Genomic DNA, 142,727 nt, shown 5'->3' with positions numbered 1-142,727 from the left:
GCTGTTGACTTATTTCTACTTCCTTCCTCTCTCAAATCTAGTGATAAATGTGGGAAGTTACCGTTATCCCCCAAACAGAAAGCAATGTTTGCCAAGTGGGTACGGCCAGATGACATAACAAATAACCCTACGATGATTTATACCGTATCAAGTTTCAGCATAAAACAGGTAAGTTGTTCCCAAAGAGAAATGTATGCTGCTAGAGTTGATTGCAGGGAATGTGAGACCTTATAAAGGAGAAAAGGAGCACTTTTTCAGAAATGAACCTCTAAATGTGAGAGAGCTTTCCTTAACTCTCTCGAGACTAAGTAAACAAATCAAAAAATAGTACCACCTCAGATTCCATGCGTTTTCTAGCCATGAAAATGAAGAGGTATGTCATCAATGGAAATGAAAACTGGAATTTGAATTCCAGCTGAAAATCCTTTCTTCCAAAAACAGTAGTAAAGTTAGCATGAAAAAAGGCAAGGTGTACTCTGTGGCAAACAGTTTATTTCATGCAAAAAGTAACGGGCAAGATTTTAATTTTTGTATTTAAAGCACAAGTGGCCCACTGAGAATAGTGGAAATGTTTTTGTGTAGTGTTAAGTTGCAGATGGCCTTAGCTATTCTGAAATGGGCAACAGATTTTGCCATCGAGTATAGTTTACACTACGGAGTGTGTTTTGGGCAAAAAAAGAGGTTAAGTGTGAGTGAATGATGAAGTAGCTGCACTTGTCTCTCATTACCTTTATTAAATCTTTTAAATGTGGTTTGCTCAGTATAGGAAGCAACATGTTTCCTGCCTTTTTGTAGTAACTCTTGTTTCTCTCAGTTTAAGTCCTTTCTCTTTTGAAGGGCATAAGCAACGATAACATTTTTTCACCTCTCCACACACCCTGTTTGTTTTTTTTTCAGTATCTAAGTGTTAGTAAATCACATCGTTGTTCTCTTTTCTTTATAGACAATAGTGTCAGACTGTTCTTTTGTGGCATCACTAGCTATCAGTGCAGCATATGAAAGAAGATATAACAAAAAGTTGATTACAAGGTAAATAGCTACTATTTTCTATGATCTTCTCAGACTTAACACTGCTTAGCTTTGGCAGTGTGTTCTACAGTGGTGGTATTTAAATTGATACCTGTTAAGTTGCATAGTTATATGACTAATAGAAAAATATTTGGATTAGTATTCTCTAGTTTCATCAACTTTAGCTGAGATTCTATATTTGTATGACTGTACACAGTAAAAGTTAGTGTTTGTTTCACCTTCATCTCTGTGGGACTCGTGTGGCTTTAGCATTTCCAAAAATGAAAACAATTTGAGGTAGATGAGTATAAAGACATTGGAGTCTAATTTCAGATGTGCTTTGAGAAGAAGAAATAGTTTGGAAGGCTTGCTTTGTTTTTAATAGAAACGTTACTTAAAACATTTTATAGGTTTATTTTCTTCATTTGCTGTACTAAAGGCTGCCAGATGGTCTATCTTGAATCTCACTGCAGAGTTAATGTTAACAACACTATCTCAATTCAGTTTAACTAGCATACTACAATAAATTTAGCATGGGTTTGGCTGTCTGTCTGTCAGGAGCCCATTGCCAGACCAGTGTGTGAATGTTGTGCCTGGAATTTTGTTTCAGCCTATACTTCTTGAAGTGAAGATGCATTCTTTTCATCAACATTGAGTTCTGTAGCATTGCAGTCTTCAAACCTTTGACTATCATTCAGGCAGTTACTGTATTTAAATGGTATTTGCATATCTTCAGTATGTGTAATAGTAAGATAAAGGTGTTTGCATTGCTTCTGTTGGAGAAATGATTAGGTTACTTGTGTACTTTTTCTTAGTCTATTAAGGGAGGAACTGCAGCAAGAGTAAGGTATGAAAATAAAGCCTACTTAAACACTATTATCACTTTTACTAAATTTGAGTGACTTTTTCATATAAAATTTCACATTTATCCTTAGCATGAATTCTATAAACAGACCATATTAATCCCACTTCTCATGTTATCAGTGTATCTACAGCTATATACTTTGTCACAATTTCTTATTTTTTTTTTTTATTTTTTTTTTTTAACAGTATCATTTACCCTCAGAATAAGAAAGGGGAACCAGAGTACAATCCATGTGGCAAATACATGGTGAAACTTCATATCAATGGCGTACCTAGAAAGGTAAATGATTAGGGGGGAAACTTAATACTGTTACTGTTTAAACCATATATTTTGAAGGATTGGTCTGCTTTACTGTGAAGCTGTGCTTTCAAAGCAAAAAATTTAGGAACATTTTGACGGAAAGTGATTTTTAATTGTTAAACTTTTTGGGATTCACTTTGGTAGTGAAATATGTAACGATAGAGATTTTATCTGCAGACGATCATGAGAATAGCTTTACTCCCATTCAATTCAAAAAAAAGAAGTTTACATTGCATAAAGGAGTTATGAAAACCATACAGGAAAAAAAATGCATCCCATATTCATGAATGAGTATTCCTTTTCTCAACCCCATCTCAGAAAAAAAAGTTACAGAACTAGAAAACTACCAAGAAGAACTTCCAAGGAAGGCTATAGGCCTGGAATGGTCAAAGGACTAAATTGGATGACCAAAGACTTCTAGTAAAGAGAGGAGATGCCTGAAGATAAATAACAGAGCTTTATGACCTCACAAGTATAATTTTCTTAGTGCATATAAATAAGGACATAAAATTGTGTAGCAGTCACTATTGCAGATCATTGTGGGTGATGAATGTTTATGGGAGTTCAAAAATCAAGTGGTTCTATTTAGAGAGAAAGGGCTGCGGGGGTGAGTCTTCAAATGCTATTAAATGCTAAGATACAACCTCTGGGTCAGGAAGTCTGTTGGCAACCCAACAGATACTTCATGGAAGTATCATTTACGTACTTGACAAGCTCTTCATACTCTTTCCAAAAGATCTCCTAATCGCTGCTTTCTGTTAGGATTAATGACTGTGTTTTGTGGAAAAGATTGTCTATTCTTAAATGAATAGGATTTGACCAGAAATGTTGCTTTGACATTATTTTTCCTTTCAAGAGAGAAGAAATTTAAATCTGGAACTAGAGACTGTGAAAGTAATACGACATGTTTTGTTTTGCTGTAGATATGTAACTTTATTTTCCTGCTGGCTACTGAACATAGTATACATTCTTTTTCCTAATTAGATGAGGGATATTTGTGGCTTTTTTTTCTTTCTTCTACTGCTGGTAATTACCGAGCTTTTCTGTAGCTGCCTTCAGTAGATGTTAAACACTTTGTGAGCGAGTACTGTCAACATCTCCATTTTATATAGGGGAAACTGAGGCAGGTGCTTACTGGTCACCTGGTGGACCAGCATATGCAACACCTGGCGACACAATTTCTTGTTCACAAGGGCAAATCACTGCAGGATTGATATGGGTGTCCACATCTAAGAGTGGTCAGGTCTGGCTGTGTCTCAGAAGATACGTATTGCTGAGAGTTTGGTTTTGTTATGGTTCTAGAAGTATTTCCAGAACACTGCATTAGCTTTAGGATGACTTTTTCATTTGTTTATTTTACGCAGGTAATCATAGATGACCAGTTACCTGTTGATCATAGTGGGGAACTCCTCTGCTCTTATTCTAACAATAAGAATGAATTGTGGGTATCACTAATAGAAAAGGCCTACATGAAGGTCATGGGAGGATATGATTTTCCTGGATCAAATTCTGTAAGTAGTAGATTATTTCTAACAAGCAAAAAAAAAAATCCAGTTAGATAACCTGTCAAATAACTTTCCTTCTAGTGAGATCAAAATTAATTATTTGTAGAGGCAAGTCTTTGATTCCTTCTGTTTGTTTTTTTCCTGTTTCTTCATTCCACAAGTGTACTTAACTATGCTTGATGAGATCTCTGCCCATGAAAGTGTCTTACTCATTCTAGTTTGATGGAGTTAATCTTGGTACTCAGACTGTAGGACTGGAATGTATGGTTGGAAAGTATTTGTGTTCTTATTGAGTCTAGGTGAAAATTTTGGGCAAAGTTATAACTTCTTTTGCCTGCATCAATAATGCTGATTTGTGATTCAACCGTTATTCTATCAATAGGGCAGTTTTTCCTTTTTAGGTCAAAGAGTCGGATAGGAAAGGAACAGACTGAAGTATTCCATGTATATGGAGGGAGCAAGTACTTCTGGTCTGTGCAAGTTTACCACGTTGTTCCGTGCATTTATATGTTTCAGGTTCCTATAGTTTAGCTACTGATATTAATTAATAATTAATAATTAATAATAATGATGCAGCTAACTTGACATGCAAACTATTCTTTCAAAGAGGCTACTTGACTCAAATGAGTTGCCCAAATAATCTTCATTCATTAATTAAGAAGTATTTCTGATCTTTTTTTTTTTTCCATTCAAACTTCTTAAGAGTGTTAATAGTGTATTTTTGATTCCATGGTGCTGTTTGTGTTCTAGTTGGTGTCTTGATAATTACATTCTTTGTGGGTATGACAGGTAATCATCACCTTTGGAAATATACAAAGCCACGTTTGTCTTGATAAGCAAAAGGAGTAAATGTAGCGTGCTTTTGTATGCTATAAAAACATGTATGTTTATGTCAGTGGTGGGCTGACGTTTTGCAGAGCAAAAAATCATGAGACAATAGCTGTGTTATCTACATTGTCCTCCTTTAACTTGCTATCTGGAAAAACAGCTTGACTCATGACATTTAATCTCCACCCATCCCACGTCTTTTGACTATATTATAGCTTCCTTGTCTGTTCAGGTTTACTTACTGTCTGTGTTGTATTTGTAATTCCTGAAAATCCTACCCACCAGTGCTGTTTATTGACCCTTCAAGCATTTATAGTTCCTGCTTTTCCTTTGAGGAGTACAAAGCAAAAGAAGCAGTATTTTAAGGAGATGAAATGGAGAGATTAAAGCATCTTTTAACAGGAAAACATGAAAGGCCTTACCAAAAAGAATAAAAAACCTAAACCCTGAGCCTTAGAAATAAAAGTTAAATAATTAAAAATGCATTTATAATATCGAGGTTCTAAATATTTCTTCTGAGATTGTGCTTTAAAAGTGTATGAATCAAAGAAGTAAATGCAACACTTCATAGAACTGCGCATGATTGATCACTTTTTAATGCTTATGTAGCTTTGAAATTCTGGTTCTTCATCAGTTCATTTTCTAATTCTATATAGTCTAAATCTTGAGCCTTTTATGTATGGAACTATATTGTAGCACATATACTTGGTTTCTTTCAAGGCACTTATAATTTATGTGCAGGGCATTGTAAGCTTATAGATGGGTTATCTGTTATGATTTTTTTGGATATTTGTATTTCAGAATATTGATCTCCATGCACTGACTGGTTGGATACCGGAAAGAATTGCCATGCACTCTGACAATCAAGCTTTCGATAAAGATAGCACTTTCAGAATGCTCTATCAGAGGTAGATATTCTCTCTTAGCTAATTAAAATGATTAGTATTTGAGCAACTACGCAGCAAAGAGCAGGTCGGAACCACTGTATAAGTTCAGTCTTTAATAGGTAGAAGGAAGTATAGGAAGCGTATCCCCTGGAATTTGATCTGCTGTCTCTAGCAAGTGGATACAGTATGGTGTTAATCATATCACAAGATCTTGGTTATGTTCCACTAGTAAATCTGGAGGAGCAGCAGAAAGCTGGTCAAAACTGTGATACTGATCTTCAGGCTTACTGTAACAATTCTACTTCTAGTGCAAGATACAGCTGTCAGCTGTATTAAACATCAACTAGCAGGTACTTTGATTTATTTCAAAACTTTCTGTGCAACCAGTTTCTTATGCATTTCACAGCAGTGAAAGGGGGATATTCTATTGACTGAAACAACTCCATTCATGATGAGAGTGCGTGACTATTTTTCTACAGTGCTTTTTCAGTAGGTTAGGAACTCTCACTTAAATTGCTAATAGCTTTTCAGATATTCTGGCATTGCAGTTTGGAGATGTGGCTGCAATTAGGATGAGATCATAGCTTCACAGTTGTTGTTGATCTGTGCTAGACTGACAATCCGTAGTGTAATGACCCTGTAAACCACATAGGAACCCTGAATGCATACTTGCTTTTTTAGCATGTGCTAGAAAGCATGTTAGTAGGTCTTCACAGCCATGCTTGCTGTGAAGTTAATGACTGCAATTCAAAACAATTGCAGAACTGAGTTGTTGATGTTCAGACCCTATAGGCCTGTGCTGAATAAGACAAAACCTTAGCGTAAATATTTGCAAAAGCCTAGAAGGATTAATTTTTCTTTCATGTTTGGGAAAGCCACCTCAAAATCCTGGGGTCAGTGGAGTTGTTGATTTACTCTATGTAGTGATTTAGCTAAGTGTTGATGAAACCATGTTTGTGTTCAGCTGAAGATCTGTGAAGAGTCACTTTAATAAGTGCTACAGATTGAACTTCAGGTTGACAGATGATGATTTTTTTTGTTTGTAACAAAAGTAATATTTTTTTTTTTACGTGCAGCCTGTACTTAAATACTGTAAGAAAATAGTTCCACTGTGATTTCTGACTACAAAAAATGTATTTCTGTTTTTTTTTAAGCATTGTCACACAAATAGTGTACAAACATACCATTGCAGTGTCTGTCAAAAGTGAGTTTGCAACTGGTAACATTTTAAGTTATTTTTCACCTCTTTTTGAACAGATTTCACAAGGGGGATGTCCTTATCACAACAGCAACAGGTGTGATGTCTGAAGAGGAAGGAGAAAAATGGGGTTTAGTTCCAACCCATGCCTATGCAGTCTTGGATATAAGAGAATATAAGGTACCGAGTGAAACTGAAAGATTTATCAGATACCTGCTTGAAATTTGTGTCTGAGATAGGTATCTACTGATTTTTGTTCTAATGGCTTATACAGTTTATTTTGTCTGAGCTTCACTGGGAAATTCCAGAAGCCTTAATGATGATGTATTTCCTTAAGATATTGGTCTGTATTCCGTATTCATATATTTAAAAAAGGTATCTTGACAAGATGAATCCAGCAATTTTATTTTGTATTTCTTTAGGGACTTAGATTCCTTCAGTTGAAAAACCCCTGGAGCCACTTACGTTGGAAGGGAAGATACAGTGAAAATGACACAAGAAATTGGACCCCAGATTTACAAAAATATTTGAACTTTGATCCGAGAACAGCTCAGAAAATAGACAATGGTAATAAGCATAAAAAGTAGCTATATAATTAAATAACGTAGATCTTTGTGGTTTATCCCTGAAGAAAGGTAGAAAGAAATACAGAAAAAATAGCAGTCCTGTTTTTTCTGATACTTATGAATGATTAGCTCATTATTTACTTGGTGATTCATTTAGTAAGGAGTTATGTATCTGTAGAATCTAATAGTTAAAAGTATTCATGTAGTTTTATATACATTTTAAGGGAGCTAATTTTTCAGACTGTATTGACATACTGCTTTTGTTTTCTAAGTGCAGCTATTCTCTGTATAGTTTTTTTTAGTGCTGCGAGATATGCAGCTGCCTGTATCAGGGACTTGCATTATGATGGTGTTACCTTTTTTGAGAGTTCACTTCCATCAGGAATCTGTCAGTTTGCAGGTGGTGTTGGTTGGAGTTGTAATTAAGCAAGCTATAGAGAATTAAAACAAATCCATGAGAATTGTAAAGACGAAGCAGATCGGGGGTGCCAAAACAATCCCATGGATATTGGATGAAGTACCTTAGAAATACATTTAAACATACTCAAGTTTATTGAATGTTTTACTGAGCTACTAAACTAGGTCTCTGAACTAGAGGAGCCTATTTGACTATGTTGTTTTTTTTTTCTCAGAAACTTAGGAAATAGGCAGTTCAGAATCAATAAGTGATGTATTTTTTTTGGCTACAACAAAGATTTTCTCATGTTCCTGATTAGAGCTTGAGAATGAAAAATGTCCCGACAGCTTCAGGTTGAGAATTTGGAGATGTGCAGTTATTCTTTGCTTTTCTTGTTTCAACTTGTTTGTTTTGGGGATTAAGTTTAAATTTAGGAACATGGGCAATGCAAAATTATGACTATTTTTACAGAAATGTGGGTTTATATAACCTCTATTATTTGCCTAGAAAGAGACTTCTGAAAAAAAGAGTAAAAGCAAGGTGTCTAGTAAGCAAACAGTAACAGCAGTCCCTTTTAGGGATCTTCTGGATTGCCTGGGAGGACCTGTGCCAGTACTATGATGTTGTCTATTTGAGTTGGAACCCAAGTCTTTTTAAAGAGTCTACGTGTATTCACAGGTTGGTCCAAGAGAAATTTTTTGTCAATATAGCATTAAAATGTTTTGAGGTGTTTGCTTCCGTCCATTCTTCCCAGTTAAAGCTGAAGAGCTTGGACTCTGACCATAGTCCCAAGCCTGCCTTTATATTTCTGAACTCAGAACTCAGGCTTGGAGCATTTCTGTAATGTTGTTACAACTCCTGTGACCTTTATGATGATGCTGTGGACATAAGGTTGTGTAAGCAGCTTCTGACCTCAGTCCTTTATCTCTGTATGGGAACAGAAATCAGATTTTTGTGCACTCCGTGTTTGTTCAATCAGTCACTAGGCTATGCTTGAGTAACCTAGCTTTTATTTGAAATTGTTTTTCCCGGACAGTTGCAAGTCATTTGTGCAGTGCCTGTTGTCTTTACAAGGTGTGTTCACTCACACCAGAACGGTCAAATTCTATTTTTCACCAGTGTTAGTTGTCTTGTGTCTGTTGTCTTCCTTGGCCATTGATTTTTCTGAACACAATACCTGTCTCCCACCTAGTACCCAGCACATTCAGCCTTTCCGTTACCCATTTTGAGGAGAAATGCCTCAGTTTCTGGTAGTGAGGGTTCCTCTCTCTTCCCACTCCAGTATGCTGTACCACACCCCCATATTCTCCTCAGGGCTACTCTCATCCATTCTCTGAGGCAGAATGATAGTAATAATTTGAAGCTCAGCTGATAATGCAGCCAGCCATTCACACATGCTGCCCAGTTAAAAAGGGTGGGAGCGTCAACGGGACTTAAGAATGGCTTCATCCATTTTTGTTCCTAGTTTGCCATGTTTTGCATCGTCGCCAATACTTCGTGTTTTTCCCCACCGTATTTTTCTTGTCTGGACAGTTCATGAGGCAGGTTTTGTAACAGGGTACCTAAAGGATTTAAGACTTCATGCAGGCACCTTTCCAAACATGAAAGAGATTAATTTTAATTTTAAAGTTTACCTGAATAAAAAACGATGGGGAAAAAATTGGCAATAGTGACAATATTTGGCTAGCTCATAATCCATGAATTGTTCACCTTTTCCTGTGCTTTGTGTGGTTGCAGTCACCATACCAAACAAGCTGTTTGCATTTAGCATTGCTGATAACCATGCTTGTATAGTAGCAAAGTCATTTATAAAAACAAATATAAGATAAAGCTTCTGACATGGCAATTACGAATACAGTAGTTGTAGATACCAGTAGAAAATTAGCCTTTGGTAATTTTCTTACTGATAATAGATAGCTCTGTATGCATGTAGGATTTTCAGTTGGTTTTCAAAATGCAAATCAATATCCTACTGATCTAACGAAGTGTCTGCATTGCTTCTAGTACTTGGGATGCAAAACAAGGTCCAGTGAAGGATGCTTACAGCCTGGCTAATAATCCTCAGTACAAACTGGAGGTCCACTGTCCACAAGGTGGTGCTGCAGTCTGGGTGCTGCTTAGCAGACACATCACAGATAAGGTGCCAAGTTCTTTCTAGATTGAATTCTATGATGTCTTCTGTAAATTTTTCGATACTGCTGTCTCTGGTATGAGCTTATATTTTCACGTTCAGGTATGTGTGCATGTGTGTGTATATATATATAGATTTTAAATTCAGTGGGTATAGATACCTGCATACAAGATTGTTGAAACGGACCCAGAGTAAAAAATTGAGAGAGTACACCATAAGGGTACTGAAGTAATTCTAAATCCTGAGGGCCTGAACTTTTTTTCCGTGAGATTGTTCATAGTTTATATCAGATGTTTTAAAAGGAATTGGTCAGGTATTTCAGTAAATACAGCTATGAGACCATACCGTGTGATGATTGAAGGGTTTGAGAGAATGTTATACTTGATTTAATGTTAGTTACATTCCACAGAAATATATATCTCTACTTAATTTGTGTTTTTATAGGATGACTTTGCACACAATCGGGAATTCATTACAATGGTTGTATACAAGACTGATGGCAAAAAAGTTTACTATCCAGGTTAGTATACTGTGATTGTCAAAAAGATGATGTTTAAAAGTAAATGAATTCTTGCAAAATATTTTGTAGGAAAGAGAGGCACAGTTTGTTTTAAAACTGGATGTCTCGTTCTAAGAGGTCAGTCTTTTGAAATAGTTGTTTGAGCATTTGACCATCTTTGATAGACTACACTGAAGGAATAAAACAAACTGCAAGCATTAGAAGCGCTGAGCCCTATTTAGAACTTTACCATAGTGCTGCTAACACTTGATTTTGCCACAGCATTTTCTTTATTGACCTGTTTATTTTGCAGTGGCAGTAGTTAATGTTTAAAGAGACACTGCTTCTGTTTATCAGATAGCATGGTTATTTCCCACATTGGTGAAATGATTTTGGTTTACAGCTTCTCCTAAATGAAAATGATCAATGTTAACTGTTCTGTGAGCATGGCTTTGCAAAGTATCTAAAGTAAGTTCATGAGATACTCTAAAATATTTTGAAGTGTTCAGCTGCATCGGGTATGTAATGTTTAAGAAAATATTTAGATGTTTAATTTTATCCAAGCATTACATTACTCTTGGTCATTATAGGTCAGATTCTGCTTACCCTAAGAAGAAGGGGATTGATTTTTGGAGCTTTGTTGTAGCTGCAGAAAAGCCATGCATGTTTTATTTCAAGACAAATAGCAGATCTGAGACACAGGAAGTAAAGGTAATGGCTAGGTAGACTGCAACCTTAAGGTAGAACTGATAACACCATGGTTTTATTTGTTCTCTATGTCACCATAGAGGTCTTGGCATTTTAAAAAACAAACAAACAACAACAACAACAAAAGACCTCCTTGAATTAATTCAGTGAAAATGCATCCTATCATAAGCAGGATTTGGTTTGTTTCTTTTACAGTTAGGGAACCCCTTCAGAACTAGGGCTGTGTTCAGATAGCTGTTCACACAACAGGTAATAGCAGGAGTTAATCAGAGAGCAGCTTCTAAAACTCTTCTGAACAAAGAGAGTGGAATTTGTGCTTGTTTATTATTATTTTCTGTGCATTTTTTCTTATTTATCCTACTGGAATGGCTGATAAGGGTTATAGTGTTCTCTGGTCTTGTTTCAGTTAACTATGCCAACCAGTTTGCCTAAAATCCAAATGCTCTTTGAACAGAAAGCATCCACTGAGACCTTACCAAATAATCACCACTTGTTGCAAGAGCTGATCTTGTTAAAGAATTTGCTCCACCTTACTGCCCAAGACATGCTTGTGATTTTGCTGGTTCTTGTAGCAGTGCTTTTGCATGTATGTTATACTGAAAACATTCTCAAGTGGGCAAACGAAACGTATTTGTACAGTGAAGGAACTGTTCGGTTGTGCTTGAAACAGTCTTCCAGCAAGACTATTAACAAGAGCTGGATAATTCATCTGCTTTCTCTTGCTACCCAAACTCTTTTATAAACTTTTAATCTCACGAGCTCAAACTCATTTAAAACCCTTTTCCATGGAAATAAATTTGTCAAGCTGCAGTATTATTTTTGCCATCTGTTGAAATGAGATCAGAACAAAGCAGGTTAATCCTTTGGCACAGAGGCAGGGCTTTCCCATTCCTAAGCTTCTCATTGTTTTATATTAATCCTTTCCCCTCTCCCATGTTGCTTTGTAGAACAAAGGACCTGATCCTGGGTCTGTTGAAGTAATTGGCTAGGTTTGTTCTTGCTTCGCTAAAATTAAAAGAACTCTGGAAATAACCAATTAGAGACTGAGTAACGAACTGTATTGTGTAATTGTAAAAGAAAATGTTTGGGATGTTTATAACAAATGCTGCATTTGCATTGCTACTGGGATGCAACTACATGTACGTGTGCAATGATACCAAGGGGGAGGGAAAAAGATGGAGATAGTGGGTTTTTTGTTGCTTTTTTGTTGTCTCCTGAAGACATTAAGATTGTTGCAGAATCTCGTTTACCAACTGGAACTGTCCTATCAATAGAGAAGGGAGCATCTCTAGAAGATGCTTCATAGATTTATTTGTATAGAATACTCAAACATTCTTCATTCTTTTCTTTAAACTTCAACATAATCCCAGTAGGTCTCCTCTGGATAGAGACATTGGTAGGAGATGGGCAAGTATTTCTTGTAAGTCATGGGATCTAAGCTGAACTTTTAAGTGCAGAATTTGTCCTGACATGTGATGTACCTCTCCTGAAAATGATAGTTGTTCTTAATATTATTTGTCCTTTATGAGCAAATCTTGAGGCTTTCTTTTGAGAGCACTGTAGTCTGCATATAGTCTGACCTTAGTACCAACAATCTGACTTTCTGGGTAAAATTCGCTGATTATAAAATGGCTAAGAAGTTTACCAAGCTGGGGAATTTTTTTGATGTGCAAAAAGTCCTTTTCCTTTTCAGCTGATCCTCCTCCATATATTGATGGTATTCGGATCAACAGCCCCCATTATCTGACCAAGATAAAGTTGACCTCTCCGGGGACCCATACGTTTACCTTAGTGGTGTCCCAGTACGAGAAACAAAACACTATCCATTACACCATCAGGGTACGTACTGTTGGCTTCAAATGTAATGTAATGTAAGCAGTTATAGCATAAAATGTACTTTATTTGTTAATTTGATGAACAAGAATGCTTTTGGGTTGATATTGTTACTTTGAGGGAGGCTATGAATGATGGAGCAGAACCACTGAATAATGTGCTCGATAATGTTCTCCCCCGGAGTTAAGACAATCTATTGTGTCTGTACAATGTAGTTGGGGGGATAGGGACAGGACTCACCTGCTTTGGCAGTCAGCCACTACTTGAGATCTTTTCTGAGTAGAGATGGGCTCCAGTGACCTCCATCCTTCTTACCCAAGTATTAAAGCTGCATCTCCTTGGTGGTGATTTTTCAAAGCACGTGAAGTGAACAACTATCTAAGATCTGTGTGTGTAGGCAATTTTCCTTTTTTTTTCTTTTCTAATATGTTATGATTTCATGTGAAAAGTGCCAGATGAATGCATAACCAACTTCTGCTTTTACAACACAGGTGTATTCCTTGTGCAAGTTTACCTTTTCCAAGATTCCTACACCTTACACCATTTCCAAACGGGTAAAGAAATATTTTCTTTTATGGGTCGCTGTATAATAATTTGGTTTTGGCTTTTCCATGTGTGAGATATGTAAGGTTTCTAAATACATTTTTACACTAATGCCCAGAAATGCCAGCTTAGGCTATTGTCTCACAAACAAAACTTCTTAGCGAGGTCAACTGAAGCTTAATCTAAGTAATCTGAGCATACCTAGTGTAACACCAATCCTGTACTTTTGTTATATATAACATGCCAAAGCTGCTCTTCAGGTATTGTTCGTACCAACATAAAAGCCTTGGGTGGTTGACTCACTCTGTTCACACCACTCTGTAAGAATAGTTGCTTAACTTTTATTGGCATAAAAATCCTATTTGGTACGTAAACTCCATCTTTGTAGTAGTGTTACAGCTGTACCAGTGCAGATAGTACTATAAAACCTTTGTAGAATAGGCATACCTTTGGAGTAACAGCCTGTACCCTAATATGCAATTATTGTGCGGAGATCAGATTGTGCCAATGCTACTGTAGAGTAAAAACTCAGCCAAGAATGTCACTCGTTTTCCTTTGTTAGAAGTGCATGGTTTTCTTGAAAAATTCTTGGCATGACGGGGCAAAATCAGCAATGGCAAAGTAAAAGCACCAATACCAAGACTGTGACAAATGGACTTAGCATGGCAATATCATGATACTTTACTGGTCTTCAATTTTGCTAAGGCATCTCGAAAGTCTTTAATCACTGGGATAAGCAGTTGCACTGCAAAATAGGAATGAGGTGATATATGGATGGTACGTTTCATATAGAAATGGTCCCTAAGAGTAGAGCAGCGGGGGCAAGAGCAAAAAACTTGACTAAAACTAGCAAGAAGCCCAGGCGGTTTGGGGGCCGGCTGCTGGTAGTATTTCAGATGTTAACATGAGCTGCAGTTATGCGTTCAGCTGAGGTATAAATATAGACAGGAGATCACAGGATGATGTTTATTTTCAGAGCTATACCTGGTATTAGCAATTTCATCCTCAAGAAAGAATAAATTACCAGCTGTTAACTTTCATCTCTCTACTTGATCTGTACGTACCCTGGGAAATCCTAATATAGACAGAAGTTTTCTGTGCAAAGAAGCAATGTCTTCAGGAAAAGAGAAACGGGGCTACGCTGAGCCACAGTGGAATGGTCCATTTTCTAGGATGCTTGTGCCTGAAGTTGAGGATTATGTTGCTTCATGTAGCCAAGGCACCATACCATCTTGCAGCTAGGCTCTTAAGTTTGGACAGTGTTTTGTAACAGCCCCTTGAATCTAGCTTGTTTGGGAGAATAGTGGGTGGCTCGAGAGATTCCTGGGAACAATGTGAACACTCAGTGCAGAAAATTGTCGCTTCTAGCTCTTAAAAACTGAGTTGGGAGAATGGTTTAAGAAGGCAAAAACACACTGAAGGTGACACAGCTGTTTGAGGCAGGTCATCTGTTTGATGTTGTAACATGTTTAAAGAGAGAATTAAGTATGTGGAAACCTGTTAATTATTTGAAGCTGTGTCTAGCCTTCAACCAAAAAGCATGTTCTATCTGTAGGATTACATGCAAAAAGCAAGTTGCCTTTCTTTAATGCTTACTTGTTATTTGTTTAGTAGTTACCGCAGTTAAAAACAAGCAGATAACTAATTCACAGTTTGCCAGCAAAAGGAAGCTCTGTTAGATATCTCATACTAAAATTGAGAGGTCAACCTCTGGCACTAGCCTAGCTGTAGTGGGGCTCCTGGAGCAAAGTCCAGCTGAGCTGGTTTTTGGACAGCGAGCAGAAAAACTAAATCACAAGAAAAAAATCTTGTTCCCTGCTGGTTTGACGGAAAGGGGAGGGAAGTAACATCCAAGGAATGTATCTCAGCCATAAATTTGTGCGAATGCCTGGCATGTCTTGCAAGTCTAAGCTTTCACTTTAATGACTAGCAGGGGGAACTCGCAAACAGATGGCCTGTTTTCTCCACGTCTGAGCAGCATGCTTTTTCTTGTATTTCTTTGTCCCTTTGGAATCTGTCCTCACGGATACCTTTCTTGTCCCTGCAGTGCTGTTTCTCAGAGTGCATGGATGTGAATGGACTAGTAGTGGGAGGAGTGATTTCCAAAGCAAAGGCTATAACACAAGCAATGTTGTCACTCTTACGCTGTTTCTGCTTCTCATTTGGTACAACAGAGGAGATTTTGGGAGAGGAGGGAAACAACAACAAAAACATGACAAACCAAACACAACAAAAAACCTTGAAGCAGATACAGGATAGATGGGAATACAGGTTCTTCCTTAGATACAATTGCTCATAGTCAAAAACATTCACTGGGTCCTGTTACTAAATGTAAGCTGAAATAGCCTACCTTTACAAGGGATTGAAGGCTTTGAGTGAGGTAGGTGGAGGACTGCAGTGAAACTTTCTGAATGCTAACACATTCTGCATTTCACTTACACTTAAAAAATAAAAATAAAAATACAGAGATTCCTTCAATCAGTGACATCTGAACTGAGAGGATTTTCTAGTCTTATATTGCTTTTCTATACACACAAACCCTCAGGATATAAACATTTCTGTATTTCTCATTTCTTAGGTTAATGGACAATGGAAAGGTCACAGTGCTGGAGGATGTGGAAACTTCAGAGACAGCTACAAAAATAACCCCATTTATCAGTTCCAGATGGACAAGAGTGGGCCATTACTAATTGAACTACGTGGACCAAGGTTTGTAGAATAAGCATGTACCAACACAGTGGGAGTATCATGTGCTGTGGACAAGTGTGGTCAGTATTTTCCAAGGAGCGGGTGGGAAGTGCCCTGAAAACCCAGAAGACGAGATCCAGGAGGCAGCTCAGATAAATAATACTATTTGTTTCTAGCTTCGCCAGCAGTAGCAATTTAAACTTCCATTTTTTGCTACGAAGGAAATCCTTGATGTACAGGAAAAGCAGGAGTCTTCTTTCGTTTTAGTTCTGGGGTCTGAGCAGAGCTAGGTCTCGCAGAGTAGGGAAGAGGGTACAAAGGACTTGTTTCCTCATATAATTATGTTATGATCATACTTCCTTTTCTTTTATAGCAGAGCTAATATGCAGGATACTAAACACTAACTTAAGGGGTTCTTAAATAATGGCCTGGGCAGTAGCTTGAGCTCTGAAAGTGCATTAACTCTGCGACCTGCAGATCAGGAGGAAAAAATGGATGTCAGTGCCCTGTGGAGTATCTTTCACATTAAAAGCTTCTCCCTGGTGTTGCAAGTGATATTTATAAGTTTATGGGCACTCAGCTGTTGCTCTGGTAGAATATACCTGTATCAACTACTGCATCCCGTTCCTGGAAGGGCTTAAGAGGACTGAGAGTTGGAGGGGAGATTTGAGAAAGCAGAACATAAAATAGGCTTAACTTATAAACGTAGCTCAAAGCTTTTGACCCTCACAGCCCCATTTGCACACAAAGTAGTGTCAGTATGTTTTGCTTTTTTTTAAATAATGTTTTCTCATAACTGGTATTCTGACTGCTGAGGTTATGCAGGTCAAATTCCTACAGCAAAATTCATTCTCTACCTCAAAATGCCAGCATACGGAGCTTCTAACTAGCAATGTATCTCTTAACGTGCAGTCAAGTGTTGTGATGGTTCTTTCGTCTTTTTTTTTTTTTTTGCAAAGCTGTACACTATGAAATAGCAGCACATCTTTTTCCTCCCCTTTTGAGGAAACTCCTCTTGTGAAATGAAGATGAGTACAGATGTGTTTTTATGAAGGTGTGGCTGTCCTGCTCCACTAATGAAGCATTTCTTTTTCTGTATGCATTTTCTGCATTTTTAGCTTGTTCTTGGGCACTTTGAATGACAGGGCCAGCTGTGCCTGTTGCATGTATTAAGATGTAGTAGACAAATTGTCCCAAGTTGTAACGCAACATGAGAAGTTCTGCTGAGATGACCAACATTCCCATTCCTCTGACAGTGATCAGATCACAGCCCGGGATCTATGCCACTCAGCACAGAAATATGTCACCACAAGCTTAACCACTTGAAGGCTGTTTTGGTGCAGAGACAAAACTAGCAGTAATTTTCCATGGAGTACAGCTCTGAAATGGATGTGCGTGTCTTCCTCCAAACTGTGCAGTCATGTTGTGGTAATTTTCATTAGCATTTCTGTCACAAATGTTACAAAACTTTTAGATGTGTTCCAGCTGTACTATAGAGTTGTTTTTAACAAAAATTGCTCTCCTTACGGTAGTCCTGGTGACCCAAATGACTAAAATGTCACTTTACTTGCAGGCAATACAGTGTTGGCTTTGAACTTGTCACAGTCTCAACAGTAGGAGATCCTGGTTCCTATGGCTTTCAGAAGAAGAGCAGTGGTGACTACAGGTAATAGTAGTTCATTCAATGAAGTCTTAGCAGTCTGAAACATTTCAGATCTTATAACGGGTCACTTCTTTTATCATAGGTGTGGATTTTGCTACTTGGAAGTGGAAAACATACTTGCTGGAGTTTACAACATTATCCCCACCACATTCTTGCCTCAACAAGAGGGTCCTTTTTTCTTAGATTTCAACAGTACTACTCCTCTTAAAGTATCACAGCTTCAGTAAGGAGACAGACTTGTGCACTACTCTTTAAAGAAGTCGTTTTGTCCTGCCCTACAGCCTGAGAAGAGGTGAATAACTCTTACTACACAAAGAACGCAATTTTATTTTATGCATAAGTCATAGCCAAAAGCATGGAGTCACCCATTTGCTGATTAATTGTGGTAGACAGCTGTGGTTTTTGCTGCTATGGTATGAGAGTGAGCACTGTTCAATAGGCCTGTGAGCAGGCTAAAATGCTTACGTTCAAATGAACTGGCAGGACATAATTTACTGGAATTTTTCTACATTTCAAATCAAAATATAGTGGGTCTATGTAAGAGAAAAATTAACACTGAAATTCACTTCTCCTGAAATATAGGGCCTATGGGTTTAGGATATCATTCTTAAAACTAAACATCTAGGAAAATGTTATTGTGCATTCTGCTTATTCAGCCTCAGGACCAAATATGTATTGATTGCTATTTGTACTGAATGTCTTGAATGTTTTCAGCACTGAAGTAGCTCTCACATTTCAATGTGAACTTACTACTGCTGAGCATGTTGTCCAGGCTGCCTCTAACATGTTCAGCTTATCTAGAGTGTGTACATAGAAGTAAAAGATAAGGAAGATTCCAGCTTCAGCTATTTCTAGAAGAGGAGCAATGGATTCACCCATATGACATGTGCTTTAAGAGCTGTTATTTTGTATTAGTATTACTTTAATACATATCCTAACACAAGGTACTGTATGGTTTTCTTCCTACTAGCTGCAAAACCTAGCCTGATCACAGTCAGCACTAAAATCAAAAGTTAACCAATAGTCGTGTACAAAGAGCAGAGCATGCCATTCACTTATTAGATGTGAAATGTTTTCAGCTGGAGGTGCACTGTAAGATTCTCTGTATCTACTGAAGTAGTCTCACTGGTGCTAGGGGGTAGTTCACTCCCTCCCATCAGCATCCTAACAAAAATAACAAGGATAAAGCACTTCTTTCCAAATACTTGGCCTGCATAGGAAGGGTCATTTTTAAATTGAAACTGATGAATAAAAGGTAGCACTTAACCCATGCCATCAATAGAAATAAGGTTCAAGTTCCTAAGAAAATAGTGGAAGTGGAATTACTCCAGGGGAGGAAAAAAAAAGTAAAGTCTACTATATTTGCTCTATCTCTAGCCTGTAAGATATATATAAAAATATAAATATCTGAAAAGGATTTAAAGGTTAACTTTTTTTTAAACAAATGACAGGAAAAACTCTATGTGACAAGAGGAGAGGGTACTTTTAAAACAGCCATAGGAAGTTCTTTGCCATTCAGGTTTACCTGGCAGTTTTTTGACCAAAAAGATGTTACTTAAATAGTACCTGTGCTCTAAAAAATAAGATTTGTTCATTAGGAAAGCAAGCACGTAGTACAGGAGAACAAGAAATATCTGTGGCCTCAAGTCACTTTCCTGGGAGTCTGCTATTTACCTTCTCCATAAATTAAGTCCCTTTTTGTTTCATCTCCTTCATTGGACAGCTTTTTAACAACTGCCTAGCTTTCAAAGGACACTGAAAACATGTCTTTAGACTGCACTTTTCTCAAAGACTGTCTGGGCTTTGTGACAAGTTTGTCACAGTGTGACTTACCTTCTTTTGCAGGGAAGATTCTGATGATTATTGCAATGAATCAACATAGGGAATTGTATGGGCACAAGATGAGCAAAAAGCAAGTCCTTTTTGGTTATCCTTGGCTTTTGGGAGTAGGCAGTTGTGCCAAGGACTACTTCCTCTCTACAAAATTAAAATTTCACTTACCATAGATTTATAGAGGAAAATATAAATCTTAGCACAGGCTAAACCAGAATATATTGCATCTACTTTTAACACCTATGAAGTTAGAGGTAGTTACGAAGTCTAAATAATATATTCTTGACTATATAAAAGGCAGATGCCAGAACTAAGTTTTTGCATGTCCTCTGCTGTTTGAGATCAAGCTCATATCTTGTCTGCAGTAAAACCTGATTTTCTTTTGTAGTCTGTTTCTGCTCTGTAGGAAGTTGTCCCCTCCCCTTTTTTGTTTCGCTCTCCAAGCACAAGCTAGTGCCAAAGCTTATGTTGGATGAAATACACATGCAAGGCTCAGCTTCCATATTGTACTGAAGCAAAAGCAAGGAATACTAGACAAAGCTGTCTCTATCCAGACACAGTAACAGTTTGTACATACACAGTACAGTCATGGGATTGGGTTTAGGCCCATAAATCCACAGGATTTAAGTTCAGTATCACTGTCCTTTTTAAGACAAGTCCTGTTCGAATACTGTACCTGCAGAGTTGGTAGAATCCCATCACCATACATTTCCTTTCACAGGTAGGACAAAACATTCATGTGGAGCATCTCAAAAGAAATACACAAGCAAGCTATTCTTGTAACGTTTGGTCTCTGCCAGTTCTGGTTGTGGCAAATCACTTCCACAATATTATTTTTTGCCATTTTTATTAGGAAATTAGTCATGATTACTTCTGATATTTTCTGTCAAATGCATACTTTATCACTTTTTTTTCTGCAAATCTAGAAAAATAATCAGAGATTAAACTGCTCCTTAAGTTTTAGTGCAGCCTCAGCTCAAGATGTAAGTTAAACTCTTCTTTCCCCTACATCAGTTGTCATTTTTGATCTGTAATGACAATATTAGATTGAGTCAAGCTGGGAAATGCTGCACAGAAAATACTTCTAGAAAAGAGCAAGGCCTGCATGGGGAAAAATTGAAATAGCTGCACAACAGCTTAGATTGTAATGAGGGTACATTGGTCATGTTACTATACTCCCACTCATGCAACTCTTGACCATTAAGTGTTCTCTGCCTGTAAACATTCATTTAAAGCCTTTAAACATTAAACTACAAAGCCTTAGAAAGTTGATTGACCAACAAGCAGACTGTATTGCTAAGTTGTCACATACTGTACAGTTGTAAACTGTCTAAGCTGCAGCTAAATGACAACGAAAGCCAGTTGTTGTAAGGGGCTTTAAGAGGATTTATCGTTTCTTTGATTTACTTAGGCTACTATAAAGAAAGGATTTTTTAATTAATATATAATATAATAATATCATAATATCATTGGTGCTGAGGGATAACTGGACATACTCTTTTAAGAAGTTTGGATGTTCTCCTTGCGTATGTGCTGAAACATCTTTTCTGAGTTTTTTTTGTTTTGTTTTTTTAAATCCTACCTTAGAGCTCCGTACACAACACCATATGCTGCTGTTTATAGCTCAGGGTGAGATGCCCCCCCACATCTGTTTGTTTTGTTAGGAAGGAATGGGGTTAGTCCTTCATTAATCTAATCCATCAGTTTTCAAAGACTTACCAAGAGTTAGAAACTTGATATCATTCATCCATGTACTATGTCATCTGTCCCAAGTCTGAGGTTCAGTCCTAGTTTCCTGATGCAAGTTTCATGAAACTATTTGTACAGTAATTTTTATGCACTTGACCATGTGAACCATAAGGTGTTTGAACAAGCAGCTGCTTAGAATTAAGTTTGTGTACATACAACAGGGGTTTTTATCACTTAGTGAAAAAAATGACATTGAAGTTGTGTGATAATACCAAAGAGTAGTAAAAGGCCTAGATTAAATTTTGCTTTATACATTCTCACTGATCACGTATACTTTGATACACCAGAGGCTTATTTTTATACCCATAAAGGTGGCTACCATCATATTACACTTCAGAATACATCAAGAATTCCTGCAAACAGTAACCAGAGAAAGCTTGTTCGTTTGCCTGTACTCCACAGTGATGTATGTTCATTTAAGTTTGTCATATTTATAATTATGCCTTTTATGGAGTTTAAAATAAAATGAGTTTTCCATTCATTTATTAGACACGCTGTCGTGCCTGCTTGCTTGCACAATTCGAGTGTAATTTACCTGCTGAGCACTGGGGTTGCTGAAGAAGGCGGCTGGAGCAAGATCTTTGAACAAATACTGGAGAAACACAGTGTAACAGGAAGGGTTTGTTGGGTCCCACACCCTGCCACGTTTCTGATCAGTGGCTTTCATCTGCTGGGAACTGAACCCCACCATGACATACACAAGGCAGCACATGCAACATTCTCATATCCTGCTGAACATAAGGTTATTCATTACACAAGCGCAGGGTCTTTGGGTTTCCAGTCAGAACTGGCACTAGGAGGAAATTTGATAGCAAGAGGCTTAGAAAAAAACCTCAAGTGTATTAGAGGTTGACTGGCAGGTGTACAAAAATAGATATTCAGCCTCAAGTTCCTCCATTGGTTTCTCTATCTGTATTCAATGCGGACAGTAGCTTAGTTATGAAATTTTAAGTGAGACATTTAATAGTGTGACACTGTGCTTCTGCTTTTCATCTCATATTTAACGCTGGCAGTCCCAGCTTTTCCCCAAGCAATGCTCACAGCAGAAGCTGGAACCAGTCTTCTTTTTCCTAACCACGTATTGGGCTGGGAAATGCTGCCAATGGTCTTTGGACCATGTAAATGCTCATATTCACTGCCACTGTGAGTTTAACAGCTACAATGTGTTGAATCGAATTTTTATGGAAACGGGGTTCTTTACCTGTGGTTCTGCACATCCTTTAAAGACTAAGCTTGCTGTGCGAAAGGATTTGGCTGAGAAACACTTAGCTTGCACAAACTCAAAATGAAATGTGGAAAACAAAAATGTTTACTGTAGTGTGAAGAATTTTACATTAACTTGGAGAATAGATACACAAGCTGTGGCAAGGACAAAATACAACAGGACTGCAAAAACATAGAATAGAAAATACTTTGGGCAATACTAAAATTCCCATCAAATTAACAATAGAAACGGACATTTTAGATAAAATGGTGCTTTCAGAAATGCTTAGCCACCAAAACTGAAGAGTCCTAGGATTTTTTACTACCACTTATTAGCATAATTACCAGACACTACTACTGCCTAACAGCTGCTGGCAAAACATGCCCGTGCCCTTTCTAGTTTTATTGAACACTTTCTCTAGGGCATACTAAAACCTCAAGTCCTTTTAACAGTTATAAAACCCCACACAGTACAACCTACGGAGCAATTTAAGAACACATCGTCAATCTACACTGGCAACTCTTTTTTTTCTTCATGCATATTTGAAGGATGAACCCCTTGTCGGAACTGTCCCGAAAACATCCATCACTCCCATTTCCGAGCAATAACACTTAAAGTGCTGAAAAATAATACTTCACTTCGCAGGGGAGGGGGAGGGCGAGGGGCCAATCAACTCTTTTGGTCACTGGATCACCCTCAGAGTCCCCGCCAGACTCAGGAAGGTGGCTAGAAAGGGCCCATCGCTGCTCTTACGCCGGTTTTTACAGGGCACGACCGATCTTTATCCTTTCTGTGAGCACCAAAGGAAGAGTGAAGGCTTTTAGACCCACACATGCAGCTTTCCTGTACACAAAATATCTCTACAGCTTCAGCGTAATACAGACAAATACAGATGTTTAAAGAATATGCCACTGATACTCAAGAGATCCGCTGTATCTAAAGAGCATTTCATTCTACAAAACTGAAGCCAAACTGCTCTCTGCAAACGTCTGGCTTGAATTTCAGACCCCCTACTGGCATGAATTTACACGGGAACATTGCTAGTTATTGCTTCAGCCAGGCTGCTACAAAACAATTTTACAAAGTCAGTGAAATAGGGGCGCAGCTTACCATTTGATAACTTGTCTGGCCTACAAAGGATTTACTGAATAAAAACTTCAGCCCTCCACATCCATTAGACTTCTTAGTGCAGTTTCAAATTCTCAGAGTAAACGCTTAAGATTTGGCATATATTATTGGCACAATGTTCTTCAAACACTTAGAAGTTCATGTATAAATATTTATACTCCCATTAAACCAGGACAGGGCACAAGGAGGACTCAGCCAATCTGGGCAGCTTTTCTGCCCGCGCATATTCCCTCTTTGATTTTCATGCACTGAAGGGAGAGCTGCTTCATTCGGTTATCCAAAGCCAGCCCCTCAGCGGAGCTGCTCCTGTTGCTGCTCCTATTCTTGTTCACTCTGTCGCTTGTCTTGTTCTCAGCCCCTTCTGCCCTATCCCCTGCAAAGAAAGGATTAAACTCGATGTTAAATCCTGATTTCATTCTGAGCAATTTAAAGGCTCAAGCGGGTCCCTCCACAGCTTCCTTTGCCAAAGCACACAAAGATATAGGAGCAGGAGCAAGACGCCTTAAAACTGGAGTTGGCCTTCCAAGCTGTGCTCATCTTGTGCACTGCATCAGTTACAGCATGAACAGGTTTAGGTTGGAGTACACAAGAGCAGCCGTAATCCTCTAGTCTGAATACGTCAGCAAGGGCTTGCAAAGCCTGCAAGTGGTTCCTTTTGGCACCTTATTTGATATTTTTCCCCCCCCTCTGAAAAGCAGGAATTTCAGCAAGCAGGAAAAGGAATTAAAAATTAAACTCGAATTTTCCTTAAAATAAGTGTACCATCGGAATCCCACTGCTCACTGATTCTCTGAGGAACCTCGAGCCCCTCTGCTGCACTGAGGCAAACCTGGGGAAGCTGCGCAGCCAGCAGGAGAACAGTGAGAGCATTTAGGTGTCACTTAACAGGGATGCAGGGCCTTCAGGAACTGCCTTCCCCAAGGAAGCAGCCAGAGGGTCAGAGCTCAGCGAGCTTGCGACATGCCTAGGGGAGCTGAGAGGGTTTTCCTGCTCCCTTTATAAAGCTGAAAAGCATGGGCCCAGGCCGTATCCAGCTGTGCGTACCTCTTTCGGCTTCGCATTCGGGGGACGATGCGCCGCTGCACTCGCTTCGGGGGCCGAGGACAGGGAAGATCATCCCGAACTCGGAGAGGGAGACGGGGCTGGGCAGATCCAGGCTCCCAGGTCGCGTGGCAGGAGGAAACTGAGTGGGCACCTCACAGGGGCTCGTGGGGCCGGAGCTGAAGCTGGACACCGACTGAGTTTCTGAGTCTTCTTCGGATACAAAGCTGCTGCCGTTGTCATCCTCAAACACTTCGGAAGCCACTGCAACGGTGAAGGAAACATTCCCATTAGCAAACCTGTTCCCTAATTAGAAGGCAGACTGCCTCCACCTTATCTTCCCGCTTTTGCGGTTAAAAATCCAACATAAGCTCTTAATATTTCTTTTTGGATGGAGCACTACACAACAACAAGTTAAAACAACAACAACAAACCTCGCCTGCATCATTCTCCCTGATCATGTTTGCTCCTACCTGGACTCTACCTAAAGCAAAGCAACCCCAAACCGACTAGATTAAGCTGCTCGCAACAGGAGGAGGAATTGACTAATGAAAATTCTGTTTTGTACTAGATACAGGGTGCAGATTTTGCTAAAAAACAACATTTTTCAGTCTCGGCTCACTGCAGGATGGGGACCTGTGAACCAAAGGCTTTCTGCACCCCAGGAGTCTCACTGGGGTCAGAAGGTTTCTTATGTGCATCAGCCTCAAAACGTGTGCTGGAATCACACCGGCCTGAAGAAGTCCCAGAAATAGCAAGACATTTATGATGCCCTGAGGTTATTTTCAGTTACATCTCCTCGCCACTCCTGCTGTCAGAGAGGCTCAGACCCAACTCGAGAGGAGAGCAGGAGCAAAGGAAATCTTCCCAAGCAGCCCCCCCATTATCCCTACACACCCCTCGGACACAAAGGGTGCAGATGGAGGCAGCTGCCACTGGGTTTACTTCAGAGATGTGCAGCCTCTTTCCACTGCACGTTCAGATTGCAGGGCTGCATTTACACATTGCAGAAGTGACCAAAAAGGCTTCAAAAGCACAAAGCTGATGACCAACGTTCTCCACCTTCCTGAGCCCGCTTCCGTGGCATTTCGTTCTCAGAGATGGTTTGTTGTGGTTTGGATTTTATTGTTTTGCTTTTAGATGTCAAATCCAAGACCACAACGTGGCCTCTCTTGTACTTGCTGTGTTTTATCGACACGTAGGAAGCAATACAGGTAACTGCAGGGGCGTGAAGGCAAAGAAGGTAGGGTAAAAGAGATGTTTCCCATTACAGGAGTCCTCTGCTTGGCCAGGAGCACTGACACCAGCTAGTCTACAGCAACCAAAAGTGTACCTATAGCTTATTTATTACCATCCGAGCTTACCGTGCCCCACAGGAGCATCTGCTAGGGCAGAAAACCCTTGCTGATGCTGCTTTATTTAACTCCAGCAGACAGAAACCACATATAAAACATACAAAAGGGCCTCGGTGGAAACTTGCCACGTTGCAATGTGAGAGCTTAACCTTTCGTGGCTATTTTGGTTATTGTGCCTGGCAGGCTGCTAGCCCTGCCCTGCCGTACCCCGGTTTTATGCTGGCACTGGACACAACCTGGAGTCCTTCCACCTGTACCACGCTGCCCCTGAAAGGAAACCCTTGACTCTGTTACACCTACGTCTCCAGGGAGGCCTTCTGCATGCTAAAGGCACGCCTGTGGGCATCCCAAGAGCCAATCCCCGTCTCACTCATGGGGACACAACCTAGGGACTTGAGGGAATTCAGAAGCCGTGCTGAAACCACATCGTTCCAGCTGGCCCAGACACCAAAGTTGTTTGCTGTGCCAGGAAGGTCCCAGCTCCAAAGTACATGGGGGGGGGGGGTGGGCTCTAGGGTTGTGAAATTTTGAACTACTGCGGTCCTGATTTAGACTTTTCCCTGCAGAAATAGAGCTGAAACGCAGATCAAACTGGGATTGGTGGGACAGGATAGCAAAAAAAAAGACTTTCTGCACCAAGAAGGGGAGGAAGTGTCCAGGAGGGAAGAAAAAATGGGGCTACATGGAATATCAATCTATCCACTTCCACCCAGAGCCAGGACAAAAGGAAACCGAACACGTTCAGCTCATACATCTTCCCCTTGATAACTGGCTGTTGAAGAATACAAACTCCTGCAGTAACTGGTACGGTAAGTTCACCAGTCACACAACAGCCAACTAATTTCAACATTTCTTACAATGCCAATGGGATATTCCCAGGCACAGGAGCACTCTGTACTCACTCGAGACGCTGTCTGACTCCAGTTTACTTGCTGACAGGTCTTCCACAGAGGTATTGCTTCCTTCAGCACCCACACCACATCCTCGGGGCCCCATGGCAGTGGACCGTCTCCTCTCATGGATCTCATCTGAGATCATCTCCAGGTTTTTCAAGGCAGTCTTATACTCCCCCTTCGCCAGGGAGAGTTTTGCCTGCAGGTCATCCACTGTTTTCTTCAGTTGCTAACAAGGGAGACAGGTATTAGATGTGCTTTTGCCATGATCAACGTGGACACACAGCATGCAGCTCCACCTCACAGGCCTGGCACCCCCTGAAGCTGGATGGGCTCCACGTCCCAGGCCATGGGCTTGACATCCCACTTCTTCCAGAACCTGAAATTCACCCCTGAGTAACGTCTGAGTACTATGAGCAGCCCAGTGTATGGAACACGGGGCGGGGGAAATCCAGGGAGGAGAAGCAAAGACAGTCACACAGTGTTTTTGTTCAGCTCTGAAGATGAGCAGCAGGGCTCAAACAGAGTTGGAGCACTTTTACTGCACACAAGGAAACAAAATGTCTTTTATCTTTAAAATGTGCATAGCAAATTGTTGAAGATAAGAGGTTTGGAATGGAATTGGTCATGTACAGACATGCAACACAGTTATTCCTGTAGCACTTGGTATGCACTTTCAATATTTACTACAGGCAGTAAATAGGCTCAGGTGGATCTGAACGAAGCACGTACCTCTAGCTGGACGTAGTACTTCGCCTTGAGTTCAAAATAAGGTCTGTGGAAAGACAAAGAGCATTTGTTTACAACCACTGGGACAAAAGGCAGAGTACTAGAGTGGGAGTTCCTCTCCTCACAGCACTAACAGAGCTATGCTGTGTTTCAGTGTAATCCTGAGAGGATTCCTATCCTATGTAGGTGATAAAACATCTACAGGTGCTCTCAGCTTTTTTTTTTTCCTCCCCTAACACATCTACTTCTTGTGGGTCTTTAACCTAAAGCCAAAGAGCAAAATTCCAATTTTTGGAGCTGACAACGTAATTCCCTCAGGCCTAGATTCTGCAATGTTTAAACACAACGTCCAGCTTCAGGCATAGACATCCTGTCTGTAACCAACAGCAACCTCTTCTGAGCAAATAGCACTTCCCTGAGCAAACAGCACTTGCCTCGGCTCTAAATCCTACTGCAGCTGCATCATGGATTGTGCACCATGGCTCAAGAACATGAAACTCTGGCTTTCCAACCCATAAACGCTTTTTTGGGTTGAATTCAATACACGGTCATACATGAAATAACCTGCTCTCATTCCTCTGTGGTTAGGTTATTTCATAGCTCCTATTTTTTAAAGCACAAGAAGAGTGAAAGGCACTTTGCCCAAGTCACCGGAGCAGAAAGGGACTTCCAAAAACTGGCTAACACAGACTTCATCATCCTACAGCTCAGTGGTGCTGAGCCATAGATCTGGTGGATGTTAATATGCAGCTGTGTGCACATTCAGAGCTCACAAGCAAGGACCCAGAAACAAAATTAAAAGCAAAACCAAACCAAAGCAATCCAGTAATCATCCACACATCGATTTGACAGGGCAAATCACCTAAATGACTTTCCTCCAGGCTGTCCTGGTCCTACTTTAGAACAGTAATGCTTTAAGCATCTTAATTCAAACCGAAGCGTGGAGCAAACGCAAATCACTTCTTGCAGGGGAAGCAGCAATTCTTTCACCAGGTCTGCCCGGGGGTTTAGGGAGAGAGAGGCTGGACAACGTGATCCCAAAATGTCCTGCAAGACAAGCAGCTCCAAATTCAACAGCCTCAAGTCCCAGTTTATGTAGCCACTCGACAGCACTGATGTTTTTTGCTCAGTTTCAGCTTTCCTTTGTGTGAAAACTGCAATGCTGTGAGCCAGGTCACCCTTCCAGCATCCCTAGGTAGCATGACTTCAGTACACCCATGATAACACACCTGCTCACACCATTCAACACTTTAATGCGAGGTTACAATAACTGGCATTTCTCCTTTTTGGAGAGAAACTCCAACAAAACATCCTACTTAGGTGGCTCATGCTGTCAGCCCTGCTGTGAAACCACAGGGAGAACACACTGGGATCCCTCCACACATAAATGAAAATCTCCTTATTCTGAGGAAAACAACACAACAGCATCCCTACAAGGGTAGTTTCAGCAAGGAAATGGAGACAAATCACACAAGAGGCAATTGGTGCATCAAGCTCATCACCACAACCATTATAAAAAGGTATATAAGAGCCCACTGACAACTCACCAGGGTCTTTATTTTAAATCTTATTGTAAGAAGAACTCCTGGTAGCCAAACCACTTCTCAGATATTGCTCTTATCTACAGGAATCTGTCATTTCGTGATCTGGTGATATTTTTGCACAGTCCCTGTGCAGTGCCAGACAAACAGCATGCAACTCATTCGAGGAAGGCACACTGCTATACTGTTTTAGCAAACATGCCTGGATCTTCTTTCAGAAGTGCTAACCCTGTCTTGAATTGAGCAAACACCAATCAAAATAGACTTTTGGTTGACCAATTTCATGAAAAAATCATTTTTAGATAGAGGGATTAAAAGCTAAACACAGCAAGCAGATTGTTTAGACAAGCTACAGTCTGGAACTATAAAGAAAGACTGCGAAATACAAAGAGGATTAAGATTTGGTTGTAAACAGGGCCAAAATTTTAAATGGATTCCGAGCAAAAAGCTGTTTTATTTCTCTGCAACAGAGCAAAACTGCTCATCAAACGCACACACGTTTATTCGTGACATTCACTGTTTAGCTATGCTCTCTGAAGTCTGTTTCTTTCTCCAGGAACAATTCTCACACAGCTTTGCTACGGCAGCGTTAGGAAGTAAACAAGTCTGATGTACAGCATGCTACTCTGATGCAGTCTCACACCTTTCAGGTTTCTGTCACTTGCCTGGTTGCCTTCCTAACTAAAAATAAGAACTAAACTGAAAAAAAATAAAAACCCTAAACTGCAAAACATCCACGCACAGAGCTCTGTGGCTCCGTAGGCAGCATCTACATGAAATCCCATATGCCTGTTTCTCTAGTCACGCGCCACGAAAGGGTTCAGTGCACAAGAACACAACTAAGGACATGCCCAGGAAACTTTTCTTACCCCACTAAGTTCACCAATCTATCAAGTCAGGTGCTTCAAAATGACACTGAGGATGACAACAAATGTTGGACAAATATTCTCCTACCAATTGTCTTACAAAGGGCAAAACTTTTTCGAGTTTCAAAAACCCCACAGAATCAGCATCTCCTACAAGCAGACTTGATCATTAAACTCATCTCCAAATGTGAAACCTACTTGGATTTATTGATGGCTCTTTTCAGCTTCTTCTCCAGCTGTTTCATCCTTCCCATGGCGGCGTTGTACTTGGCTGCAGTCTCCTTGTGAACCAGTTCGCTTCTCGTTTTGGTTTGTTCCGCCTCCATGACCTTCAAGGGGGAAAAGACAAGGTTCAAGAGGTTGAGTAGCAAGACCCACTGACCATTTTGATTAACAGTATCTTCGTAATACCTCCAACCAGGAGAGGGCTGAACCCCAACCACAGGGGTGAGAGAATTGAAATGCAATTCAGGCCGTCCCCTCACCATAACCACCAGAAGACAGCATGCCCAACGAGACAGCCTGCTTGCAGGAGGCTAGAAAGCTGACTTTTCTCCTTAAAGAGTTGGCCAGCCTCAAATCATGCTTTCAGCATCACAAATACACAGAGGTTTGGGCCATGAGCTGACCCCCTTTAATGCAAGGAGGTGATGATATGCTGATGACCAGCCCCATAACACACATCAGTCCCAGAGTGTCAGCCACTTTCCGTGGTGAGCAACGGGAAATGTCCTTCCACTCGCTGCTCTGCTGGCCTCTCAGAGCCATGCCTTCTCTCTCCAGGGTACTTTCAGTTTGCAAATTTGAGCTGCAAGTCAGAAAATGCGTTTTCCTTACATGCACTAGCGGACAGGATCCAGAACTGATCTGTTTAAATTAAACTGGTGACACCTCTCCACGGGTCTGGCAGTAAGGAGGAAGCAGGCGATTTTCACACTCCCCCTCCTTCAACTCTGAAGGCATTTGTACAGAACAGAAAGACAGGACCTATTTTCTCCAGCATTAAGTTTTCAAATATTTCAGCCGTAAGACTAACTACTTGAAGCACATTTGTTCCAGCTGGCTTCCACCGCCAGAACATGTCATCTATGCTCCTAGATGCACAGAGAGAGGAAAAAAAAATCAAAGTATCTGCATCTTGAAAAACCTCACTCACCGCTCTACGTTCTTGAAAGTGTCAGCCCTCAGGGTAAACTAAGTAGGGAAAAAGAGCACAGTCAACTTTCACCTGCCTGGTGTGCCAGCCTGCTCAGAGATACAGTGTTTTGTCCCTTCTGATATCTAAATGGAAGTGTGAAACAGCCACAGGGCAAAGCTGGGCTGCATCAGCTGGAAGCTCCTGCTGCCACGACTGGAGGCTACAGATGCTCACCTGCACACACCACTTACCATTAAACAAAAGTTGCTGCAGAACTAGAAGGAAGAAAGGTTTCCAGATGCTCTTGTGATTACTTAAAGTAACCTACTCAACTATAACACCCTTCAACACCCTGCCTTACATATAAATAAGGCAAACACTTTGAAAGAAAGGTCAAAAAAAAAATAATCCAGACTCCTAGCGTGCTCGCCTGCATCCTGAAAACAAGCTCCAGCCTCATCTCGAAACGTTAGAAAGCTGGGCTGATGTGAAGACTTTCCCTGGTGAAATGTGTCAGACAAGGCTGGTTTTAGCATCTAAGTGTCTGAAACGAAAACGCGGTCTCCAAAGGCTGCACAGAAGCTGGTTTGCCTTCTTTGCAGCGTGGTAAAGAAAGCGCAATTTAAAAGCTCTGGAAGCTACAAAATAATGGGGTGGCTGAAATTTGCCCATATTTCATTAGATGTCGATCCTTGCCATCCATTCTTGGCGCAAAATGAGCACTGGCTTGGAGACCTGGGATCAACCACCTAAGTACCAGGGACTTAGAACAGGTGAGGCGCTGAGCACCGTGTTTGACTTTGCACATCTTTCATCTCAAACATCCCAGAAACACAGAACTGGGATTTGCGGATGACAGATTGTAAACACCTCAAACTCGCTGACAAAACACGGAGCTCGCTGCCAGCCACACACACCCACGCTCATTACCCTTTTGGGAAAGGAAAACAGGTTGCATACCTCATCCTTTTGAAGAAATCGGGGATGTGAGGAACGCCATCCCCTCCCTGCTCCCTGGTTTTCCTATGGGTGTTCTGCTGTCGTGCTCACCTTACCCACACAATCCTGGTCGGAGGGCAGGGACAGCGCGTGCCCTGCCCAAGGGAGAGCTGCTCAAGGTGCCAGGCTGAGGGCAAAGACGCAGTTCTGCAATACTTGATGGCTGTCCCACAGAGGTATCTCCATGGAGATCCCTCTGCTGCCAAGAGGCTTTTTAAGCGTTTCATTGAGACAAGGAGAAGCCACGAGATGATCCACTCCTCCACCAAAGCCAAGCAGCCTCTAAATACAGAAACTGTCAGGGCACATGGATAAGAAGAGACTTGCAAACCATGCAGCCAGCTCTACATCCACAAGGTTCACTGGAAGACAAGCTAGGGAAAAGCCTTACCTTTTAAGAGGGTCTTAATAGAAGACCAGCAAGGCTTGTGTAGGAAAGCAGCACTTTTTATGACACCCAGCAGTCCTGCTGGGGGGAAAACATGTTCTTATATGGATTCCTAAACAAGGTTTTGGTCACATTTTCTGAATAAGCTGCTTTGTTTAGTAAATGTTACCGTGCTTCCACCAACAAACCTTGCTGAAGCCATCACAGATGCAATAATGTCACTTCAAAAAGGTATCAATCGATTCCTCTTCCCTCCTCTGCCCTCTATTTCCAGCCCAGACTTCTAGGAAAGGAAGGTGAGCACAGAATGTATGTTATTAGTGAGTAGGTCTGCACAAGCAGCTTTGTTGCTCCCAGCCAAGAAATATGCATGAGCTGAAGTCAAAGATGGACTCCAGGAAAACTGCAGTAACAACAACAGCTGCAAAAGCAACATTTATCAGGGAAATTGAGCAAAGCTGACCATCTGAGCCAGAGAATTATTCTGGACATCTGGTTCTTCCTCCAAAATTTAAATTGATGACTTTTCTAGAAGAACTAGAAATAGAAGAGGTAAGCCAATGCAGGATCAGTAAACCAGAAGGACGGAATCAACGATACAAGGGATAAAGATATTAGAGGGAAGAACAGAAACCAAACTGCATTTGACTTCCAGCACGAAGGGATGGAGAGATTAGGGCAGGGAAGGCTGTGGGTATTTTTGTTGTTTCTTTCATCGTCTTTTTTCCCCAAGTAGTTCTCTCTCTTCTCTCCACATCACGACGTACCCACGCATTTTACACTGACAGATGGTACTGCACGGTGTAATATCAAAGGGAGCTTCACAAGCCAAGTTAAACCAAGAGGGAGCATGCCTCCTCCCTCTTCGCTCTCCCCTCACCCCTTCCTTTTAAAAACGTTTCATGATCCAGAGCCAAAACATTTCTTCTCCCTGCCAGAATTTCTGAAGTGAACATATCCCAGGAAAGACTGTAAAAGCAGAGCATTTTGCAGGTTGCATCAGCAATCAGGAATTAGCAGTTCCTCTTGAAATTCATGCAGGATCTTCCTTTCTGCTCCAACTGGTCTCAAACTTCAGGTGACGCTCTGTTAATCTTCTGGTCACGCAGATTGTTCTCCAGACACCATCAGCTTGATGCGCAGCCCCCCTCTGATTACAGGGGGATCTTAAATATGCCTAAAAATAGCCATATCAGAAGTACAAAGTAATGTTCTGGACACCTAAAATTGATGAGCTAAATCCCAGCCTATGTGTCATTACAGCCACCTCAGATCTGTTGAGAAATGGACTTTTAGAAGAAAAAAAAAAACAAAAAACAACACAGGAATTTATCCAAAAACATACACCCAGTTGAGAGCCAAGGTGGGAAAAGAAGCTGCCTGACTCACAGGATCACTTCACAGCCCTGCACGTCTCTGTGGTCAGCACATAGCTCAAGCACAGACACTTGCAGGGATCAGCTGCATCTTCGCAGGCAGGCTGGCATCTATTGAAACACAGCTTCCTTTGCTTGTTTGGAAACCCAGCTCAAAATGCAAGGTAAAAAAAATTACTGACTCCCTGTACCTACTCATGCTGGATGTCTGCTCTGCAAATAAAAGCGTCTTCCACACTTTCTGCTTCCAACCCATGCAGGAGAGGCAACGTCTCTGCCACACTTCCATTTCTAATCAGTTTACACAGATGACTTTTCTATTTCAGTGGATACAAAAGGCTTGTTTACCGAATCCCGTTAGACTGCTGAATTAAAAATAGCAGCATTTGCAGCTTCTCGATCCATGAAGAAATCAAAAAGCAGTTACACCGTGCGGCCCTCAGCTCCGCTTCCTTCCAGCAAGGGTCTGCAAATAGCATTTCCTGCTCAGTGCCCTGGAATACAAGTCTTTGTCCACATCCATTAGGTCAAGTGCAAAAGCAACCTGGCAGTATTTCCATAAGCATTTATATTTAAAAAAAAAAAAAAAAGAAAAGAAAAGAGTCTCATTTGTTCTCTTGCTTACCCTTTTCCCTTATGTTCTTGCACCGTTTGTCAGCTACCAAGCTATTGTAGGGCTCGGATTTGTTCCAACTTTGGGATTAATTCAATAAGGCCCGCTACCTCTGCCTTAAAATAGCAAATAAAAACACTTTGCTCTTGCCTGACATCTCTACCAATATAAAAACAAGTGAATTACTAACCCTCTTCTGACATTTGGCCCAGAGACGCTTTTCTGCGCTTGATTCATTGCGGTACAAAGCACAGCACAGGATTTTTCTGTCCAATATATCTGTCACCTACAAGTACAGGCAGAAAACCTAGCAAATCCAAAAAAAAGCTCAGTGCAACTAGAGTTCAAGAACTTTCTCCAAGAGCGATTCTTCTATGTGGAAGCGGAGGAATTCTTTTTTAAAGCCCAGCCTTCACCCTTAGTAACATTACTCAGCATTAGTAATTTCTAAATGTAATTAACAGCTAATGATCCGAGTATACAAGAACACCAACAGCCAAGCACCTTTGTTCTACGAGATCTCATCTGCCAACTTGTTTTCATTCATGGCTTGGTAGGGACTGCTGATGTTTTCTGCTCCTTCAGCCCCCAGCTATTTTGTTTACCTCGCTGAACCCTAAGCACTCCGCTAATTGCACGCGCTGAAACCAAGCGTTCACTCTGCTCCTAAAAGGAGATACAAAACTCAGCCAGCGCTCCAAAAAAACGATGCCAGATCTGCTCAGTCAACACTTCCAACAGTATTTTTTTTTTTTTTTCCCCTTGTTGGCTCTGCCCCTAGCCTTGAGATCCCCAGCGTGGCTAATGAAAATCAGGAGACAAACTTCCACGTAATTCTCTTGAAACCTGCTGTATCCTGGAAAGGCACAGATACAACGTTCTGGGAACTGAGGTTAACCAGGCTATTTTAAGCACCAGAAAGAGTAGGATAATACAGTTTCCATCCGAGGAACACTCAGCTGCTCTATACAATCCAGCCCGTGCCTAGGAGATTGTACATCTGCCGTGAATAAACATAGGGTTCCTATTTACTGTTCAGCTGCAGCCATCAGAGACGTCACGGTTTGAATCTGCCCTCTAACAAGTTGATGTTCTGCACTCTGTGCTGATAAACGTGAACATCACCAGCTCCACATTACACTGAGGAATCACCTTCTGCTCTAACTCACTGGGTCTGCAAACCTCAGGTGTAGTCCTCTTGGCTGCAGGCTGTCAGGGAAGCACTAAGGGTCGTAGAAGGAGACTGGGATCCCCTAGAAATATCCAAGGAAAAGAGGAATCCATTTGCACTCTCGAGATGCCCAGCACTTCTTCCTTTGTGAATCAAAAAAGGTGTAAGCATTTCTGGACTTTGAAACAAGTCCAGAACAACTGGACTTATATCAAACAAGGATAACAACTAGGGAAAAATGACAGCTGCTGGCATCTTGGCACGCGCACACAGAGCACGAAGTTGGGTTTCACTTCAAAAATGCACACAGGTACCAGATCTGCAAATACTTCGTGACAACAGGGACAGTTACACAAACAATACCCTGGATGATTTCTGTGTTTTATTTATTTATTTATTTACTTATACGCCAGGTTTTTCCATCTCTCCCCTACACAGCCAACATCCTTTTTGTTCCCTGTTTCGTCTTCTGGCAGCTGGTTTTTACAATTCACTCTGAAATAGAGGCTTTTTTATAGCTGAGAAGCTTCTGCAACAGAACAGAGCTAACACATTGAGGACTGCAAGACAATGTGAGCATTGTATGGCACGCTCACTACATTTGGAATAGCAAGCTCAGCTTCGCTGCCATATCAGGGAAACTCTGACAGAACAAAGGTTTTTAACTTAGATTTTTGTTTCTTTCATGTTAAAAAAACCTTTCTGCATTTTTTTCTTAAACAGACAAGCAAAAAGGAGGCAAGGTAAATGACAGGAAAGATCATCTTGACAGCTGCTGAAATGAATACTGCCTTTCATTGTTAGTGCATATTTTCTGTAGATTCAAACAGACCATACAAAGAAGGTAAGACCTTGTCTAAATGTAAAAGCTAATTCGTGATAGAACAGCGTGCAAGCTTAAAATGCAACACACATTCTTGAGTGATTCCACATGCAGACACACACTCCAGAGGAACAGCGTCTTGTTGAAATTTATTCCACGCTGCGAACAGGTTATACTAAAATTGGAACATAGCCCTGGTACTCCACGGTCAGGGTTTCCATGACAAATGCGTTCAGGAATATCCAACCCTATGCAATTAGTTTGGCATAGCTCCAAACACAGATATGCCTGAAGACTTTGTTTATTGCTATTATATAGAAAGGATTTTTTTTAATTTTGAGAGCTACTCCTCTAGCTACCAGTAAAGTCAGAGAGAGAACAACAGAGAACTACAGTTTGTCCCAGTAGCAGCCCAAAGCTCTCAGGCTTCATTTCCTATATGTCACACACCTGGACCAACAGAAAAATTTGGTCTTTCACAAACAAGCACCATGTCCCAAAGGAGAAAAAAAAATGTGGAAAAGAAAGATGCTGTGGCGAGCAACTTTGCATTTGTATTACCCTCTGAGTAGCATGGTTGAGCATCTCTTGCCAGGCAGAGTCAAACTGACGTTTGTCATCCTCCAGTAGCCTCTGCTCAGCCAGCGAAATGGTCTCCTTTGCAGCACGCAGCACTTCAGTAGCCCTCTGAAAATCCTGAGTTGCCCTCTGAGCTTCCAGCTGTGCCTAGGGAAGGAGAAATCGGGATTAGAGACAAAGGAAGTCAGTCATGTTTAAAGATCTACCACGGTAATCACTGAGAAATGAAAGAAAAAAAATGCAATAGCAAACTGGGAGCATGTCAAGAACACACTGAGAAAGGCACTCCCTCAGTTTGGTCAGGGGAGATTTTTATCTGGCGGACCATTAATCATGCTGAGGAAATGTTTTGCAAGTATTACATTGCTATAAAGCATAAACAGCTTTTCCAAGAAGGTAGCAGTTAGTTCTTTGGATGTTCTTTGCTGTCACTGGGACAGAAGTGGTACAGCAAGCCCCCAGGACACAGACACGAGGGTAACCAAGGGAATTTGTCACGCACGTAAAGCACTGATAAAGGCCCTGCGGTGCCCTTTGGAAACTGCTGTTATTTCAGCAAAACAGCAGCGAGTTTGAGCTTGAAGGAAGTGCTTTTGAGCATAAAAGTAGGGGAGAACAGACTCTTCTGGTGAGGAAGAGTTGCTGTGAGAGCAAACACTGCTCCACAACAACATACAACATGCTCAACAAAGCAAGCACAGCTTAGCAGGCATCCCATCGATGAGCTGGGATCTCTCTTATTCTGAACCAAAACATAAAATAAAACAACATCCACCAGAGATTGCATTTACAGACCACCAGCGTCTCTCCTGCAAGCTTTAGAGGAGCTCTCGCAGTCTCTGAGCCCCGCGCCAAGCAGCCCTCAGGATGCTCACACCCCATCTCTCCCAGGCTGGAGCCACCTCCGCTTCCCACAGCCAAGCGCCAGCCCCCCAGGGTCAGTAACACAGCACTAAGCCCTCGCCCATTCAACCCAAAAAGGGAGAGGAGCCAAGAAAGCAGCAATAACGCCAGACACGCCGCAGGCTTCAATAGCATCACGGTGACAAGAGTTGTAACGGAGTCTACAAAGCTCAGCAGCCTGCAGTGTTGCACTCGAGCACCAGCAACGTGTCCTAGACGTCCAAAATTGATGATTTTGTGATGAACAGACAAAGAATCTCCACGAACAAATGGCCAGCGTTGAGTGCTTGCTGGTTTTGTTGTTTTTTCTTTTTGTCTGGCTTTAAATAAGATAGAGATGTTCTCTCTTTTTAGGGTTATCACTGACTTGTCTGCAATTTCCACATTCAGGCTTTCAAACATGCACATTTCATGTTGCTTTCCTGCATCAGGTCATTTTTTTATTCAAAGTTGTGTGGTCATTTGCTATTTTTCAACTCTACCAGCAGTTTACTTCACCTCAAGTCCTTTTAAGATTGACAGACAAATGCCTCGTTTAGCTGAAAATTAAAATCTTTACCTGAGGTTTCCTACACTATATTTTATACGTTTCATAAATTTATAAATAGTGGGTTTGAGCTGTTTTGCACTGACATGAAGCCCTCCAAACATAAGCTTCACAATCGATTAACTGAACACTGAGCACAGTGAAAGCTGTTTTCATTTACACTTCAATGATTTTTATTTTTTTTAAATATACTGGAAATTACTGAGCTTATACCTATGGGAGATGTCTCTGAGCAGACATGGCTGACAGAACAAGACAATGAATAAACCTTTGCATGTCATGATCCACAGAGGAGGAGGCTGAGGCTGAAGCAGAGGAAAGGACTCACATACAGAATACAAAGCTGAGGAAGATGAAGTCTCTCACGAATAAAGGAAGAGGTTTCGGTGTAAAGGAATTGGGAAGCAGCTAAAAATCCCTGACACAAAGTGCGAAGTAAAAAAAAAAAAAATCAACACATTTCTCCAGCTAACAGCTGGCTACACATCCTCAGCACCAGCTGCAGCAAATACCTTCACACTTCAGACACCATCGTTACTGGTAAAGGTAATGGAAAGAAAAACCTTCCCTCCCTGCCCCATGGCGGGGTGGAGACGAACACCTAATTCAAACACAAGTCTTGAAAGGAAATAAAGCACGCTAAGTCTCCCTTCTGATGTCCTGAAATAGCAGCAAGCTCTGCTTAACTTCCTTCCCTTACCACACAGAAAGGTATTTCGCCCCAAAGTGGCTGTGGAAAAATGAGTTCCGTGTCAGAGGTCTCTCAGCTCTTAGGAGTCAAGGAGGGGAAATCAAAGTCGTCACAGTCGGAGCAATGATTTCCTTTCAGCCTCGGTCCTTGATGCAATTCCTTCTGAAGCGGCTGTTGTTTTCCACAGAGGAGAAGTTCATCCAGCTGTGCCCTTTGCTGCTTTCAGGCAGCTTGCACATCTCCATCTTATCTGAAGTTCTCATTAGGAGCCAGAACACTGAAGTGTGGATTTCCACGCAAGTCTGTACACCCCAAAGTGGCACAGTGCTTTGGGCCACTTAATATTAGCCTAGTGCAAATCCATTAATAGGGTCTTTTAGAAATTCTAACAACAACAACAAAAAAAAAACTCGGAGATTTCCCTACCACTCCAGTCACCAGTTGTCTGTTTCCAACCTGTTAATGCAGTTTACAAATGCAGAATATACCTGGATAAAGAATATTTTGATTTAGCCACTAACATTAACCCTGGTACCCTCCAAGCTTTCTGAGGAACTTTAAACAAGGCTCAACCTAAGCTTTTAGCAAAGGACACAGAAGGAGCCTAAATCCTGAATCCCCAAAATATCCTCTGCTGAACACTCTGAAAATTCATAACTCTTTTCTCTCCCAGCAAGTTCAATCCATGCTGGTAAAGGCATCAAATAAAGGTCAGAAGCTTTCCATAAAAATAGTTTGAGCCAGGATTTTAGAAGCAAAATGAAATGCGAGACTCCAGTGACAGCCTGCATCTGGGGAAGCACTGCACCAGGAGAGGACAGATTTTCACGGAAGATCATCCCAGAGGGAGCCAGGTCCCAGCAAGGAGGCCGCCAAAGGCCAGTCCCAGAGGAGGCTTCAGCTCCACGGCTCTCCCAGCGCAGGTGAGGGCCTGCCCGTGCAAGGAGCTCCTTGCAAACGCTGGTGACCCAGGGAGAACTGCACCAGCAAGTCTGTTTTCGAAACTCGAGTAAAACCAGATCCCAGGGGCAAGAGGAGCCCAGGAGAAGTGCAGTTTTCTTACCGTAACTGCATCAGCACTGCAAAGTTTCTGTTGGCACAGACAGCCGGGTCAGGGATCAACACATCTGAGCCAGCGAAGAGGCTGCAGAGCATTAGGAGCTGAGTTTCCAAATCCCCAAGGAAAACAACGCCTAATGGCAGCTTGCAGTACTAGCTGCTCTTTTGATGAAGCCTCTAAAGCACTGCAAGAAAATGTTCTTTGTGATAAGAAAACCAGAAGCTAAATCTACAACTCAGCTGGACTTTTAGTTGTTTGGTATCTCTAGCACCTGGACTTGTAGGACGTGTAAGAGACAAAGCTGAAAACAGGCAGGCCAAACTTCTAGCCACATTCAGTTTCAGGTCCTGTAACGTGTGGGCAAATGGAAAAGTCAAACACAAACACACCTAAGTGCTCTCAGCTCTATTTGTTGAATGCTAGTCAATGAGGCCGGTTTGAAAACACTGCTCTGGAACACAAAATGTTTTCTGATTTAAGCAAAAAGAGGTAGTCCAAATAATTTCACCTCGACAGTTATCTGAAATCAGTCTGCAGTCTCATTCTAAACAGCTTGTTGAGAGCCTGGCAAAGAGAAAAGCTAAATGGTAGGGTACAGAAAGACACGTTAGTCATTAGAGAAACATCAACAGGTCTGTGGTTTTGCCGATCTGAAAAAAGATACTCAAACGCTTGTTGGTTAGTACAGTTACTCAATAATTAGCCTTCATTTAAAATTCCCTCCAGCACGTACGAGTTTTTTTCGGCACCACTACCAACAGATTGCTCCCACAGTCCCAGTCTCAGCTTGATGGAAGAGGTCACAGCCATGCTCTCCGTGTCCTTTTAAAACCAAAGAAAGCAGGAACTGGCTTCTCCAGCCAGCCTCTTAACGTTGTTCCAGTACAGTGGTCATTTCCTCTCAAAGCCCAGAACTCAAAATTCAAACAAATGGCTGAAAAAACAGGTGATTGTGCTTTAAAACACGAACTGGTATTTGAGAAGGGAGATGCTTAGCCTTGAGATAGCACAAGTGAAAATGTACCAGGAATCAGGACAAAAAGCTCCTAGGAAGGCTGGGGGCAAGTGGGATGTCGGCTTGCTGCCTGTTACCTGTATCGGTGCTGCCTGATAGAAATTACTCAGCATAAAGGCGAGCATCTCCTTCAAAACTCATGAGCTCGACCAGCAAAACCCCTTACTGCAGAGGACAAAACCTTGACGCCTTGGGAATTGGGGAACCTGTGCCCCAGCTCTCAATCCCACAGTGACCAGGAGCTCATTGTGCCAGATCACCAGAACCTTGTGCTAGAAAATGTAAGTGAATGGTTTGACCGCTACAGACCCTTCCCCTATTAGTGTAAAACACAGGACCCCTTGAGAAATGCAATTAAGCAACCACCCAGACCTCAGCTCAGGAAAATCCCACTATCACAGCAGCCTCCTGCACTTGTCCACACCAGCAACCTCCTCTCACCAGCTCAGCTCCCTCGCAGAGCCTCAGACTTGCCAGCCAGCTCCCAGATACTCAGAAGCTACACACAGTAGTAGCAGCACTCGCAGAAGCGAGTGTGATAAAAAATGCACCAGCTTTTAAAATAAATAACAATGTAAAATTAAAGGGACACCAACGGGGGTTCATAATTACAAGCTATTGATTTATTACCGTAACGAGGTCCCTCTGGGGAGATATGATGAGCTCTCCTTTTCAGGAGATGCATCCTCATGGGCAATTCCCCTCTGAGTCTGCACAGGGCCCTGCAGAGAAGGGAGCCAGGCCCAGCTGCTGAATTGTGCTTTTAGCTAAAGATAGCGATGAAAACAGAGAAGGTAGGCTGTGGTGAGCACGTAGAAGAAAACAGAAACACCACCTTTTAAATAGGGTCATTCTGCTGGAACTGGCAGCAGCACACCTTCAGGCCAGCACAGGCACATCAGATTGTCCGTTCTCAAAGCAGAAAACCCTGCGCTCTTTAATTATGAAATACAATCTTCCCTTCAGTCCACTTGGCTTTTATTACCCCAATCCCCACCTGCAGTCAGAGCCCTTGCCCAGCTGACCTAATACAGGATTTTTCCACCCTACAACACACGGCTTGAATTTTCTGTTTTAACATCAATCAGGACGCACCCTACTCTTCCTCTTTTTCATCTAACCTCCCAATTTTTGTTGCTGCCTACCTAGTTGTGCAAGACTGAAGTTTCCCTTTCACAATGGTGTTCAACGAAGGTGAGTTTTTTTCCAAGTTTTTGCAAAAATGGCTTTTCATTTTGCAGAGGTTCACCTGCCTTACCTCATCGCTTGCTGCCAAGGTCATGACAACTGCTTTATCTCAGCAGTTTTGTGCGTTGCCAATAAAAGACAGGACAAATCTCTTCTGTGAAATGATTATAAGCTGGAGCGTGAAGGGAACATTCGCTGCTCAGAACAAGGCAGCAGCAAGCCACGCGCTGGCCTAAGGCCTTTGCTCTGTAAGAGTCTTTGTTAATGTGAAACCAGTGTCTCTCTCATTCAGTACTCTTTAAAACAATGGTTTAATTGCCACCAGCAAAACTTACTTGCTTACTACAAACCAGACAATGACTTCACTGGCTTCCAGTCATGCTCTTCAGAAGCAAGTTCAGTTTCAGATGCTTCCATTCTGGCTCGCTCTCCTTCGTTTAACAACATCCCATGGATAATTCACTGGGTAAAGTACAACATGCTTCAAAACAGGAACTTTCCTCCATCAGTTGCCTACCAGAAGTTACCACTGCCCCCTACTCAGTGTGGAGGTTCCACACTGTGGAATATCCAGTTTTGGGGCCCTCGGTTCAAGAGGGATGTCAAGGCACCGTTCAGGGCCCAGTGAAGATTTATGAGAACAGTCAGAGCCTATCATGGCTCCTGCAAGGAGTGCTGAGGGATAGGGGCTGGTCCCTCCCTCACTAGACTAAACTGAGTGATCGGATTAGGTGTCAGATACAATCTGAAGAGGAGCTGCCAAGATTGTTGAGTCAAATGACCACTTCTCAGCAGCAGCGTTAAGGTATAACATGAAGTAACAGCCACAGCTTGGAGGTTCGGGTTGCACGCTGAAAAAAAAAAAAAAAATCTTTTCTACACGAGGGACAGGGTGACCCTCGGGCAGGTTACCCAGAGAGGCTGTAAATCTGTCTCTGGAGGTTTTCAAAACTTGGCACAGCCACGGCGGATGTAATCCAGCGACAGTGACAGCGCAGCTTTGAGCAGGGGGTTGGATCAGATGACCTCCAGAGGTCCTGTACAACCTGCACTTCTGTCAAATATCTTTGCTATGATCTGCTTTTCTGTCAAGCAGTGGGAAATCAACAGCACAAAGAGCAGAGTTACAACAAAGACCCTACGCTGATGCTGAATGTTTTCCTAGATTCTCAGACCCACGCACACAATTTCTTGAATAATTGGAATAGTGATCGAGCTGTGACACTTTAAAGAAAAAGAAAAAAAGACCATGACCTTCCCTTCCCCTCTCCCTACAGACTAAAAACCCCAAGCCAAACCAGAACTGTGAGTTTGTCAAAAGACAGAAACCCCTTCTTGCTGTAGGCTACGTACAGATGCTTATAAACAACTTATAAAAATCCAAAGCCTCTGGAGTGACCTCATTTTGGCAGATCTGAGGCTTTTTGTGATCTATACTAATCTGTGATGACTGTCTGCATTACTGACAGAAAATGCAGTCTCTCACGAGTCTGAAACACCCTCATATTCTTTAAGCTGATTATTGAAAAGCTATGAAACCACACGGGTTAGAATTTGCTTTTTTAAGAGTAGATTTGAAGATTTTTATTCGTGTGGCAGCAGGGAAGAGGCGAGGGGAGGGGGAAAAATAAGTCTTGCTGAAGCTTTTTGAAGCACAAACCATTTCCTTCCTGCTGCATAACCAACGAAAAGCCCGTGGAATAATACAGTGACCAGATGGCTCGTAGTTTCTGCTTTCCGTTAGGTGTCTTTCTGGTGCTGTTCGTGCATCTACCTCTCTTCTTCTAACAGCTGAATTGTTACACAACCCACCTGACTCCTGGTTCTGAGTCAGTTTTGTTTCCCCTGTAAACCTGGGCTACAGAAAGGCCCAGGAGATAAGAGCAGACCTATGAAATACGTTGCTAAAGTTAGGGGATGTGCGTAGCTCCCCTAAGACAGGCTGACAAGCCGTATTATTCCAAGAGATAAAAGGCTTGGGGCGTCACCAGCAGCTCACTTCATTAACTGTTCTGCTACCAGCATGTGGACAGACGGCCTCAAGGACAGAATCCCACCTCCCTTCGTTAGGAGCTACGGAAGGAAACAAGAAAGAAAATATTTAAGCATACAATACCAAGCCTTCCATCCTTTTTTCACGAGGTTGCTGCAAGTTGCTGGTGTGTCTGGAGCTACCCAGCCTAGTTAACAGGTCTACAGCACCAGAATATCCCAAATTGTTCACGCTAACACCATCCAGACCCAGCTTTCTTGGGCACTCGTTGCCATCTGCCTGCTAGTTGTACAGAATTACAAAGCTGCTGCGTGCTGTAAGAAGGGATCACGGAACACATCCAGGTTTTTCTCTCCAAGGTATAATCACCTTATTAAGAAAAATATCAAGACAAGCCCTCAGAACGAGGGTTGGGAGGAGGGTTAGGCAGTGACTCAGTGAGTCCAGGGCTTACAGCTGGTTTCTAGGTTTACAGACGCTCTGCACGCTCCTCTGCACCTGGCAGCAGCCTTCTCAGCTGAAATTAAATATAGAAGCAAGGAACAAACTCCCACAAATACACACTGCTAGATTTACACCGCCTGCTTTAATGCATCTTGCTAATTAACCAAGATAATAAATGCTTAGTGGACATGGCAGAAATATGCTGGAGAAACGCTGGATTGGTGTCTCACCTCGTTGCCTCCAAAGCAGCGATGGGGTGTTCTGGATTTGTTCTCCCCATCCCTAGAAAGCCTCACACCTATCAGCAACAACCCAACAGCAAAGACACTCTCTAGAAGGAAGGCCCAGGCTGACCTTGTGCATCTCTGGCAGATGTACAGGATGCTCAGACAACTCCTGAGGGGTCCTAGCTTAAAGGAAAAAGTTGTGAATGGTGAGCTGGGTACATGAAGGGCCAAGACCATTGCTTGAAGGAGAAAGCCTAGGTAGTAGCAGGGACAGAACTTCATTTACCCTTCTTAAATCCTCCTGTAAGAAGAACAGGCTATCAGCACCCTTTACTAAGTGAAAAAGGAACATCAGAAGCAGACGCTGCTAAATTAGATGGCCATTTCTTCCACACCTTACCAGTGACATTTGGCTTCTAACAGAAGGACTGCAAGTTTGCTGCAACTAAGAGATTTTTTCTTACAGAAACTGAGTCAATTCAGAGCCATTCTCACACGTGCTATAGAGAAAGACTCTTCTGATAATCTTTTTCAGCAGGAACAGGCAAGAGTTCATAAATTCTTACTGTTTTACTGGAAGTCATAATGAAACGCCCCCAGAAGGCAGCAACCAACATCCATATTGGATTTGTTTTGGCAGCAGCCCATAGCACGAGCATTTTTCATTACACAATAAACTCCCACCCATTCAGACCACTGTACAGAACAAAAGTTGGGGTGGTTGAACAATTTCCCAGAAGTTGCGAGGCTCCTGCTGCCTTCCAACACTCATCGCTGAGCTGTTGCCACACACAACAGGTACACAGTATACTACCCTGACCTCGTGTCACCCAGTCTCAAATGTTGGCTACTATTTTTAACAGAAGCATGTCTGTGGCTTACAGTCTCTCGAAATATTAGTATCAGCTAGAAGAGAGTGGGAGGGGAAAAGCTGAGAGTGAACAAAGCAAGGGAGTCTTCCCTTTAAATTACCTTTTTTTTTTTTTTTTTAATGCTGTAGAGTTGTGTTCTGGGGATGGCAACGCAAAGGATGTGGCTATGCCAAGGAACCCACTATCTTAAACTTTCTGGGTTTTCCAGATTGAAGAGGATGCAAAATAATTAAATCCTCAGACAACAGCACAGGGAAAAGGGATACACCTCTGTTTTCACATCCCAGCACCTTTTGAGGAGAGCTACTTACACCTTCCTGCCAGTTCCAGCGTTTGCCATCGCGTCTGTGGCTAAGCTTGGAAGCCAGATTGCCTGCATTGTTTCTTCCTGCTGAAGGCAGCAGATATCTGACAGAGAAACAGATCTTTCCTGCACTAGCTCCCTCCCTGCTACTCCAAAGAAGGGAGGACATTTCCACACCAGCTTACACACCCCAGCATTCCCATACCCCAGACCTACTTGCACAATACTTGCAATATTTCACAATGGAAAAATGCAAGAAAAGGCGTTCTTAAAGAGCAGGAAAATAATTAGCTCGTTGTATCATCGGCAATTACTGAAGGGGAGGTTGAACCGCTAGCTGGCTTTGTGTTGCTGCCATCCAGAATAGCTAAGGATTTGGGGGGGTTGGAAAAAGTAGATAGAATATTTCTTCTGGAGAAGCTCTTCAATATGTTTTGATGATAATCAGCATTTTCTTCTACGTCTGGAAAGAAAAGCAGAAGAGGAAAGAGACTAATTTACAGTGCACAACTAACCAATTTAAATAACGGAGCCCTCCAAGGCATGTCTTCTATCAGTGATGATAAAACCAATCACAGTTTTCGCATCAGCAGCTTATACAAATTAGTCATCTATCAACAGAACAGTATGCTCACATAAAGCAAAGATGTGGGGTGTATAAATGTCAACCCAGAAAGTAACTAGACCCACTCAATGAGGCACAGAAAGTACAAACAGATGCAGGAGGTCTAACCTAATCAATGCAGGTATTTCAATGGAGTGGCTAAACATTAGTTCCTACTTTCCACGGGTGGTAAGAACATCTTATTTCAAGATGGGTTTGCTACAGGTGCCATCTAGGCTGTAGGAAACACAAGTAACAGCAATATGGAACAGGTAAGGATTCGTGGAGGTTTTTTTTTAGTTAGTTTGCGAAGTAGCAGCTGCTGATGTTCCCAAACACAGGGCAGATTTCCAGCTGCTGGGGATTAAGATGGCAGAAAGCTGCCCAGCCCTGTGACCTACTATCCTGCATTAGCAGGGCTGAAGGGAAGGCAAATGCTTTGAGGAGCTTTCCTTCAAAGATCTGATCTTTGGTATAACCTTCCAAATCCTACCAGGCAGCATCTGCTACCGTCTCAGCAGTTTAAAAGGCACTGTTTGAGACACTCCAACACCACAATGCTCAAGCAGCCAACAGAGGCAGAACACAGCCGTAAAACTGAAGTCTTAAAATAAATAAATAACAGCACTATAATAAATAATAATAATATGACAGATGTCAGATTCCCTTGCTTGGCTCACTTCCTCTTCAGATGGGTGCCTGGTCCCACAGCCAGCCACACACGATGCAAGAAGGAGGGTGAATATACTGGAAGTGCCCCTGGGGATCACAGCAATGGGAACTCCACGTTGCACAAGAGGACTAACGTCACACTGACACAGTTTCCCTAAGCCATGCCTTCTGCAACAAAAACGAAATAGTGGGAAGAAAGGGTTCAGGTCTAGAGCAGGCCCACAGGGAACAGAAAGACAGAAAGTGAAGAAGGCCACACACAGCTTCTCAGGCCACTAGGTGCAACCCACAGCTTCCACGTGTCATCCTTCAAAGCCCTGCTTCTGACATATCTCACCTCTACGTTTCTTCTTACCATTTCTTTACCACTCTGGGCTGACTACCCACATGGCAAGTCCATTTTTGCTTTCCCTCCAGAGAAACCCAGCCACAGCTTTCCAGGCAGGGCCTGTGCTACCTCTCTCCCTCCCATACCTGGCTTCCCCCTAGCACTGAGGCCACCACAAGTCTGCACCCCAAAGGTAGGCAATGATGTTTGAGAAATTTAAGTCCCAGTTCAAGAATGGAGCTGTTGTCCCCCGTCTCGGTGGCCTTTCCACCCCACCAACCTCACAAAATAATCCAGAGCCTAATAGCTAATACCAGTACCTACAGGCCTACAAGAAAGCTGGAGAGGAGCTCTTCGTCAGGGAGCGTAGTTATAGCACAAAGGGGAATGGCTTTAACCCAAAAGAAGGTAAGTTTAGACTAGATATAAGGAAGAAATTCTTTACTCTGAGGGTGGTGCTCAAGAGGCTGTAGGAGAGAGACCAGAATTAACAGCCTGTTAATTGCGATGCTGCACAGACGATCATTACTTACCAGTGATAACGCAGCGCTACAGCTGTAGAAAGCAGTCGTGTGCTTTAGGTGTTTTTTAACTTAAGGAATTTGGAAGGATTTTCTAAGGATTGGGAAGGATTTGTAGAAGGTTTGTCATAGTCAATTTTCAAGTCTCTGTATCCTTGGTTCAGAAACAGGAGTCTACCAGGCAGTTTTTTGGTTTCCAAACAGTTAACCAGAAACGCTCCTTCAGCCAGGAGGGGTCAGCTGGCTGTCCCCCTGTAACCGTGCCAATAATTTTTTTTTTTTTTTTTTTTTTTTTTACTAACTCCGTGGCACGCTGCCAAGCAGGAATTCAAGTTTGTCACAGTTCTGCTGACATTTAATTTTTGCTTCTCAAATTCCCCCTCCCTCCACCTTTTTATTTTGCCAAGATAAGCTTACGAGATACTACGAATCCATCTTAACTCCTTGCTGCCTTAAATGCGAGCATCAGGACTTCAGCTCACAAAAGCAGCCGTGTCACAAGGAACCTCTTTTCCATCCTACCTCCAAAATACCATTGATAGCACACCTAGGAACCAGAGGGGAGGACCTGAATATCCTGCGGTTGGATCCAGACCCAGGAGCTGTCGTTCACCCTCAGAGCTGCCCCCCTGCCTGCAGCCCAGCCAGCTGGTGCTGTGATCCAATTAGTTATCAGTCACTGAGCGGATTTGGATGGGAAACTAGGGTGCTGTAGGAAGCAACACTGGCAAGACAACACTTTCCAGTTCCTAATTAATTTGTTAAGAGTGATTGGCAAGTTATATTGATGGAAAAAGCCTCCATCTCTTGAGCTAAGCAAGTTACCATCTGCAGAGCCATACTGCTTGCAGACATCTCAAGCTGAGCACCTAGAATCCAAGATGGGATGGCCACCGTGGAAAGTTTTGTTCAACTACAGGCACTGCAATCTTCTGCACAGAATGGTTATCAGCCTCAGCAGCTGAGGAAGAGTCTTCACCATCACCATCAAGCAGCTAAATTACTCCTCAATTCCTGTTGTGCGAGGAGTTCCTCTGCATTTAAGGAAGAGGGATGCATTTCAGAAGGCTTTTCACATGCACCTGCCTCTCACCACTGACCACGGACAGTGATTAAGGGCCTGAATGATTACTTTAGGCTCTAAATCCTTCCGTAGATAAAGCTAATCAAGTTAAATCCTACACACTCACTCAGTCTACTATAACCTTCTGATCCTGCTGGTCAAATCCAACCAAAATCCACATTTGAAAGAGGAAATAATTGCTCAGTGGTAACCGGCTTCCCCTAAATTTTGTGAAGACACCCAGATTAGAGACCCAGGGTCCAAGTATCTGAAAGCTCACCCTTAATTCTTTACCTTGTCGGCTGACTTCTTTAAACAGATGTACCGATCCAATATAAAATATGACAGGAGAGAAAGATTATTAGTGAACTGAAGGGAAGGAGCTGTGCTATATACAAAGTGGTAGAGAGCACAGTGGCTGTCCCTGCTGGACCAAATCTACTTGTCCACCAGCTGTGTTTAATCCCACGTACACCCAGACATCAGCAGCGAAGACATTGTTGTACAGCCATGCCAGTGTGTTTTTCCAAGCATTTTGCAACAAAAGGGTCCTTTTAGGTTAAGCACGCCAACAAAATGAAAGGCAGAATTCGTCGTAAAGCTAAATCAGGGAAGGTCACCCAAGGGGAAGGAAGATGAGTGCACCCTTTCAGTGTGTTGCTCTCTGAGCACTTGTTACAGATGGGTCCCTCAGTGAGTGACACACATACATATGACCTAGCATAGATCTTTCCTCTCTTTTTGCCTCAGGCAAGCTTTTCAATGCTCTTTTGTAAAAGCTAGACAGGGCAGGGGGTGGAGGGGAATACCACAAAGCAAAAACACAGTTCCTCCCAAAACAGGCTCAGCACTCAAGCTGAGCAAAGCATCCACACCTACTCCCACTCTGAGCCAGTACTAGGGACTGAAACATCACTTCTCACTCTGCAAAAAGAGCTCAGTAACGGGAGAGAAGGCTTCGTTAAGAGCAACACTCCCAGGGCTTTTATTCTGGTAAGGGTCACTACTGATGCATAGGTTTTTGTACTTGTAGAGGTGGGGAATACTTTTTTATCCGACTTTTTTTGCCATCAGAAGCAAAGCAGGGAAGTCAAGTTCTCCTCTTCGGTTTGTCCCTGAGTTCCCAAGTGATGATGTATGGGTAACAGTGTTTTAATGGCACCTTTCACCCTAAAGTGCTTTTACTGCCCTTAATGAACTCAGCCTCACAGCAGTTTGACAGCTCCATTTTATACAGAAAACGAGAGAAAAATGAAGTAACATATTTAAGCCATGCAGCAACACAAGATCAACTCTGAACAGCCCGGTGACTTACACAATAGACCACACTTGTTTTAGCACAGCATCCTGCCCCAGTGCATGATACCACTAGTGAGGTAACACACTCCTCAAGCTCTTACCACACGCTCAGACACTATTGCATAGGAGCTTTCCAGACCCAACCCTGCAAAATGCTAAGTCAACTGTGGCTTAAGACACTCCTTACCTCAGAAGCTCAAAACGTACACTTGTTTACATTATTAACGTTTGCTGGCAATGTCACCCTTCTTCCCCATTACATTTGGGGAAAAAAAGAGGCCAATTTTCAGACTAGTCACATAGGGAAGCAGGACCTTATGGATCCCTTCCAACTCGGGATATTCTGTGATGCCATTACAGCATAAGTCAAAGCACAACCTTAAAAAGAAAATATGCCAAATACAAAAATGTCCTTGCAGTAGAAAAATAAAATTTGATTAAACAACTAATTTGCATCAAAACGCTCTGAAACAGTAGGGTACCCCTGTAGTCCACACGAGAGACCCACTGTGAGACCCAACAAGGAATCACAAAGTTGTCTTTGGAGAAGTTGCACGAAATCTTCAGGGTCAAGAGCAGCAGCTCGCTCTTGCTTCAGCCTCAGCAGAAGCTGAATATTAATGCTTTTGTGCCAACAGACAGCATCCTGATTCCCCGTGCCACCGCTTCGGAGGACAAAGCACTGGAATGGCAACACCAAGGGCCCATTGTTCTGCTAGAGCAAAGTTCCACCCTGAGACAGACCACGCTGAAATTCTCTCGGCACATGTTACACAAGCAAGATGCTACAGGACTCTCGCATGGGAGAATTCATTTGTTTTGAATTCCCCACCTCCTGCCAACACAGGATTGCACAAGATGGGGAAAAGGGTGAAGAGACGAAAGGACTCACGATCCTGAAGCTCCTCCAGGGAGTACTTGACTCAAGGACGTTTTTTTTTTTCTGACCCCACATCAGTGCCCTTGTACCATTTTAATGTGTTTTATTTTAATAGTTTAAACAATATTTCCAGAAGAGAATCACGTTGGTGCCATGAGAAAGCAACCTCCTTGGTTTCACTAAATACAGCTTTTATCAGATAACTTGCCCTACAACTGGCATCTTAAATGCAAGCAACTCTGGACAACTCCCGCATTTCTGCCAAACTAGGTTTCTCTAATTATGCAGTTCTTTGTTCCCAGAAGACTTCAATTTACAGGCCTTATTTTTTACTTCCCTTTACTGAGAACAACAAACAAAAATTTACACTTCCTTTTCTCTTACAAGCACAGCAGTGCAATTTTATCCCTCATTGTTTAATTAAAGCTCTTTCAGCTACACAGAACCTTTTGTCTGGGCTTTCAGAAGCAGCCTAATGGCTCTGAAATAGCTGTAAAGACAGCAGGTAGGAAAGCAACTTCATAAGCTACGTGTTTTTCTAAACTTGAGTGGAAAGATATCGAGCTGTTGCCGTGATTTCTTCACAATTTTAGGAATCAAAGTGTAACAGAAAGATGTCAGGCTTACATCTAAACACACTAATATTCTGGTACTTCCATTTCATATCCCCACCCAATTTGCTCCCAAATAAACTGAACTTTCCTAGACTACAGACAGACTACAAAAACTCTTTGGGCAGATGCCTTACTAACAACTGATACCAATCTTTCCAATCTCCCCATTTCCAGAAAAATCCTCTGTTCACTGTCCTTCAACACCAACACTCCTCTTTGCCCTCGTAATTTGTATTTCAATGTTTTATTAGACAAGGAGCCAAAGGGAAATCAGAGGTGATCTTTCAGCTCTTTCTCCTGAGCAAATACAAAGAGGGAGCTCTGTTCCACAACTGGCTCCATAACACAAAATGCAAAAAAGTCAAATGAATGGTAGGAAGGGGAAATCAGGGATAAGTAGCACTTAAACTTAGCTAATGACAAAACGAGTTGGGAGAAAAATAGGAGAAAAAAAACGGTATTCTCTAACAAGCCCAAGGCAAGTGTAGTGATTTTGCCAGTCTCAGGACTCGAAGCTGTTTCAGCTTTTTAGTACTCTCATAAAGCACCTTTGAAATAGTACGACCAAATTGATCTCAGAAGCAGCAAAGATGTAGGAATAAGAAATTTCACTTTTAGGACATAATCTCCTGCCAGCTTCAGGACAGATGACAAAGTTCACTGCTCTCAGTGCCTGATGTTACAAACCTCAAAGTCATCTGATTTTTTTTGTACTGCAGAGTATGGATTTCTACCATTGACTTTTCCAAGTATAACTCCTGAAGTCCTGTGCGTTCTGTACCTTCCATAGCTATTTATGGTAAAAATAAAAAAGTATGAGATCATATGTGAGACAGGGTCAGTTTTGTTTTGTTTTGACATCCTAATTAACACAATATAAACAATCAAATCCTTGTTCTTGCTTCGTTACCAACTTACTCTCTTCCTCCAGATCACTACTACTGGTTTATCTCTACCCCAGGCACTAGGCCCTGTGGGCAAGGACTGCTTGCAGAACAGTTACTGATGAGCAGTAGATACCACGCTTTGCTTGGAAGCAGACTTTACTTTTTACCATGCTTTTACTAGTCTCAAGGATTAAGTCTAATAATCCCCACACATCATCTTCACTGCTTGAGATGACAGCTCCAAATAAATGCTGTGCAATTTAAAGGACAAGCAAAGTCCCTATTTTCTTGTGTGACACACCTCATCAGCCCAATTCCTGCTTCATCAGCTTTCAAAGCATAAGGCCTGCATGAGGCCACCTCACTTTTCTGTGCCCTGCTCCAAGGATGTATTCTTTTCCCTCCCCCTTTTTCTATTACTTGGTGAGTTTACTTTCTGCCTCCTGGCATACACCAACACTCATCCCCTACTTATTTTTATAAGCAAAATCCTCCTCCTGTCTTTTTTTTTTTTCTTCTCAACACCTTTCACATGTTGCCCCACCTTTCTTTCACTTTTCCCATGAACACAATCACATCCTGGTTACCCAGCTACTGATTACAACACGCACATTTCCAGCTCAGCACAGAAGCAGCAACCCCAAGCAACACTTCCCCCTCCTTCTGTCCTCCCTGCCATGAGAGAAAAATAGCAACAGCACTCGAGGACAGCCTCTCCCTGGAAGAAATAAAACATGAAAAAGCCTCAGACACCAGCAGAACCCATCAGAGATGCCAAGCAGAAGCACTCCCCAAGCCATCATGTTCAACTCTCAGCTACTTTATCCTTCAGGTGAGAAGCTGCTTGACATCTCACAAGCTTCCAGTTGCAGCTTTTTATCCGCTCAGCGTTTTGCTTTAAGGAAAAGTAGCCACACAATGCCTACACTATATTTTCAAACAATTATAGCTGTTGATAGGACAGAGCGAGGCTCTGAAAGGCCATTCGTAATGAGGAGAGAACAGCACGAGCTTGCTGCTATTCATAGTTCACGTCTGCTGTAGCTGTCCGTGGCCTGAAGAATACGTGCAGCTGTGGCTGTGAAGAAACACACTTTGCCATCGATTCACACGGCCAACGTGCAACTCAAGACACAGACGGTGTCAGCCGAGTACATACGCTTAGGACGTTATTAATAGCAGGGGAGCGCTGCAATCGCTGTGTGCTCTCCAGCATAAGCTTATAAGGCAGAAAGTTCTCACCTGCCTGGCCACCCTCCGAGCTTCCCAGTAAGGTTTAGAGTCTTCTACAGCTTTCCCAATCTTCTTCACCAGCTCATCCAGTTTTACCGTTGCTTCGACCAGCACGGAGCGGAACTTCTGGCGTGCGTCCTTCGAAACGTTGCAGAGCAGGAAAAAGGGAAGAAAGGACAAAGATTAGAACTTTAAACTTTATTTCTGCCCGTTTGTTCCTACCTTCAGGTTGTTCTTCAGAGAGACAGCTTCTATACAGAGCCCGCAATAGCCTGTGCTAGTCATCACCTCTGGTAGGATTTCTCAGGGAGGAATAGCTAGTAAATGACTTGGTGGGGGAGCAAATCAGGGTGTTACAACTTCTGAGAGACAGTTAAGTGGCAAGGACATCTCATCTACGGCACCGTCTCATAGTTCAGGGTTGCTCAGGAGCATGCATAACCTTCACAGAAATGAGAGTCTGTCCTCACGCTTTCCAGAGGACACCTACCAGAAGTCTCCCTGTAACTGCTTTATAAATTTTAAAGCTAGACATTTACTAAGGGTTTTCAACACAATTTCCAGAATCCTTCTCGCTGAGCCTCTCCTTTCAGTAAACAGAACTGGGCCTAACCCCACCGAGCAAGCTGGCACTCGGATGGGACCAGCACCTCTTAAACCTTAGCCTGTGTCCCACCTCCAGCAGCATCCCCCAGCAGAGACACCACTTCACAACGCAGATGAGGATGGACAGGACCTGCTTTCTGCAGGAGGAAGAACCAGACCCATCCCACGTGGCAGTGGGACGTTTTCCAGTGGGCTCCTCTTTCTGTTTCACAAATGCACCCTACTTACTGCAAGAGCAGCAGCAGCTTTCAGCTTTTCATTGCAGAAAGATTTTCCAGCACCAAAGCCCATCTTTTCAGCTATACTTTGTATCAATGGATAAGGACTCCTACTTTCCATTTGATTATTATTTATTATATTTAAGTGAATTCCAGCTACTTCCAAACTAGATGAGTTGCCCTTTTTATGTAATTATCTTTTCAGCTTATCTGCAGCAACCTCCATACCCTCAAGCAGAGCGATCCTGATTTCCATCTCAGCATCCAGCACAAACTAAATCAATGGGATTGTTGCAGAGGGATGCAAATACAGGCTGGGACCTGGCCCAGAATTTAAGGAGACCAAGATGAAGGGCTGTGTGAGCTCTTGACAAGCCTCGTAATTCTAATTAGAGAGCAGGATTTAGGCAGACTGCTGGACTGACACGTTGATAAATCAGGAAGCAGCTGGCTTGAAGAAGTGCTCTAATTCAGGAGGCTTTTGTCATTACTGCTGAGGATTTCTAGAATGCACAACTGTTTATTCATTGGAAGAACTAAAATACATCGGAGCCTACTACTTTGCTCACAGAAGCAGAAAAATCTGCAACAATACATTAGTTTTACAGAAAAAGAAACATACTTCAGTAAAAGCTGCTCTCATTCCATTTCAGTCTTCTCTAAAACCTTAATCAGCATCAGTCGTATTTTTTTTTTCAGTGTAAATAGCTTTGGTTTCTTAAAGTGCTCCAAATTATTCTAAGAAAACACTTAAATGGGTAGCAGGGCCAAAATGGAGAATTAAACGCACATTAACTTACTACTGACTGGATTGGAGTTCTTAAAATGAAATAGTTTCTCAGTGATAGTACGAAGCGTATCTTTCAAACAACATCTACCAAGTCAATGAGTTTCTTAATGAGAACAAGTTAGATACTTGCAATTAAAGTACTGGATGGTACACGGTTCACTGCTCAATATGAACTTCACGAGAAACTGAAACAGGACTGCACGCCTGATGACTATATTGCAAGAAAAATGCTAAGTACTGAAGGATATTTCACAAGAAAACATTTTCCTATAAATGCCTAAATAACATTTAAAAATTCATTTCTAAATGAACGTACCTAAAGCTTTGGTTTTCGGTTTGTGAAAGCTGTGTGGTTGGATACTAGTTGTGGAAAGTGAATAATTAGAGAGAAACAGATATATGCAGCGATTTACCAAAAAAAACAGTTTGCACGTCTGAAGAAAAGCACTTGGAACAAAGAGATCTGTCAACAGCAACCGTGTATTATCGCTAACAAATCTGTGCTTAGAGACCTGCCCCAAAATTATTCATGTAATTACATCTACACTTAACCAACGTGAAAAAGACTTATCCAAAAGGAAGAGAGAACAGGCAATAAAACCCCAAGAATACCACGCAGAGAGCAGTCCCACAGGAACATCTGGATCCACGGATCTCCCACCAACTGGGATGAGGCGCATACAAATCACAAAGCTGTAACTAATCCTCTAACAGGCACAGGTCTTGTAAACACTTAAGCAGGAGTTAAACCACGGACACAGCCCCACCGAACAGGAGAGTTACACAGGATGGGGAGTTTCAGCTGAGGAACGCACAGGAGTGAAGCTGCAGTCCTCATTTCCCCCCAGAGACGCCAGTTTCCTATTTTGAAGCTTCACACGGGGTCTCCCATCCTCATTTTTTCCTATGGAGAGGAATAATGAGTAACAAAACGCCCCAGGAACTTTACACCCATGTCATCCGCTACGTGATGTATTTAAAATGACATCTTTATTCCCAGGCTCCCGATTGCCACGAGCTCAAGCCTGCAGGCTCCGCCACCTTCTGCACGAGACAAAAAACAGATGCTGACGCTCTGCTTGGATCAGCCCTGCAGCCAAAGGCTCCTTCAGACACTGCAACCAGGAGCAGAGCTCTCTGAGAAGCAGCGACACCAAACCCACGAGCTGCCCTTCACTTCAGCCCTCGCTACACCACAAGAGCGAGCGGCTCCCATCACAAACCCACACAGCACAGCAGCCCCGCCACGTGCTGCCAGAACACCTGCAGAAGTCAGCCCCCTCGGGACAGCACAAAACTCCCCCGGTGGGCACCACCAGGGAGGTTTGAAGAAGAAATACAGGTGCAGCAGCTATTTTTTTCTCCTGACTTGAAACCAGGGGGGTCAGAAGTACCAAGGCTTCTGCACCACGTGCAGCAGGAGCCTTGGGCTTGCTGCACCTGCCTCTGGCATTGCAGTCTTACTAACCAGGCTCTGACACAGGTGTTTGTCATGCACACACTCCAGCGGGCACAGAGCTTCGTGCATCATGTGCACAACTGCAATTTACTTCTCCACGTCTTCTTCTAGCGGCCGCAAGAGCTCCGCTTCCTCCCTGGAAATCCTTCGCCTTTTTCTCCCACGTGGTTGATTTTACAGGGGCAGTTTTAGGGAGCGTGCCAGACCTCCGTCCCTTAAACGCTTTTGTTGCAAAAAAAAGGTGGAAAGAAACAAAACTAAAGTTCTGCACTTCACACGCACCTGTTGAAGGATAAAGCGTGCTTGTTTTTCCTTCCTGATGAGTGATGGTGATGAGCTGGTGTTAGATGCCAGGTGACAGGCAAATCACCATCTCTGCCCATCAAAGGAAATGGGTATCCTCAAACCCTTTTCTTTTTCTCTCCAGCTATTAATTTGCCATTTAAAAACAACATAAATTGGTATTTGGAAGTTGTTTTAACCTCCTGCTTGCGGACAGGTAGAGACTACAAATACAATCTGATTTTTTTTGCCTTTTAGTCCTCTTAAAAAAAGGCCGAGGGAGGCAGGCCGGGAGAGGAACCGGGTGCTCCTTCCAAAGCAGATTTTCTCTGCTGAACTCCTCCCTTCAGCTAGAAGCCCTTTTCTGCTTCAAGGCCGTGAATCAAGCAAAGCCCTTTGACTCACTCAGGTGACAAAATCTTTCCAGAGTCAGAGCGGAGGAAGAAGCCTTGCCTTACTCACCCACAGACAAAAAGCAAAAGGCAAAACAACAAAAGCAATGCACAGTCCACGTGCAGGAGCCATTTCCTAAGGAAACAAGCGAATTATAGACACGGAAAGAGCTGCTAGTGCTGCACAAATCCATCACGCATGTATATCACACTCCAAAAGACAGCAGCAAAAACGGCTACGGAGCTGCTCCTCCCTTTTCTTCTCTGGGACACTGGAAAATGCTGCACGGGGCTGCTGATAAGGCGGCGGATGTTTCTACAGATAAGCTTCCCCAGCCCGAGCAGGCGTGGTCAGAATGAGATTCCTGCAGCTGACAGGCCATTCTTCTAAAACTTGGAAGGCTGAGGGTTTAAAAAAAAAAAAAAATTAAAAATTCTTATGTGGAATGCGGTCAAAATCTCGAGCTTTACCCTGAGAAAAGAAGTACATTGAGGAGGAATTTGATAAAAGGACCCTTCCCCTTTTGAGAGGAGTTTAAATGCTGACAAGGCTCGCAGGGGAAGGAGCAGCACGGCAGATACAACCCTGTCCTGTGACTCTGTACAACACCAACCCAGAGTAACCTTTAGGGTAAGCCCAGGCCTAAAATTAGCACAAAGCCTCGCAGATCAGGACCAGAGGATCTAGGCAAGCATAGAAGCAGGATCCTAACCAAGCCCTGCCTCCAACAAGCGTGGCTGAATCGAGTTTTCGTGTGCGATCACCACCCCTCAACAAACATTGGCAAGCTCGCAGCTCCAGCTGCACAAAAGCTCCCTCTGACATAAACCACACTCTGAGATTGCTGGGATTCCAGCGGTCACGTTAATGCTACGGGCAGGATTACTCTCCCCACGATGCTGCCAGAGGGACCCTCGATGAATCTCCTGCATCTGAACTGCACTTTGGAGAGGTGGTCGAAGGCACGGATGAGTTCACAAATGTGCATGACTCACCCACACAGCCGAGTACATTCGCAACTTCTGATCCGAGCTCTGATGGAGACACATTTCCAGCAGGCAGGAAAAAAGCCCCAGTAGTAAAGTGCAGCTCTAATATCCATTTAGTCAAAACGTACTCACATCTCCACTGCAAGATGTTTCCTGCATCTCCTCACAGAGGCTTCAAACAGACAGGGACGCTAGGAAAGCCAAGTGTTAAATCCCCTGGAGGACCTTCATCACCATTTTGCTGTGTCAGTAATGCTCGGCGTTGCACTTAGCGTGAGCAGCGTTGAGGATTTTAAATGAAGGCTAATCAAAGATTCATTAACAGGCAATACATTAATGCACCATGTAACTACCAGCCGCTCAGTGCCCTTTATCAGGGCCATGTGTCCTGAAGAGGCTGCGAGCATCGTCAGGTCAGGGTATTTCTCCAGGGTTTAGTGGGATAGGTCAAAAGAGCAAAAAACGAGTAATTATATCAACTAAAAGAACAGATACAGCCAGCTTCAGCATATCTCCTCAACACATTCCACACATGTAAAACTTTACAAACATTTCATACCTACAGCTCTTTTGCTGTAAATGGAAACTGGAGAGAGTGGGCACATGCAGCAGCCCAAGTCAGAGCAACTCGTGCAAGCCTACAGAAGTCCAGGACAGTCTCACAGAAAGCAGATGCCACAAGGCTCCTCTTCCTGCTGATCAGGGAGTACACCAAATCACAAAAACCATCATAGCTGTGTTTTTTTCTAAATTTCCTTCAAAGACATACACCTTCCACTCAAATGCTCCAGTTGCTTTTTCAGATTATTCAGGAAATACTCAGCAGTGGGAATGAATGGACCTCGAAGTAATACCACAAGACGTCGGATGTCGGCTTCCTGTAATATAAATAGCCTAATGATATTGCGTTCCCATTAAAGTCAGCTATGATCAGGTATTATTTGCTTCGTATTTTCAATAATGGAATGGAATAGGATAGATGTAACTCCTTTGTTTGGAAGAAGAAAAATAAGCACTACTTCTAATGAAACATCTTGCAATGGCAACACCACCACAAACTAGGAATGAGCAACAAGAGGGGCCCAAAGCTGCTAGCAGCAGTCAAAACAGCAAATCTTCAAAGCCAAACTTGGTGTGGCTCTCCCCAAAGCCCACGTTCTGAAGCAGCATTCAAGGATTTGTCTTTGAAACAGAGCAATCCCCATTCTGAATTCCCCCTTCCAAGCTCTGGATTTATCCTACAGAGCTGCTTGGCAGAGCTCTCCTTTTTTTTTTTTGTCTGGAATGAAAATGTGGAATTTTTTATTATTATATTGTAGGGGGAGGGGTAAAATATCTTTCCTCCAGAAATGTTCAAGCCCATTTAAAACGCATGTATCAAGATGTATATAAATTTAGGCCTTACATCACCCAACTGCATTTGTCCTCAAGATCAGAGCAGATCAAAAGCAACACAAATCTTCCTGGATTAAAAATGATCCATGATGCTACAAACTGGCTTCAATCCAGTAAGACTTCAGATGAAAAGTGAAAGGGAAACTTTCATGAAAACATACTGTTGATGGTATCTTAAATTTAATCCATCAAACGTTGCTTACAGTGAGTACAATTCAGATCTGCAGTCAACATTTAATAACACAGAGGTAGAAAGCATCGTGTAATTGTTCTCTGTGCTGACACCTAGTATTTCTTTGACTAAGTAAGGTAAACAACAACATAAAACCAAGCTGATGTGGAAACGCTGCAATTTCATTTACAGTGATACATCCAAGGGCCTTTCAGCCTTTTAGAGCTCAGCATGTGTCTCTCGCGTAGTAGCTACAAATCTCCAGACTCTACAAACACTTGAACACATGAATAATTTCAATCAAGCAGTAAAATCCCATCTTCAAGTCATTGGGATTTACTTCATGAGGATGCATTTGCATTATTATTACTATTCTACCTGCTTCATAATACGTCCTCAGCGCAAGGTTACGACAAGATGAATGAAATCCAGGCAACTATCCATGGCACCATCTTTCAATTTCAGTACCTCAGCATGAAATAAGGAGATTGCAAAGACTTATCTATATATAGATATATAGATATAAATATAGCTAGCACTGCTCCTGAGGAGACTCGGGGCCAATTTAATTGGGACTGTTGTGACTAAACAGATCCACTAGCATACTGTGTGTTTTATTTTTTTTTTTAAAGTTCACTCCTAAAATTTAAATCAATGTAGTGACACAGAACAATTTTCACATCTGAAATATAGTTTAATTTCGCATAACAAATAGTCCTCCGTTCCGCGAAGCTTATTTGCCAATAAATTCGTGATCTACATGCCAGAAAGCACAGAAAATGGAAAGAGGTAGGGAGAAGAAGACAGCCACGTGACGAGTTCAGGGACCGCTGCATCCTGCCCGGTCGAACAGAACAGGTCAGTTGGATGGGACCTGCAGAGATCATCGAGTCCAACCGCCTGACCACTTCAGGGCTAACCAAGAGTTAAAGCATGCTGTTGAGGGCATTGTCCAAATGCCTCTTGCACACAGACAGGCTTGGGACATCAACCACCTGGCTAGGCAGCCTGTTCCAGCGTTTGATCACCCTCACAGTGCAGAAATTTTTCCTCATGTCCAGTCCAAACCTCCCCTGGCACAGCTTTGTGCCATTCCCTCACGTCCTGTCCTCAGTGATCAGGGAGCAGAGACTGGCACCTCCCTCTCTGCTTCACCTCTTGGCCTCCTCTTCTCCAGACTGGACAACCCAAGTGTCCACAGGACATGCCTTCCAGCCCATTTACCAGCTTTGTTGCCTTCCTCTGGACACTTTCAAGTACCTTGACATCCTTTTTATACTGTGAAGCCCAGAACTGCGTACAATATTCAAGGTGAGGCCACACCAGTGAGCTGTCACCCCACCAGCTTCCTAACAATTTATTGCCTGTTTGCTGCTCTGCTTGGTGCATACAGTGGCATTACTCCAATAACTTCAAAGTGCTTCAGGTACCCATCCCATGCTTCCCATCTCAGGAAAATACACTTATAAAGAAAAAAAAAAAAAAAAAAACCACAACCAAGACCTTGACATTTTTTAGATAGAGAATAGATATATATAAAGGTGTACTTTTAGAGTATATGCAATCTTGATGTGCTTTGATACAGCATTCAAAATGTTATGTTATCAAAATTATTTAGGATCTAAAGTAGCATTTTATGCTAGTTCTCCTTTAACAACATATTCACCTTATACTTCCACAGGTTTTATCTTTTGTTTTGCAGTTAACATAACTTAGATGCTCAAGTATGCCAGTTAATTCTGAGTTGGTATTAGATCAACAACACCAAGCCTTCCAGAATAACGACCAAGTGGCTCAAACTCAAACTTAGAAACAACCACTCAATAACTTACTATTGGATTTTTAAATGTCAAAAAAAAAAAACAAACAAAAAAAAGGCAAAACTGACAAGCTTAAACAAACAAACAACCAAACAAAAGTCAGGAGATCCTGGCAGGTACTTGGATGCCAAAGATCTTTCAAACAAACACACTTTCACTGTCCATAATCAGAAGAACACAAACCTAAAACAGTTACTTGTAAAAACAGAACTTGTCTAAGTTTAGTTTCAAAACCTAAAAATAGGGTTTGGCCATGGGGGAGGTTGTGTGCACCACTCACTGTCAGCATCCCTCTACCTCGCGCGCTCTCTCTCTCTCTCTCTCTCTCTCTCTCTCTCTCTCTCTCTCTCTCTCTCTCTCTCTCTCTGTTCCAGCTGTTATCTCAGTTTACAGCTTTGAAAATTACCAACAGTTCCTTGTAGCCAAATAACCAATCCAGATGACACAATTCAGGAGGGAACCCACACAAAAATATTTTTCTATTGCTCACAAAACCCAGCGTGCAGAGAAGGAAAATGCAAGGATGAATTCCCTACCTCCAGTTCCGTCTCTCTCCGATTGATATCATCTGTAGATTGATTCAACTTTTCCAGCTCGCCCTGGAAAGAAAGATAGAAAATGTTAAACGTGTGTTAAGAAACCTGGGGGGAAAAATGTTTCTGAGAATGGTCATTCAGCATCCCAACAGAAAGTTCACAAGGGCCGTGGCTTACATGTTTAATGAAAACAGGAAAACTTGAGACACTTAGAATAACTTTGTCTTCTATTCTGCAGCTTACAAGAAAAATAATCAGAGAAGCTCTACAGTTTTATTTTAAGGTAGTGTGTTTCCTGTTCTGGGCTATTCCTCGCTAGAAAAAATAAACATAAGGTACAATAATGTCTGTCCTGTTGATCAACATAGTGAGCATCTGCTAGTTTCCAGTGAGATACAACCCCCCCCAAAAAAAAAATAAAAATAGCATAACCTTTTTGCTGTCACAGTAAGTCCAGCTAAAGCACAGCATTCATATGAAACACATGAAAAGCGTTTTACTCTGGGTTTTGGCAAACCTTTCTGTAATAAAACCAGTCAATGGGACGTATGATTGTGTTTACTTAGCCTGCCTTCGTGCCAGCATTTTGATCTCTAGCAGCAAAAACCAGAGGTGCTAAATCCTTTGAATAAATATTTACTAGGGGTGGCGTTGGCATGAACGAAGTTACCATAAAAACAGAGCTCGCCGTTAATGACTTTCCTACCACAACAAGCAACCCTGGGGAGCAGCTTCCAGTAGCTTTAATTATTTGAGCAGCACGTTATGTGTGCGATCCTACCTGCTTCAGCTGGGGTGTCTCTATAACTAAAGGCTTACTCGATTTGCAAACAGCAAAACCGATGGGCGCTCGAGCTGGCGATCCCCTGCAAGGTTGCAGCGATGTCTCCGGCTATGATCAGAGGGGGATTAATCCAACAACCCTCCTGTTTTTGGAGGTCAGATCTCACCCCCAACCCCCAGGATTTGGGAGGCACAGCCCCGCACACCCACGTTTGCTGAAGCAGAAGCGACCTGAACCGCCTCCCGCTGCCGGGCTAGGAAAAGTTCCCGTGCTCATAGCAAGCATGGCACCCTATTTTTTTTTTATTAATATTATTTTTTTTAGCCAAAACCAGCAAAAAAATAAAAAAATAAAAAATAAAAATGAGGCCGGCAGCAGCTGAGGCAGCTCGGCTGCAGGCCTGGCTCCTCCGCCAGGCAGCCGCGGGTGAACCCCGCAAGCCAGGCTGACGGGGGAGGGAAGGGAGACGGGGTGGCTGTCAGTCTGTCCGTCTGTCTGTCTGCCCGGGGGGATTTGGGATTTAGGATTTGGGGTCCAGCCGCTCAGGAAGCGGTGCTGGCAGGCACGGAGGGCAGCCGCCGCCTGCTAAACGGCGAGAGGAGCCCGCAGCGTGCTCATTTCCCCCTCCTCTCTCCCCGCACCGCCGAGGGGACGAGCTGCCCTCCCTCACCTGGATGCGGGGGTCCACCTCTTCTTCCTCCTCCTCCTCCTCCTCCTCCTCTTCTTCTTCTTCCTCCTCTTTGGGCCGCGGGCCCTCCTCGGCGGCGGCGCCGCCGCGACCGCGCCTGGACCCCGGCTCCATGGCGGCGGCAACCGGCGGCGACACCAACAGCGACACCGACGACACCGACAGCGACAGGGACACGGCCACCACCGCCGGGGACACCTCGAGCCCGGCCCCGCCTCCGGGAAACCCCTCCCCGGCCGCAGCCCCCGGCTCTTTGTGCGAGGAGGAACTGCGGGCTGGCTTCCTTCCTTCTTCCCTTCCCTCCCTCCTCCCTCCTTCCTTCCCCCTCCTCTCTTCTTCCTTCCCCCTCCCTCCTTCCTTCCTTTCTTCGCCCTCCTCTCCTCTTCTCTTCCTTTATTTTTTATTTTTTACCTCCCCTCCCCTTAGCCCGGCACCCCCCAAGCTCCCCCAAGCCAAATTGTTGGAAGCGCAGGTGTGAGGGAACGCCGCCTGCACCTTGCAGGTCCTTTCTCTTCCTAATTATTGTTTTACTTGCAAAAATAAGAGGCTTTCAGCAAGCTGGGAAACAGGAATGAAGGCCAGGTTCCCATTGTGTGGCAGCTGGTGCACCTATGCTGGATGCGGCAGAAAAAGGCATCCCGAAGCCGTGTCCTCGTCGTGTGGGTGGGAAGGAGCTCGGTTCCTTTTTAGCCCCAGCCTTCCTCGCTTTCCTCACCTCACTTTCCTCAGGCACAGCTGAAAGCCCTTCTGTGGGCAGCAGCGAAGAAATACAAAATTAAAAACAACCCCAAAGAGAGATTCACACCGCATTCCCTCCTCATTCCAAAGGAAAACCATCTTATTTTGTCTTTTCCCTCCCAGCAGGACACACAGACCACGCTACCCATATGGGAAAAATCAGGCAAAAAGGGTCAACTGGCTCAGCTGAGGCCCTTCAAATCATACCAACTGTGCTGAACCCCTTCCTCACTGCCTTTGGGTGGGTAGCAGGTCATTTCCAACAGGTGAGGAACACATCTCCACCTCAAAAGTGTCACTTTTAAATTTAACCCTATTTTTGTTAAAAGACTCTGCAAACAATACCAACAAAATAAAAATAAGCAAGTAGTTCTTATACTCGGTGGAGAAGCTTCCTTTGAGACTGAAAATCAAAAGAAGATTTCAGCAAAGCATAAGAAGAGAAAAATTCACGTTCCTTGAGGTGAAAAAGGAGGGAAACACAAGTATTCAAGCTCTTCCAAACAATATAAAGTAACTGAGAAAAAAAAAAAAAAAAAAAGGAAAAAGAGAGTGACACAAACATTTGAAAATAGTATAAACATGGAAAGTGACACCAACAAAATAAAAAAAATCAAGGAACAGAGGAGGTGTTGCAAAAACGCAGATGGGTTGTTTGCAACATCTTCATTTCTCACAGCAAAAGAAATCATGTAAAGAACAGGAAAACATCACCAACCCCAAGTGGTTTATTCTTACTCATTTCCAACAAGGGAATTAAACTTTTGCAAACAGCCCAGAGCTTTCAGGGCCTTGGGGTGTCTCATCCCCACTGTGCTGTGGCTCATGCCAAGGCGGTGATGGTCCGACACCCTAAAAGGGGCAGAGAAAACACAAGGCAGCATATGGAAGAGTTAATGTTGGCAATCCCACCATCACTGCTTACATTTCTAGAAAACATGGCTGTATAGAACAGATACAGTATCTTCAATATATTTCCCCAAAACCCACACAAACTGACCCACAGCAGTGACACACAAAGCGCTGCCTGCTGCTTGGGGTACCCCAGTGCTCCCATACAGACCGTGCTCTCCCCATGGGTTTTGTAATGTTTGAGCGAGGACCCTGTTGTTCCATTGCCACCGTAACGGTCCCAGTGATTGTCACAGCTCAGATAAAACCAAGCCAAATTCATCAATCTGCCACCATCGTGTCAGAGCAAGCTGTTTCTATCCGCATTCGTACTTGGAACGAGCGTGCTGGGGGAGCTGCCTGCACAGCTCAGCCCTGTGCGAGAGATGGTATGAATACACAGCCCCCTCTTCCCACATCTCCGAAAGCTCACACGCAGGCCCCAGGCCACTGAGACCATTTTATATCAAATCAACACATCAGGAAGGTTTATTTTTAAGGAACTGCTGAAGAACACACAGATCGTGAGTTTGCCATCACAAAGGTGCAAACAGAAAAGCAGCCTTGAGGGAGAGGTTTGAAGGGAACAAGAGAGACCACTCAGTACACATGAAAATCAATAAAAGACTCAAGAATATTATTTGCATGGTCAGTTTTCTCTCTTCCCCATGAAACAGCTCTGGCTGAAACCGCTGTCACATGCAAAGGGCAGCAGCAGAGCCCCAGGAGCTGCAAGCAGCCGTCCTGCATGGCACGCAGGTGGGCTTCATGCTCTGCTTAAGCCAATGCAGCACGAGAAGTGAACAGCAGATGATGGCGTTTGGATATTACTTTAATGAAATCGTGAGTAATATCATCCCAGCAAATGTCCTACGCAACGTGTTAAAAGTCAGCAGCCTCCCCCAAAAAAAGAAAGCCAGTCATGCTGACCTTTTCACTTCCACCCCAGGTCCCATATGCACAAAGGCGGCTGAGTCAAGCCTGCACGAGGATGGACCGAGACAATCTGTGTGCTTTCTCTTGCATCAATATTTCAAAACCTCGGTCCGAAACAATGTTTGCATATCAACCGCTGTGCAGTTAAGGCAGGGAGAAACAGCACTCTCTTTCACTAAGGGGATTCTAGGGCGGTCACAGCAGAGAATTAGCGCCGACTCACTGGGTCGGGATGTATCTCGACAAAAGTTAGGCTGGAGATGGTACAGCTCATCTGAAAAAGCACAGGGAAATGTACCAATGCAGGGAGAGTCATGAATGAAGCTACTTCAACGACCTTTTTAATCACACCAGGCAATGCGTGGCTGCTTTCCACGACACGACAGCAGCCGTTTGGGGTGCAGTCCTTGTCATCAGTGCCAGATCCTGGAGCACAGAAACCTCTGGGCAGGGTGATGCTCAGGCCCAACAGCAGTCTTATCTTTAGGGGAAGGTGCTAGATAACCCCATTTTCTGGTCCCACAGAAATTTTCTATGTACAGGCAGCACATGGCAGGAAAAACAGAAACTTCTGTGAGGGAGGAGTACAGAGAGAAATTTTCTCCCTTGTTCTGGAGGATGTTTTGTAGATTAGGTATTACATCTTCTGAATAGGCATTGGGGAAATACAAGTTGTATTTTAAATAAAATCAGCTGGGAAGTACTATGTATCAGTGAAGGACTGCCTGGGGAAACATACTAATGACTGTTAATAATTTAGGGGGGAGGGGGAATCAAAGCAAATGGTTAGCATAAGTTAATGTATACTTGATGATGGTAGATTTTGAATGGATTTTAAGGAAGGAGGTTTTTGGTTTTGTTTTTTTTTTCAAGTCTAGTCTTACATTCAAATTTCTGCTCATACATGCCCTCAAAGCTTGCTTCTGCCCAAGCACTAGAGGCAAGAACATAAAATACAAATCAACACTACATCTCCTTCCTCAGAAACAAGACCTACTATCTCCTCTTTTTGAACATTGATACCATTTAAGTAGAGTTTGGGATTAATTAACACACATTCGATTACTGAAGACACATTTGCAGTTCATGGGAAACTTTGTGGAGGAAATTGATTGAGACTGCCTTGCTTACATAATCCCGCCTCTCTTTCCTCGAAGGGATTGGAAAAAAAATTTTGCCCTGAAAAATTCTGCTTTTGTTGATTATGGTGCTAGAGGCTAATTTCCAACTTGCCTCAAATACTGAAGCACTATTGCAATTTGTTTTAAATAATTTACTATCAAATAAACACAGAAGTAGTATAAACAATCCAATTCTAAGAAAAAACGAAGTGTGTAAAACATGGCTCCCAAAACACGTTTATGGGCATAAAATCACCTAAGTAATTGCTATAACTGAAGTAATCCTGAAGACCATACTAGTTTACCATACTAACTTTGACAATATTACACCAGAAATTAGCTTAGGCTGGGGAAATTCTCATTTAAAAACAAAGTCACCATCTCCCTCTTCCAAACTGCAGCAAAGATATTGCTCTATCAACATTCAAACCCCATATGCTTCGCTGCTTTTCAGAAGTATATTGCACATGTTCAAAACACTTTTAAGCACTAAGCAGGATCTCGCCCACAATCCCAGTAAATTCGAAGATCTGGTTCTCCAAGTCTTAATCTCACTGATAAGAGGCTAAGCCTATTTATTTATTTATTTGTTTGTTTGTTTATTTATTTATTTATTATGGAAGGTACAGACTGCATTTACAGAACATTTTAAATCCCCTGGATACACATGCAGGGTGTTGAACACTTCAGAAAGTGGTCAGAATAAAAACTTCTGGCTTATTTCTCAATCAAATTTTCACTCTTCCTTACTCACAATGGTTGCAGCGTGCTTGCACTCTGCATTTTAAGACATGTTAAGAATCAATTATTCTTTTTTACACCTTTTGTTAAGATGCAATCACCTTTTGAACTTGCATACAAATGAAGCACACAAAGATGCATTAATGGGGCCTGAGCATCTATGGTACAAACAATCAGATTTCCCCACACGCAAGGAATGTATTTAAAGAAAATGCTACATCCCAAAATACCCTTTAGTTTCACTTCTTTTTTAACAAGAACCATTTAAGGATTATTAAAAAAATACCCTCTGGGCTTTGCAAGGCTACAACGAAAGTAGGTTCATTTAAAGAGGTACAACCTATTTTCTAGCCACACTGATCTTAGTATATTTCAGAAAAACTAAATATAAGAATTATTAGCAAAATTACTAGCTTGGCTGATTTCTACTGGATATATATTTGTTCCCCATGAGCTACTGTTCTTATTATTCTGAAACCTGATCTTCTTGATGATGCTTTATACAGATAGTGTGAGTGCAATACATGTATTTTACATAAAATTTGCAAAAATCATACTATATATGGTACATGACAAACAGCTTGATGGGTTCCCTAGCTTGTTGCTGTTTCACTGGGAGATAACCACCACCACCACAGGACTTTCTCCTCCTCCAAGCTGTCCAGGCCAGGGTGGGCAGTGTGGAATTTCCTACTGGAAGTCATCGGTACAAGGACACTGTGTCTACAGAGGAGCAGAGCAGGCCCACAGCCCATCTGCCCAAAATGCAAAGTCTGCTGTTTCTGCAGATTTAGGAAATACTACAGTAACATGAGAGAGTCTTCCTTGTATCTGTTGCTGAGCGATAAGGAAGATCCCCTTTACAATGCCTGACACTTGAACAGGGAAAACCCTATACTGCATCCTTTTAAGTTGAATGTATTCACGCAGGCTCGCTGTCCTGCCATCTGCTTTCCTCGATAAGCAGTCTCCCATCAGTTTCGATGGGAGCAGGATTAAGTGCAAAGGTGTTAGTCTGTACTCAGAACAAGGCCTTAGACAAGAAGTGGTGCCTCGTGAGAGCCAAAATGAGATGCAAGAGCCATTCTCCTCCACCCAGCCTGATAATTCAGTAATGCTTCTGCAGTGATCCAGATACATCATTGCTATTCAGTACAAAAACACCCACCTTCATCTTTTATTCTTTGTTCTTATGCAAACCACTTTTAAAACATTTATTTAAAGAACAACCTATACTGTCCAAATAACATTAGCCATATGCAAGAACATATCTTGTTTTCCAGTCCTTTGTTCAGCTTAATGTTCAGGTGGGCCTGGTTCAGAGTATTCACTTGACCGATGTAGTCCAGCGAGAGTCACAGTTCCTCAAAGCTGGCAGATTTGTCACACAGGATCCCCACTCATGCTTTCAGCACAGAGTTTCCCAGCTCAGGAGGAAGGGACTCTCACACCCCCCCACTGCATGCAACGCTCCTCCTGAGAAGTGTTTTGGGGCACGGCCCCATGCTTCTCCCTGTGACCAAGGAGGCATCGCCCGTGGAGCAAGGCTACCTTGTGTGTGCAGGATGGAAGCACAGTCCTGCACGAGAGCGACCTCGTGGCTGCTAAAAGCTCTCTGACCACAGACTTTGCTTCTCAGTAATCTTGCCACCACACAGGAAATTCACTGATCTCTCATTTTAAGCTGATGAGCGTACAGCACTAACAACGTGAGCCTCCAGAGCACCTTTCATCAGAGGACGTCAAAGCACTCCAGCACCAGCTATTCGGGGAAGCGTTCCCTTTGTTTTCCTGCGCAAATCCCACATCATAGAGATACTAATTGATTAAGTAGAGGGAAGCAGCAGAGATATTTCAAGTACAAGATGGCCCTGAGAAACACAGAAAGAGACTGAAAGTAAATTTTCAAACAGTAGGCTGAGTAGCCCAGATAGCTATAGAAAGGCAGAGGGATTTGGGACCTCATTATCGTCGTGGCCAATTAATGTGCAAAGAGAAAAGGCAGAACCCACTGTCTATCTAGAGAAATAAAAGACAGGGGCTGGCAACCACTCAGGGGAACTCCTGCCTCGGAGTTGTGGAGAAAAAACAGCAGCCAAGAGGGAAGCCCAGAGGTGGGGACAGGCCCTTCCACAGCCAAGCCCAATTAGCAAAGTATTCACCAAGGACTTTGCACAGTCTCTGTGCTTCCTAACCGTGTCTGGCTGAGCCGTAAGTCATGATAGGAGAAATGGGAAGTGTTTCTCTACCCTCTTCTTTAGTATCCTTCTGAGGCTTGTTATAGCCTAATTTACCTTGTGCCAGAAAATATGAGCTTTTGCAGCATCTAGACACAGAAACACTCGTCAGTGTAACTAATCTGAGTTTCATGCCTGCAAGATGGGTCCACGCTTTGACTGTCTCCTTAGTAAGGAAATCCAAAAGCCATTCGAATACTCAGATGTAAAAATCCATATCAGCTTCACAGAGGTGAGATGCTTCCTGTGTACCAAGAACCTTTGCCCCCTCTCCCATCATTTATAGCGAGGTTTTCTGCCCGCCACCTGGCAGAATCGCAGTCTTCAGTGCTTCCCATTACATAAAGCCCAAGCGACTGAGCACATTGTGTGTGGGAGTGAAGCAGAGTCTGCTTTAGCACCCAACATCGTACTTCAGGAGGAAAAGCAGTGCCTGTCTGCGCTCCCTCTCCTGCCTGCCCTGCATGCTACAGGCTCCAGGAGCTGCTGCAAAGCGGCCTACATGTCCTCTGGGGTCACCAACAGCAGCCTGGCCCCCATAGGGTTGAGGTTTTTCCTCTCATATCCCTCTTTCACCCTATCTGTCACCCACTTCCTCACACCCCAACTTTCCACCACCACAACGCAGTCTCAGCGGCGCTGTCGGAGCCTTGCAGCCCAGACTACATGCCAAGCTGTGGGCTGCCATTCGCCCATCCCACCCCTCATCAGCCCTTCCCCACAGGTCCCTCAGCCACACAACTGCTGCCTCCCTAAACCAGAGGCTGGGGGTACATCTGAGCCACCCAGCAAGGAACAGAGGCAGCAGCACCCAGACATGGTGTAGGCTCTGCAAAAATGAAAGCAGAGTTGCCCGCTGCTCTGGGGACTTCTGAGGATGAGGGAATATCCCTACCGCCTCTGCAACGTGGCATTATGTTTGGAAAGTACAGCACAGATAGGGAAAAAGGTGTCTGCAGAGTTTTGTGACAGTGAGTGGTTCAGATCTCCATCAGCTGAGGAGCTCTATAGGCACAATGTCAGATCTTTAAGTTACCAGATCACAGGCACCTGCTTCTGGTCTCAGGATAAGTTGAACTGCTTCACACTTTTTTCTTTTACTAGTTCCAGACCTAGGGTTAAGAATATTAACTCAACACCACTAAAAGTCTCTTTCCAAGGCCAGGCTAGCTCTGGTCTCTCCCAGATGGCAAAAGCAAGCACTATAACGGAGAATGCTAACAGAAGTGGCTTTGGGTAAGAGACCAAGAGAAGACCTCTTATACTATTATTGTTATATTTGCTTTCCAAACAAACCTGTGAAAATACAAAGAGACTAAATGACTGCAAAAAGGCCACACATAAGAAACTCCTGGCAAAATTCAAAGTCAGACCTCTAGTCACTTTAATTCTAGCTTCACCTCTCCTCTAGACTTTCCTTTATAGCATGCTTCACCCTTGCTCTATTCCTCTAGTTCTGCAAAAGGTCTTCTCTCATTTTGAACTAGAATTGCATATTTAGCACCCATGCCTTGCTGCATAGTTCTTGAAAAACTTACTAAAATTTCCATAGCAGAAGTTACACAGCAAAACAAATTCCCCCCAAAAAGTAAGCCTTGGTATGGCAATAAATCCTGTTGTTGTCAAAAAAACTGTTGCATTGTTCTTACTGTTCGATATGGTTCAACAAAAGTGTTTGTGCAAACGATGCGGCTACAGCATTTTGACTCCCACTTTGGGGATGTGTTTCCTTGCCTGTTGCAGATACCGGAGTCTGTAGTACTGTCTGGGATACACTTATCCTCACCAGACCAGACTCTTTTACCACAAAAAGCACACTTAACCCTAGGAAAGAATAAAGTATGATGCTGCAACTTCATCTCTGCTGAAATCTCTCCCATATGAGGGCAGTTTTACAAGCCCACTTGATAAGATTTGTAGGGTCAGGAGTGAAGCATTTCACCTTGGGAGTCCCGACAGCCCACCCATTGGTCAGAAAACTCATTTTCCATCTCTTTTTCTTTTTTTGAGACATGCTCTAGAGGGGGAGATACATAGGGTTGCTACGTGCCAGGCAACAGTGGCTTCAAAGAGCTGGCTTCAAAAGCTGCTCCCTTCCCTGTCCCAAAAGACCATTCATTGTTCTGTTTCCCTTGCTCCATTGGCACAAGGAGGAAAGGTGGCATTTCCCTCATTCTCAGCCACCGACTGCGTCAGAACAGCACTTTTCCAGCTCATATGTGCAGACAGGCCATGTCCTGGCTGTAACAAGCGGTGTATATCTCAGGAGCAAGCTCCACAACAGCAGGAAGAGATAAGGGAGCATGCTTCAGCCCTCCGGAAAATCCTGCCCAAGAGGACCCTGGGGAGCCAGACAGAATGTGCTTCATTAACGTGCAGATGAACACAGATCATATTCATGAGGACCATGTTTCTCTGATCTAAAACGTGACCCTTGAGCTTCCCTTTTAGCTCCTTTGGCCTTTCCTCCAGTTGGCTTCCATCTTTCATTTCCTCCAGTCCCACAGGGTAACTCCTTGCAAGTGAGCTGCTGGCAAAAGATGCTGTGCACCCCTGCACCACACATTTCCAACAAGCTGCCGAGGCACAAGCAACTCTCACATGGCCAAGTATCTGAATGCCCTGGATATGGTAGGCATGATAAATACCTGGGGCAGGTTCTGGTAGGACAGTGGGATTTGACATGTCCAAAAGTTGATTTGAAAGGGTGCCTTCAAAGCTTTTCACATTGCTTTTTGTAAAAAGGAGTATTCAGGCACTGTGTCTTGCAAACGAAAGGATGTGTGGGTGCTTTGCTGCCAGGACCATTTCAGCTAATGGACTGAACAGCTCAGGAAATCAGCAAGGTCACCAGCCAAACATGCAGATAAGGAGGAAAGTAGTTGAAAGTCTTTGCATTTGGCAGGTGTGTGAGGATCATCCAGCCCTTGTTTGGAGAGGGATACACGTATCACAAAATATTCTGAGACGCATTTGACATGCAGGTCTTCTCAGGAGCAAGCCAACCAGAAAGAAAATGGATCTTCCTCCTTGGTCATGATCACAGGAAAGGGCTCAGTGTACTCAACTCCCTGGAGATCCAGAAGGTTTTTCTCTCAGATCTCCCAAACAAAACTGCTGCCAAGAGTGTAAATGCAAGGGGGTGAAAATTGCTCTCACTCCGTCTGGCATCTGTGCTGCTCCCCAGCCCCAGCAAGCAGAACTGAGGAGCCCCAGTATAACAGCAGCTGCAGCAGTGCAATCAGCCCTCCAGCTGCCACTGCAGAGTGCCGGAGATCTGCAGTGGGATGCAAGGACAGGAACCCTCTCCAAACAGCAGGAAATACCATTGATTTTCAGATGCAGGCATTTTGCAGAGAGAGCAAAAGGAACAAAGCAGATGTTGGGCAGCCTGCAGCACAGCTCTCCCCTCGCAGGCATCACTTTAGAGCAATAATTCCTTCAAGGGGGGCAGGGGAGAAAAAAAAAAAAACACCCAGCAGTGTACTGATCTTCACAGGCTGAGCAGCTTTAATGCTGTGTAATCCTCCAGAGGGAGGAAACAGCATTTCCTTTGTGCTAAAGACATCAAAATGGTTGAAGGTGGCAATCCCCACTGACATTACCTTTATTAAAGGAGGGATATTCCCACAAGCCCTGAGAAGGCTGGGTCAAGAGCCAGCATCTACTTGTAGTGACAGAAAATAGCAGGCAGTTGGGACCTCTTGAAAGAACATATAGGCAAACGTGCACACAGACTAGGGGCTGCATATCACAGCAGCGCACATCAATTATACAGCTATCAAACAGTAGCGTAGCAGCAGCGATACGAGCGATGTGAGCAGCTCAATAATTGCCTTTTATTCTTCTCGAATTTGGCACCTGTGTTATTTTGCAGCAGGTATATAATTAGCTCGTATTCTGAAGGGGGGAAGTGGTGCCCTAGGGTTGTTGTTACACGAGTGCCAAGCCTTCTTGAGCCACTTCCTCAGCAAAGAAACATTTTTCCATGTAAATTGGATAGAGAAGCGAAAGAAGGGAGATAGGCATTCTCAGTAAAAATCTGAGTACGATGAGCCTCCTTTTAATTAAACCGTTCTTTGAATAACAGTAGGATTCATGGTATTCTCACAGACACTCCCCTGCATCTAAATATCAAACAACTGTCAATTCATAGTGGCACTGAATATAAAACCAGATCCTGAGCACCTTAAGGCAACATGCAAGCCTTGCCTCCCTCTTGCTCAAAATGGGAAGTTAAAATTCTGAATAGAGGATCTGAAATACAAAGCTATATTATATCGGGAGCAAAAAAAATGCCAATGCATTCACCTCCCCTTCCTTGTGAACTGTTCAGTTATAATCATGTCCCCAAGCACATTCCGCACTGAATCACTGTGACATCTGTTAGGGAAATGAACACAAATCTATATCTGCATGCAGCAAATATATTGGCAAGGTTGCAGTGGGGGGAAGGGAGATTAGGTGTCACTTTTCACACAAACTAGAAAATGACAGCTTGTCACTTCCATGAGTAAATACCAGGAGAAGCGAGAGTAGGCAAGATGCTTCTTCACCTTTTTACCCCACCATAGCATCACAGAGATGCGGATTAAGGACAAAACCGTGGCTTCGTGTCCCCTGCCTGCAGCAATAGCATCTGGATGTGGATCGCCCCCCTGGGAACACTAACTATAATGGATTGTATCCGCCACTCACATATGTCAGCAGAGCTCCCCTGAGTGGAAGGGAGCTGTGCCCCTTCTCCAGCTGAAGAGCAAGGCCAACATGGCAGTGATGGGGACAGGCCAGAAGGGACACAGGGGGTGAGGGCACAGAATAACCTCCTTTGGGTCACTTACAAAAGCAGGAGGAATTGCTCATAACTTCAGCAGCAGCAGGGACAATGTTACGGTACAGAAGCAAGGGGTTTAGTCATGACTTACCTACATGCAAAAATCACGATGTAGTATAGTATGACCCTCTTCCTACAGATGCAGACAGCTACAAGAAGGCAAAGTTAGCTAAAATCCCCATGTATTTCCCCAGGGACAGGTGTCTACCCACAAACAATTGCTGCAGAGCCACTCACACTATGTCTTGCTTGCTCACCTGAGCTGAACCATAACGCTATGGCCTCTTTTCCACCCCTGCCACAGAAGGCTGGGGATAAAGACAACATAACAGAGGATGTTCAAGACACATATTGCTCCTTCCTCTACAAGAAATGCATTGCATTAACAATTAGCAGTATATCATAGCTGGTGCAGAGCAGCACAGCGTCCTTTCATTGATTATGGGTTGTTTTTAGGAGCATCTTCCCCACACCCAAAAGCCTGTGTTCAAGGCATTGTGCATTCTGTGATTCATGTGGTGAGACTAACATGACTGTAGAAATGATTTTATTTCAATTCCCTTTTAAAGGGATGCACAGCCTCCCACCCACTCTTCCTTGTGCTTTTACAGTGAGAATTTGTTCCTAATTGGTATCCAGGCGTGCATAGTCAAATCGATTCCTCTTCAAAAAAGAGTGCTGCTTTTTATCCTGATGAGAACACACAACACTGACTTCACTTAGAGGATCTGACTTTTAAAATCACTATGAACAGGTTTTGATGGAACCATTCTTGATAACAGATGTGTAGTTAAAATACTTCCTGGTTTTATGATAATTTGACTACAACAAAGTAAATAAGTGGCTTGAAAATAAGCAAACCTTTAGGAACGTCGACACTGGAGATGAATACAAAATTCAGAGCTCAGAATTCTCCTTAGGACTGTTATTAGTCCGTAATCTCCTGATCTTCCACAATCCTAACCTGAAGCTTTAAAGATAAATGTACATAGAGAAAACTTTGACATTTGGACTCCTGACGTGCGTTTGTTTTCTCATGCAAGAGATAAACTTTAAGCCTTCAGGAGTTACATATTTACAGTGTGATTTCACAACAAAGAACGTGGAAACTTCTATTTGGTAGAAAAATAGTAACACTTTCTCTGAGAAAGCTGTGCTTTATAGTTTACAGCGAGAAACCGCTTGGAAAAAAAAGTAGAACAGAAAGAGGAAGGTTTTTTTTTAAGCTCCTTGAAGGACGGTTATTCTTACAACTGTAAGAAGTCTTCGCATTGAAATGATTTAGTCAGCACACTGAAATACTAACTCATACTTTTCCACCAAGCTTTTTAAATTTGTGTTTTCACAAATCCACACGGTCTGATGGGAGGGCTGTTGGCTACAGCCGTCCCACTGCCATTTTGAAGCAGAGGTGGAGGAGAAATATGTGAGCTGCCAGGCGCCTGCTCCTGTGCTTGCCACAGCCTGACCGAGAGCCACGCCGCCTCTGCTGCTGCCACCCCCGCCTCCAGCACTGGAGTGGGAGATTGCAATATGAGCGTGCACAGAGACTGCAAAGAAACACCTGGATGCCCTGTAGGGGAAAAGTAAATGCAGAGAAAGAAACAAAATGTTCTTTTTAAAATGACTTTTTCCATCAAATATGTAGCACAAATGTCTCATCACTGTTTCACACGTAGACTGACAAGCAATAAAAAGTCCGAAAGAAGTTCAAAAGACTCTGCTTTTATCTGCCACGCAATTTGTTTTTGAGTCTGCAGTCCCGTGTGGTTTCTCAGATGAGCAGATCTCTCTTCTAGGTGTTTCTAACACACCTACTGACTTAGATCCCTATCCTGCAAACACTAATGCGCACATTCTCATCTGCAGTACCCAGGATATATTTTATGTGCAGTGTATCTAGGACACCTTCAAATACTATGAGGACCAAAGTCAGACATTACACATGGCACAGTTTGGTGAAATGTTACTATTAAAATAAAATGAAAAAGCCCAGCAGTTTTTAAATCAAGGAACCTTAGCCAGCTTTAAGTTAGTCAAGAGTAAACAGCACAGCCAGCAGTAGTGCTGAAGTTGTCTTGCACTGCGTGTTGACTTATGTCCATATTCATGTTGTAGTAGGGACCCTGACCTGAAGCAACTCTCCAGACAATCACTAGCTCTACCCCACTTTTCTGGTGGTCACAAGATCTCACAACTTTTGTTGTTTGGAACCAAAGCAGAAGCCCTTCAGCTTGTGTGCCTCTTCTCAGATACACAGGAGCCACTCGTTCAGACAGGCTTCTCCTCTCTTTTCCCTCCCAGATGAAGATCATCCTAGTGAGGAGGCAGATCTCTCTTCCTCTCACCCTTAGTTTCAGAAGGGAACATGACCCAGAACTGGGAAATAGGCACTGGCCTTGACTCTACAGAGAACCACGCTATCTTTGCACAGATGTCCACAAGCAGCCCTTGGATGAAAAAATTTAGAACATGAAATTATAAAGAATGAGGTGTGTTGTTTTTTTTTTTTTTGTCTTGCAAACCAGGTTGTGTTATATGCAGGCTCACAGATCAATTAGTGCAATATAGGGTCTTTAGTAGCCTAAGAGTTTGCTGAGATAGGAACACAGAGGTGAAAGGAAGAGGTTGGACGACACAGGCTGTGTATCTGCACATGAAGAGTGGTGTCTAGTCGCATGTAGTCTGCACACGAAGAGTGGTGCACTAGTCAGAGCAACAACAAGCCAGAGAAGGCTGTTACTGCCCATATATAAAAAAAAAAAAAAATAACAAACTGGATTGTCAATATTTCGCTTGTGCTTAATAGAAAAAGGAGTAATTAAAAGAAAATATAATGAGTAATTAACCCCATTTTGGGTGTAAAGCAATTTCCTCCAGCACATCCCCTTTGCAAATGAGGAACATCTGGAATTTGGACCAACGGAGGCAGCACTTTTTCCACAACACATACCAATAGAGCCTGTTTTTCACAAATTATGAGGAAGAACAGGGGTGACTAAATCACAGTAAAGTCAGCCCAAATTTGCATTCCACTGTTTTAAGTACCACTTACATACAGGAACTCAAACCTGCCCCCAAACAATTGTAGTCTAAAGACAATAAAACCAGAGGAGGAAGGAAATGTTTAGCACATACAAATAGTAAATGCTAGTTATCTGATAGCTTATATGGCTGAAGGAAAGAATGAAGTCAGGCATGTCATGCTACTGGAAGGAAGGAGAATTAGAAAGAAGGACGTTATGGAAAAGGAGGAAAAAGGGCTGGATAGAAGGTGATGTACTTATGGGCTCAGTTTCCTGGTTCAGAAATCACTCAGAGCCAAGCAGGCACGGCAGTGTGCCTCGTGCAGACTGTGCTACGACCTGAGAAGGCAATGCCCCAGGAATGCAGGTTTAAATACACACAGGCACGGTTTTTAGGCTAGGTGTGTCTTACAGAACTCTGCTGGTGCAACAAAGTAAAGAAATATTTGACATCTTCAAACATTTTTCTTATAGGGCACAGAAAAATGCTCCCATTTAAATTCTTATTAAATTCTTTGGGGTTCATGTATGAAGTGGATGATTTGGGGTTCTGCCTTCTCCCACAATAATGAGCAAGTGGGTATCTGTTTTGTTAGATCCCCTATTGATTTTTTGATTCCCAAGCATAATGAATCTGCCTGTCCCTCCCCAGACATCTGCTCTAGGGTAAGGAGATATTTACTAAGGGTGTAAATTCAGTGACAGACTGGCTCTGTTTGGTGCAGTGTTACAGATATTTCTGATCTGTGAACACATTCCCATGTTCTTTTATCACTTTGGTTTTTCTCCCCATCTCTCTAGTGAGCATAGAGGACCTCCACATGAGGAGGCCAACATCTAGGTAAGTCCCACACTCCCATAACTATTACTGCCCTGCTCCATCCCACCCCCCAGCAAACTGTCATAGTCTCAACAGTTTATCAAGATGTTCACTTCACGTCTTACCATTATCACTTAGGACTTATCCATTTCTCTTCAGACTTATCAACACTATTTTATGTTGATACTCCTGTTTCTGATATTATGTTGGTAACCTCACTGCTAACGTGTGTTATTTGCTTTAGGGAGATTAGTCTATACAGCTTTGGCTGCAACATTATCCACTTTTCCTTCCTTCCTGAAGCTCACCATTCTTCGATTCGTGCTGCACACACTGCTGGCACCAGCAAACAATACAACCCACAGGTGTTCTCGTATCCTTCTTCCAGAGCTGCATTGTCTCGGCCCACAATGTTCACCTGCCTGTGCATTGCCAAATTTTGTTCCTTGAGAACCCAGCTTTGAGATCCGGCATGCCCTTCTGCATGAGATCTCTGTACTTGTGGTACTTTAGTTTTCATTCTCTACTACATCCACAGTATTGTAGGCTTGTTCAGCCTCCATAAATTTCATAAACTGCTCTGGGTGTTCTTCTCCACTTTGCAAAGTACAATTGATCTACATAACTGGTCAGTTGTGTGTTCTCCAGTAATCTTTGTCTGATTGCTTCATCTGAGATCCCAATCAGCATATGGCAATTCATCAGGGCCTATGTTAACTCCCCCAGTTGGAAAAACTGGTTCCTCACTTTCCATCTTCATTTCGTGTTCCCATATTGAAGCCACAAATCTCCCTTCCTTGTATCTTTATTTGGTTCCTATTGCAGAGGTTGAAGCGTGCCTCAAGATTCTGGGACATGTCAACTGATTTAGAACATTCTGCCAGAAAAATAAATAAATAAATAAATAAAAGTATCTCATGAGTGTCTTTGCTTTTCCTGGTACCCACTGTCTGCATAAAAGGCCTCTGCTTTTCCAGAGAAGGCCAGCAGTGGTGGCATTTTCAACTGTGACATTTCCCCCACTCAGAACATATTCCTAGTCCATTATACTCTGGGTACCATCTGCTCTACAAGCCGTACACGGCCAAGAAGCCTGGCCACAGTTATTTATTTATTCGGCGGATAAGCCCTAATTGCTTAGCCTGGAACAACGCGAGCTGCTGCACCGCACAGCGTCCCATTCCAGTCGCTTGTGCCGCGGCTTCTCAGGGGTACAATGCCCCAGCCCCATTTCAGAGGCAGCTGTGACCAGCGATTAGTTCCAACACGGAGCAGTCGTGCCTCCATTCAGCTCCTGTGAAGAGAGGAGGGAGCAACCACTCTGTAGGCCTGCAGAAGGCTTTTGTTCCCGGTTTCACGCTAGGAATGGAGCCATGAAGCTGGGAGCCAAGCAAGGCAACGATTGTCAGAAAAGGACATCTGGGATACAAATTGTCAGTCATCCCACCACCCTGCCCGGTGCTAGGGAGGGCTGGAGGGGTCTGTAACTGGAAGGCTGGGGTTATGGTGTTGTCCTGAGCTGTGTTTTGGATGCAGACTCAATGAGTATGTGCCAAGATGGTCAAACCTGTTGAACAAAGGGCAGATGACAGCTTTAGTACCCCTCTTGCAGGCTGTACAGCTGCTGGCTCTAAGTATCTGGCTTGGTGCAAGCCCTGTGGAAAGAAGGCTTCCAGGCTCATCCTTAGCCCACGTGGGTTGGCCACGGCTCCTCTGAGCTGCAGGCAGTGACAAAGACCAACCTGCCAACAGGAACATGGCAGTCCAAGGTACTGCTCATCCCACTCACTTGTGCAAAAAGCAAAGATAGGTTAGTCCTAAACAAAGAGAAAAGGAAACGCAAGACAGGCACACAGACAAGCTGCCTTCATTTTTTATTTTTTTTTTCTTAAACAGATAGGTTTTTGCAGTGACAGATGATTAGCATTTACAATAATTCAAATACTAAATATACAGAAGAATTACTGCTGCATTAAATGTGATTGAGGCAGTTTTACATCGTGGCTTATTAGTAATCAGTTACCAGGCAGCATACTAAACACACAGTGTTTGAAATGAGATATAAAGCCAGCAAGAGGTAAATGCAATTTTGTTCTATTTTTCCTCTTTCCCTTTAAGCAAGGAGGGCATGCTGGAGACAAAATGGGGATTACTACAGTAGAAAAAAATGCAAAATGGCAAACTAAACTACAGCTGAGTTCAACGCTGTAATTAATGAAAAAGATACAGCCTCTCTGGTCACGTGCTTCTTATGCAGTTCTGATGCTGCTCAACCGGAGAGCAGCTCACCTATGAAACAAAAGAAGTAGGAAGAAAATGGGAACAGTTCATATAAACAGTTTGGTCTAGTATTTTTGAGGGGTTAAGAAAATACTGTATTAAGGAAATGTGCATTTCTAAGCTTTGAAAACCGTGTCTTAAATCACTGCAGTTTCTAGGGTACCAGTTTAGGGGGAATCCCATTACACGGAAACAACCTGCAAGTCATCAATGCAACCAATTATTACCTCAGGGGTAGAGGATCCCAGCTGCTGTTACCAGTTAATGGTATTTCACCTCTGTCTCCTTCACATTATTCCAACAACATTGTCTAAATAACAAATACCTCTGCAATACAACTATATTTTCTTTAAATACCTGTTGTGGTCCTTCTCCAAGATCCAAGAGCTATTATAGTAAACAAAAAGGACTTAATAACATAAAAGAAAAGACTGTAGCTGTCTTCTCTATAGATAACCATTACCAGCTCCTCCTACCACCGTGTTAAAAGTTAAGACAGCAGCTCAGGCTGGGGTCAGAAGGAAGGCAGCTCTGTGGTTAGCAGCTGCTGCCACCTTGTGAACAAAATTCCAAACACCTTCCCTCCACCCTTTTTAGTCTATTTAACGTAGCAGGGTATGAAGGGGAAAAAAATCCAATTTTTGCACAAATAAGTAACTTCGTGATAACATCTCCACATTTAGGCACAAAATATAAGACAGCTTCTGACCAGGTCTTAACAAAACAGAGACAGCTTGCAGAGAAGGAAGCTATTTTACTGGTGGTACAAGAATTCCTTTTCCACTGAATTGCAAACAATACCTAATGTTACCCTTACTCAAAAGATACACATCATACCAGCTGTATACTTTGCTAGCCAGTATTGACAGGCAAACTTTCCTTCCTTTCCTGGGTCAGATTCTTTTTTAAAACCTATGTTCCTTCTGTGCCTGCACTTCAAAGAGCAGTGCAAGACATGTTGCTCTAAAACTATCAAATATAAATGGGTTTAAAGCTACAAATCCATCAGGCTTCCAAGCACAGGGATCACCAGCTCTCTATCCTCCCTACAGACACAGTAAGGTTGGATTTGCTGTAGTTCTGACCGGGAGCAGACTGGGAAGACCAGGAGAGTTCAGGTGAAGAACAAAATATGTCAATCTTCAATCTGGAGAAGTACTTTCCAGTGTTGCCCTTTTACCCAATCCTTTTCTTTCCTGTGTAGCTTTGTAGGGTTACCTCTTCAAGCTCTAGACTCTGAAAAAGTTGATGTAGTAGTAGGAAAAATAGGAAGACAGAACTGAGACAAAAACAGCTACTGGTTTCCTATGCACCATTTTTTCACTTCAAGATCATTCTCTCCTCCCTACAGGGCAAGAAGCGAGAGGCAAAGCTTAGTGATCAATGAAACAAACATCAGAGTTGTCTGTGCTCATCTTTCCGATTCATAGGATCATGAATGGTTTGGGTTGGAAGGGATCTTGAAGATCACCTCATTCCAAACCCCTGCTACGGGCAGCAACACCTCCCACTAGACCAGGTTGCTTGAAGCCCCGTCCAGTGTGGCTAGGGATGGGGCTAACATTTCTAGGGATGGGGCATCCACAGCTTCCCTCACCCTAATAGTGAAGAATTTCTTTCCTGTTCACAAGACTCTTCTTTGGAAGAAGCCATGTGTTAAACTTAATATTTGGGCTCCATTCATTCCAGTTCCAGGGACTCTCCTGTAGCCCTGTACAATCCAATTTTTCAACACTTTATATTTCTTTCTACCTCCTGTAATATTCAACACATTCACCATAAAAATCAATGGCAATAAAAGCATAGCTAAACTAAGGATATACAATGTTAAAGGCTCCAGGAAATGTCAAGGCAAGCCACAAAAGGGAATTTCACAGTGAGACTCACAATTCATTCATATTTATGAATGTAGTCAACAGCAGCAGATTTCCAACCAGCCACAAGACTTTATGAAAGAAAACTGTATCATCACAGTAACAGACAGTTATATGGCTGCTACCTGTGCTGCAAAACCATTTATTTGAGTGCCCCTGGAGCAAAGTCTGGTGCTGCACATCTTCAGCTTTATTTGGTACGTAAACATGAGTAATGCCACTGTTGCAGCTACAGTTTCACTTGCAAGCTTGCTTGCCAGACACATTCTAGCTCTTTTTCATTAAATTTTTGAAAGTTACTACTTTTTTTTTTTTTTTAAGATATTAATCTTTGGACTTTTATTGCAGTACTAAATAATGCTGCCTGACATTGCATTTACTGCCAACAGATAGGCAGCCCTGGCATGTGAATAAATCACATTGCTGCTAGCACAGACAAAGAAGTCTTGTTCCTTCAGTTTGTCGGTGAAATTGCAGAAATAAATATTCAGTCATTCACAAGACACCTTTCTTTTTAAAAAAGTACTCACAAATCTCAAGATCTGTTGTAACTAGCAGTCATTCTCTCTCACTGATCCTGGCCAAATTAGTCAGAGATCTCACATAAGTTTGTATAGATGAAGTACAAAGCATGCATTATGAAATCAAGCTAATAACTCTCAGTATTAATTAAGAAGCTCACCCTGTCTTCAGTGAGCCTTTGAGAACATTACTCTGTTTTAAGGAATATATGTAATTTCTGTTGTAAAGTCTGCTTGTGATATTTTCTTTTCCTTTTAAGGTTTTGGGGTTTATTTGTTTGTTTTTAACCCTTTACTTAGTGGCTTGGAAGGGTCCCTCAAGTAAAAGGAAAGGCTAATATTTGTGTATAGAGGAAAGGCTGTTTGGAAGAGGAAGATTTTTCAGTATTTCTAAAATACAGTCTGGCTCTGCAGCAGCTTGATTGTTTCAGTTTACTTTAAAGAAGGTTCTTCTCTCTTCTGAGTTTTACATTTATTTTTAATAGGCATTCTCTTGGCCATTGTGTCTCAGACAAGATCAAGAAGATCCTGATGGTTGCTGGAGGTATGCTACCGTAACAGGTCGAGACACTAGAACATCTTCATGTTCAGCTTACAACTAGTAATTCACATTTTTCCAGACAAAAGGTGACAAATTTCATGTTCCCTGGGGCCAGATCCTAATGAATATGACAGAGCAGTCCAGAAGGCAAATTGAGTGTTTAGATACTGAAGCCAGCTGGTCACTGCTAAGAGTTTCAAAACAATGTTTCTGAAGGTAGTTCAGAAAGGGATAGTTGTAGTGGTTTTGTGGCTTCTTCACGGTATTTTACATTCCTATGAAGTTGGTTTCACTAATAAAACAAGTGGAATAGAGCATTTATTGTATTCATGCAGAAAACAACCCTCTTTTCCTCCCAACCACATGCCTTTCCTCTCTCCTTTGAACGCTAGGGTTTTAGCATAACAGCAACAGGTCTGGTATGTTTAAAAGGCTTCCTTTTGATGATAAAATATTCCAGTTAAGTATCACCTTTCATATAAAAGCTTGAAGCCAAATCTAGGGAAAAAAAAATAAAGAAGGATAATGAATGAAAAGTAGCATCAAAATCTTTAAATGTCAGATGTATAACAATCCCATACGTGTGAAGATATTACCTCACTGAAGAGCACCTTTTCAGGTATTTAAGGTCTACTAGAGGGAGTAGGGGTCCGGAGAAGCTGACTGTAGACAAATACTCAGTGGAGCCCAGGCAACAGGCAGGCTGTGGCTTGTTTGCTCTCTGAATTTTCCTATGAGTACCCTCAGTTATTCCAGTTGCGGGTTCAGTGGATGCTACAGATGTTGCAAATGTGAACTGGAGTTGATAGGACCTTCAAAATCAATCAAAATTTTCCTAAGATGAGCTTTGAGAGTTGCTGGAAAAGAGGGTAAATGTTCATAACCTAGGATTATTATTAAGTAGAGGTACACAAAATCACTTGTCTTTTGGAAAAATCACACAGGCTTTTCTTCATGCCCTTGTCTTCCCTGATTTCACAGCAGCAGTATTTTCTCTCCAGTGCAAACACAATGAATGGTGCACATCAGCTTGGGAAGAAGGAATGAAAAACAGTTCTCTAATGAAACATTTTACCTGGCTAATAGCTTTTATTTTTGCAAGCGATGCCTCTGTGTGCCTCCCCGTGGTAAAGACTCACCATCTGCCTTTGCTCTAATAAACGAACTCATATTACAAATATGGAGTGCAAACATACTCATATCCTGAATCAACTGCACCCCAGAGTCAGATCTTTTTGCAGAATGTATAAATGGTAAATATTTGCTCCCAAATGTTCAAAATAGCTCACAATGTTTCCTAATAATAACAAGCATAACCAGCAAAAAAATCATTATTGCTACACTATGGAAGGTAAAAATCCATAAACAAAGACTTACCTATTTTCAATAGCCATATCTTCACACACATCTTTCCAATATAAAATTCTGCTGCCCGGAATATCCTGAGTGTATTGCTAATATTGTACACAATTAGATGTTGCCCTTCTGTCTGCCTGTACTGTTAGTCTAGTTTTGGAAGCTACAGGCTTTCATTCCCAAAATTTTACGTTTTAGGTGAGCAACTCATTTAATTGTATATCGCTCCTGGCCTATAAGACTCAGAAAACTTGTTTTGCCTCCTATAACCTTAGACATAATCTTACCTTTTTCCTCTGCCACACACTGGTTCTCACCACTGATTTCTTCTTCAAACACAGGTCTTTCACAGAACTCTTCCAGAAACTAAAAACAACACAAAACAAATGAGCAAACAAAGCCCAGGAACACCAGTTAGGCCTACACGCGACCTTTCAGTTCCATATACCAGTTCCTTCTCACGCAACCCAGGCTGTATGTTTTACAACTCACTGCTTATGCTTACAGATGCTAGATTTTCAGGTCCCGAATTTACAGCACTTTGTTTCATAGGAATGATGCACATTCAACCATGGGGCTAATGTTGTATTAACTGCTTAAACATCGTGTCTTTGGAACCCCAGGAACATTCAGATGCATGAAAGATGCACAGAAATAGTGTTTTAGCTTTCAGATGAATCACTACTTCAAAGTTCAAGTGAATTTGTCTCAGCTGCCCATATTCCTAAGGAAACAAAGCTTACCCATGCATACAATACCCATGTATTGTATGCCCAATATATGTGTGGATTTCTGTCTAGTCTTAGCCTGTCTTCAAACACATTGGCCAATATCAACCAAATTTGACAGAATAGTAAAGGTCACAGAATGACAGAAGACCCAAAAGACATTATATTTCTGTAAATTTGATGAAAATAGCCAAAAGGATCATGTCCTTACTAAGAATGGCACAGTAACATTCTCTTAATATACGCTGTTCAATTCCAGTAGAAGACATTGGAGTATCCCACAGAAGAGAGAGACTTTAGGATTCCCTGACTGCAGGAAAAGCTTTAACCAGAGTTCACACTTTATTAAACATCAGATAATGTCATCACAGCACACCAAATCTTAAACGCACACACACACAAAATCAGGCTTTCTTAGTCCCACTGTTTAGATAATTATTTCTAAGTATTGCTCAGAACAGGGTGGTAGCGTGAAGTAACTTACTGATTATACTTGCTGGATGAGCAGCCAGCTCAGCTTAGGAAGGTTTTCTGCAGACAATTAATTCAGTCTCAGCAGCCCCCACTGATTGAAGACAACTTGAATCAAAGAACGATCAATACTTTCATTACAGCTTTCATTACGATGGCATAGTAGCTTGTTTGTGCAAGGTGAGCACAATTCAGTGCACGATGGTTTTTTTTCCAAGCCCTTTTGAGACTATTAACCTTGATTACCTTGCCTCCCTAAGAAGAGTTCTTCAGGTGAGGGTTCCAGGAAGAGCTGTCCTTAGCACGTTGTGCCTCTGGTGAGCTTACATAGGCTTGCAAAGGCTGAAGGGGTGGGGGTGAGTATGGACACTTTATTCAGCACCACAACAGTCACATGCATCCCTTCGGTTATCACGTCTCACAGTATGATGCAAGGACTTCTTCAAGCTCCTTCAACTTCCTCCAACTTTACCACAGCTGAAAAAGCTTGCCATGATTTGGGGTTCACGGAAGCAGAGATATAAAGACTTAATAAAGCTTTCTGACCACTCATCTCAGACTAACCTCTGCTTTATGACAACTACAGCTGGCAGACTTTCTTGTGAGTAACTGGGTACTTTGTTTTCCAGGTCTGACTGGAAATGAAAATGAATGAGAAGAAAACCAAATTCTACTACTGCTCTACTGCTTTCCTTTGAGTGTGTCCTATACAAAAAGTGACAGCAGTTCCTTCAGCAGAACCACACAGAAACACTGAAGCTACAGCCACTGAAAGGTGTATTCTTGTTCAAAAAAACATTTAGCCCAGTGTAAAAAAGGAAGTCAATTGCATTCTGCTATTAAGTCTAGCAAGTTGACTCAAAACTTTTTTTTTTTTTTTTTTTTTTTTTTTTTTTAATACTTGCCTACATTTCAGTTCCTTTTTTGGGATGTTCACTTCAGTGCACTTGCTGTTGCAAATGCTGAGTCACATGCCAAAGTGATCAAGAGGGCTGGCCTCATTTACGTGCTGTGTACTCTAAATGACCAAACATCCAGGCTTGTAGGACATTGATGTTGCAGGATCCAGACTGCACTAAAATCAAGAGATCTCAGGCTACCTCCAGCCATTGCAGAACTGCTGTACTAAAGATGAACATTTGCTAAGAGAAGCTACAAAATGATGATTGCTCAGATTATAATAAAGCTATCACTGTTATACCCCTCTTCTTAATATATTTTTCCATTTACTATAAATGTTACTAGACACTTATTACTCATATGGCAGAAAGTGCTAATGGGTTGCACAGTAGGGGTCAGTAATACATAAATCCCCAGGATGATGCTCTCCATAAACTAAGGAGATGTCATGTAATAACCATCCTCAAAGAATCATTAGGAGAATTGCATGGCTTAATCGCTTTTTCCTCTGAGGCCCAAGTTTGATGACACAATAAATCCAGCTTTGCGGCTCATGGTATCATTAAAAAAAAATAATAATGATTTGCTGCAAATTTATTTACAAACATCTAAACTGCATAAGACCTCTGGCAGTTTCCATTTGTTAAAAAAAAATAAAAAAATCTGGCTGGTTAACTTTGTAACAGTAGGCTTTATGCTGGAAAATTATTACTTCTTTCTCTCCGTACACAGAGCCAGTGTAAGTGCTGAAAAAAATGCAGTATCACATTACAGCCAGCTTGTCACAAGCATAGGCAAACACCTCTGATCCGTATCAGAGGAATAGGACTAGGTCATCTAGCTACACACAAGCCCAGTGGAACAACAGCCTGAGTCATACGATCACACAGCAATTTATGGTGCAAGAGATCAGCTCCCTGCTCAGAACACGGCCACTCAAACAGGTTGTTCAAGGCCTTGCCCACTCAGTTTCTCAGTATTTCCCAGGACAGAGGTTCCACAACCTCTCTGGTCCTGTCCCAGTGCCTGCCCTCCCCCTCCCCCCAAAATCCTAGTGTTTCACTGAAATCTCCCCTGTTGCAACTTGTGTGCATTACACAAGAGCAGCACTGCCCATTGCACAAGTCACCAGATACTTCTGAGCTTTCTCTGCTACAGAGCAGCTGCTCAAAATGCAGGTGAAAGATCCAGATGTGTTTGTGATATTTTTATCATCCAAGAACAAACAAGAGGTTCTGCAGTGCAAACAGATGGGGATGTCAAAGGGAAAGGACGAATTTTCTTCATGCAGTCAAGTCTGTGAGAGCCTGAGGCAGAGCATCAGTACGACGCCTTTTAGTGGTAGGAACAGCAAAGACCAACACCTTGCCTGATAGTGACAGCAAAGAGTTAAGACCTCTGCTCAGGAAAGGAGAAGCAGAATACAATTCATATAAAATAAAGTACTTCTGGCCTTCAAATTTCAGTTTCAAACAGGAAACTGACTTGGAAAACCTCAACTGTTTCTGTTCAGCAAATGAAGAACATCTGAAATTAATTAGGGATGAAGACAAACTGATCTTTTAACAACTTCCTTCAAGCATGAAATCAGATAAATTAGGAACATATTTAAAATAAACATGTGTAAACATATCAAAATGCTGAGAACATTAAGAAGATTATTATTAAAATACTGAAGCAGCTTTTAACAAAAAATACCAGTGACCAAGCCTGTTTCATTCCCATATCTGAGAAGTTATACTCAAAAGCCCCATGAGTGCTGAAAGCAGATGAAATACCGGAACATTAACAAGTCAACAATAAAAATAAATTATAGGAAACAAATTATATTTATTTTAAAATTGTTTTTAATAAAAATGGAAATAAGAACAATTATACCAGTAAATAATGAAAACTAGAGCTTAAAGTTAAAAAATATTTAGTCTGTTTTACCTGATCCTCCAACAATGCTGCATAGGTTTTACTATAAAAACAAGATGCAGATACTCAGCAGGGTCCTGCTTTGCAAAACCTCTTAAATTTTAATTAGAATTAACATCCGTATTTCATATCTGAGGGCAAAATCCACCAAGAGTTACTGGATGGAGTCACTTCTGGTTTACCAAACAGATGAGCAAGTACAAGGAAAAACTACATGCTATTGGCAATGCTATTGCTAATCAGCAAGAACTTATGTCTTACTGAAAGGCTTTTGAAATTTGCTTTGAAGAAAAACTCTTGGAACACGCAAGTCTTCTTTCCTATTCACAGTTTCTCGGTGCACGTATTCATTGACCACTTGCTCATATCCCTCAGACTTGAAGAGCTGAGACAAGAACTCTAAAAGACAAAAAAAAAAGATTAAAAACCCTGTTTAAGCAACTTTTAAAACACTACTCAGCATTTATATAAGCATATGTTCTTATGTGTTAGAGCATGAAAGATCACACGTGCCTTGGGATTTCAAGCTGTTCTCTGCAAGCAGACTGCTGCACTTGTACTGAATAAAATCAATACAGGACTCCTCTGGAAACATCTACTTAAGCAAAACAGCTTGCAAAAGTGGGATGTAAGCTCAGGAAAGGAACTAAACCCAGTTTAGTTTCCAAAACTTGCCACATCTGTTATTTTTTATTGTGCCTCCTCATTCTCCCTGTGACCAACAGGAGTATATTTTTGCTTTGTGCAGCTGGACCTCACTAGCTGAATACATCACCTACTCCAAATATTCCAGGGGTGATCCAGCCTTACAAATGCATCTCTGCTTGAGAAAGAATATCACCCAAGGTTACCAGACCTTCACACGCCATTGCTCCATAGAAAGAGGAACAAAATGGCAAAGTGGGTTTGGTGGTACCAAGCCTCCACTAGGTTGCACTGAAAGTATTTCTCATAAACAAAAGAATCTCACTCAAAGCATATCTTCATTTGGAAAGGCAGAATTGCCTCACAAACAAGGTGACCTAAGCAGCAGAGAGGGCTGCCCATACTATTGACTTGTCGTGTTAACTGTAATTCATTACCCTTCCTTTCCCACAGCTTGTTTTGTTTATTTCAGGCATGATTCCAAAGAAATTTAAGCCATGCTAAACTTGTGCTACTTTGTAGGAAATAAAAGCACACCCATTTTTTCAGTACACAGGTGGAGGAGTGTGATGAAATGGCTGATCAGGTAGGCATAGGCAGCCCAGCACTAGAAGACATGGTGTGTTGAGGGGGAAAAGGAGAACACCCACTTTGGCAGTAATGCAGGATTTTATCAACTTAAACCCACCATGAAAGCACGTGAACTGGCTGTAAACAGTGTGTGTTTAAAATGGGAGATCCACATCAACAAAATAAAAATAAACAGCTGTTAATTGTGCATCAATTGAAATCTCATTATAGGACATGTTCAATTTCTTCATGAAACAGAATTACAATCACACACTCCTCCAGAAATTTAAGATTATTTCCAACAGTGGAAGAATGGATTCGCTGCCATGGAAGACCAGTGGCGTTATCTGAGGCAAGATATGTTGCAAATGGGCATCATTCAAATCATCCCATGCAGTAATTAGCTGGTGTACCAGCGTAGCGCCTCTGCTAAATAAAAGAAAAAAGCACTGGTTCCAAACTGTGCAAGAATGATGGAGTCACATTCCCTGTGACCAAAGAATTCTCAGGCATTAAGCAACATGTATATGAAAATCAGTGAGATGAATGAGATCATAAAGGATTAGAAGCAGGAGCAGAAGTGGTCCATGAGAGAACCACAGACCAGCCCAAGGCAAAACAATTGCTAACAGATCAGTTCTCTTTCTTCTTCCTTCCTCTTCTCCCCTCCCTACCATAATTCTTCCCCCAAAGCACACATTCACACTAGCAAGGAATTTTTCATTCAGAAACAAATCCTAACACATAATAAGAATGAGTTTTAAAATTCCACTGATAGGTCGTTTTCTTTTTAATTTGGTCCCTTTAGCATCCATCCTCTTTTAAGAGCTAATTGTTTAAGTAGAACTAAAAATCACTCAGTAAATAATAGTTCTAGAAATGCTTCAATGAAGCTGGAGAACAGCCTGCATTATCTTAGATTTCATCATTGTCCCATAAAGAATAGAAAGAGCCCAAACATGATTAATGGTTTTTATATATCAGAAGCAATTAGGTAATCCATTATGTCATAAAATATGAACAACATTTGCTTGGCTTCAGATTGGTCTCTTCAGTGGCTGTATTTTGCTTTAGACTAAAAGAACAAAGAGCCCAGAGAAATAAACACACAGCTCTTATGACACAATGCCCTATATTTGATACGGGGAAGTAACAGTTCAGTAAATTTTAGCATGAGAATTGTGAGTTAGGAGGCGAGCTATAATCTCAATTCATTTTGAGAGTCTAAGCAAATTCCTTCATGTCTCTGTGCTTCCATTTACCCACCAGTAAACTGCAACAATTACTACTCTTCCTAAAGCATTCAGAGCAATGACAGAACAAAAAGACTGTTTAAATACAGTATCAAATGGAAACGCTTTTTGCATCATTTTTACGAAGAAACAGAGGGCAGAGTGACCACAGCTATCTCAACAGGATGTCTGCACAAACTTCTCAGCACTGTAGACATGATTAAGAGAAAAGAAAACACTCTACAATATGTCTTACCTTCAGTAAAAAAATACGCTCTTGTCCCATCTTGTCTAACATAGAAGTTTTCTCCAAGTTTGCTGCCAGATTTAAACCTGAGCATTGCATGATCATACAGTCCATAGTCTCTGAACAGGACACACTTGCCTGGTTTTAATACCTGTCATGTAATACATACATGCTTTAATAAGACAGATTGATTTAGCCATATATATATATATATGTATGTATCTAACATACATATGTATGTTTATTTACACATATAGACACACACATAACTAAGTCAAGGTATCCTAACGTGTTAAATACACAAGCAATATATATTTTGAATTCATTCCCTGTGCAACAAAAATGTTATATAAAAACTGGATTGTTAGCTCTCACAAAATTATTTTTTCCCCATGAACCCTGGGGTATGAAGTATTTTAAGATACCTGTTTGGATGCTTATCAGCTAATTGAGATTTTTGCAACGCTCTTCAAAAGCAAAGAAATAAATGTACACTTCAACAATAACAGTGAAGTCATAACAGGGCATTTTCTTTGCTGACTAGCATACAGTCTAGCACACAACGTTGCCAAATAAAATTTAGAATACAATAACATGTTTTCAATGTGAGAAGGAAAAAAAGTTGCAACATAATAAGAAATAAAAAAGGAACAATTTCAGGGAAATGGTATTGCAATATAATAAGAAATAAAAAAGGAACAATTTCAGGAAAATGGTTTGCAGGTGAGATTGTTCTTTTGTTTTGTTTTGGTTTGTTTTTTAATAGCTCTTCAATAAAGAAATCAAGCTATAAAGAGTTCAGTATTTAGAAATACACAGCCATTAGCCATTCTGACTTCAGACTTTTGATGCATGCAACTTTCCTACCTCAACAAATGCCAGCTGTAGGAATATTTACCACTTGCAGCTTTGTGCAGAAACCTACAAATGAGCCAGATATCTCCACAAAGAAACAATAATTATCCTTTTCATGTACATGAGCGATGAACCAATCCCACCTTTAGAAAATGTTTGGAGTTGCATGAAAAAAAAAATAATCTAACATTCCTTTTTCAAACTACTGATGATAAAATGAACAGGACATCTGATAACATAAAAAAAATATACACACATAAAAAAATAAGTTGGCTATGTCCCTCTGCAGTCAATATATAACTCAAGCTCACCTCAGAGAAATTAAAACATTTGAATTGTGATTGTTCTGAAACTGCCCTCTGTGAGGGCCTATCCTAGCCCATCAACCAACAAAGGCAGTCCAGAGAGCTAAATCTCTCTAGATTAACGTTAATCTCTGAGCATGCCATTTCTGAATGACCACAGGTCAAGCGTGTTTAATAATAACAATAATGTTCCAACTGCAAGTCACTGTATCTTCTGGAAGTCAATTATGGTTCGCTGTCATCTGTATCTTATCAACACAGACATTTCAGCAATCCATAAACATTATTTGTATCATACAACCCTGAAGCCCAAGTCCCAGCTTCGAGATACCATTTTCTTGTGTTCATAACATACATTAGATTAGAATTCAAACCACTTCACAGTACCATGAGAAGAAAAAACGTTGCAAAACATAGTTTAGCCCTTTTACAAGGCAAAATAACTAAATACCTTCCATGAATACAATGTTAATTACAAATCACCATTACAAGTGGGGCTATTTTCACAGAATAGAATTGTACTTTCAAGATAAACAGCATGTAAGTTCTTTAAAGGCTGTAAAATAAGATGTTAAAATACTTACCTTGTAAATGTTCTTCAAGACAAGATGCATTTTGTCAGGATGAATGGCAGAAAGAACAAATATAAGAGTGACAACATCCACTGAATCTGCTGGTATATTTTCTAGAAGGTCATCTTTGGTAAGATCACACTGGAACACTTTGCATCTTTCAGTGCTGTATAAGGAATTTTTCTGGGAGAATGAAAAGAGCATGCTTTCACTTAAAATTAGCAGCATTTGTTACTTCAAAAAAAAAGTTAAAAAAAAAATTAGTAGAACAACACAAAAGATGGTGGCAAAAGAACATAAACATCCACTAAGTGACAAATACAACATGAAATTCATTGCTGAATACTGCAAGTGAAACTACAACTTCTAGAAGAGATTGTTCTCAGGAAGTCGAGAAGGAATGTGTGTTATGACAATTCAGAAAACATACCATTTCTCTTTCACTGCTGCTTCTATTTTTAAAAAATATAGAAATACTGTTAAAAGAAGGCTTTCATGACAGCCCTAGGGACAGCTGATGGCTTGCAAGGGGGCTGTGGTACCCAGGTCATTCTGCAGGGCTGTGCTGGTCAGGCTGGGGGCAGAGGCAGCTGATGGGGGCCCTGCCACTGACTGTCTCCCACAGCAGCTCTTCTGTGGCCATGGAGTGCTCAGAGGTGCCTGGCCTTATTTCCAGTGCTGTGAGATAGGTTTGGGTGCTACACTGAACCCATTTGAGGAAGTTTAACTAAGGGTCAAAATCACTCGCCACACTCTCCTCTGCCTCTGGGGATGTACAGCCTTCGTTTGCCTGTTCACACCAGACTTAGGACTTTATTACTGGTCATTCAGGGTAGGTTCAGGTTGGAAATCAGGAGAAATTTCTTGTCAGATAGAGTGGTTAAGATTGGAACGGGTTGCCCAGGGTGGTGGTGGAGTCACCGTCCCTGGGGGTGTTTAAGGAAAGTTTGGTCTTAGGGATGTGGCTTAGTGGGTGACATTGGTGGTAGGAGGACAGTTGGACCAGATGATCTTGGAGGTCTTTTCCAACCTTAATCATTCCATGATTCTACAAAACAGATCAATCTAAATTTTTTGACAGATCTAGTCTACTCTTCATACATAAAGAAAGGCAAGAGAAGTCTGTCACTCCAGTCATTTGTAATTTTATAAGCTTCTAAGGACACTCTACAAGAGGTTCCAAACATTACACCAACCTTCACATACTCCACAGCTCTGGGAGAGAAATCACAGGCATACACAAAAATGTTCAGATCTTCTTCCAAGAGCGGAAACAAGCAGTTCCCAACCCCACAGCCAGCTTCCAGAATGGTCAGTTTCTGATCTGCAAACTGGGGAGGAAGAAATCCAAAACAAAGCACATCATTTTTGTTTTCCTCATAATACCAGCAGAGTCACTGTTCAATCAGCATATTAAAAGCTATAATCAAGTTTAATTACCATTGATTCAGAAACTGAAGTAGCCATCCATTGGATAATCTTGACACTACAGAAGAAGAATCCTGATTTTTGCAAAATTACAAAGCCTTTTAGAATGTATTAATGTTTCTTAATTACTTACTTAAGGGGTAGATGACTAAACAGATTGCTGTACCATTTCTGTCATGTCTCATTCAGATAATAAAGAACAACAGATGCATCTGACTATTCCCCTTAATGATGTTTTGCAATTAGCCTGTAATTCTGGGTGCTCTTCTTTAAAGCTGTGTTCCGAAGTGCTCCAACTTGCAGCTTTAAACATCGTATTACCATATAGACATGTGTCCTAAATAGACTCTCTGTGTTCTAGATTCCATTCTTAGTATCCACATGGGTCAACTTTAAACTGACCTGATGCACCTGATTCTGAGAAGGTATCTTTGATATGAAGAGAGGCTATGCAGGTCACTGCACACTTAATGTGTGAGAGCTCCTGCCTTAAGGGCTTAATTAGAAGTATTATTAAATCATTTGAAAACAATCGATCTGTCTCTTACAGAGAAAGTGTACAGGGCTCACCTCCCGACATGCTTTTAACTCTTCAAACTCTCTGGTTGTCCAATGTCTGTCTTTAAAGAAGTTGGTGCTGTTTCTTTTGTAAAACAGATCCCAATTCTTCTGTGCCTCTTTTTCCAGTTTCAGTTGCTTGAATTCAGACACCAAAACCTGATCTTTTGCCAGTCTCTCAACCTCTTCTGGGCTAAGGATTCTTGTACTATGGCCTTTTCTTTGGAAAGCCCCATCTTCTGTACCTGTTGTTACTGTGTCTAAGGAATCAGCTGATGTGTTTTCATGGAGCATCCTTGAATCTTTCACACAGATATGAATAGCAAAGACCCAAGGGTGATTTTCATTTCTTTAACATCTATTTCCATCACTTAACTTGGGTAAAATAACCAAGGATCTAGAAGCAGGAAAAAAAAAAAAAAGGAGGAAGAGTTACAGCGTGCACTTATTTGGGCTTTATGGTGGTATCTCAAACATGATGGACTGCAAAACCACCTGACTTCTTGTAATTTCAATATTCCACCCAAACTAACAGCAATCACAATGATTTCAAAGTTAAAGAAGATAGTCTGCTGGTCTACTTTCTGCATAGTAAAAAAAAAAAAAAAAAAAAAGAGAGAAAGATGTGGCAGATCTAAACTTCTTTCATTAAAATGACTTTAAAAGGAGAGGAAGGGCTTTGTTTCTTGTGAACTCCAGTTAGCAACACCTCAGAAAAAAAACAGTAACCGAAAACCAGATGACATGGAGTGCCACTAGATTGGTAAAACAAGCTGCTGTACTTGTGTCAGCATTTCTCCTTCCTGTTCTCACCTCAGAGAGAAAACACTGGTTAAACCATCAGCACTCGTAACACCGCGTCACTTGGGCAACAGAGCAAAACCTGCACGGTGGCAAGGCCGGTGGCCAGCCCTTGTCAGCACTCCTTCCCCTGCCTCTTCCTGAGGATCCGCACCCGTTTGGACAATCGCAGGTGGTTTTTGTTTTTCTATGGGTTAAGAAAAACGGAGCAATGAAAAGAGCTCTTCAAAGGCTGGGGTCCAAAGCTTCTGGCTGATGTTAAGCTAGTTCTGACCTCTGCCTTGCCATAAAATAAATAAATAAATAAATAAATAAATAAAATAAAAAATAAAGTAAAAACAGTACTTCAACTTACCAATGGAAAATTGGAAATGGGAAAAAAATGGAAACGAGGAAAGAGTGGAAATGGGAAAAAAATGGAAATGAGGAAAAAACAACAAAACTTAACGAAAAAAAAAAAAAACCAGTACTTCGTTTAGATGCGTTACCATAAATGATACAAACAATGCTGCAAACAAAGCCATCAAATACAGATGTGCTAATGAGATAGAAAACTGTCAAAGTGCTGCCCGTGTTCCCGGGTGTCAGAGCACATCCCCTGCTCCAGAAAGGATGGAGAAGGTTGCAGAGAGGGGCTCCTCGTGGGTACACCCCCCAAAATAACCCTAACCAGCAAAGCTCCCACTATCTACCCGGCATGCTAAAAAGGCTCAAGGTCCATACTCCACAGATCGAGCTGCAAACCAAGCCCAGCCGGTCTCCCTGCTCACCGACCCGTCCCCTGCACCCCCCCAGCCCCCTGCAGCCTGCCCTGCGCGCATCCCCGGGGGGGGGGGACCCGATCTCCGCGCACCCCACGCGGGGAAAGCCGCAGCCACCCCGGCTGCCCCTCCTCGTCCCTCCTCGTCCCTCCTCGTCCCTCTCTCCCTGCCTGCCTGCCGAGGGCGGGGAGCTGCGGGGGCCGCCCCTGCAGGCCCCGCTCCCCCTCGGCCGCCGGCGCCGCCGCCCCGGAGCGCTTTCCCGGCTGCACCGGGAGCCCGGAAGGGCGCGGGGCGGCGGCGCACGCAGCGGGGCGGAGGAGAGGAAGGGAGGAGAGCGGCGGGGCCATGAACGGCTCGGCGAACCCGCTGCTGGACAAGGAGGAGCACCCGCTGCAGCTGGGAGAGAGCTTCGAGCGCCGGCCCAAGGCCTCCTTCCACACCATCCGCTGTGAGCGCCGCTCCCCGTCCTTCCCTTCCCTTCCCTTCCCTTCCCTTCCCTTCCCTTCCCTTCCCTTCCCTTCCCTTCCCTTCCCTTCCCTTCCCTTCCCTTCCCTTCCCTTCCCTTCCCTTCCCTTCCCTTCCCTTCCCTTCCCTTCCCTTCCCTTCCCTTCCCTTCCCTTCCCTTCCCTTCCCTTCCCTTCCCTTCCCTTCCCTTCCCTTCCCTTCCCTTCCCTTCCCTTCCCTTCCCTTCCCTTCCCTTCCCTTCCCTTCCCTTCCCTTCCCTCTCATCAGCAGCCACAGTTTGAAATCCAGGGGTTGTGCCCATGCCGAGGCGACATGTAACCCTGCAACCTCCTAGCGATCTAGATACTAAGGCACTTTCCAGGAAAGCAAGGAGAAATGACTCAGAGCCACACAGTATTGCCACATGCCTGGTGATGCTGAAGGGGAGAGACGAAGCATGAGGCAAGGTCTTAAGCAGTAAGAGAGTTTGGGAGTAATCATCTGGTTTTGTTGGTGTTTTCTTTTCAGACACCAGGTATCATACCAGCTGCTCATTCCTAGCAATGGGTGCATTTTCAGTCCTAGCAATGGGTGCGTTTTATTTCATATTAGGAAATGGTTCTGAAGGGGAGCTCACAGTGTTTCTGTACTTGAATTTTGTGGGCAAGAAATCACTATTTTCTTCCCCTAAATGAGTTCAGCATTTAAAATAAGTAGTTAATCACCAGCAGTATGTGAAAACAATACCAAAGTCATATTTCAGTAGCCTTATGTTAAAGTGGGAAACTTGTACAGTCGGTAATAGGATATTTTGTTGTATGATGTGTGATCCTAGGCACAGTGTCATGGCCTGTTTTCATGCAGTGTGAGTATGTAGTTCCAGTGAGATCATTCATCTGAGTGAGACTTGGAAGAGAAACTTTCTAGATCAAGCTTTTATTCGAGAAGATGATCAGTGTTTGAAGCAAAGCTATTTCCCTAAACAGTGAGCCTCCATCTAATGCATCAACACCTAAATTTGTGTGGTTCACCCCTCTGATATGCATAATTACAGCATGTTAAGGGATACCATGCTATATGTATGGTGTATTTAACTGTTTATGCCTAATACGGAAGGCTTCTAGCCAGCACTAACACGCTAGCAAATCTTCATTTATAATTTAGTTTTCAAATAGCCTGACCATCAGATAAATGAGGTTGCAGTCTGGTACTTTCTGAATTAAACCCAAGCTGTATCCAGATAGAAATCCAGTGTATTTCTAGTATTGACAGTGCTTTCAAGTTCTGATCAAGTCCATAAGGGGTTGCAAAGCCAAGGCGCTCCAGACTACAAGTGAAAGAGGGCAGTTTTATTGCAAAGAATTTTTTGTGAGGTGTGTTTTCAGTGAGTGACACTCAAGTGAGATCTCTTGATTTTCTGGTTAAAACTTTATTTTTCTAGACATTGATCTGGAATGATTTATCTGGGATCTAAGTGCAATATTATTCCTGTAATCCTCTTCACGCAAACTACAGTAAGAGGATTTTGCAGGCTAAATTTGTCCGTGCCTTCTTAAAATGCTTTATTATTTTCTGTAATGTTTATGACATTCCATGCTGAAAAACTGGGTTACCATTGGAAAACATCTGAAACCATTTGACTTTTGGAAAAAAGGGTTGTGATTACATTTGGATAGAAATGTGTGCTCCATCTCAACAAAATTAGCCATGCACACCTAATAAGCTTTCTAAAATGAAAGCAATTAGTTGCTCTTAGCAAATATGCAACATTGTTTTACTGATACCTAAGAAAGAAGCGTGACACGATGAGCTTTTTCATTTAGTGACTGCTCTGCTGAAACTCTAGATCCCCTTTTTGGCAATGCCACTTACTCTTCTACAGCTGGTTTGTTTTGTTTAGCAAGCTTGCACATAAAATAGGTGGGTGACAATAGCTAGAAATAGACTGAGCAGATGAAAATGAGGGATGTGATTTGGTCTGGCAGTTAAGGCATGAGGATTAAGTCAAGTGTGGCCAATTCTGCTTGTTGTGCTGTCAAAGTAAAACTCAATTAGACATTAACATCCCCTTAATGTTTTTTTTTCCCCTGCAAATATGCTTTTCATAGTGGAATTACATTTTTTTTTTTTTTCTGAGATATGAATGTCTTAACTAATGCAGCAATTAATTGTCTTGGTGGTGACCATAGTTGCACTGCTTCATATCCAGAGATGCTAGAGTTTTTTTTATATATATATATATATATATATATACACACACATATATATATATATATATAATCTTATTTCACTTTGTCTAAATCCTGTCAAAATGTTACTTTTTTTTTTTTTATGGCTCATCAGCATGTCAGAATTATTGAGGGGAACATACTGAAGTTAAACATACTTAAGTAAAAATGTTCTTGGTTCAAATAAATATACTAAACAGAAGCCCATTATTTGGGGGACACGGCATTCTCTACAGTGCAGCAATTTTTTTGAGACTAGGGCTAATTTAGAGCTTTAACTCTCTCAACTTAGTCATGCTCTCCATCCACAGCAGCTTTGGCCTTGTGTGGAGCTCCTCCGAGGTCTCCTCTAATCTTAAGGAGGTGTTATGAAGGCAAGATGCCTGTTAGTAGTCAGAAATATCAGTGAGGCTAAATGAACTGATTTCACTAAATTAATCTTTGCCACAGATGCAGTCCTCAGGTTTGAAACTGGCAGGAGCCACCCAGAGCCCTGGGTCTCGAAGTTGTTACCCCTTTGGGATGCTTGGCACAGTTTTGCACCTGTGTGTCAGGTCACCAAAAGCCTGGGCTTTGGAGAAGCCTTCTTTTGGTCTTCCAGACACTGTCTAGAAACTGGCTCATTTTAAAAAGCAAATGTAGAGTCTGGTATCATCACGTGGCTGGGGCTCTGAGCACAGACGCTTTGTACCGGTGCGTTATTACACCCTTGCTGTAAACTACCGTGTATTTTAGCATTCCCTGTAATCACAGTGAATGTGCAGTGACTTTTTACGGGGCAGCATTCTGACGGCTTCAAGACTCTTGGAAACATAATCACCATTATTTTCCTCTTTAGATGATTTTAAGCCGGCCTCGATCGATACATCTTGTGAAGGGGAGCTCCGAGTTGGTAAAGGAGACGATGTAACCATCACTTTGCCACATATTCCAGTAAGTGTGCTACATGTTTCCCTGTTTACTTGAAGAACTTTGCAACATAGATCTTCTACTGTACATGTTCTTTTTCTCTTTCTTTGTAAAAAACAGGTGGGCTCAGTATTTGAGCAGCCGGACTAGCAGCACGGTGCGTGGGGGAAGGACTATACTATTGACTCTTTGTTAAGGGTTTTATTTGTAAGGTTCCAGTTTGAGCATTTGTTTTGATTCCTTCCTGCTGTTATTACTTGATGAACGAGAAGACTGCCTACTAGCTGAAGCTCTAGGGTGGTTTCCGTCCCTTTTAGTGCTACACCTTAAAGAATAAAGGCAGAGTAACTTTAGGTTTAGTCAACGTGTGATATTCAGAAGCCATGGGTAAGCCCGTGAGCTTGCTCATTGCAATAACGTGTACAGATAGCACAGACCATTCCCTGCCTTGAGCTTTATCAATGGAAGCAAGAGGAAATTTTCTACTGAGTGACAATGAAGTGGTTTCCCATCCGCTTCCTCCTCAAATTATGCCATAAAGATCTATAGCGTGAGGATGATGGTCAAACAGCAATAAAACAAGTGCTCAAACTCTTTATAGATGCAGTTGTTTTGTAATTGAGGGCTCGGTGGCTGCCTTCCCAAAACAAAAGAAAGTGCTTACATGCTGGAACCGGATTTATTTATTAGCTGAAGCTAATGCTACGTGTCAAGCCAATAAACCAGTGTGCACAGATGCAGATAGGTTTGGTGGTTGCAGGGGAGCACCCAGCAGTTTGGAAGCCATGTGTCAGATCCTCGTGGTGGTGTTTTTTCTAGCATGTTGGTGTTTTTAATTGGCAGGTGATGGTTCTGTGGTAATTCCCACTGAATGAGGCTTTAACCTGCTTCCCCTGCTCCTGTTTTTTATATGGCTTTGGTCACGTTTAGTGCAGCAGAAGGCTGTGTGCTTTTGTTTGGCTATAGAAGTGAAGAGCTCAGTAGTGCTGTTAGGGAGCAGGCAACAATGTTTAATAGCAATGCCATTCATCTTTGACTGGGAACTGTGTTGTTCATTCATCTTTTGTGGTGAACAACATCGCTTGTAACATCCCTTTCCAAATCTCTCTACCGACAAGTTTAATTTGTTTGTCTTCCCATGAGTATGAGTGGCTTTCAGCCTGTGCTGTGCTCCAGAGGGGTAAGAGCTAGCTGCACTAAGTGCAGCCCCTGGGTGTATGTTGTTCCATGGAAGTGGTGTGTATGTTCAGCAGAAAGAGCTGGGAAACACTGGGTATGATGAAGCAGAGTGAAAAGTTCTGGGGCCACTTCATCCTTACAAGGTTTACCAAATTTAAATTTCTTGTAGCCCAGTTTGCTTCTGAGCTCCATAACAACAAGCAAGATTCAGATTCTGGCTTGTTTTTTTTTTTTTTTGTTTGTTTGTTTTGTTTTGTTTTTTATTTGTTTTTTTGAAATTGCCTGATCCCTGTGGATATCTCTGTCTGATGATTTGTTCAGTGGAGATGTTTTCGTGTCCCTTGCCACTTGGGAAACTTGAAACACTATTTCTACTCGTGGCTTTTGCATTTGATAAACAGTCTTAGTTGGGGAAATGAAGGATTTGTTTGTTCTAAAAAGAAACTATACTTGAAGGGTTAAATCTGTTTTAACAAACCTGGTTAAATGTCACCTGTTCCATCTGCCGCCTTCTGTCCTGTAATCATCAGAATCCGTAACCAGCGTTGTTTAGGCACTAACATAAACTAAATATTTAATTTTAAGTAATGGATGGGACTATTGATTTGTTTAGGTAGGACTTCCATTTCTGCTTATTTTTTAGCCAAAATTGCAGTCTTTTCTGAGTTAAGAGGCCTCTAGGCATCAGAACGATGGCCAACAAACTTTGATCATTTTTCATTAAATTTGTGTTTTATGTTTCCTGACTTACTTGTCAACAGGGAGCTGGCTTTGACTTTCAGCTTGCTTTTTATTCTCTTAAATGTTATTTTCCTCTCTTAAATGTAGGAATGATAAAAATGTAAAATGCCTTTGAAGACTAGACTTTCATGAGACTGATGTTTTCTGAATCGCATCTGTATATCTTACGCTTTCTTTGTTGGGAATTCAAACAGTTTGCCCTGACTATTCTGAAGCCATTTCAGAGTTAAACATATTCTACTTATTAGCAGTATTGAGAACAGGGATTTCATTCTGAGTAGATAAAATTTGTTTGTTCTGCTACTCTGAATAAAATGTATTCCTCTTGTCCCTGATTTCAGTTGCTTTCCTGCTGCGTGTATGAAGAAGCATATGAAGAAACATTTTTTAAAATTTCTTTTGTAGAATAGCATTACGTTACAGAGAAATTTGAGAAGGGCTCAAAGCTGAGAACTTATTTCAGTACGTTTCGTAGAGCAACATGTCCTGTTTTGATACGGTCAGATGCGTGTCCGTGCTGCCGTGTGCAGGTAGACCATAACTGAATCTGCCTCCTGTAACCCCAAAACCAGGTGTATGAGCCTGCCTTTGTGTGAATAAACTACAGTGTAGCTTAACCTCAGCAATATCTGTTAGCCAATGTAGAAGACCACATGAATTTGTCTTTATTGCCTCTCGGTCTAAGCCGTTAGATTTATACGGCTCTATGCAGTGTTGTGTGGACTTGAGGACTTTCTGGAAGGAGTCAGATACCCCATTTGTTTTTGAAAAAACATTTTTGTGTAATTTCTCAGCTTCTACGTGCGAATCTGAGTTTGAAGAAGGCAGCTGTTCTTACATAGTTTGTGAAGTTGCTTGTAAAACTTGTCTTCTTAAATATTGTCTTCTTTTTTCACCTCATAGAATAAATGCAAAGCATTTTAAATTATTTTTCAGTTGACCACATATTTCTTTAGGCAGTAGTTCTGCTACAAGAGTAATTAGAATTTTATTTCTTATCCAAACCCAAGATTTCTTGGGCAGAAATTTCTGACATTCGTCAGAATCAGCTATGCAAATTCAGCTATATTGCCATTTTGGGAAGGAGAACTGTAAGTAATGGCAACTAAGGAGAAGATGTTTTGTCACTGCAGAGACACTTAAAATGATGAAAGGCACCAATATTGCTGTGAGAAAATGTCTGTTTCTGCTGTGTTAACTGTATTTTTCCCTTTTCATGAATGAATATTTTCTGAAAGAACTAAATATTAGCTACTTAGTCTCCTAATTAGAAGAGTATGTGCATACATTTGTTTTAGTGTTTATAAACTTGTGGACAGGGGAATATAACCAAATAAATATGTGCTCTTTCTTTGATACCAGGGTTCAACTCCTCCAAGGACTGTGTTTAAAGGAAATAAAAGGCCGTATCAGAAGGACTGTGTGCTTATTATCAATCATGACACTGGGGAATATGTACTGGAAAAACTTAGTAGCAGCATTCAAGTCAAGAAAACAAGGTAAAGCTGGTGACAGGGCTAAGTTAAGAGGACAAATTTTTGCTGGCTTCCTGCTCACACTGTCTTTCAAACCTGAACCCCATTTTCTTTTATTTTGTAGTTATGTTTGCTTACTAAACTTTATCAGCTCTACATGGCCGTTATCTTGCCAGAAATGCAAATAGCTATTGGGAATGTGAATCCAAGAGTAAAGAATTTGTAAATTCTCAGCTGCTGAAAGGACGTAATTATAGTTTGCAATAAAACACCTCTGATGATTTGGAGGTTTGGAAGCTGGCTGAAAGATGGAATGTGTTTCAGGAATCTCTGGTTAGTTGAAATAGAAGATGGAAATGTTAGGCTGTCAAAAGGATTGTTGGACTTCATAGGTTTGTTCCCTACAGCTTCCTGTGGGAGTCATGGTGCTTTAATAATATGCTATTAAGGTGTAAGAAACACTCATCATCGTTTTGGATCAATGCTATACAGAGCAGAGCAAAAGTCCAAAGCCTCCAGCTGAGGAGAGGAAAAGAAAACTGAGGGAATTATGGTTGTGAGGTTTTGCCTGGAATTGCTGAGGCCAGAAATCCTTTCTGACCCAATATTCTGACTTCACTGCACAAATGCTACAAAGTGAGCAGTCAAAACATTTTTAGTAATCTTGCTGTTCTGCAGCTGCCTGAAGCTTCTGCACCACGTTCTTCCAGCACCACTGAGCCACAGGTTTTTTAAATCTAAAGAGAAAGCGGTTATTCAAATGTCTCACAAAGAAGAAGCTCTTAAACAATTTTACGAGTATGATACATTAAAAAAAAAAAAAAAAAAAAACATTTACTGCAGTGTTGAGCTTTTAGCTGCTAAAGCTAACAGAAACGTGGGTTGCAGGTTGTCAAGAGTTGGCTGGAAGTTTGCCAAAAACCACCTTGAATTAAAGGTAAATGGGTTGTAACACTCTGAGTCACTGATGTGAAAACTCATCCATGTGGCATTCAGAGGCAAGGCATCTTGTCCAGTGGATATGAGCACATTATAAATGAGATGTGGAATGCCAACAATTTAAGTTCTGCTGGCTTTGTCTGGGTGAAGCTTAAGTCAGAAAGAAGCACAGAAATGCAAGGAGAACTTGGGCTCAATGGGGTGTTTAGGATCCACTGAGTTTTGGCTCTGTCAAGGTTTAAAGTATTTCAACTTTTCTTAAGCAGAGGTAGGGTAGAAAAAAATTGGAGACTCGTGTTTTGAGAAATGGTTATTTTTTTTTTAATCTGTTCGGTATTCTAGCTCAGAAGTGGCATTTTTTCGTGGCTACTTTGATCTTTAACGACCTGTGGACACCCTGTGGGAGCAGAGTTATTAGTGTTAACATCCTGATTACATTCCCAGGGAAGTAATTGCACTTTTTCTACATAAAGGCTTCTGTAGTTCCAAGAGCATGATTAATACTGGAAACAATCTTTTGCTTTTATCTTTTTATCTTTCACAGGAGACAGTATATCCCCAGATCTCCACTTCTACTGTAAATGACTAATGTAAAGTGTAGTAATGTGGTATCTAAAGGCAGCATTTCAATGATGAGTGAGAGGTGGCTCTGTTTTTTGAGGTTGCATCTATCATTCAATGTGGCATGGAGAAAGAATCACAGAATCCTGAGAGATGCCTTAGTTAACACTAAATGTACTAGCTCAGGTAACCACTAGTGGTTTAGCTGAAGTCCAAGAAGTTCCACATAGGCTAGTTTAACTTTTTTTCTTGGTGGGATTAGCTCACAGGCACAAAATGTCATATTACTGATCTGGGACCATCCTAGAAGCAGAACTGAGCTCTTAATGTCCAGCTGGTTCTGCACTATTCTATGTACAGACATATTCCCAAAGGCTTTATGACAAATACACTACATACTTTAAACCTCATTATGGTGTATCATAGAGGGACCTGAATACATTCTGTTTTGTTTTTCTTGCAAGGATAATTGACTGTTCTACAATCTGAATCACATCATTGATTCAGAAAAATGAAGAAGCACTTGAGTTGGATTGAACAGCTAGGCTAGACATTATTCTGTGGAAGATTTTCCACTAAGGAAATATCTTAAACTGGTTTTTTTATCACTTCTATTCACTTGCAAGTGAATGAAAAATGGAGCAAATGCTTGCAAACTGATTGCTCCAGTCAGGTTGACCTCTAAGAGAGTTCAGTTTGAGACTGTACAATTGCAAGTGAGAAAATAGTTCCTTTTGCTAGGATAGTTTTAAGCAGGATTTTGTTTTGAGTGGATTTTTTTTATATATAGGTTGCTAATTGTTTTTTAACAATACAACTATTAATTGCTAAATTAAAGCCTTCATTGTTCTTCAGCTAGTGAGTTTGGCAACACTGAAAAACATCTGGGTTTGAAAATATATTTTGTAAGGATGCAGTATGCAGATTTGCTGTTGAGAGCATGTTTTGCATACAGAAACCTGTCAATCACTGTTCAGCTTTATAAAGCAATGTTCAAAAGGAAGTCACACATCATGCATTAGCACGAGGATACTGAAAAAGCTGAACACGGTTGCACAGCCCTGCTGAATGTCTCTGGTTCTTGTTTCAGAGCAGAGGGTAGCAGTAAGATCCAAGCCCGAATAGAACAACAATCTGCCCGAGCCTCTCAACCTCCTTCACAGTTCAGAGCCCCAACCAAGCCAGCAACTGGACCTAAAACTTCTCCTTTGAAAGATAACCCTTCACCTGAGCCTCAACTGGATGACATTAAGAGAGGTAAAGAAGGGTTTGTAGCTTCCTGGGTTTTGGTCGGCTTCCTTTCTTCTTTTTTTAATAAAAACTATGGCTTAGAATTTATACAAACACATTAGAACATACAGGGATTCAAAGCTGGTACTTGGCAGCTGGTTTGTTGTCTTTATATCTCATTTTAAGGTATCTTAATGAATTATTTATTCTCTTCTGCCAGCATAGGCATTTATGCTGCAATCTTCTCTGGCAGGAGAGAGCTTCTTCCTTCCAGGTTATTTTCTCTCTTCTAAACTATTTCTCTGTTCTCAGAAGAAGACAATAGGTGTGGATTCAAAAGGTAGAAGCTAGGGCAGCTGAATGCTAAAAGGCTGAAAGGGTGTCTTAGGTAACAACAACAACAAATGCTGATCCACGATCTCATCGGAGACCTGGAGTCTGTGTCATGCCAAGCAGTGTTAATAGGGGAGGGATGAGAGAGAAAACAACTGCACAGCTTCCATTACCACAACCACTCCTCTTTGGCTTTTATCACACCTGCCATTTAATTGTCCTTAAGAGCCTTGAAGAACTTCAAGAGATTATTGGCCCAACTTTGTCTCCTGCTCAAGCAATGCTTTGTTTCAGTGCTGCGCTGTGGGCAGGGCTCACTTTCTTGGCCCAAGTCCTTCCTTTCCTGCTGGTGTGGTACCTGGTTTTTCTGTGGTTAATACAGTCAAAATGGGGATAATTTTAAATTTTAATTTTTATTTGGTTCTCTTGGATTTCTTGTCTGGCATCAGACAGAATTATTTTATTTCAAGATTGTTCTTTCTGTCTAGTATTTTCTTTCTGGGTCTCTTCCCTTGTCCCATATAGCTATTTTTGCCTGCAGACTTAACCTATATTCATTTCCTAGCCTATGGTAAGAGCTTAGGAGGTTTTGATGTTGTTTTTGTTTTGTTTTCAGTTCTTGGTAATCACTGGGTGACGCTTTTACAGCTAAGCTGTCTGTGTGTCTGTATAGGTGCTGACTGGTCTCACGCTTTCACAGCAGTAGTATTTGCAGTACCTGGATCTGGTCAGCAGACAGAATCGAAGTCAGAGACTTTGTTAGCTACAGTTCCCTTAGCTGCATTGCCATTTTTATTTTCCGTGCAATAGGTAAGGAGAAAGATACCAGGTTATATATCAACTTAAGAATTCAGTCAGTTGTGAATTTTAAATGTCTTTACTTGTGATGTATAATAAGCTACTTAACCATGTGGGCACTCTTTCACATACTTACAGCAATTTATAGAGGTCATGTTGTCACAACAGAATTTCTGTATTCGTCTGGTGCAACATCTGTTCTGCAATGACCATTTTCTAGTGGTCTAAAATAATAAGTCACATTATTTAAAACTGTTCTAGTGATTTTTTTTTCCACATGATTGTTTTTTATTGGGAAGTACTTCCAAACAAATAACCTGTAGAGTTTGGTTTCCAAAATCAAGCCAAACAACACCTGACTCATACTAAAAATAGAATTTTGAGTTGGCATATCATAGAGACTTCTTCAAGGTCCATAAAGGAAGAAAGCAAAAATACCCAGGCAGTTTTCTTTCTGCTTATGGTATATATTATTTTTAACTTCTAAAGCACTCCTCAATTCTAAGCAATCCTCAAGCTTTTGGTACCCTTGAAAATAATCATTGATTATCCACAGTGTCAGCATTACTAAACAATTTATGTCGTGAGAAACTACTTGGGAAAGGTAGAACTAAAATGGCACCATTGTACAATGAAAATAATAAAACTTAAATATAAAGCTGTGAGATAGTCTCTTCAGAACTTGAAAATCTTTGGCCGTAAAGATGCACATTAAAGGAAAACTAGCGGGAGTGAAGACTATATTCTTTCCAATCAAGCAGTGGTTTTCCTTTTGGATGAATTAGCTCCTTTCTATTAAAAATAAATAAACATATAGCTGAAATTCTCTGTTGTTTCTTCAATGGACACAGCACAGAACTTACAGTCCTCAGAGGAGGTGGTTAAAAGCATCTCTGTGGCACTATGGCACTCTTTTTGTTCCCAGTATGCCCTACTCAAGGGTGTGGTAAGATGCATAGCCCTTGTGATGTTTAACAATGGTTTTAAGCAAACCTCAGTGCAGGCTTTTGCTTACCTCCACTACACTCAGCTGTGCATTCCCACAGCTCCCCTTACAGATGAGCTGGGAAATGAACTTCCAGGTAGGTCAGTCCTCTCATCCATCCCGTTACACAGCTGTCCAAACAGCAGTGCCTGAGGAGAGAAGCAGAGCACGTGGGAGTTGAGCCAGTACTTTCCTCCGTGCAGGAGACCTTTGGGAGGCTGTCTCCAGGGTCCCACACTAGCAGAGTCTTTTCCTGTGCAAGCTTTTATATTGTCCTCCTGCTTGAAGGGAACAACAGAGAGGGTAAGAGCTTGTTTGTTCAAATACTTGGCTGCCTATGCTCAAGTTTCATTAAGCAGTGAATGTTTAGACACACACACCACAATACAGTCATTTATGTTCATGAAATTACTGGCATTTATCAGATATACTTGACCACAACAGAAATGTTTTTAATAACATTGACGTAATTTAAGTGTGCGGTACCTGAAACAACACCAAAATGTATTTCTGGTTTGGAAACTATAAATTCAGTGCTTAAAAATCTGAGCAGATCTTGTTTATTTAAAATGCAGCCGTAGTCCTGGAAGTATTATTCCACAGAACTGTATTTGTCTCTCAAGGACTTCTCAATCAAATTTGCACTTCACTGTAAAATACTGCATCTTCTAGCTGCCATCTCTGCATACTCAAAATGCCAGTATCAAGTTGATTTCTATCCACCCTGCATACCATTATTAACAGTGATTATTCTGCTATGAATGTACAGCCTCATACTTCATAAAGCTGAGTGACTTTATTTCCAAAAGTCCTTAGTGTTCTTGCAGCCCAAGGTTAGGACTTCAGTTAAAAATCCTGCAGAGCCTTTTGGAGTCGAGAGAAGAGGCAAGAACACTTAGCCATGATTACTGAAAGAGATTAGGACATTTGATACAAAATACGTAGAAAAAAAAGAGCCCTGTTGAGAAAGGCTGTTCTGTGTTTCTGTGATGATTTCTGACCTTGAATTTTTTTCTTACTCTAAAACTGCACGGACTGCCAGTATAAGACAGTAAGCTGTTTTCTTTTCCTGAAAGAAAGCCTACAGTGCTATCATGAAATATGCAAAAGTTAAGGTTCCCGTGGCAATGTCAGGCTTTTCAGATTATGTAGACTCATTTAAAGTAAATGTACAAAAACATACTGTATGAAAAGCTTTCTTCAAACTAACTGTGGCACATCCTGACTCTTGTCATCTTTTAAGCCTTAAAGGTTCATCAACAAGGTGTTTGATCTTGCAGAGCGAAAAGTGATAAGACTTTTTCATTGTCCAGCTTAGGGTATATGTACACACACATACACGCACAACTATTTTAATTGGAGGCACCACAAGGAAGCATTTAGCCAAGGCTTCAATACCTGTAACTGCACTAAGTGTAACAGGCAAATTGGAAATGCAAAATCTGACAGTTTTAAAGTAGATGTGTTCTTCCTGGAAGGCTTTGGTGTCATTGTTGGCTTAACCATTGTCTTTGGCAGGGTGACATGAGGGATTTGAACAAACTTTCTTAGTAGTCCTGCTGGAGTTGTGCCTGAAACTTTCAATGATGCAGTAACTACCATAACACTTGTGGAAACAATTATGTTTTTCTCATCTGCCCATAGATTAGACATTCACAATTCTAGACTCGATGATTTAAGAGACAAGACACCTGAAAGAAAGCGAAGGAACAGCCTCTGTGAGGCGACAGTTGATTAGAAAATGGTGTCAGAACTGAGTTTTCATCCCTAACCACTGTCATGGACAACACCCTTGTGTGTATATATATTATAAGGGAAAGAGCTATTTTTCCCCATTTTCTTCTGTGACTTTCTTAGTCCTGAACTCAGAGAACGTTTATAATTTGAAATCTTAGCTATGGTTAGGCTGAGAGCAGTGACTTACAAGTGCTCATTTGTATGTGTATCAGATTCCAGCCATGAAATGGATTTTTTAAGGCCTGCAAGGCTGTTTTGGGAGGGACAGAGGGAGAAAGGCATTACAGTACAAAATTGTATCTTCTGTTGGCCTAATCATATATTCTTCATCCCTCTTCCAGTAGTCTCTTATGTCTTAAGAGATGAAAGAGTAAGCTTTGCTTGGCATACTAATAAAGCACAAAAAACACAGGTGCTCTAGTCAGGGATCTAGCTTCAGGAAGTTAAGTTGGGGCAACAGCCCCACTATCCCTAAATACCCAGCCAGACTTAGTCACATGGTTGTTCTTTTTCAATATGCCTCTAATTCAATATAACTATAACATTTGAAATTGAGCTCTGAACTTTGAAATTGAAAAGTTGGAGGTTTAAAATTGGCAACTCTGAATAACTCACAAGCTTGATCGAAGGTGAATTTTGCCTGGTATCAGTTCCCCATTTGTTGGGTAGAGATGATAGTACATGTGTTGTCTCTCACTTCTTTCATTCTTGTCTCTTTGGGCTGTGAGTTCTCACAACGTGGATTTAGAGCTACTACCACAACGATGGGCTGGCTATGTTTTGAGTGTTTCTCGTACTTTGTATGGCATGCGTGTGGATATGGTTCCCTCTTGGAAACCTGCCTAGGCGAACTGAGTCATTGGATACTTGACTTTTTGGGTGGATACAAAAAATGTCTTCTAATAGTATTTAGGACACTTGTAATGATGACAAGTTTAACAATGTGGATTGGTTTGGGGTGACTTACCTTAATGGCTGTTTGGTAACTGGCTGTTCAGCCAGCATCACCTCTTGCCGATGAGGCTGTCATGGTATTCCCCTATTTCTCTGCACTGGCAACCCTAAAGTGAGGTGTGGCTAACTTGAATGACTTCCCAGTTTCAGAATAGTCTGTTTTTCCTGGCTACTTGTGAGCTCTGTAGCAGGTTAGGGTACTGTTACTAGTCCAACATGTGAATATTCTCATGTATTCTCATCTGCTGCACTGCAGAGTTTATCTGGTGTTGTTTATCTGTTTCTCAGGTTTGATTAGAGTGAGTTGTGTGCCTTTGTGCTGGAGCAGTTTCATACATTATCTTAAGGCAGTTCCCGTTGTGGCCTCTCTCTCTCATTGCATTTTCCAAAAGCCTAAATGTCAGTGATGTCTAACAGAATTTAAATTCCTGCATGTTTAAAAGTTTGTTTGTTTTGTTTTGTTTTTAATAAAAGAAGGGCTTGCTGTTGGCCTGTAAAATTTGATCAGAAAATTTATTTACTTTGTATGTAGAGCATATAACTTGTGGAAAATAATGAAGCAGGAAGCACTTTCATGAGCATAAAGTGTATAGATAGTAAGTGAAGGTTTTTATAATACTATCTTTGCTGCTCTTTAAATTCAGCTGCAACAATTAGGTTGAAAAGTTGTCATAATTTCTTGTTTTTCCTTCCTGACTCTCCCTTTCATGTGAGGTATTTTGATGTGATAAATTATGCTCAAGAAAACTCTTGCATTTTCACATTCTTTGCCCAGATTCCGTGGGGCCCTATTCGTGGTTTCAACCAGATGAATGTCCTTTTCTTTCAGAGCTGAGAGCAGAGGTTGAAATTATCGAGCAGATGAGCAGCAGCAGTGGAAGCAGCTCATCGGATTCAGAAAGCTCATCGGGGAGTGAAGATGAAAGCTCCAGCAGTGAGGGGGAAGAGCCAGCACATGTTTCCCCTTCCCAGCCACCTCACCAGCAGTATAACAACAGGAATGCTGTTGCTAATGGCACCAGCAGGCCACAAGGAAGCAATCAGCTCATGAACACGCTCCGTAAGTAAATCCTTGCATCCTATCACTGCTGAAGCTGCTTGAGAGCACTCATTTTCTTAGCATGTTAAGCGAACTCCGTGAAGTACAGCTGGTTGAACAGTAGTCCCAGGGAGGTGCGCTGGCTGAAATATGTGGACAGATTTTTTGAACAGAAGGCTGAGACCTATCTGAAGGTGTGGAGATTGCTTCAGTCTGGTCTAGAGCCCATGGGCATCAATGTGATGGCCCCCATCGGCCATGCTGAGCCTTGATTCAGGCCTCCAGCTGGAAAGAGTGGGTAGAAGAGCATCAGTGCAGGGGATATGGGGCACTGGAGGATGGGAACCACTTTAGTGTGAAAACACAGATTAGGTATAAATAGTGGGATTGCCACATGTGTCAGTGAAAGGCCTGTGGAGAATTGTGAATGACACAAGGCTGTCCTGTGATCACAAATGCACGGTCTCTTTGTTTTTGCTATTAGCAGTGTTGCTTTGTCAGAGGATTTGCTCTATACTGTGCTGGTTTCAGTTGTGTTTTCATGAATACCACGATTTGGATATTTTGAATGTTTGCCAAATACTCACTTAAAAACATCACAGCTCTAATGTTTGAAGGCACTGAATCACTACAAACTCACTCCATCATTTAAAAAGTATTTCTGTCATATTGGACTCTCCCTGGGCAGATGGTATACATCTGTGTTGCTCTTCCCTTCTGCTAGATCAGGTTCAGTGCATTTACATGAAACTAGAGCTTAGTTATCATAAATTGTTCTTAATTCCTCCTGAGGCATTTCTGAGTACATCTCTTCGCATCCACGCACAGTGAACTGGTGGAGTTTAAATGCAGATAAATACAGGGTTTCCAGCTTCAAGAAGACAAGTTAGATGTTATATAGACAATACTGAAAAGGCCTGCTGGAAAACTAGAGAGGCCAGTCAGTGCTTCTGTCAGTACTGTATGCTAGAGGAGACCCTTGGGTGAATTCCAAAGTTCAGCAGTGTCAGTGGGACTCTTTCATGTCCCTGTTTCTGAGTGTGAGCTGCCCCTGCCCTGCTTCTTTCGGCCATGACTACAATACTGCATAGGTCACTAAATTTCAAGAAGCCTTTGACCCCAGGAGAATGTAGGAGCTGTTGAGGTAGCTACTTCTCTTTTCAGGCAGTGGTTTCTGCCTGACCTTGAGTATTCAAGTCACTGGTAACCCTAAACCACATTTCCCCAAGAGGGGAAAGGAGATTAAGAAATCCAAGGCATAGCTGCTGCATACCTGCTTTGCCGAGGACCTGTGTTTGAGGCAGGGTCAGGGGAGAACATTCAAGGGGCTAGGTTTGGTTACCAGCATACAAACGTGATTATTGCACCCTTTTACCTCCTCTTTGTCCCCAAATCACAGATGCTCTGCAGGATGGGCTCTGAGACTGGAGGTTTGCTCCACATCCAGTCCTCTCTGCACTTTGGAGGGGTGCCCCTGGCCTTCCTTCACCTTCACGCCCTGTGTCAGCTCAGTTCAGCCAGCAGCCTTGAGTTGCAACAGCTTTAACATTCCTGCTGCCTTATTGACACACGGAGGCCTTGCCTTGGCTGCCCAATCCTCCTTAAAACAACAACAGCAACAAAATCTATTTTAATTGGGTCGAGAAAGCCAGGGAATTCCCCAGTGCCTCGTCCTGGAGCCATGCACAGGAGCTTGGCCGGGTGGAGGCTGTGAACTCCTCCTGCAGCTGCTAGTGAGAGGAGCTCTGCCCTCCCGTGGGGAGCAGCCTTGGTGGCTGTGGAGCCAAGGAGGCTCCGTCTGGCCTGGATCAGGCCATGATGCAGCTCTTGGTGCTCTCGGGCACGGAGAGCAATTCCATTAGACTGAGGTGATGCTAGCGTTCAGTTCTTGTGTTCTTACTTAAATCTTCCAGCGTGCATGTTGACTGTTCTTTGGTTTCATTGCAGTGAAATGCGAATTAACGCCTACCTGCGCCTTGTGTTTTGTTGTTTTCTTGTTTTCCAAAGGAAATGACTTGCAGTTGAGCGAGTCTGGGAGCGACAGCGATGACTAGAGGCTGAGCTTTTGCTGTTTTATACATGGAAGAACTAATTTACCTTGAAGTGATCAAATTGCTTACAAGAGGATCTGGCACAGGAACAGTTCCACGTGTGGAATTTGAGTAGAAGGAATGTATAACCCTGCAAAATATTGGATGTCGAGGGCTGTTTTACTTTGTGAATCAAGTGTATATTTTGTCCATATTCTTATTCTTTAAAAGCTTTAAATAGCTATGTACAATAGGTAAGCCAATATATGGCGCTATGTTCCGGTCTGTTCATCATCTGTAAGCTTTTAATGTGTAACTTCATCATGTCATCTAAAAATTTCTTGTCTGTAGAAGATATTCAGAAGATAATCAGCCCAGTGTGTCTTCAGGGATAGGGGAGGGGGGCGAGGGGGTTGTATATAGGGTGAGCATGAGTCAACAGTGAGATTTAAGAAAATAATGATAAGAATTCAGGAGCTAGAGTGTGCACTGAAGTGGGACTGTTATAAATTATGTTTCAACACTAAGTTGATTTGTTTGATTTGGGACTTTTCTAATGTGTTTTTATTGCTATTTATGATTGATTTAATGGACATGCTTTTAAACAGTTGGAAAGGAGAAATCACAAAACCATGTTTGTCACAAACCTTGCTGCACCAGTGCCTTATAAGCAGTTTTTTTAAACAGAGCTTCAATTCCTGCCATCTTTTGTATGGGGAGCAATACTGAAGCCCCTTCAGATTGCTTTTTCAGAGAAGAGCTGTATTTCATGTACGGGCCAACTGCACTCTGAGGGCAGTTACTCCAGTAAGATAAAGGATCTACATCGCTCACCTGAACACACCGAACAGGAACCAAATCAGCATTTTCTCATACAACTGAAGCATCTCATTTAATCCAGACCTTCAGACCTACATCTTCAGAAATACATAGGAGCCTGTTTTGCTCGTGAAATTGCAAGGTCACAAATGCAAGATATTGGACTTAACGAAATTGTAGGACCACAGCTGTGTTTGCAGTTTCCTAGAGGATGCAGAAAGCAGAGATTCCTAAGCAACTGTGCAACGGCAGAAGTCTCTCTCCCACCACAGATGTCCAGGTAGACTTTAGTCCATATCGTTTGTTGGATGTGATCTCCGTGCTTGGCAGGATTACACAGAACAAGAAATATTTGCCTACGATGAAATTCACCCCTGTTTAAGGGGGTTTAAAGGGTGCTTAGCTGGATTATCATTAACTTATTTTTTTGCTCCAATGGAAAATGAGTGCCACGGGTAGCCTCTTAAGGTTGAACACAAGGCTGACTTTTTAAGCCCAAATTTAGTAACATAGGCCAAGTGACGCCACAGTTGTGGTGTAATCCGGGGGAACGTGAAGCTGAATTGGATGCCTCTCCATTCTTACGTGTCTGCTTTGCACTGCTTTTGTCCGTCTGATCATTTGTGTTTTAACTCCTGTTTCTTTAATGAGGAAAAGAAATGGGAAACTTTCATTTTTTTTAAGGTATTGAAGAGCAGGGGGACATTGGAAGGGAGATTTTATTAAATGGTTTATTTTTTTTGCATTCGATACATATTTAGGCATATTTTTGCATTATTGTACATACATTTAAAAATACTTCTTTTTTTAAAGTGTTTTATGATGTGGGTACATATTTTAACATACAATTACGAAATATACTTGATGTAAAACCACAATTGATCTCTCTTGTGTTTTTTTTTTGTTGTTGTGTTGTTTTTTTCCCCGTTCCTTCTCTGAGAGTAAAAGTGCTGTGCTCTGACAAGCTTGTACCACTCTGGGATTTTACACTTCGGTGCAGGACATGTGCATGGTAGTTGGCGGCCTAATTAATGCTATTACTGCTCCTGACTTCCCAGCTTAAGATTTGAATGAGCAGGGAGGCGTTTCTGTTACCATTTCCACATTACTGATGCTTATTGCTGAGTTCTGCTGACATTATTACTTGTGGCTAAATGGAAAAGCAGCAGTGTAACATTTTCATTGCTTCCTTCACTGGCTTCACATGCACTCTGATTGCCAGGACACGTCATAGGAAGTTCACTAATTCTGTGTAAATAAAATATATGGAATATTCTTAAGAGGATAAGACAACACTAGGCTACATTGATTCAAATCACCACATGAATTATGGTTTAAATCAGCGAGTGGGCAAGCTTTATTCACACAGGAAGTTTCTGCCTTGTTTGTACTTGAGGTCATGTTTCCCTGCTCTCCCACCCCAAAAGATTTCTTCCCTTCCACATCTGTTGGTGACCAAATGAACCAATTTTTGTGAGACTGTGTATTGCTTCTAAAGGGCATTTGGTCATCTTTTGTGCTCCCTAGAGAGGCGGCATGTCAGGGGTGGCCAACCTCTGGTTTGTGAGCTCTTCAGACACGTGTTGCTAACCCAGGCTCTGACATGGGGCTGGTGAGTAATGTGGTGTCCTGCAGCCTGTTTGTGGGCATAAGCAAGCCAGTCCTTGTGGGTGACCAGCCCGTCCTTTCCTTGCCACTGTGGTACGAGTGGCTCCTGGCATCTCCCTGAGAAGCTGTCTGGGATCACTGCCCTTCTCACAGGTATGTGGTGTGTGTTTGGTGAAGGTCAGCCATGTGGAGACCAGAAGGCAACTCATAGAGACACAAAATCTGGCTACCTCAGTTATGTTTTTCTTAACAAATATAAGTGTGGGGTAAAGCCATTGCCGGCCTGAAGTTTTGACTTGGGGCTCCTGAAGTTTGATGTTTTGTATGCTGAGAAATTGTAAATGTTACTTCTTTGCTGTTTGTAATTTGCAGTGAGTTCTATTCAGATGGAAATGGGAATTGAAATAACTTGCAGAAAAGCAGTTATTTAGCATTCTTTTAATTAGTTGACTGGCCGTATCTTTAACGTGCTGGAGAAATAAATTGACTAAAATATGTTTTGATAAAAACGTCTTAATGAAACAAGGTGTTCCTGAGTTTCTGGTACCTTCTAGTCCTGCAGGATTTTAGCACTAGCAGATCTTAACCACCTTAGGCTAATTTTTTTTTTTTTACACACAAAGTAGGAACACTTTTTATATGCCAATTAGTTTAAATGGGAATAAACAGCACATATGGAATGCAATTATCGGAATGAACTGAAACTAAGTAAATATTTCACATTGAAGGGAAAGCTGCCTGCTGGCTGCGGTGAGGTTAGTGGCTCAGGACAGCTTCGGTTTCTGGTGGTTTCTTCTTCAGAGACTTCATCCAGTGCAGTGGTTTGACTTCCCTTAAAGCTCCACCAGCAAACACAGCCTGCTGATGATTTCTCCCATAATTAGAATTGTTTCTGTATTAATAGTCAATAATGACTTAAAGTGGTTCAATTAGACTGTCATAATTTACAATATAGTTACTATTTTTCTTTAGTATTAAAGGTTGGCTTCCAAGGGGACAACTTCAGTCGTGTCATCCGTCTCAGATGCCCTAAAATACGATTGTACCAGCACCCAACCTCATGCTTGAAGCCTCAGTCATGGGCAGAAAGGCAAAACGTGTCCCAGGCCCCAGCTGAGTTCTGTGAGTTTGCAAGAACATGCAGCATCACCCTTGCTCCTTCCACCAGAGCATCCCCCTGCTGTCACAAGTCTCGGCTGTGCCGATTTTGTTGAGGAGGCAGACTGACGGGAGAAGGTCAGTTTTGCTGAGTGTTGGTTAGAATAGCTCTAAGCTTCACTGATGGGTGATACACCTATTCTGAAGATATTTTGCCTAGCTTGATTTGCACAATTTGCTTTATCACAGACTGGCCATGTGCCTGTTTATAGTTATGTATAAGATTAGTTTGCTCTGCAAAGCTTTATAATCTTTTTTTTCCCCCCTTCTTTCAAAGTCCATTTATATGAATAAAAATGAGGTTCAACAATCCATGTGCGCTTTTATTTTATTTTATTTTTAATTTGGAAGCTAAAAAGAAATGTAGCCTGGAATTACTTGTAATGGAGAACACATTTTCAGTAATTGCCTGTGCTTCATTGTTCAGCGTGTTGTGCATTTCCTGCTAGCAGCTGAGTCATGGAGTTCGCATGGATAACACAGCTGCCGAGTTGCCTTCTTCATGGGATGAAGGCTTGTGCTAGCAACTTTGAGGGTCTCGTGTTCAGCTGGTAAAAATGAATGATTAACATTAAATCTACCTGGTTATTTATAGTTTGTTTTTGTTTTTTTTTTTTTTTACACACAAATCCATAAATAGGAAAGGAAAAGGGAAGTGTTGTTGCTTGCCTTAAAAACAGAAGCTGAGATGTTGGGGAGCCATTAGGATGGGCATATAAATGTAAAGTAACTGAATGTCAGTGCACATTGTACACCCAGATCCTGCTCTCAGGAGATAAGCTAACTGAATCCTAGCTCTGGTTTACGTGAGAAGGGTGGGCATATAAATTGAAAGGCATCTGTTTAGCTATTTCTTCCTATTCCAGCTGCTTATACTCCCTTTCCTTGTTTTGTAATTCCATTATTTCTAGCACGGGTGCTATCTGCAGCCAAAGTCCAGCAGGAATTTTACAGGAAAAGTTGAAGGATGTTGAAGTGTTACCAATGCATTAGCTGTATTTACCCTTGCCCTAAATTTATTCTGTATGACCAAGACCTCATGAATGGATCCATCTTCCTTGTTGGCCTTGCCTTTATGAGGACTAAATGCTGTTATGCTGGACAACCACCAAAAAAGTGGCAAAGTATGAGGGGGAAATACCTAAAGATGCTGTTGCTTATTATAGAGGGTGCTCTCTAGCTGAGCATCATGGTTGAAAATAAAACTCGTTACTAATACTGTGCTGTGGCTGGGAGAGAAGCTTGGAGAAAGTCATTAAAAGTATCTTGCTAAGGACATTTGCACTTTGTAGCAGCTTTGAGGGTAGTACTCAGGAGCCTGCATCTCCTGGCCTTGTGGCATCATGAGCAAAGCCTGGGTACGATTTGGAAACAGCAGGTTAGGAGCATATTGACACTCACAGAGACATGGGTTTCCAATTCACTTGGACACTCCTGAACATCTCACTCCGTGTCTCTTGAGAAATGTTTCCATTTGGAAAATTAATTTGGATGTATTTCCTCTGTGATTTAATTCTCCTGAACTTCTGCAAAAACAGGGCTTTCTGAAGGGTGGAGTGCAGAAATGCACTAAATATAATGTTGATTCATGCGTGAACCTTGCATGAAAATTTTGACCTGAATTTCTTTCCAGACCAGCTAGCTTTGTGGTAGGTGTCTATGTGAAAACCTTTGGGGCACTGTTGTACATGGCCTGGGCTGAAGGAAAGCTTTCCCTGCACACTGCAAATATGATATAACATCCACTTCTGTGCAGCCCCAGCCAGCCTCTGAACTCTGCCATTGCCCCTTTGTAACTTGGGGCTTGGCTTTTTCCTCCACAGCTCCGATACTTCCTTAGCATTTTCCTACTGCCACACTTTATAATCATTAACAAAAACAACCAAGCATATGCTCAGAAAAACAGCTACAAAATACCATTGTGAGCAGCACATTCGGGTCAGTCAGGGGATTGTCATGGTCTATTGTCCTGGCTTCTGTCAGGCTCTGGCCATACAAGACCTGGGCACTCATCACGCCTAAAAAAAACACCACAGGTGGCCAAAATTTTGTAAGCATATAGGTAAAGCATCTTTGTCTTTTGCATAAATCTGAAAGAATTAATCTGTGCAGTAAACCAGGATTACCATAGAGCTGGTTTTTGGAAGGGACTGTTCTGAGGGTCAGGTTCAATTGGTATCTTTTCCCACAGCAGAAACTGGTGCTCTCCTTTGCCTTAAGACAAGACGCAGATTGAACCTGACCTGCTACTGAGGCTGGAGGCAGGATCACATATAAACCGGTGTCAACAAGACTAAAAAGCCCCTAATTAAACATTAGCCAGTCAAGACAGCAGGTTTGGTGGTTGGTTAATCCAGCCCGTCCACTCGCTTCCCAAATGCCCCAAGAGATTTTGAGGTGCAGTAAATATCCCATAGCTGTGCCTGCGTTAGCAAGTCGCACGGCCTGGGAGTGGAACCATAATGCAGAAGGGTGCTGAGTTTACACTGCTCACACCGAGAGGAATCACACCTTTCACCTGAGAGGAATCCACTTCGTGTGCCCTCTCTGTGATGCAAACCAAAGCATGGTAAGTGGGGATGATTGGGGCATTCACTGGGTGAGAGCTCTGCTGACCTGAGCTGAACACTAATGTGGAGGCACCCTCTGTGAGCTGGCCCCCTTCCAGCTTCTCTGCAAAAATACCAGGATAAGGAGCACATTAAGAAATACTGCTTAATCCCAGGAGCATAACGTTAAGCTTTATAGCTAGGGCATTAATATATGAATCATGCTGAATAATAGCACGCCATCAACGAGCTGAGAAGCTCATATTTCCATGAATGTTAAGGCATGAACAGCGTTCCTATGTTGTACACACAAATAAATCTCCAGCTGACGGTTAAGTAAGGCGTGAAGTGACCGTGGCAAATCAAAAGGCAGAGCTAGGACCAGGCTGCAGGTTTTCTCACCCAATGCCAGTCTCGTGCACCTTGCTATCAGCACAGGGCTGGCCCACGCAGGACAGTTTCCAAACAGAGTTAAGTTCCCAAACCTGCCTGACTTTCAGAGAAGAGCTTTCAATTGCAGATAAATGATGGATGGTTTTTGCTTTTAGCAGCTGAGGCTACATTGTGGGGGGATACAAATTCCTTTTCCATGGGGTGTAATGTCTTCGCTTGGCTAAATTTAATGGCAGTCACTGCTGGTGCTGTTTTCCATCGTTCTTCCCCTAAAGCAAGTGACCGTGCCCCCGATGTTATTTCTAGCATCGCTGTGGCCCTGCTGGCAGAGCAACAGCAACCCAAGTTTGGACAAGGTCTGGGCCAGCATCTGTGCTTGGGAGGAGATCCTCGGGGTACAACGTGCCAGATCCTGCTGTATCTGTGTCAGTTCACACCAGTGCTCATATCGGTATCTTTTTTTTTCCCCTCTGTAGACAATGCAGCCAGTCTTCCTCTGCTTCTGCCAGCCTTTAGAAGGAAAATAAATCTCTGTAGTTAAAATCACAAGTCCTCGTAAAAAACTGCTTGTGCCCAGAAAGCTAAGCGTCGGAGCTTGCCTGAAGCTTAGGAAGAAGTGGCATCTTTTTCAATAAATTTACATCTCTAAATAGATGATAAGTGTTGAATCAATTTCCATATGTTTAAAATAGCAGAGCATTAAGTATTCTGGCACTTCAAGCAATCAACTAATTTGGGACTATTATGAGAATATCTTTTATACTAGTGGAGCAATTCATCTGAAAAACAGGGACAGTGTGCATCTCTGTGCCCTTTCGATATCATAAAGGACAGCAAATCGACAAGAAATCCTATTTGTTTGCCTGAGGAGGTTACAGTGTCTTATGACATTCGGGTCTTTGCAAAATCAACTTCCAGCTCTTCACAAAGTAAGAGAGAGCAAGACAAGATGCAAGGGCAGAGGCTGTCCAGGGCTCTCCGCCTGGTTTCTCCCATCCCTGCCTCCAGGCTGGGACGGATCTCTGGCCACATCCAGCTGGCTGTGTGCTGACCCTCAGCCTGAAACAAAGCTCAGCACTTTGTTCCTACTGTCACGTTCATGTATGAGATGACAGTCATAGTGTCACGAGCATTAAATGCATAAAGCCAGTGCTTCGGAAAGTTTCAAGGAAAATGAATGCCTTTAAAATCAGCTGGTGTTTTTTACCACGGTGCTGCTGGTCTGGATGTCAAGGGCAGCAGAGCCTTGAAAACTGCCTGCCTGCAGGGCTAGGAAGATAACAGTGCATCACATTGCATTCTCCCTCACACTTAGCACACGATCTTTCTAGTCCCAAAAAACAGGGGCTTGGATGAGGACAGATTTGGGGTTGTTTGATGACTTTTTTCATTTAAGTTCTTGTCCTGGAAAAGGCGATCCCACTGGGGAGAGCTGCTAACTAGCAAGTGGATTGTTCTTGCCCAGACCTTCTTCACTATTTACGTGTTGATTTCTTACTGCCAAAGCGATAAGAAGTTCAGCCACTGACTTCAAAAGGGGGATGTCAGGACTCATGGGAGCAGCAGGATCTTAATTCTTACAGCTTTTTAGCTAACATTTTTGGGTAGTTTAAAACTTAATTGGGAAACCATGCATTTCTAATTCACCTTCCCTCCACAACAGCTTCTTGGCTTGGATCACTCTTCACAGTTTTCTTGCTCCTTCCTCGACTCCATTTACCATGGTGATGGGATAAGGAAAAAATCACAAATCCCTGTCTAGATGCTCTGGAAAGCTGGGCATCCTCAGGAGCAGGAAAACCAGGTGGGAAAAAAAAATCACAAGGCACCATCCAGGGATTTTTCACTTTCTACCTCAATGTTGGCTGTCGCTGCTAGGTGCTCACCATCTAAAAATCAATCTAGTGGGCAATACTCAGCTTGAGGCCCTGGAAGACCCATTGCACTGCTGTGGTAAGACATTTAGCGCTCTTACAAACGTGTGTTTGTGATGGTGGATGAGACTCTGGACATAGAAAAACCATGTTGAGAATGAGCTTGTAGCAGCAACAGTAAGAAACTTTTTGTTTTTCAAGGTCCGTGGTGTGAACAAAGTCTGTGAGGGGTTGGCCATGAGCCCTAATGGGACCAGCCTCCCTTACCAACTTTTTTTCCCCAAGGGATTTTCTTTTTTGGAGTTAGGGCAGCAGTCTTTCCTTAAGAGACCAATCTGCAGAGGCAGTGTAAAGATGTACGAGAACGGTCTGACACAGCACAGCAATTACGGGTCCCATCTCTAATAATTTACTGGAGCTCGCCCTACTGCCCTTTCTGCATTTAGATCAGCAGAAGGGTGCATAATGAGGGCCACAGGAGGACAATCGGGTTCTTAGAGCTGGTCAAGCGAATTAAAGTGAATTACTTGGCAGTTCACCAAAAGCAGACCAAAGAGGGCTCTTCAGGAGGGAAAAAAAAAAAATGAGAGAGAGAGAGAGAGAAAGAAAAATACTCTTGAAAGTGGCCAGTCCACAGGCTGCATTTGTCAGATTTAAGACCTGTCGTAGAGGAGGACAGTGGCTCAGTGTTTTGTAGAGACACCAAACCTGTGTATTACCAGAATTCACCTGTAAAATGCAAGTATTTATAACCATGCCAGTTGAATCAGAACTATAGCAGTCCCATGCTCTTTGTTCCTGATACTCTCCACATGCAGTTGAAGGTTGAGATGCTGTTTCCAGCAGGAGGTGGTTACTGGTGAGCAGCATCCTTTTAGGATGACCTCGCAGCATTGCCCTGACCTCATGAAGGCCTGGCTCGGGGTGGTGGAAAGCCCTGGGGCTGCTGCATCCCGGAGGGAGATGGAAGTGGCCGTGCATCCCTATAGTGTGGGGGGAAATTTCCACAAGACTTTTGCCACCGCTCCACAGCCCAGCACCTCCACAGGTCTCCTCCTAACATCACCAGCATCACTATTTGTACAGCCTGCTGCTGGGGTACAGGTGGGAAGGGCAGCGAGAGCTGTCACACATGCAAAAATAAATAAGCAAGGCCACTGGATTTGAGTGGCTATGCTGCCAGGCATGACAAAGGCTGCTGCAGCGTGTGCTGCAAGATCCTTAAAGCCTCATTCGAAACCTGCCAGCTTCCCTACCCCACAGAAGGGAGATAACGCACAATGCATTCTTCAAAGTGGCATTTTAAGGGCTAAAATGATGTTCATATGGGGCTTTGAAAATGCACATAAATCACAGGTGCTAACACCATGAAGCAGCAAGGACAAGCACCGTTCGCACCCTGCATTCTCCACAAGCTTTGGGGGGGGACCCAAAAAGAGGTCTGTGGTGCTGGCACCCTGCCCACAGGTTGCAGGCATGCTGCCACCCAGGCCAAGAGTTTGGGAAGATTTGGTGTTTTCACTGCACCTTGGAGGCCCAGAGCACAGCTCCAGGTGGGCGAGAAGCGCTTGGCGCCTTCTGCCCGTGGAGTGACATCCGTAGCGCCCCAGAGCATCCTCATGAGAGTGCCAGTGGTGGGTTTTGCTGCCCTGCTTGGCATCACCGGTTGCTTTTGCAGCGGTTGTGTGATTTATTTGTCACCTAGCTGATTTGTGCTGTGTGTGACACTGACCCCGTTGGCTCGGCGTTGGGTGCCCACTACGGAAAGCAGTTAAACACCTCTCCGGGGACGAGCAGCAGCTGCTGGGTGGTATTTAGGTGGTGTTGCCTTCACCGGTGCAGCCACGTCTACCTGCTGCTGGGACCAGGCTCCGTGCTGCCAGGTCACCTCCCCGAGCCCCAAAGCCACCCAGTGCTGCGGGGATTCCTTCTTCCTCGTGATGCAAACCCAAGGCCGCTCTGCAACGCACAGCTCAGCTCTCACATCCCGTACGCCTTGCCAGACGTGCAGACGGCCACCTGGGACCGGCGAGAGGTTGGCGAGGGGAACCCAACCTCATCGCCCAGGCTCCGAGGCTTCCCCACGTCACGGGACACGGGACGGGGACGGCCGGCGTGGCGTGGCAGCCACCAGCAACTCGCAGCCAGGAGCTCAGGCAGGACGCGCAGGAGGGGACCCTTTTAAAAGGCTTTCTCTTTAAAACACAGAAAGGGGAAGGAAAAAAAAAATAATTAAAAATCTGGAAAGACAGAAAAAAGAAAAGGAAAAGAGCGAGGAAGCGGCTTGCTGGGCGTCCTCCTCCCCCAAGCAGCGCTGCTTTTTGGGGGTACCCCCTCCCCTCCCCTAGGGTCTCGCTGCCTCCGGGGGCCACCCCGGTCCCCTCGGCCGGGGCGGGGGCGCGGCGGGGGCGGGGGCGCGGGGCGGGGGCGCGGCTCTGGTCGGCGGCGCTGCCGCTGCCGGGGGCTCGCCGGCGATGGCTTTCGAGGCGCTGGCGGAGGCTGCGGAGCGGTGGTGCGCCCGCACGCCCTTCCAGCTCATCGCCGCCGAGGAGACGGAGAGGCGCATGGACTTCTACGCCGAGCCCGGGGTCTCTTTCTACGTCCTCTGCCCGGAGGCCGCCTGCGGCGACAATTTCGTGAGTGACCCGCGGGGGCGCGGGGAGGGGGGGCTCGGGGAGCGAGATGGCACGGAGGGGAATGGGGAGACCCCCCCCCCTTCTCCTCAAGTCCTGCCGGCTTCGGGACGGGGATGTGCCGGGGGCTGGGGGTGGCCCCCGGAGGGCTGCGGGGCCCGGAGCCTCCCCTGCGCGCAGGGAGAGGCGCAAAATGGAGTCCGCGGCCGGTGCGGGGCGGCCCCGCGGGCAGGGACCAGCCATCGACCCCCCCTCCCCATCCCCGGACCCCTTTCTTCATCCCCGGACCCCCTTCTCCATCCCCGGACTCCCCTCTCCATCCCCGGCCCCCCCTTTTTCTTCTGCCCCCCATCCCCCGGGGGCGCGATGCTCCCCGCCTGGCCGCCGCTGCTGCTGCCTCCCCCCTCCCCGACCTCCCCCCCCGGGGGGCTGGGGGCTTGCAGGGCTGTCACGGCAAATGGAGAATGGGCAGGGATAAAATGGAGTCGGGATGACAGCAGGGCCCCCCCCCCCCTCCCCGCAGCTCCACACAGGGGCAAAAGGAGGGGGGGACCCGGCTGTCGCCCCCCCCAGTGGCAGGGGGCAGCGGGCAGGTGGCGGTGCCCTCCCTGCCGGGCTCCCGGAGGAGTTGAGCAGCAAGTTTGTGCCGAAGGAAGCAAGGGGGGGGCTCTCCTCCTTGTCCCCGTGGGCAGCAGGAGGGCAGCGGGTCCCAAAGTGGCCCCTCGCCACGGGGGCTGCAGGAGCAGGGCGCTGGTGAAGCGCTGCCGAAGGGTTTTCGTCCTCGGTGATGGTTGGGGCGTCGTGGCTCGCACCCCGCCTGCGGTGACTTCCATCCCTGGGCCCGCTCGAAATGTGCCTCATAATCCCCTTCGTGGCAGGTGAGAGGATAGAGGTTTGACAGCTGGGCTAACGGGAACAAAGAGTGGCAAAGGGATGACCCCGAGACCTCAAATCCCAGTGAGCGGGGACGTTCGTTTGTGTCGGGCTGAGTTAGGAAGGAAGGGATCCGCAGCTGCCTTACACATCTGCCCAGGGATACACGAGACCTTCAACCACAGGCCTGGATATGCCAAGGCGACACCTCAGGGCATGGGGGACAGCCCAGCACCCACATCCCTGCACCAAACCCCATGCTCATTCCCTTCTGGAGATGCCCCTGCCCAGACAGAGCCATGCCTGCTGGACCCTCAGGCAGGGATGCGCGTGAAGCCAGCTGCAGGGCACGGCTGAGGTTGTTGTTGGCTGCTAATGGTGTTGGAACCTGCAAAGCAAGCTTGTTATTTTTCTTAGACGTGCCTTGTTTCATCCTATACTGCTCGGTAATTGAGAGAACCCTCTCAAAACAAAACCTAGTCAGCTAAAAAAAAACAACCCAAAGCTCAAGCAGTCTCAGACCCTGCTCCCCTGCTTCCATCACAGGCCAATTTCTGTGGGTTTGCAACCATGTTTTCTCTTTTTTTTGTTTGGCAAATATTTTCATTCCAGGGTTGCTGTGGGATGGACTCCCCACCCAAAGCCACCAGTAATAAAACTGAGTAGAGGGGCCAAATTCTGCCATTTTTGGCGTTATTATTTGAGGCACTTTTCTCTAGTGATTAGGCTTTGAAGATAGGCAGGTAGGTGTCGTTCTTAATTCTTTTCCTCTTGATGGTGTCTCTAATGCGATTTAGAACCACTAATGAACTGGTTCACCAGCATCATCTTTTCTGCTCCTGGTGCACGGTGAGGCTTCATTTATGGTCCCAGCTTGGCTGTCTTGTTTTATGCAGTCATTTTCTTTCTCTTTTTTATTTTTTATTTCCTTAGAAGGTAAGTTTACTTTCTCTACATGCAATTACAGGCTAAAGTTTATTTTAAGGAGACTTAATGCAAGCCAAGGGACTGATTCTCCTTTGCACTTGAGCCTCGTTTTGTGGCCCTGGTAACATGGAGGAGAGTGAAGGTAAAAGGAAATGTAACTACAGTTCACAGTGGCACGCTTTATGGTCTTTTTGCACCCTGTAACTCTTATAAAGGAGCCTCACATTTAATAAGCATCTGGTGCCTGGTACCCTTGTTCTCTTTCTTTATGTCCTATTTCATAATAATGTGACTTAAAAAAACTATGTAGGAGGTGCCAGAGAAGTCCATGATAACTCCCTCGTAAGGAGGAAATGATGAGCATGGTGAGTTTAAAAGGGAGGAGGAGAAAGACCGAGAAAGCTTGCCAAGAAGTAACCTGGGAGATAAAAACTGATTTTTGTATAATACCAGAGATTCCAGATCACAACAGCCATAATATTGATTTCCTGAGAAGGTGTCTTTGGGCCAGGTCTTTTAACATGTAGAAGACCCGTCTAGATGCCTACTGCCATTTTCAGCACCACCTGGACACTAAAACTCAGTATTTTGGATAGCTGAATTATGTACAGGTTAGATCCTGAGGTTCATGGAGGTTCGTAATCCCAAAGGATTAATTGGATCTGTATAGCCATAGCCAGTGAGGGTTGAGGTGCTGTTCCTTACAGCCCATCATTTGTTTTGTCACCTTGTTATTGCTAGTATTCAGAGTGAGCAATAAAGCAAATAAAAATACTATGCCACCTTGTTGCAAGATTTCCTGCAAAATAGTTTCTAACAGAGGTCGTGAATCTGAATACTCACCATTAAAAAATAATAATAATAAAAAATAAGGCTTTGCTGGCGTGTTCCACAGGCTAGAACAAGGCGGTCCAGCATCACTGAATCATCCAAGGACACGAGGGGAAACAAGCCCCTCGAGCTGCAGCTCCGTGGATAACCTCAGCTCTGCGCTGTGCACGGCTGCTGAACGGAGTAACTCAGCCACAACCCTGGGTCAGCCGAGGTGGATGCTGGTGGCTGGGTGTGCTTTTGTAGTGACACAAAGCAACCGTGAGCAAAACAGGGCAAGCTTGGAAAACGCATACTCTAGTGATGAGGTTAATATGTTTTTTTTTTTAATTGCACAGCCACGGACGAGTGCTGTGGTCCACCAGAGTGCCAGCAGCCTGCTGCAAAGAGGTTCTCAGGCGCCAGGGTTTTTCCAGGAAAAGCATCTCCGTACGTGCAGTCTCACTGCCTGCTCTGGCTTTCTAAGCAGGAGCTGAATCCTCAAATTGTTTTCCTTGTTTGATTTCGAGCAGCCAAAATTCCTTTTGCAGCTCCTGTGCTGCCTCGGGGCAGCACTGAACGTCCACGGAGATCTGAAGATGCAGCTGAATTTATAGGTGTTATAACACCAGCCATTATTGCGGGTGAGGTGTTTCCTTGGGGGGAGGAGATGTGGTCAAGCCATTCAGGGGCTGATTTTCATTTGTAAGGAAGCTCCCTCCCCCGTGTATAGCTCTGATAGTCGAAGGAGGCCACAATTTACACAAGAATCAGGATGTTAACACTCGTGGTCATTTCATACATATAAACAATTAAAGCAGGATTAGCATGAGTCATGAATTGCCAATCTGGAACATCCAGCCCTCAAGTTTGGCACAAGGACTAGAAGTAATAAAAAGGTTATTGCTAACCCTGCTTATTAAGAGATCATGGGCCAGACCTCCACAATTTTGAGGCTGTTCTTACAACGCTGCGATTTTGAAGAGAGTTCATCTGGTATTTTGAAGAGGGTTCATTTGAGTCCATTTGATGTATCTTCTGCCTTTTTAGGCCATAAAAATCATGAAGCCAGATTTATTTGTTTTTTTAAAAGAGAAGCTGAGATTTGGTTATCTATTTATAGGATTCCGAGGCCCATGGCTGTAAGATGGCATGAAATACCATGAGACTTGTGGTATGTGTCTTTCAGAGCTGGCAAAGCTGTAAAGAACCTGATTGATTGCCAGGCTGGTAAGAGATTACTCTGGGTACATGGAAAGAGCAGGACCTACTTGGGAAGACAGGGCTTTTTCTGAGCAAAACATTTTGCTATGGTTATGCTTGCAAATGCAACAAGCAGCAAAGAAAATGCAGGTTCAGTGAGGTGAGTAGCGCATCAGTGACAGTTTTTTGTCTTAAAGACACAACTTAGGTGGTATTAAGTAGTGTTTCCTTTAGCCAGATGTAAAACTGCACCCCTGGCAGGTGTTCACCACGGAACAGGCAGGCAACGTGGAAGCCTTATGTTGGGGATGGAAATGTCTGTTATTCTTGCTCTTTCCCTGAATGTTAGTTAAGCTGCAGGGTAACCCACCCCTGTCCCCGCTGAAGCATAACTTGCTGTTTATAGCACAGTAAAAAGCTGCACAGCACTTTGGGGAAAAGAATTGCCGTGCAAAAATAGAGGTATAAGAGTCTCTAACCATTCTTGCAGCATTAGGCTTCCCTGTTTAGCAGGCTGTCTGAGACAGTCCTGTGCACCACGTCTCCAAAAAGAAGGTCTTTAAAAGCGCATGTTAAATTGTGCTGCACGAAGCAGTGTTATCTGAGTGCTTCCTCCATTGCTCACCAGCTCCCTGTTTCAAACAACATCGTACCAGCAGAAGAAGCATCATTTTGGAGAGAGGCTTCCCAGAGCCAGGCTGGGGAAATGGCCTCTCTCAAGCAAGAGCAAGATGAGAGGAAATATCCCAAATGGGTTTACTTGTGGCTGCCAAGGTCTAGGAGGAGCAAACCTCAAAACAGAGAGAGGAAGGGAGGGAAGTGTGAAGTGTCCGGATGTTGTGGGTGCCCAAACATCTCTCCTTGGCTCTGTGTCCAGTCCATGGTTTTATTTTGCATCTTGTTTTCTTCTGCATCATCGACAGAGTTAGACACCAAATTCCACCTCCAGGGTCACATAGCGCTTGCACCAACACCCGGAGGACAAAGAGCTGCTTTAGCTCTTCCTGAGGGCTTTATGGCAGCAGATGATGCAGAAGGAAAGAAAACCCAGTGTGACTTCCAGGTCTAAGCAGGGCTAGTATCAAACAAAAACACCTCTACTTGTAAAACGTGCGTGTGATTTCCCTCCCTGCCTTCTGTTTCGTGGTGTCAGTAACATCAAAGTTCCTCCTCAGAAGCTTGGCCTCTGAAACAGCCCACAGTGCGAGTCCAAACCAAGGGGGGCCCAGTGTACTTTGGCAGATGTTTACAACCTGTCACCTTATAAAACCATGTGGAGAGGTCAGCGTGGGTTCCTGTTAACACCTTCTCTTTCTTGTGTTGCTGTTGGCTTCCAGCACGTGTGGAGCGAAAGCGAGGACTGCTTACCTTTCCTGCAGCTCGCACAGGACTACATCTCCTCCTGTGGGAAAAAGACGCTCCATGAAATACTGGAAAAAGTCTTCAAGTCCTTCAGACCCGTAAGCGCTTCTTATTTACTTCTAAATTTCAGTTGTCTGTGACTGTCGGTACAGTAGTAGTGGATGGGGCAAAGCAGTTCTTCTCCTTACTTCTCCAGTCAGTGCCCATGTGCAGGGGTGTTAGCACATCAGTCTCTATCAGGCATTTGCAGATTGCTTCTCAGAAGCCATCTGCCTTCTTATTTCCAGCTGTGAATGTGAGAGAATGAGATGCCTGCGTGGGGTGGGAAGCCAACTGGTGCTGCAGCCGGTGGCATGCAGTCTCTGCATGGGGATGGCATCACTGCCTCCCAGGAACGGGGCACGAGTCAGGCACTTTGCACCGGAGTGATTTCCCGGTACTGTAAGTTGGGAATTTTGCAAGGACACCAGTGATGGTTCAGCTTTTGCTCTTAGGATGGCTGCCACTTGATACTTGCTAACGCCATTTTAGTCAAAGCTTGGGAAGAGGCCGGAGCCAGAGCTGGGTTTGGTGCGGAGGGAGGCTTATATTCTTGTCTTTCACTAGTTTGTGGCTGCTCAGCTTTCTCTGTCCTTGTTTGACACTAAGATTTGGGTGGAAGCCTGTTTTTTGTCAGGGTGAGGTGACTTTGTTGGGCTGGCTGTTGTGCTCCATCTGGTTTGCCAAACCCTCCTCTTGCACAGCCTCTCCTTTGGGAAGGACGACTCAAATGCAATAATTACAGTAAATTCAGCAGTCAGATACAATAACTGAAGCTTGACTGCTGGTAACTCACTGATCTTGACATGACCTGGGCTGAACGGACAGGCTGGTGCAGAGGAGAGAGGAGCTTCATCGCTAGGCCCATGCTTCATCCCTGCATCTCCCTTGGTGTCTGTGGCAAAGCTGACCAAAAACTTAAGTGAACATGCAGACAGCTTCCCCTCCTCTGTTTTTCTGGCTGACTAATCACGAAGACTGAAAATTTATCCCAAGTATTTGGAGCGAAAGGGAGTGGTGATATGAAAACACTGGGCCTCCCCACGTTGCACCCTTGCGTTGCCGTGGAAAGCCACAGCTGGTCGACATGAAAGAGCATAATTTAAAAAAATCCTCTGAGAGACTGGAAATAAATAGAACAGATGCACACTTTTCTTAGAAAAATCTGGAAATCTGATCCTTCAGAACAGCTGCTTGTAATTGTGAAAACATACAAAAATATAAATATGTTTCCCAGAACAATATTCGGCTCATGGATCTTCATAGCTGTTTTCTCCCCCTCTGAAAAGCTGTGTCTTTGAGGAGAGACTTCCATTGGTCTAAGTAAAGAGGACTTCAAAAAGACTTAATTAAATTGGTACAGATCAGTTACTTCATTTTAAACCGCATTTATTTCAGTGTAGCTTATGTTGCTGAGAAATTGGCTTCAGTCAAACCAAGTTAAGCTACTTCAGGATAAAAGGGTTCAAAGCCAGGGGAACCATTATGCTAATTCAGTCTGGGCGCTTCGTTAACATGTCAGATTTTACCCGATGACTCCTGTAACCAAGCACACAGGCTGTGGTTGAGCTGGAACATATCTTTACCAGAGACATCCAGTCTGGATGTGAAGGCCTCAGATGATTTCAAGGGTACAATACTACTGGGCACAAATCATTAGTTACACTCTTCTGAAAAAAAAAATCTTTTATTTATAATTTTATTTATAATTTTTCTAGTTTTGCTTCTAGTCTGTTGAATTTCGTTGTGTTTTTGTCTGCTCAAGAATAACATCCTCAGTTACCAGAGCCCTCCTGCAGACTGCAAAGTTCCGCTTCATTTTCTTTTTGAGGTACCACAAAGATAGTGTATGAGATTCTCCTTTGACTTAGTACCAAGGGGTTTGCATTGGTTGTAACGAAGCTGGTTTTATCATTCAGTGAATAGTTGTGTGTTGACAAGTCTAATGAGAAATGTATTGACATTTTTCCTGTCTTGTAATTATTAAAAACAGCACACACATGGTAGGATAGATTTTAAGAAGTGAGGAATAGTACAGTAGGTATATGGAAACTGTTATTTTACACCATTTTTCAGTTTTATTTTTTTACACCATTTTTTCAGTTTTTTTTCAGGTTTATTTTTCAGTGTGGTTGTATGCCAGCTTTTGGTAAGAGGCATTGCCACACTGGTTTCACGAGTCTGTGCCTTTAAAAGTACTAGGTTATTTGTATCAGGGCACTTTGAAAGAGTTAAGAAAGACATAAAAATAAAAAAATGCCTGAGGGAAATGGCACTAACCTGAAGAGTTTGCAGAGAACCAGAAAGTGAGTCATAAAACTTAGCAGGATTCCTGCACTGAGCTTACCGCTGGTCTAAAAGCCTGCGTCCAAAGTGGGGAGTCTGCAGCGTAAAAGCCATTTACCCCAAGTTCGTTGGATTTGTATATGTCCCATTGGCCTCCCTGTACTTCCAAAAAATACCTAGCAGATGGGTATTTTGGCCAGCAGGAATAAGGAGATGTAGTTCACGCTGTGCAGCTACTGGTTGTCCTTCTTCCCTCCTCACCACCCTTCTGTTGTCCTTCTCCCCATGTCCCCACCTGACAGTTTTGTTCTCTTTGCCTATTTGGCTAATGGATCAGCTCTCTCTTTTCCACACCTTTTTTTTTTTTTTCTTTTTTCTTTCAATTAAAGTCCTTCCCAGTCCGCCATAGAGATGATACTTTAGTGAACGAAGTAGATATGGACTAGAAGCAGACATGAGAGTTGGTCTGGGGTCAGCTCACACCTTCATCATCTTATCTTGTCCCCAACTTTTACTTTACCTCCTCCTGTTTTGACCAAATTTGTTTGTAGAGCTCTCTTTACCTGATCCTTCCTCCTTGGGGTCAAGATCTTGGCTGATTTGCCACTGCAGTGCAGAGACCAGTAAGTGTTTAAGGGTGGTGAGGGACAGCAGAGGTGCCAGGTGTCCTTGAAAATCCTACCTCGAAAGCATCCACGAGAGAGCAAAACTGTGCCTCCCTTGGAGGAGCATCCCATCCTGTCCCCATCCTTCCTACCCTCAGTAAAACTTAACTGAGGTGGGTGGTGGCTTTGATCCTGATGTTCACCATGCCAGGGAGGGGAGAGCTGGGTGTCCTGAGGGTGAAACTAAGGGGGATGTGTGAAAAACGGAGACCTGTAGGCTTGAGAGCCTTTTTGGTTCTTGCGGTGTATGTTGTGGATTTTATTATTTTTTTTGTGCTAGTTTTGCACATAAAAGGCTTCCAGCATCCCGTAAAATGAAAATGGGGCTCTCAATCCTGTGGCTCATTTCCCTGCAAATGAGGGAGGAATTATTAGTGGAGCTGGGCAAAAAAAAAATGTGATCAAAGCTCTTTCTGCCGGTTGATGTAAACGGAGCAGTACGACACACAAATCTAATTTGAATACACCAAATCAGTTGAGCGACGATAATACTGAGGGAAAAAAGAGAGAAGTCTAGAGGCCTTGCTTTTACATTTTAAAAACTGTTTTAATTTTAGCTTAAAAATGAAAGAAAGCCCCCACATCCTGAAAATGAACCGTGTCATTTCGCGTTCACATTCTGCAGTTCAACATAGGATTTGAAAAATACGTATGCATGGGAGTATTTTTTTCTGTTTGTTCTGCTCAGAAGACAAGAACGCTTCAGCTGGGGTCTCTGTAAGTATTTTTAAAATGCGAAGGAGGGATGTAGTCAGCAAATTCTCCTTCCATTTTGCTGCTGAGAAACCCTGCAACTAAAAAAATGTTTTTCTCACAGTGACGGTGAAGAATACATGGACCTGGAAGCTAATTCTCTGTAATTGTCCACCAAATCATTTTGAAGGTTAATCGTGGACTAAATTAGTGTAGATCCCTAAAAATCTGCCTCGTCACAACCATCTGATTTTTATACTACCACCGAGCAAGCATCACTCGTGATTTTTCTGGTTTTGTCTCCTTTGAGAGATAGCAGCTGTGTCGCACTCCAAACAGGGTGTTGCACACACGTGTCTGTGCTGCTCCTCCAGCCCTGGCAAGCTAAATACGCAGTATTCCCAGTAATGACTGGCATGTGGTTTTGCTTTGCGGATATTAGCAGCTGGTAGTATAGGATTCTAATACGAGATTTCCAGAGCAGATCCATTATTTTGGTTATCGTTTGGTTTATCTGTCTTCTTGACTTCTGTTGGCTTGGCAGCCTTTTGGAAGAGATGGGAAAAGTTCAAGCACTGTTATTTGCTCCTTCTCCTGTGGCAAGCAAATGCCATGGCAGTGATCTGAGCTGTCAGATGGAGGCATCCAAACATCCTCCAAGGAAAATGAACTGGCAGTTCTTCAGAAGCCCAAATCTAATTTGCAGAAATTTAAAGGGATTTGGGCAACTTTCAGTTGAGCACACAGTATTTGTTACGGAGGTTGCTTCACCCGGCAAGCAAGCAAGTCTTCATCTAGTGTGGTGGAGTGAAGAGTTCAGGAAAAAGCAGCTAACGTGGTGGGATCCTTGGGGTTTTAGGGACACCGCCTACTCCCCACTAGCCAGTTCTGCATGAGGATGCTTTAATTTTTGCCCTGTGGATGGTTACAGAACACAATCTTAAATCAAGTTAACTACTGCTACACTATAATCATGGTTTGTTCTGAAGTTAAACCACTGCCAGGTCTAAACACTCAAAAAATTGTGATATGACCTCAGGGACAAAGGCAGAGCTTTTCGAAAGCGCTTTGCTTTGGTTTTATTTATCTTCTGGTCTCTGAGCACTTAATTTGGTGTGAGGATGCATTTTCAAACCTTTCTCTATCACATGAGGGAGAGAAAGGGAGTCGAGATTGTTATGTAATGCTGTTATTCTAGGATTTGAGGTTTCCAAGAAGTGACATCTAGGTATTGTGGGAAGATTTAAAGCGAAACTGCACGAGTGGGTAACTCACTGTTACATGGTCTTTTCTCTTCTTTGTAGCTTCTTGGGCTTCCAGATGTTGACGATGATGCATTTGAAGAATATAACGCAGATGTGGAAGAAGAGGAACCAGAAGCCGATCACCAACAAATGGGTGTCAGTCAGCAGTAATTTGCAGAGAAGCTGAAAAATGGGGAATCTTTTGGTACCAGGTGGGATCAGGTGGTCCCACACTAGCCTGTTCGATTTAGCACATGACATGGGGATATCTGGCTCCCAGGATAAAAGTTTTCCTCTTTTTTTTTTTTTTTTTTAAAGAAATAATAATAATCTGTGATGAGCTTTGCTAAGAAGCGACCTGAATTTTGCTCCTGCTTCAGTGGGGTTTCTATGGAGTTGTCTTGGTAGCATTCTGCCATTGCCAGTCTAGAAGTAGTTTCGTTGCTGACTGTCTCCTTGATTTGTGCTCGAGAGTAACATTCACTGACACGAATGTAGGGTACTTTGAATGTAGGAACCATGGGGCTGGGGTACCGAGTACTCACACGTAACCTCTCAGGGGAAGTCTGTGCAGAGAGTAGATGCAAGCCTCACTTTTAGTTTGACAGCTTTGTTTTTTGACTCTACTACCAGACAGAACGCCAAATTTTGAGAGGTTTCTCCTGAAAAAAGCACACATTAGTTTAACAGTGGTCAGTACTGCAGAAGTGCTCGTGAAGGCTTGACAAAAATGATGGGAAGTGGGAAATCCAAGGGAGTATTTGTGTCAGACGTGTTAATGTCATTTTACTGACACCTGAGTTTACAAGAGATTGGATTAATAACTGGGAGTAATTAGAGCTGTGGTATCAACAGTACACATCATAATGAACCTGGGTAGTCTCACACCATATAATCCAAAGCCAAATACTGTTTTTATACAAATTCAATCAATTAAATCAGCCATTGCATATCCCACTTCTGCATTAAAACCAACTCTAAGCTTCATGGTTTTTAAATAACCGGTTAATTATTATGTCAATCTTGCAGCATTGTCAATTGAAGTGCAACTTAACTTGGAAGCCATAAGGGTATAAACCAGCATCTGGCTCTTAACGTTATGCTGGACTTTTTCCTCACGCTGGGCCTTTGAGCTGATCTGGGCATTTCCACCTCTGCGGAGGGGAGCTAAAATACTACCCAAGCAGGAAGGCCCCTCGTATTTTGTACCTACTTTGCATGGGGTTAAGTGGCTCCAATGAGTGCCAGACTGTGAAGATGCAGGGTCTCTTATTTACATGCCTTTTGTACCGAAAATATAAGAAGCAAAGCGATTCTGTTGTAAGACAGATATTTTCCGTGATAGATCAAAATGTTTCTAAATTAATTCCTTCTTTTTTTTTTTTTTCCATTTTTTAATGGCAAAATGAAGGCCACACGGTTCAAGAGCCCTTTTATACAGAATTAGCTTTATAAAATCAAAAAGTGAGTGAAGAGAAAATGCTTGGACAACTCCCAGAAACAACTCATGCCATTTTGAAAACCCTGTTGGTAGCAACAGCTCCTTGTCCATAGACTTTTTAAAGACTTCTTTTTTTCAAAGTTACTTAAGAGAGTAAGTTTTCTTGGGGGTTTACATTTCTGATGATGGGTTGAGAGATGCATAGCTCTTGATTTTTCCAATCTGGGGCAAAGACCTTCCATAGCCAGGATGGTGTGCGGTACCTGATTACACACAGAAGTGTCTGCAATGCTTTAAAAGTCCAAGTTTAAAAATATTATAAAAAAAAAAAAAAGTGGAAGAGAAACAGAGCTTAATGAAACTTTGTACATTCTTTCGGCATGCAGGCATAAACATGATAGTTGCAACACGTTTTCTATGGACTAGTGACGTGAGAACTGTGGCAGTTCATTGTATAGCACTGTACAGCAGCAATAGGCTTTTCGCTTACGGAAATAAAGTGCAAGAACAGTGGTTTCCATCCCTGCTTTAAATCCCTACGTTTCTGTTCCTCTCCATCTCAAAAAGATGCCATAACCTTAAGAACCTTGCTTCGGGAGAAGCTTTCTCTTTGTAGCATCCAGTCCTCCAGCTGTGGCTCGTGCAAATGGAAGCGAATGGGGCCGGCTTTCCCCTGCTGCAATGCCAAGCAAGAAATAATTTACAGTAGCACAAGCTATCGATTGAATTGTTAATGAGTGGTTGAGCATTAATATGGTTGTATGCAAACATAAAGCTGTAAATTATGTAGATACATTATTTCCTGCATCCACTAACTCACTTTTTTTGTTGGAATGCCATATGCCGTTGGAGTGACCTCTGCACCAGAATGCAAGTGCGTGGTAGCTGGGGACCCTCCTGCAGCTCCCAGCCCTGCAAAATCCCCACTGCAGCCAGCAAGATTTCGTTGAAGCAAAACTCCAGAGGGTGCACGAGGCTCGGCCCTGCAGAGAGCTGCACGCTCGTGTCCCCTGTCACGCTGCTGGGAGCCGAATGTGTGGGACCCCCACCGCCGAACTGAAGCACTACCAGGCAGCACTAACAATAAACTGGAATTTTATACGTAGAAAACGTAATTGACGTGTGTATTAAATGTGAATGAGCATTAATATAGAATGTATTTTATCAAAAAATATTGATTGCTTACTTTGACCAAATACATTTCTGTATTACCATGTTACTTGTTCCATACTTAACCAAACGACACAGGAGATGCGGAGCTGGCTTCATTGTATCACAAAGTGTTTATATATTTTATTTGTATTTTATTTTTTCCTCACTGCCCCCTGTATTTTGAGGTTAGTAGCCTTTCGATAATTAACCAGGGGCAGCATGACCCCTGGCTGGGCTGCCAGACCGAGGTACTGGATTTGTGAACACGTGCGTGAATGCTCATGCATCTAGGGGCTTGGTGAGAAAATGTGGGCAGCTCTGCCACTGCCTTGCTCTGAGCTTTGGGCACATCTCAGCAGCTGGGCCTCCGTGAAATCCAGGAGGAGCAGAGGAGCTTCTTTGAAAGTCCCACCAGCAGGGCAGCCCTTTGTAAAAGGGGCTGTTCGTATTATTTGCCCACCAGTGAATGCATCACTTTTAGATCTGTGGGTGAGAAGAGGTACACTGAGCACAGCCAGCACAGTGCAGCCTGCGGGCTCAGAAAAACGAGGGATGCCAGGGGGAAGAGCAGACCTCCAAGATGTGACAGCTGGTCTGGGGAGCAGGGAAAAGCATGGAAAAGTGCCCTTTCAGGGAGGTGCTGAGATTTCTGAGAGCACCCCGATGACCCTGCCAAGTATCCACTTATTGAACCTCTGCAGTGTGTAAGAAAGCTGTTCTGGATGTTACAAGTCGTTTTTCTATGTTAGCATCCTGCCTGAGGAATGCATTGGCATGGTGATGGAGGAAGGGGTGGAGAAAAGGCAAAATGAAAAGCCTCCTCCTCTCTTCCCTAGCGTTATTATTTATGATACCGTGTGGGTAGGTGGGAGCAACAGGCAGGGAGCAGGAAGCTGCTTCATAAAACGCACAGTAAAAAAAAAGAAACTCTTAGAAGGATTTGCTCATGATGGTAGCCAATTTAAGAGAAAATGTTGGCAAAATGTCTCCTGACAGAGATGCAAGGAATAAGGCACCCCTGAGCGTGATGGCCTGAACCCGACTGGGCTTCTCCAGCCCCACCTCCTGCTGTGGGCCATTTCCCTCTGCACAGTGCCTGCCTTTGGAAGATACGTGCCTCTGGAAATGCCACTCGGGATGGGAACAGGCAAAGATAGTTCTCCTACATCAGCGACCTGACCACACCAGCTGCTGCGTTTCGGTGCTGTGCCACCCATAAGGTGTGCTGAGCGAGACTTGGTTGCGTGGTTGGTATCTGATGTGGAAGGAGACCTGTTCGCTCACCTACAGCCACCCCTTCAGTGTGCCGAGTGATCATTTAGAGGCTGTAGGTTTGGCTTTTTTCTCATTGCTAGGTTGTTTTACGGAAGGAAATCCCTAAAGGTGCATCCGTGTTATTACAAAGCCCAGTTTCCACAGAGCCACGTAACACTGCTCAGTCTGTACGAGCCTGGTCAGAAAAGCACAGATGAACAAAGAGGGAGTTCATTTGTCCAAAGAAACCTTTCTGAATGAATTAACTAGACTACTATAGAGTTTTCTGGTTTCATGTGAAATACATTGAACTTTGAAATTCCCTTTCTGTGCTGACCTGCTGCTGCTTATGTGGGCAAAGATCTGTGGCAGCCCTCCATGATAGGATAGCTGCTTGTGTTTTCAGGGGTGGTGGTGGAAACACCAGCTCTGGATTTCAGTCAATACCATTTTTTCTGTTGTCAAGATTTCCTTTACTGATGCCGGGATCAGTCAGAGCTCAGCCCGTCGAGCAGAAATGGTGTTGTGCCACACCAGGCAAAGACTGCCCTTTGTGTGCTTTCCACCATTTGTTTTCTGGCTGGAAGATCTCTGTCTCTCTGGGACTACAAAACTGTGAAACGGGTTGCCAAAGGATGTTGCCCTTTTGTTCAACGCTTTAAAAGGTGTAAGCCTCCAGTGGAGCCCTGCATATTTTTCTGTTCCTCCTCCCGCTCCCACCACCGAGGCACCAAATCCAACAGTGTAGTTACACCAGAAGCTTGCCATTAAAGAGCTTACCAAATGCTGACGACTGATGGAGTCTTTTCTCTGTGAGCAAAATGAATTAAACAGGGGTTCTGGCAGGATAAAGTGTAGCTAAAATGTCTGTGGTGAAGGGAACGAGAGGCTTATATTCCTCAAGCAGTGTCAGAGCAGGGTGGGATAAACCCAGTGTTTGCGGGTGTAAGGAGGAGGAAATGATTCCATCTGAGCTTTGGGTATGGCAGAATAATCCATGCTTTGCAGGGCAGGATCCAGGAGGGCCAGGTCTTTCCATTCAGTGCAGTCTGGGGCAGTGGATTTGCTGTTGGAACAGGGGAATTAGCGGTAATATTTGTGGATAAGCAAGTATTTCAGACCTCCCAGGCCCTGTTTCTGTTTTGCACAGATTAGGGAGACATCTGTTCTAATTAAGAGACACGTAACAATGTTGAAATGAAAATTGGTGGTTCTGCTCAATTCATTTGTCTCTTTTGCTTAAACACCACACTTTTAATTGTCACCGTGACATCTCCTCACTCTGATTTAGTTGAAGGAACGCTGCCAGTCGCTGCCTTTTGTCATGAGCCTCTGTCGGTGGGTTGAAGAACATTTTCCAACCCGTGGAAGAGCGAATTCTTTAACCGAGCACTTCATGTTTCATTTTTTTTTGGCAATTTAAATGGCATGAACATGCTGTAGGAGGACTGTGGCAGTGATATACCCTGTGGTGGCTCTGTGCCCTCAGCAGCAGCTCTGAAGCCATTCCTGATGGGGTGCCTGCCAGGACTAACCCCCTTCTGTTGGTAAACAGTCCCAGCAGCACAAGCCCCACAGCCTTTTGAGGGACACCTGGGGACAGTGGAAGCCACTGTGGCAATTGGGCTTTGACTACTGCCCTCCTGCAGATAGAGCTCTCTCATGGAAGAGGCGATGGAGCCAGCCTGCCTTCAGCTATGTGGAGCCCCCTGCTCAGGCCTGCTGGATGGA

General features: G+C 42.8%; 5 protein-coding genes and 1 long non-coding RNA gene across 13 annotated transcripts in view; 3 read left to right on the top strand and 3 right to left on the bottom strand.

The window, feature by feature from the left end:
* Positions 1 to 22,338, top strand: part of CAPN7 (calpain 7) — a 31,682-nt gene extending 9,344 nt beyond the window's left edge. For 2 of the 4 annotated variants that reach the window (XM_082752874.1, XM_082752876.1), the window contains 15 exons: positions 42 to 168; positions 944 to 1,029; positions 2,059 to 2,152; positions 3,538 to 3,684; positions 5,308 to 5,414; positions 6,651 to 6,771; positions 7,014 to 7,158; positions 8,133 to 8,232; positions 9,559 to 9,694; positions 10,130 to 10,205; positions 12,586 to 12,731; positions 13,217 to 13,279; positions 15,847 to 15,977; positions 17,530 to 17,622; positions 17,702 to 22,338. In XM_082752874.1, coding sequence (XP_082609000.1) covers positions 42 to 168; positions 944 to 1,029; positions 2,059 to 2,152; positions 3,538 to 3,684; positions 5,308 to 5,414; positions 6,651 to 6,771; positions 7,014 to 7,158; positions 8,133 to 8,232; positions 9,559 to 9,694; positions 10,130 to 10,205; positions 12,586 to 12,731; positions 13,217 to 13,279; positions 15,847 to 15,977; positions 17,530 to 17,622; positions 17,702 to 17,846 — 1,717 coding nt within the window. In that variant the 3' untranslated portion in view covers positions 17,847 to 22,338. The other 2 variants (XR_014316867.1, XM_082752875.1) reach the window with 2 other exon arrangements.
* A 149-nt stretch (positions 22,339 to 22,487) lies between these two features.
* Positions 22,488 to 64,695, bottom strand: SH3BP5 (SH3 domain binding protein 5). The gene is made up of 9 exons (XM_082752877.1): positions 64,505 to 64,695; positions 63,051 to 63,113; positions 54,400 to 54,528; positions 37,028 to 37,192; positions 30,157 to 30,287; positions 27,555 to 27,597; positions 26,832 to 27,051; positions 24,578 to 24,838; positions 22,488 to 23,906 (listed from the first exon to the last, which is right to left on the bottom strand). The coding sequence occupies exons 1-9, from the start codon at positions 64,634 to 64,636 to the stop codon at positions 23,725 to 23,727; spliced, it is 1,326 nt and encodes a 441-aa protein (XP_082609003.1). The 5' UTR covers positions 64,637 to 64,695; the 3' UTR covers positions 22,488 to 23,724.
* Positions 64,696 to 81,755: 17,060 nt separating this feature from the next.
* LOC309874168 lies at positions 81,756 to 87,943 on the bottom strand. Its single transcript, XR_014316790.1, has 4 exons — positions 87,651 to 87,943; positions 86,726 to 86,804; positions 85,679 to 85,939; positions 81,756 to 85,580 (listed from the first exon to the last, which is right to left on the bottom strand). It is a non-coding gene; the product is annotated as an uncharacterized lncRNA (long non-coding RNA).
* Positions 87,944 to 90,322: 2,379 nt separating this feature from the next.
* On the bottom strand, positions 90,323 to 98,688 carry METTL6 (methyltransferase 6, tRNA N3-cytidine). Of its 5 annotated transcripts, none has more exons than XM_082752868.1 (7): positions 98,602 to 98,688; positions 97,683 to 97,857; positions 96,882 to 97,266; positions 96,080 to 96,214; positions 94,896 to 95,066; positions 93,161 to 93,302; positions 90,324 to 90,856 (listed from the first exon to the last, which is right to left on the bottom strand). In XM_082752868.1, exons 3-7 carry the CDS (start codon positions 97,161 to 97,163, stop codon positions 90,708 to 90,710), a joined length of 879 nt encoding a protein of 292 aa, XP_082608994.1. In that variant the 5' UTR covers positions 97,164 to 97,266; positions 97,683 to 97,857; positions 98,602 to 98,688; the 3' UTR covers positions 90,324 to 90,707. The 5 variants fall into 5 exon arrangements, with proteins under 5 accessions (XP_082608997.1, XP_082608998.1, XP_082608996.1 ...); XM_082752869.1 differs by lacking the exon at positions 98,602 to 98,688 and adding an exon at positions 98,026 to 98,555 and having other exon boundaries at positions 97,683 to 97,950; XM_082752871.1 differs by lacking the exon at positions 97,683 to 97,857 and having other exon boundaries at positions 90,323 to 90,856; positions 98,602 to 98,675.
* Positions 98,677 to 117,827, top strand: EAF1 (ELL associated factor 1). Its single transcript, XM_082752873.1, has 6 exons — positions 98,677 to 98,879; positions 101,942 to 102,036; positions 105,295 to 105,431; positions 107,998 to 108,164; positions 113,774 to 114,004; positions 115,991 to 117,827. The coding sequence occupies exons 1-6, from the start codon at positions 98,777 to 98,779 to the stop codon at positions 116,035 to 116,037; spliced, it is 780 nt and encodes a 259-aa protein (XP_082608999.1). The 5' UTR covers positions 98,677 to 98,776; the 3' UTR covers positions 116,038 to 117,827.
* Positions 117,828 to 126,619: 8,792 nt separating this feature from the next.
* On the top strand, positions 126,620 to 141,718 carry MTURN (maturin, neural progenitor differentiation regulator homolog). The gene is made up of 3 exons (XM_082754793.1): positions 126,620 to 127,050; positions 132,198 to 132,320; positions 137,210 to 141,718. Exons 1-3 carry the CDS (start codon positions 126,889 to 126,891, stop codon positions 137,318 to 137,320), a joined length of 396 nt encoding a protein of 131 aa, XP_082610919.1. The 5' UTR covers positions 126,620 to 126,888; the 3' UTR covers positions 137,321 to 141,718.
* Positions 141,719 to 142,727: the final 1,009 nt, after the last annotated feature.

This window comes from Aythya marila, assembly GCF_965140915.1.
Source record: "Aythya marila genome assembly, chromosome: 2".
NCBI lineage: Eukaryota > Metazoa > Chordata > Aves > Anseriformes > Anatidae > Aythya > Aythya marila.
Note: the sequence above shows the minus strand (reverse complement) of the source record. Positions and strands in the feature narration are given on the sequence as shown.

Coding starts and splice junctions, on each gene's coding strand:
- EAF1 (XM_082752873.1), top strand. CDS start 98,777: ATGAACGGCTCGGCGAACCCGCTGCTGGACAAGGAGGAGCACCCGCTG. Junction 98,880..101,941: donor CTCCTTCCACACCATCCGCT/GTGAGCGCCGCT, acceptor TTTCCTCTTTAG/ATGATTTTAAGCCGGCCTCG. Junction 114,005..115,990: donor TCAGCTCATGAACACGCTCC/GTAAGTAAATCC, acceptor TGTTTTCCAAAG/GAAATGACTTGCAGTTGAGC.
- MTURN (XM_082754793.1), top strand. CDS start 126,889: ATGGCTTTCGAGGCGCTGGCGGAGGCTGCGGAGCGGTGGTGCGCCCGC. Junction 127,051..132,197: donor CCGCCTGCGGCGACAATTTC/GTGAGTGACCCG, acceptor GTTGGCTTCCAG/CACGTGTGGAGCGAAAGCGA. Junction 132,321..137,209: donor TCTTCAAGTCCTTCAGACCC/GTAAGCGCTTCT, acceptor TCTTCTTTGTAG/CTTCTTGGGCTTCCAGATGT.
- METTL6 (XM_082752868.1), bottom strand. CDS start 97,163: ATGCTCCATGAAAACACATCAGCTGATTCCTTAGACACAGTAACAACA. Junction 96,215..96,881: donor AGTTAAAAGCATGTCGGGAG/GTGAGCCCTGTA, acceptor CTTCCTCCCCAG/TTTGCAGATCAGAAACTGAC. Junction 90,857..93,160: donor AGCGTATTTTTTTACTGAAG/GTAAGACATATT, acceptor TTTGTCTTTTAG/AGTTCTTGTCTCAGCTCTTC.
- SH3BP5 (XM_082752877.1), bottom strand. CDS start 64,636: ATGGAGCCGGGGTCCAGGCGCGGTCGCGGCGGCGCCGCCGCCGAGGAG. Junction 27,052..27,554: donor AGTACTACGTCCAGCTAGAG/GTACGTGCTTCG, acceptor CTCCCTTGTTAG/CAACTGAAGAAAACAGTGGA. Junction 23,907..24,577: donor CGAATGCGAAGCCGAAAGAG/GTACGCACAGCT, acceptor CTTTCTTTGCAG/GGGATAGGGCAGAAGGGGCT.